Source organism: Miniopterus schreibersii, assembly GCF_964146895.1.
Source record: "Miniopterus schreibersii genome assembly, contig: HAP1_SCAFFOLD_98, whole genome shotgun sequence".
NCBI classification, from domain to species: domain Eukaryota; kingdom Metazoa; phylum Chordata; class Mammalia; order Chiroptera; family Miniopteridae; genus Miniopterus; species Miniopterus schreibersii.
The window spans coordinates 123,109-267,287 of record NW_027669802.1 but is presented as its reverse complement, the minus strand read 5'-3'; the positions used below and the strand labels follow the sequence as shown (position 1 = coordinate 267,287).

At 48.8% G+C, this 144,179-nt stretch overlaps 1 protein-coding gene across 1 annotated transcript; it reads right to left on the bottom strand.

Annotated features, from left to right (window-relative positions):
- Positions 1–28,195: 28,195 nt before the first annotated feature.
- LOC308552042 (protein Daple-like) lies at positions 28,196–93,363 on the bottom strand (the record flags this gene model as incomplete). The annotated part of the gene is given in 35 exon segments (XM_081163008.1): positions 28,196–28,276; positions 31,798–31,834; positions 31,836–32,016; positions 32,019–32,067; positions 32,070–32,138; positions 32,142–32,223; positions 32,225–32,276; positions 32,279–32,446; positions 32,449–32,469; positions 32,472–32,576; positions 32,579–32,702; positions 35,079–35,138; positions 35,141–35,238; positions 35,241–35,369; positions 39,707–39,811; positions 48,551–48,630; positions 49,043–49,182; positions 49,958–50,119; positions 51,440–51,614; positions 53,477–53,620; positions 56,463–57,112; positions 58,448–58,585; positions 66,926–67,104; positions 70,172–70,316; positions 70,963–71,109; positions 78,018–78,176; positions 78,490–78,571; positions 79,292–79,476; positions 79,909–80,049; positions 81,288–81,371; positions 82,175–82,233; positions 86,910–86,979; positions 89,975–90,083; positions 92,320–92,420; positions 93,181–93,363. Coding segments are annotated over 35 exon segments (4,494 nt in total).
- Positions 93,364–144,179: the final 50,816 nt, after the last annotated feature.

The window sequence follows — 144,179 nt, the reverse complement described above, 5'->3', positions numbered from 1 at the left end:
ACACAGGATGTGCCTCTGGAAGGCCAGGCCTTCGCATACTTTACACAGTAGTTTAGTCTAATGGTTTCCTGAGACCTGATTCTTGACAAACTCAAAGGACCCCTGAGGCATCTGAGTGAGAAATCTCAAAAGAGAAAAGGGCATGACCCATCCTTCTGAACTGGCCTGACTCCACTACCCTGTTTTGGAGGGAAACAGCAAGATGTGATGACTTCTTTGTAAAGTTGTCTTTACACTAAATCCAAGAATTCCACACTGAACTTCCCAAGTCTTCCTCAACACAAGGAAAATCCATATGACCAAACAGAACTACGACATGGAACCTGATGCCTTTGGAAATCAGAACAAGCTATAAACATTGTCAGTGTTATGCAGTTTCCCCGTTAAAATCTAAGGTTGGTCGGTTAATGACTACTCACTGTCAATGACTAATGGGATAAATGGGGTAGATTTTGTTACTTGAGGTAACTTAGCTGTCTTAGAACTCTCTCAAGCAGCAAAATAGATCCAGAGACATGGAAGCAGGAATTCAGGAGAAGACAAGTTGGTTCTCTTTGACAGAACCAATGGTCCTATTTCAGAATCTCCCAGGTCGGTATACTTAACTATAGACAGGCTTTCCAGATTATGATGGAAAAGTCTGATGATCCCTTTGAAGCTATTCACAAAGTACATTCAGGTACAAATTTAAATTTAAGTCAGAAATAGATTGCTGTAGGTACACAATATACAGTCCAATTTGTGTCTAAGTTCCAATAGTTTTCTTAAATAAGACAATGCAATTTTATATTTGGAGCAATATTGCGATTCCCAGCACATTTTCTGATGTATTATCTCATGTCATCGTCATAAGAACCTGAAGGGCTAGACAGGCAGATACTGCCAACCCTTTTCTTATTTAAGTGGAGATAGAGGTTCAAAGAGACACAGGGTCTTGCCAAGGTGCCCAGATCACCTGCCAGCTTTCGGATGACTGCTGCCACCTCTGGTACTGAGAAGAGTCTGTAACTGATCTAACATATTTAACTTCAGGTTCTTTCATTTGGGTGTTGAATATGTTTAATTTTTCTGATGGCTGCTCCTTCAGAGACAAACAAATCTATTCATTGAAAGAACATGGGTAACTACAATATGGGGGATGTGAACTCGCACGATCTCCAATCTCAAAGAGTTTCCAGTCAAGGCAAAGGACAGACGTGTTTAGGACCTACTGTAACACAAGGCACCGGGTGCTGTGGGACAGAGCAGGAGGCAATCTGCCAAGAACACGGGGAGGAGGCTGCATCTGGAGGGATTTATTGTGGGAGCGGCGGGCATCCAGCTCACGGAGAAGGCCTGGGAGCCTCCCAGGGGGTGCAGAAGTGGAGAAAGGCACCTATGTCCTAACTGGTGGTGGGGCCGAGGTGTGGCTTTAATGCAGAGAGCACGTTAGGGAGGGGCCCACAGCAGCAAGAGAGGAGGGAAATACGGCTGCACCAGCACATGGGCCACAGGGGGGGTCACTGCGCACAAGCGGGCCACCGGCAGGGCTCAGTGAGGACACCTCTTACTTGCAAGGCAGCAGCGGGTCATCCTGAAGGCGTGTCATACATTTTAGAGTGAAAGCAGCACGTGGAAGTGATCTGGGTCATAGGAAGATAATATGAAAATAAGGGAGGAAGTCCTTAAAGACTCACAATCGCAGAGTTTTAAGAAGGAAATTCTTGGAAGCCTACAAACCATTCTCTAACTCATAGCATGAAATAGTTTGTGAACCAGAAAAACCACCACGATTTGAAGAGATTTAAAGAAGTAATTTCTAAGCGATTACGTGAACATCTATTTGGTTATTCGAATCATCCCTCCAGGTTGCATTATTTCATTATTCATATTATAGCAGACTTCAGTAATTGGTGGGGAATATATATATATTCACCTGGTTCAATAGGTCTTTTCCCATCACCTCTGGCCTGTTGACCTCTCTGTCAAACAGAGAAGTTAAAGATGTCCACTGAAAACCACATCTTAGTAACCTCTCCTCATCTGACTGACTTCTGCAAGCAGCTTTCCCTGTACAATCAGGATGTCCCTGTAACAGCCTCCCCAGCCCCCTAGGGTCCATGGCCCACCAGCTCCTTTCTGGGATGCAGACCTGAAGTCCCAACCTGTGTGCTGGGGCCTTTTCAGCTGCCACCAGACAGCTGCCCCTGGCCTTGGGACCCACTCCCGCAATCTCTGCTTGTGGCTGTGGGTAAGTTACTAACAGACTGAGGAACAGTTTGTTCATCTGTAAAATGGGGACAAATGCACCCGCCACATAAAGAACTGTAACAATAACTGAGCTGTGAGCTGCACAGCACTAACCCCTGTGCCCGCAATGCCACAGATGCTCCCAAATGCTGGTTTTCTTGTACATAAAAAATCAAGAGGAAACAGTTTTAAAGAAATGCAAAGCCCTGGCCGCTGTTGCTCAGTGGTTAGAGGACTGCAGACTGAAGGGTCTCAGTCTGATTCTCACCAAGGGCACGTACCTCAGTTGCAGGCTTGATTCCTGGTCCTGTTTGGGGCACATGTGGGAAGGCAACCAATCGATGTGTCTCTCTCACATCGATGTTTCTCTCTCTCTCTGTCTCTCCCTTCCACTCTCTCTGAAAAGCAATGGGAAAAGTATCCTTGACTGAGGATTAAAAAGAGAAATGCACAGAAGCCAGGAACAGGATGCTCTTCAGGCAAACTGGGAAGTGGGGGAGGCCTGTTCTTTGGTTGGTCCTACTTTCCCTTTTCCTGCGTGCAGCCTCAGGAACCCAGTGCTCTCGTGTTGGGGTGCCATCTGTCCTGTGTTGAAAGGAGACCCTGATTCCTAAGAATAGAGGGTGGGAAACCAGGGAGATAGAAGAAAGGAGCAGAGACTGCTTTGTTGCATCATATAGGCCAACACCTGCCATGATCAGGTGCATCGCTGAGGCTGACCAGGAGCCCAGGCGAGCAGGACACACCAGGGAGGAGCGAGTGGCCTGCAGCATCATCAATGCGGGATGCGGTGACACAGAGGGGCCACAGGAAGAGGCCTGGAGGGGGCATGAGGAAGTGAGGCAGAGAAAATCGGGGAATAGCAAAGAGCAGGCAAAGAGCAGAAAGAAAACAGTTAAGAAAGCATGTGCTTGTATTTTAAAATGCTGCTCTCCTTTCCTTCAGGAATGCACAGGCCACTCACATTGGTCTGAGTGCCCCTTGCTTGACTTGGACAACAGTCTGAATCTGCCCAGCTGCTCCACAGGCAAGAAGGGATTGAATGAAGGCAGTCACAGGGGAGCCTCGCTCGGGGCTTTTGGGGGAGCAGAGCAGACAGTGAGTTTTATAACGCTCTCTGCTGGCACAGACGGCTTTGCACATGACGGTCTGTACTTTTATGAATGAAAAGCATCACATCAGCAAGATAATTATTCAAAACAAAGCAAAACAGCCTTCTTAAATTTAATTGTTCACAGAATAAACAGAAAAGGACATTTATAAGTAGGTATGCGTTCATGGGCCTGCCCCACCCCACCAAGTACTCCTTGAAAAGGAAATGAACTTGAATAGACAGAATTTGCTTTTCCCAGGTCATTATTCCAACTAATATTATCGAGAAGTATATCAGTTATGGGGGGAAATCAAATAAAGTTTTTCATGATTTTTCAAGGCTGCATATGAGCCACTACAGGCACCACCTGTCGTTTCATCCAGGGCCAGCGGCTGTTTTCTGGAAAGACACAGGTAACACGTGTGTTCAGCCCGCAGGCCGTCCTCTGCTTTGCTGTGAGTGAGCAAGGCTGTGCTCCAATAAACGTTACTTATGGGCATGGAACTAGAATACAGTTTTATGTCACAAAATATCATTCTTCTTCAAAATTTGTTTAACCATTTAAAAATATTTTAAAAGCCATTCTTGACCCACAGGCCATCAGAACCAGGCTGGGGCCATATTTGGCCCTCAGGCTCTGGTTCACCCGCCCCAGATTTAATCTGTTCTTTGTATTTCCTGCTAACTTCTATTTATAATGTTCAGAGAATTTTACTTTTGTCACTCACTTCTGGCTACTAATACATTAAGTCTATGAGAATGGATGCTTTAAAATTTATTTTATTTTAATTGCAATAGAAATTCACTTGTAGGGAGGGAAACACTATTAAAGGTCTCTTGTACAAAATTCATAGTTAAGGCATTCCTCTCTTGGAGTGAATCTATTTTAATTTCTCTCTGCATATATTTCTGAAATTAAATGAGCTGAAAATCTAAAGATCTAGCCCTGGCCAGTGTTGCTCAATGGTTAGAGTGTGGGCCCTCTCACCAAAGGATCCCTCGGGTTTGATTCCCAGTCAAGGGCACGTACCTGGGTTGCAGCTTTGTCCCCAGCAACTCCAGGCCCCAGTTTGGTCCTTGTGGGAGGCAGCTGATCTATGTGTCTCTCACATATCTGTCTCTCTGTCTCTCTCTCCCCTCCCTCGCTTTGCTCTAGAAAATCAACTGAAAAAATATCCTCAGGTGAGGGTTAGCAAGAGAGAGAGAGATCACTGGAAGGCTTTAGGCCAGTGAATGACAGTACCTGAATTTCCTGTGATTTCAGCCTCTTAAAGGTGCAAACTTGAAAGTGAGGCCAAAGTGGGCAGTGACTTCCCCAAGACCACACGCTGGACCCAGGCCTGATTTGCAGGAGGTTCCTGCCACGTCCCCTCATTCTTGTCCCTCTTCCACCTCTACACTGTGCAGCAGGTTCATGGGAGGCCAGGTGTTAGGGACATTGTGTCATCCACACCTGATGGTGTCCTTGGGAAATGGTGTTTAGCGTCAACCTCATTGCGTGGGTTGGGAGACTGGGGAGGCCCTGAGAGGCACAGAGGCTTCCCCAGGACACGGAACTGGGGGGCAAGGGGCTGTGAGCTCAGCCTTCCCCTCCCAGCGGGGCCCTGGCCCATCCCCAGGGAGCTGTGGGAGGGCTGGGTAGGTGCTGGGGTGCAGGTGTGGACAGGACCTGTCAAGGAGGGTGAGCTGGCAGAAGCCCAGAGGGGCTCTGGGTGGCTCTGATTGGAGGAAGGGGCCCAGGTCACGGAACCTTGAGGGGCGACCTCACTTCCTTGGTGACAGATCCCCAATAGAAATTAGAACTCCGGTAACCGGGTACCCACATTCTAGAGAAAACCGCCTTTCCTGCTCACTTGACTGGAGTCGGTCAGGAGACTAGGATGTCTCTCTGTTGCTTCCCGTGCTTCCAAGGCTCTGGGCACAAAAAAGCCCAGAGTGAGAGATGTTTCTCTTTCTGTAGAAATCGGCGCAAGGGCCACAGCAGACACTCCTCGCCCTCTGGCCCGAGGCACCCTCAGGTAGCCAGGGGCAGCCCAGGGCAGGCCCATCCAGGCCAGGCCCCAAGTGGGATCCCACCTGGGGGGCCCCACACATCTTACCCCTCATCCTGGGTATGTGTGTGTGTGTGTGTCGGGGGTGGTAAGTGGTGCTCATCCTGGGCAGGAGCAGGTTGTTAGGTGACAGAAGCCTCGAGGGTCTGTCATGTTCATGGCCCAGGTCATGGCTGACAGGAAGAGAAGCTGAGGGCTGGGGACCAAGCTCCTTTACCTACTTGTTACTCAGGAGTCCTCCAGGGGCCATCCTGTTCCCTCCCTGCCTGGAGGTCTCTGCAGATGCCCCTCTGTGCCTGATCTGGGGAGTAGCATTTGTGGTCCATCTCCCCCACTGACAGTGCCCAGGGGGGCCTCTGACTCTCCTGGCCCAGGACTGGGCCCTGTCTTTGCAGAGCTCCATGGAGGGTGTCAGAGGAGCTGGCTGACGGGTTCACTTATGCCATCAACCGGTACCAGGTGCAAGGGCACCAGGCCAGGAAAAGCGTCCAGTTCCAGTGCCAGTGCCGGTCTGAGGTGAGAGGTGGCCCACACCCAGGGCCCCCAGGTGACTGGGGTGGGACCAGAACCCAGGCTCAAATCAGGGGCCTCAGTATTTTCAAAGGCCCACTCCCAAAGACATCTGTACCTCCAGCCCTCCCGACCAGGTCCCTGGTAGGGTAGAAATCCAGTCTTGATGTATCTGCTGGAATAGTGTAGAAAATATTCTTGCTGTCCTTGCATTTTTCTCCTTTCATTGTTTTAACTCTCTGCCCCAGGGATCCTGAGGAGCAGTCAGCTCGACTGTCCTTGGAGAACTTCTCCGAGACTCACACATCATCACACTTGACTGGGTGGTTTTAAATAAATGGGAAGGGATGAAGGTACTGGATACATTTCTTTGCCACTTGTCCTCTCAGAGAGCATGGCCAACCAGTGTAGGAGTCAGGTCAGGAGCTGTGGCCTCACTCACCGCCCTCTATTCCCATAAAGGAGCAAGTTTTATTCAGTGACCCAGCCTTTCACTGTGGTTGGACTGTGACATGGTTCAGTTGTGCTGCTAGCTCAGCAGGGCTGCTGGGGACATCCTCACTGTGTGCTAATTGACAGCATGCTAGTTTGCTAGGCCCCTCATAAGATAGAACCGCAGGCAGGGTGGAGGGTTCCTGATGCCTCCTCGCTCAGTACCCACTCTGTGTTTGCAGAGCTCCCAGGAGGACATCATTGAGGTGCTGGTCCAAGGGCCCCACTACGCCACCTACCGGGTCAGGATGCAGGTGCACCTGGCCGAAAACCCCATCCAGCGCTGGTCTGAGGTGAGAGCTGGCCCAGGGTGGTCTCCTCACCCAGGACCCCAAAATGACTGGGGAGGGCCAAGAACCCAGACTCACATCTAGGGACTCCCCCAGGTCTCTCCCAGGGCTTTCCCACTCCAGTGTCCACAGTCCCATGACAAAGGAATCCCACCAGCTACCCAGGAGAGTAAAAAATCACTCCTCACATGCTTGTAGAAATATTAGAGAGAGAAAATCTGTCGTTTCACTTTCCAGGAGGCCATGAGCACATTTACATTTGCTGTTTTCTTGTTTGAACTCCCTGCCTGGGTATCCTGGGGAGCAGTCAGCTCCACTGTCCTTGGAGACCTTCTCTGAGCCTCACACATCATCACACTTGACTGGGTGGTTTGTCAAAAAGATGGGAGGATCAAAGTATTGGATACCTTTCTCTGCAACTTGTCATCTCCCAGAGCTCAGCAAAGCTCTGTAGGCCAGCTGGTCTGGAGCGTGGCCTCGCTCATCTCCCTATCACCCCGTAAAGGACGTAGTTTTGCTCAGTGACCCAGCCTTTCGGGGCTGTTGACTGTGACATGGTTCAACGGTGCTGCTAGTTCAGCAGGGCTGAGGGGAGCATCCTCACTGTGTCCTAATGGACTGTATCAGTTTGCCAGGGCTGCCCTGAGATAGACCCACAGAGGGGGTGGAGGGTTCCTGATGCCTCCTGGCCTGGTGCCGGGCTCTGTCTCTGTAGGGCTCCAACAAGGACATTGTCGAAGAGCTGGTCGGTGGGTTCAACTACTCCACCTCCCTAGACCAGGGGAAGGTGCATCTGGCCACAGACACCATCCAGTGCCGGACTGAGGTGAGAGCTGGCCTCCAGGGTCTCGGCACCCACAACCCCGAGATGGCCTGGCAGTGCCCAGAACCCAGACTCAAATCTGGGGGCTCCACAGGGCCTCCAAGGGCTCTCCCTAGAGTGTCCACAGTCCCATGCAAAGGAATCCGGACCTCCACTCCTCCCTCCAGCTACGCGGGAGGCTAGAAAGATACTCCTCACGCATTTGTAGGAATATTAGAGAAAAAAGTATATTGTTTCACTTCACAGTAGACCACGAGCGCATTTGCATTTTGCTGACTGTGTTGTATAAACTACCCACCCAATATTCCTTGGAGCAGTCAGCTCCACTGTCCTTGCTGACCTTGTCCAGTCACGGAGGTCATTTGTCACAGCGATGCGGCCTTTCAGTGCTGTGGACATCGCCCTAATTCAGTTCAGCTGCCAGGTCGGCAGTGCTGCCGGGAACACTTCAGTGTGTCCCTGTGGACTGTGCTAGGTGCTCGGGCTGCCAGGACACAGGACCACACTGGGTGGTGTGAACAGACATTCATTTTCTCACAATTGTAGACGTTAGAAGTTAGGGCTGAGGACATCAGCAGGGCTGTTTCCCTGAGGGGTCTCTCCCCGGCTTGTAACTGGCCGTCTTCTCTCTCTGTCACATGGACTCCCCTCTGTGCTTCCATGTGTGTCCCCCTCCTCTTCTAAGGACACTGGTCATATTGGATTAAGACCCACACCACTGAACCCACTTAACCTTAACTATGTGCTCACATACAGGCACATTCTGAAGTTCCAAGGGTTCCAAAGTCATGGAATTTTGGGGACACAATTCGGGCCACAATGTGTAGTATCTCCCACTGGAGACAGACCCCCCTGCTGGTGGAAGGACATGGACATATAAATTTTTTTTTTGTTAATCGTCACCGAATATATTTATTTCATTGATTTTTAGAGTGGAAGGGAGGGAGTGAGAGAGAGAGGGACAAACATCAATGTGAGAGAGACACCTCGATTGGTTGCCTCCCACACATGCCCCGACCAGGGCCAGGGATCGAACTTGTAACCTAGATACCTGCCCTTTATTGGGATTTGAACCCACAACCCTTTGGCTGGTGCTCCAACCACTGAGCGCACCAGCCAGGGCTCACATGTAAAATGTTAAGATCTGCAGCCAGATTCCAAATGAAAAAGGCTGTAGCTGTGAGATTGACAACGGCAGTCTCTGATGGTGGCAGCCGCCTTGCTCCTGGCCTAGCCTGGGGGTTTCTCACTCACGGAAGGTTTTACCTATCCGATGTCAAGTTGTCCAAGCCCATCGCAGTGTTCCCCATTGGCAATTGCCTCCCGGGGACTTTGGCTCACCTGGCAGCTTTGCGCAGGCCACCTGGATTTGCTCCGTCCTGAGTCATCCGCTCAGATTCCTGCCTGGTGATCCGCTTCCTCCAGTCGGGGGTCTCCAGGCATTTGCCCCTTTGCAGAATCTGGGGGCTCCATAGTGAGGGTCTCACAATGCCCTTTAGTGTAAAAGGAACAAACATAAGTGTCTTTTTTGAGGTCAATGCTTTTCATAGGCTATGTCTACCCTGTACACTGTCCAAAACTGGGGAGGGACAAGGTTCCCAGACCCTTTCCATCCATGTCAGGAGCAGGGAAGTGCCAGGTAGCTGAGAGGGAATGTCATGCAGCCCTAGCTCTGGACAGTTCTCAGTTCTCACCTGCATGACCTTGAGCAGACATTTGACATCCCTAAGCCTCTGTGTTCTCATCTCTATAATGGGGATGTTTCTTGAGGACTCATGGGGACAATGCTCTCTTCATAGGGACTATTAATACAAGGAAGTCTGATGTTCCTCAGCTAAAAAAAGAAAACATGCCCAGAATGTTAACAATTGTATGAACATCCCCCCTCCACCCACCAAACTTAAATGATAATTTTATTTTTTTTCCAAAAATTTTTATTTTTTGATTTGAGAGAGAGAAAGAAAGACTGATTTGTTGTTCCACTTATTTATGCATTTGTTGGTTGATTCTTGTATGTGCCCTGACTGGAGATTGAACCTGCAACCTTGGCATATTGCGACAATGCTCTAACCAACTGAGCTGCCAGGCTAGGGCTTTAAATGGAACTTTTAAAACCTAGAACCTCATTCGGCCTGGGCACTGCTGTCCCTCCCCTTGCACACGCCCCTGAGGGGCAGGGACTTCCTGGGTGGGCTCCAGAATCCTCCTGGGCTTCACGGTGGTGCCACTGACTGAATGTCCCTCCTTGTCCCACCCAGTGTGCGACTGAGTTAACTTTTAACCTACGTGAGGCCTGCAGGATGCGGGCCCCCCAGGATGGCTGCCTGGGGAAGGTGGCGGTGTCCATGGTACCAGCTTTCCCCAGTGGAAACATCCCCCACATCTGCAGCTTCATGCCCATGCACCCGGCCTTCTCCAGAGCCCAGCAGGTCCTGGATCAGCTGTTTACTAGGTGAGCACATGCCCCCTCTTCTGCACACTGGTGACTCAAAGACCACTTGAGTGCTGTCCAACACAATCACAGCATTACTTGATTGTCAATTGTTTCAGGAGGACTTTGAATCCCCTGGCAGCTTTTCACCGGCCACATGGGTTGGCTCCTTCCCGAGTCATCTTCTCAGATTCCTCCTGGTGATAGCCTTTCTCCACTGTTAGCTGTGTATCCTGAAAATATCACCACATCTGTCTGAGCCTCAGTTTGTTCCTCTGACAAGTGGGGTGGTAGAGGAGAAATCTCATAGGGTTCTTGTAGGGACTACCGTGGGGACAAGCCATGGCTGGTCTTACCTGCTGCCTGGCTCTGCAGAAAGGGCTGCTGGACATGCTGCGATTGTTTGTGTCAATTATTTCTCTCTGTCCCATGAATAGTCCCCTGACTCACCCATCAGGCATCTGAGTTTGGAAAAGCACAGGGAAAACAGCCTGTCAAGCAGTTTGAGATTTCACCTAGCTGGTCCCAGTCCTGGTCCTTGGTGTAACCAGATTAGAGACCTCTGGGGACAGATAGCAGGGGGGGCCAGGCCCAGTCAGGTATCTGGGATGGCTCTGGTTGGAGTTCATTTACAATCCCTGGGCCTCAGTTCTAGTCAGAGAGTCAGACAGTCACATTGCATATCATTCTCAGGTCCTGTCCACCATCCATCAGGTCTGATGCCATCCAGGTCTTCTCCACATCTGGAGGCATGCCTCCTTATAATGACCAGGAGAACACACCGCAGAACCAAATCAAAAAGTGAGTGGCCTTTGCATCCAGAAAGAGAGCCTCCTGTGTCAGCAGAGTGGGCACTGTGGGTTAGAAGAGCCTGGCAGAGCCCTGATCTTACACATGTGCTAATTCCCAAGAGAGGCCTGAGCTCTGGTGGCTTCTCTCCAGGAGGAGAGGAGTCAAAGAGGACTGTGGATGGGGTCCCTGCCCTCGCAGAACCAAAGGGGAGGCTGGGCTGACTTGTCCGCTAGAATCCCAAACCCACCGCAGCCCCACTGTGCTGTTCCTGCCCCGCTCCACAGTCATCTCTCCTGACCACCATCACCAGGGTCAAAACAAAAGCTGTGCTTGCTCCCAGCCCAGCCAAGGGATATCTCACTCATTTACATTTATACCAATCTGATGTCAAGCTGTCCAAAGGCAATCACAGAGTTCCCTCATTGGCAATTGCCTCCCGGGAACTTTGACTCACCTGGCAGCTTTCCACAGGCCACATGGATTGGCTCCGTCCCAAGTCATCTGCTCAGTTTCCTGCCTGGTGATCGCCTTCCTCCAGTCCGGGGTCTCCAGGCATTTGCCCCTTTGTGGAATCTGGAGTCTCCATAGTGAGGGTGTCACAACACCCTTTAATGTAAAAGGAAGAAACATAAAAGTGTCGTTTTGGAAGTCAGTGGTTTACATAGACTGTGTCAATCCTGTACGCTGTCCCCAAATTGGGGAGGGACAAGGTCCCAAACCCAACACAGTCCCGTCCCGCTCTGCCTGCCCCCCTCCACATGCATCTCTCCTGAGGGCCATGGCCAGGCTCAGAACAGGACTGTGGTGCGCAGGCTGCTCACATGCCGGTCTCAGTCCTCAGCCAGATGCCCAGGGGCACGGAGGGCTGGGCTGGGCAGTGTACAGGGCCTTCAGCAGAGATGTCAGTGGGAGGGAGAGACTCACACAAACTCCGTGTTAAACCTGCTGGATCATCACGCCTGCTACTCCCAGGATAGCCACACAGGGGTCGGGGGTGTCATGGGCTGGCCCCTGGATGGGAAGGGGCATGCACAGTGACTCAGTCACAAAAAAGGGTGCCATGGGAAGGCAGTGAGCAAGGAAAGACCAGGACTCTAACTCTACTGCCCACCTGACTCTCCCCAGGGCCATCACTTCTATGATGGGAACCTGCCCAGACCAGGTGCAGGGCTTCGGCCAGGCCCTCAGCTTCCCCTGGTTCGAGCTGAAGCAGGCCCTGGTGCAGGTCCGCCTCTCTGCCTCACAAGAGGTGGGCCACACTCACCTCCTTTGGGTAGAGCTGGAGCGTCTAGAGCCCACTGAGGCAGTGCCACAAGGTGAGGGGATCTCAGTCTGGGATGATAACCTGGGAGAGGAGGCTCATGGGCCGGAGTTCCCTTAAAGGCAGTGGCATCTCTCCTGTCTCTGGGAAGGCACAGGAAAGGGAGGCATGTGCTTGAATCTGTCTCTTTCTCCTGCTCCAGATCCACCTGCAGAGCTCCAGGGCCCTCTGGAGCTAGAAGAAAGACCTGCTTGTGTGCCAGTGAGAGGCCTCGCCCTGGCCTGGCCTGGCCTGAAGCACTACCTGATGCCACTCTGGAGGGGGCTGCATTCTGCCCTCCAAGCCTCCTCTCTTGCTGTCCTAAGGGTTCTAGGCAATTACCCTAAATAAATAAGAGGAATACACCCCAGCAATATATTTATAATAGCAAAGTATGATAATCTCTGTTTATATAAACTATAATTCATTAAGTACTCTGGAACAAATAGAAATAAAGTTGTGCATTAAAAATATGTGTAGCCCTAGCCAGTTTGGCTCAGTGGTGAGAGTGTCAGCCTGAAGACTGACGGGTCCCAGGCTCGATTCTGGCCAAGAGCATGTACCTCGGTTGCAGGCTTGGCCCCAGTTGGGGTGCTTGCTGGAGGCAACCAATAGGTTTGTCTCTCTCACATCGATGTTTCTCTCTCTCTCTCTCCCTCTCTCTCTCTCCACTCTCTCTGAAAAGCAATGGAAAAATATCCTCAGGTGAAGATTTTAAAAAGTTATAATAACAATATATGTAGACAATACTTACTCATGTACAAATACAAAATATAATTTTATACATATATATGGTAGATATGGAAGGATGCTCACTATACAATACATTTTTAAATAACTTCTAAAACATTTAACATTTCTGGTAATTAAATATCAAGTGATAAAATTGAGAAATAAAATTTGGAAATGGGTACGCCAGCATGTTAGTGTTAGCAAACTCCAGCAGTGGGCCTCCTAGAAGGGACGGCTGCTTCTCTTTTTACTTAGTCTAGGTTCTGGGTTTTGTAGAACGATCATATATTCATCACAAGACCTTCGAAAAACTAAATACTTTTATATAGTACACTTTGAGTCTTTCAAGTTCAATAATCTCGCCATTATTAATATCTTTCTAAACTTTCCCAAGCACCATTTTATATCTTGAAATGGTCTCACTAAAAGCAAAAATTACTTGATGGGCTACATTCTGCTTCCCTCAATGTTTAGTTTGTTATTTGAGCAGCGATAACCACTGGAGTAGCTAGCTATTAACAATATTTAAAGTTACCAGAGATAGAAAGAGCATTGCTTTGGTTGCAACTAAAATAATTCCAAAGACTCCCTCCACTAAACAGTTATTCACCATTTTCCTTCCTCACTGAGCCCAATTTTAACAGATGGTTTAACTCAGCTCAAGAATAGATGATGGTTCCACTGGCCCAGGGTGGGACGGAAACGAGGTCACATTCCCAGTCCTACGGGAAGGGCCCTCATTCACTGGCACAACTGGAACCATCTATAATTAAAATTAAAACCAGCATGTCAAAAAATTTGAAGCAGAAATATATATATTGGAATGCGACCTGCAGGTGAGTACTTCCAAAGAAGGCTGCTTGAGAGGGATCTTGCAAAGGTGTGGCCGAGTCACCCAGAGGGGCCACTCTCCTGCTACACTCTGGCTCTGGGGGGAGACACTTCCTTCCCTTCATGTCACATTTGTGTAGAATGAAAACCAGCTGTTCTATACCAAGCCAAGACTCCCCAGGTATCCAGAAAAAGTAACCTAAAGCTCTAAGTGACTTTTAAATTTTACTTAAAGTAAATTTAATTTTCAAAGCTATATGTGAATAACGGTGACCATAGTGGACAGAGTGACTCAAGGCACTAGCAAATAGATTTGGAACAGTCATCCCTGAATTTCAGGAACCTTCCCTCCGCAAGTCCATACGGAAGAAACGGCAGGGCCATCAGTGCTCACAGTAGACACGGGAAGGTCACGGTCAGCGCTCCCGACGGCCACTCCCCTCACCGCCCCTCGTGGGCAGAGCAGCCGCCTGCAGCAGGTTTGATGCCAAACTGCCCATGTCCCTCGCAGTTGGGGCAGTTCTGGCCAAGGGCTCATGAAAGAGTCTCATAGATGATTTCTGAGGTAATATTTTCCTTCCTGATGAAAAGCACAATAGTGAAGACTTTTTTCCTTTTAAAAAAAACCACACGAGTTTTTGTTTATTTCAGAGAGAGGAAGGGAGAGAGAGAGAGAAACATCAGTGATGAGAGTCATTGACCGGCTGCCTCCTGCACACCCCCGACTGGGGATCGAGCCCGCAACCCGGGCATGTGCCCTGGCCGGGAATCGAACATCGACCACTTGGTTCATAGGTCAACGTTCAACCGCTGAGCCTCACTGGCTGGGTTCTTCTCTTTTTGATGCTGGGAGCTGTTGCCACCTCTTGTTGCTCGCAGCCATCTTGTGACCTTGAGGGAAGAGTGAAAAGAGAGAAGCGGACCCTGACATCACGGAGCGGCTGATCAATCCTGGATCCACCTACCTGTGGATCTGTTCTTTTGGGAGAAAACAAATCCCTATTGTTAAAGCCCCGTTTCATCAGTATTGTGTTGCTTACAATCCTCAGCTTCACACTGAGTGAGATCCTTAGAACTCCTGAGGGTGTGATACCCTAGTAATAGCCCAGTTATGAATGAAGGAAAGGAGCCAAAGGAAGGCCAAATAACATAGGCATTCATTTGCGCAGCTTTGCCGGGAAGCTGCAACTTACCACGGCCCAGGGAGCCACTGGTCTGGGGAAGGGACTGGACAGGGGAAGAAGAGGCGCGTGCCCGGGAAAGTCCGGATGACACAGAGAAGCACTTGCCCGTCAGTCACACCTGGGAACAGGTCCCTGGCTAGAGTGGGTGTGGCCCCTGCTAGCAGGGGAAGATTTGAGGTACTTAATCTCCTGAACAAAGGAGTCAGCTCTCTTGGTTCCTGTGGGACTCTTAAGACTCTTGTTGCAGGGGGTTCACTCTCCTGGCTCCCCTGCATTTGCCCACATGGGCCCCACACGATGCACTGATGGACTGCAACCAGCCTGGTGTTACACTGGACTCAATCCACCATGGATTGGAAACTCTGGCCTCTGATTCTGCTTCTAGCTCTACTAAATGCCCAGCTGCACATCTCCTAGGACTGGATTAAGGGAAATGGGACTTTGGAAAGCCAAGGATGTAATCCCATGGCAAATAAAGCTTTCTACCACTCTCATCCTCCAGTAGGAGCCTCCGGAAATGATTATTCCAATGGCACCCAAAGAACCCCACTCCCACTAGCAATGGAGAAAAGCTACCATGCATTTCTTCGATAACAGGTGGGCAAGGTTGCGTCATTTCATAGTATTTCAGGAAATGTTGAAGTGTGGGAGCAGAGAGCACAGAGGAAAATGGGAGATGCTTGAAAGAAGGTCTGCAGTCTTCCAGCTATTCCACAGGGCAACTTTGGGTCACAAGGCATGTCACAGCCCTAAGCTGAAGGGGAGGATGATGCCAATGAGAGTCCCCAAGTGTGGCCAGAGGAAAGGGGTGAGGGAGAGACAAGGCTGGAAAAATAAGCTAAGGTCAGATCATGGAGGGCCTGGAGGGACATGCCAAGGATTTTGGACTTATTTCTAAAGGTCATGGGATACCATTGTATGTTTTCAATAAAAGGCATGATCATATTTACATTTTCAAGAGATCCTTCAGGCTGCAGGTCGAGAATGTTTGGAATGGGGCAATACTAGAGGATGACAGATCACAGAGAACACGCCTATCAAGAGCCCATGATGTCAATACGACTTAGTGCTCTCAGTGCCAACCTTGGTCCCTTCAAACGAGAATCATTTTGTCAGGACAGTCAATGTTGAAATCTCTGACACACGGGGTTCCCCATGGAGCTGGCAGGTTAAATCTAGCAGTTACAATAAAGTAGCAAAATATGCCACTTCTTTTCTCAGACCAAGAGACTCTAAGAAGAAAGTGAGAGAGCTTGCCAAATACCAAGATTTACTAAAGTGATAAGGAGAAGGGTGTGGAGTCAGCTTAGAGATAGAAACATGGGTCAGTGGCACATAACAGGCTCCAGAAACAAACTCACCCACATCTAAAAACTTAGAAAACAACAGGTGGTATTGCCGACTACTGCTGCAGACTAGGGCAGTCACTGCGGAAAACAGTGTGGAGGGTCCTCAAAAAATTAAAAATGAACTGCTGCTTTGGATTTAAAATTAAAAATGGATCTGCAATCCCACTCCTAGGAATATATCCAAAGAAACCCAAAACACCAATCAGAAAGAATCTATGCACCCCTGTGTTCACTGCAGCATTATTTACAATAGCTAAGATCTGGGAGCAGCCCAAGCGCCCATCAGTAGGTGAGTGGATAAGAAAACTGTGGGACATTCACACCATGGAATACTATGCAGCTGTAAAGAAGAAGGGGCTCGTACCCTTTGGGACAGCGTGGAGGGAGCTGGAGAGTATTATGCTGAGTGAGATAACCCAGGCAGACAAAGACAAAGACCATATGATTTCACTTATATGCGGATCTAGTGGACAAAATGAACTAACAAGGAAATAGAGACAGACTCAGAGATAGAGACAGGCCGACAGCTGTTGAGGACGGGGTGTGGGGGTTGGAGGCTCAGGAGGTGGAAAGACTGAACAAAAAAAGAGAAAAAATTCATGGACACGGTCAACAGTGTGGTGGTTGCGGGGGGTGGGGGGAGGGATAAATGGTGATGGACGGAGACTTGACTTGGGGTGGTGAGTAGACCATGGTGTACATGTGCTTTGTGGAATTGTGCGCCTGAAACCTGTACAGTTTTGTTAACCAGTGTCACCCCAATACATTCAATAAAAAGGGGAAACAAGAGTAATAGGTTCTGAGCAAGCAGAAAGGGCTCTCATCCCGTAATCAACTCATGTTTATTGAGAACTTGCAGCATGTTAACCATGTGGATTCTTTAGAAAAATACCAAGAAGTATGTTATAATACCAAGCCAACATTATTTGTAGAAAAATTGAGAAGATTAAATTGATTATTTCACCCTTCATTTATCCATCCATCTTGGTCCATTTGGGCTGCTATAACTTAATACCACAGACTCCATGGCTTATAACCAACCAACACTTATTTCTCCGAGTTCTGGAGGCTGGAAGGCCAGGTCCAGGTGCCAGCATGGTCAGGTGAGGGCCCTCTCCCTGGTCCACAGCCGGTATCTTCTCCCTGTGTCCTCACAGGGTGGAAGGGCTGAGGGATCTCTCTGGGGTCTCTTTTATATGAGTGTTAATCCCATTCAGGAGCCTCCACTGTCATGACCTGACCACCTCCCAAGGCCCCGCCTCCAAATACCATCACCTTGGGGGTTAGATTTCAGCAGATGAGTTTGGGGGAGCACATTCAGTCTATAGTGCCTCCTCCACTCCACCCCCTCATCCTTTCCCCCTCCATCCCCACTCCTGCCTTAGTCTAAAGTATATTTTTATATCATTATTTTCTGAATCGCATTTGTCTTACTGGGATGCTTGACTGTGGGACTACGCACTTCGTCAGGAAAACGCCACTGGAATATGGTTTTATCCTATGGCCCCAGCAAGACAAATAAACCACATTGGGACAATATAGTCCAACTTCAGCGTGGGCTTTTAACATTTTAACTCCAACACTCCCTCTCACGCTACTTGTTATTCTTGTCTAAGTTGTGTTCTTGATTTTACACTCCCACAGTTTCTTTTTTGAAATTTTATATCTGATGCTTGCTTAGATTTTTCTGAGGTTTGACAGAATTAGGTGGGACCCAACAAATAGCATCTGCGTCCCCCAGAAAGTCAGCCAAGACTTTGTGGTGGTCATTAGAGTTCACTACAGACAAGCCGGTGTTGGAGACTGTGCTTGAACAAAGGGATCCCAAACACCCACCTGATCGCACCCCTGCAACCCGGCACCAGCCTCCCATGGGGGCCTTCTCTGAGTCACCTGCAGGAGGACCAGAGAGCCCGGGGCCAAAAGCTCAGGGAGGCAGGAGCCCGGAGGTTCGGCTGCACAGGACGAGTCTCTTTTCAAGCCCCCAGTCAGGTCCATCCCCAAGGGAGCGACTGGAGTGTGAAGGGAAGCCTGGTCTCTCTCCCATGTGGCTGGGCTTGGCAGTGCCCCAGTTCGTCTGGGAAGGGGGGGTTCCTCGGGCAACAGACTTTGAGTTCTAAAACCCAGACAGTCCAGGACAAATGGGGACAAGTCTGTCACCATGGGTGCAGAGCTCCCTCCCTGTGCAGGGGGGCATCAGAGATGGGAGAGAGCGTGCCTGTCCTAGCTACCCCTGCATTTCGTCTTCTAACTTAGGCTTCTGGAGCCTTAGCTGCACCCTCATCCCCTGGGAGCTCCTGAAAACACCGCCGGGGTGGCCCACTCAGAGGATCTGAATAAATTGGCCTGGGCTGGGGTCTGGGGGTCCGCATGTCTAACAGGTTTCCGGGGATGTGCTCCCTCTGGCCTGGGCTGCGCTCTGAGGACCACTGCTCCAACATAGCGAGAGGTGACACTAACGTCCCCACTGTCCCTGCTCAGGAGCTCTTCAGGGCAGCCCCCCATCCTCGTGAAGCTGATCCCCAACTCTTGCTCATTTTTTTTCCTCCTGGACCTGCAATTTTACCCCTCAGAATGTTCTAGAAGTGTCGGCAGAGTTAAATAATTAAATTTATGGACTAGATATGAAATAATAAAATATAGTAGTAGAAACTGACTTTTGATGTTATTTCCTGCCCCAGATTATGACGTCAGATCTCGGGAATGTGATTAAATAGCAACAGTGGTTTTCCGATAATGCATGCTCAAAGCTATTCCAATACTAACATTCCAAAGGCAGAGAAGCCTGCAATTCAAATATGTTCATTCCCAGAGACAAGGAATGAAATTGCTGCAGATCCACATTATAAAGTTCAAACTCAAACCCTCTTCCCTGTGAGCTATCTGAAGGCATCGGGGTGAAAAGGCATCGTCTTCATTTCTCATTTGGCTCCATCTCAGCCAAGGGTCTGTGACGCTGTGAAATTGGGACCAAGGGGCTCCCAACACCTGCTGCCTGGACTGCTTCTTGAACTGCCTTCAGGGCCTTCGAGAGGGATTAGTTCAGCCCCTAGGCTCTGATGTCTTCACTTTTGAGAGGGTCAAGGAGCCCCTGGGACTCAGGAAGCACAGCACTGGCCTCGCTCAGCACCTACAAAAGAGGATCCAATTTCCATCCTGTTTCGGTTCGTTTGGGCCGTTGTGACACATGCCACAGGTTGGGTGGCTTTTGAACAACAAAAATGTGTTTCTCATGGTTCTGGTGGCTAGAAGTCCAAGGTCAGGCAGAGGAGTGGTCGGGTGAGGCCCCACTTCCAGGCCGCAGACCTTCCTGGGGTCATTTTTATAAGAGCACTAACCCCATTCATGAGGCTCCACTGTCTTGACCTGCTGGCCTTCCAAAGGCCCCACCTCCTAATGCCATTGCTTTGGTCATCAGCACTTCAACACAGGAATCTGGGGGGCACCAATGTGCAGACCGCAGCACATTCCCCAAGCAGTTAATTCAGGAAAAATTATATACTTAGATTTGCAGACCCCTGCAGAGACCCAGTGATGTTTGGGTGAGAGTGACGTCTGGCTCCTAGCTCTTCTCAATCTCAGGCTCTCCACTGGTGCTTGGAGCCCGTGGTTTAGGAAGACACTGTGTGGTGCACACAGGAACTAGAGACACACACCATGGCTTAAAGTTCTGCTATCACTCTCTTAAAAATCCTGACTTTTAAACCAAGGGTCTGATCTTTACATGGACTGGGCCACATAGTGGTGTAGTCTGTCGACAGATCACTGAGTGAGCAGGCCAAAAAGAGGGTGACCATGCTGGACATGGTGGCTGGTCTTGATTACCAAGGAGGATATTTTTTTTGCCATGACACAGTGCAGGCAGAGTGTTCCTGGAACTCAAGGATCATCAGCATGGCTCTCAGTACAGCAAGTCCACTGACCAAAGCTAATAAAAAATTATAGCAACCCCAGTGAGTGCTCGCACCCTTGAGGATGAAGACCAGCCCTGGGACCACTGGGCTCTCATACCCTTGAGAATGAAGAGCAGCGCTTGGACCACAGGGTTGTAACACCCTTGAGAATGAAGTCCAGCCCTTGTGGGTGAAGATCAGCCCTGAGCCCACTGGGCTCTCACACCTTTGAAACTGAAGACCAGCCCTGGAACTAGTAGGCACTCACACACTTGAGAATGAAGACCAGCCCTGGGGCCACTGGGTTCCCACAAACTGGAGAATGAAGACCACCTGGAGGACCACTGGGCTCTCACGCCCTTGATAATGAAGACCAGCCCTGGGACCATCGAGCTCTCACACCCTTGAGAATGAAGGTTTCGGTCATGCCACCTGATCGACAAGTCTTGGCAGCTGAGATGCTTTCAAGAAAATGGAACTGGAATGAGAAGGAAGATAATGAATAAGCCAGGCCTTGCTGCTAGTAGGACGGTCATAGTCACTGCTGAACTAAAAATACAGGCCTTGCAAAGTAAGAAGAAAAAAAAAGAATAGCTCTTAGGCAATCACTGCGTCCCAGTTAGGAGACAGAGGCAGTGGGTATTTAGGAGGAAGGGAACGGAGCCATGGCATCAGTGAAGGAAGACGCCTCTCCCGGGCAGGTAACATTCACACTGATGCTGATTCTAAACGACGTCTTTAATCTTCAGTCCAGTGGTCTTCGGTCCAGTAGTCACAATGCCGCTTTCTTATCTTTGCAAAGAGTTCTTTGGGACACAATGTGGCCCTAGGCCCAGTCCAAAGGTGAGTTTGCCCTGTTTTAACATTCAGGGTTTTAGGTGTAAGACAGGCAAGGGGATGGCAGCCTTGAAACCATTTGAAAGCATCGGAAATAAGTGACAGCACAGAGGGAAACCCCTGAACCAGAGGAGAGGCGAGGACACTAGCCTTGAACAGTCAGAAACCTGAGGGACGGTTTCAGTTTCCACAGGCCTTGAAATGAGGTATTTAGCCAATTTAACATACATTTCAAGTAACAGAGCCTCTACCTAATACCAAAGGGTCAAGCAGCAGAATTTGCTCTGTAGCTCAGACCAGGGGAGCTTTGTGGGCCGTCCAGAAAGCGATTTCGTTCATGACACCCCCGTAGGGCAGGTAAGTGCTGAGTGTGCTCCATGGCGGGGATCCGAGTGAAGCCTCTGGCTTTGGCTTTGGGAGATATTTCAGTAGGCCTCGCCTTCTGGAGCTTTAGAAGCTGAACTGGGGTGTGCCTCTATTTCTGTTGTAGTTATCGTTTCTCCTGTAACACACAGGGAGCTAATCAAAGCTTCTAAAGGGACCTGCCGTTCCCTGCTCTCAGGGCCCAAGCCATGAGATTGCTGTGGGGGGGACCAGTGTGGTGGTGTAGGCAGGGCCTCTGGGCTGGTGCAGGCCCCTGAGGTCTGGGTGGGGCGTGGAGGGAGTCGTACGTCCCTCACTGTCAGATTCCTCCTCCTCCTCACCCTCGGTGGTTACTGATGCCACCCCCAGTGCCTCGTCTCTTCCCTGCCATCTGAAACCCCCTCAGTGGCCTGCCCCCAACCCCCCACCCGCAATCAACCAGCCCAGTGAGAACACCCAGTTCAGATCCTTGAAAATACTTGGCACTGACTGTCGAGGCTGACTGAACGGGAATGGGAAAAACACTCACGGGAGTGTCCTGATGGAAACCCTAAAACAGGCTGAGAAAAGAGAGCATGTGTCCTATTCCTTAGTGATGTGTGGGAGGAAAGTCAACTTTTGGGATCTGTTCTTTATGTACATGATAATTTGTGTGTCATTTATGCCTGAGTCAAAGCTGCCCTCTGCCCAAACGAATCAGAGTTACTTTAAATTATTCCATGATTCCCTTTTCTTCCCAGTCCCATGACTAAGCAGTGCTCTAACCTCAGTCCCTGCCTCACAGTCACCCCGGTTGCTGAGCGTGGTTCCAGTGCTTTAGTTATGTGGACATTGTGACTTACTCACCCTGGAGCCCACTGGGTACAGCAGTGTCAGCTCCTTTGCAGCTTGAAAGTTTAAAGCACCACCAGCCTCAATGTGCTTGGGAATATAGGGTAGATCTTTCTTCCCAAAGTTTCAGCAGGTGCCTGGAGGGGAGATTAAAAATGAGCAGCCAGGCAACAGGCCACGATGGAGAGAAGAAAAGGAGAGATGTCTGGGCCACTGTCCAAGAAACTAGCTTTGATGGAAGCCAGGGTGGGGGACCTGGTCGTTGTTCCTTAGAGAACTGTGTAGGTTTACACATATCTCTGTCTCCAGGAGCTTCTGGCCCCTAGACAAAGGGGACCTGGAGGTGCAGAGCCAGATAATGGCTGTGCATTAACTCCTGACAAGCTCACCTGGGCTCCAGGGCAAAGTGGTACCTCGATCTAGGGAAGGAAGGAGGGAATCATCCTTTACATCTGGCTTAGGCTCTGGGAAGGATCTAGAAGGGCTAGTGACTCCAAACACAGTGGGGCATTTGCGAGGTTAGACCCACCCAGGAGTCTGGTGGAGACCTCACCAGTCAAGCATGGAGTATACCCAAGGATTTGGCAGGCAGAAGGCTTAAGGTCACCATGTGGGAGTGTTTCCAGGGTCCCAGCTTTGTTAGCTCTTCCATCCATCTGGTCTTTCACCTGGTCTCCATGCATACCCTGCTTTCAGCATGAAGCAGACATCCCTGAGTGGACGGCTGGTAAAACTCGCTCTCCTCGCTGAGGCACAGCCTCTGGGCTGGGTTAGCTAGGACTCTGGTGGGAAGAGTTTGCTGCTAATGTGTTTATAGAGTGAATGTACTTCATTCAAATCTGTGTTCCTCTAGGAAGGATTAAAATAAAAACTTAAAAAAAAAAAAAGCCAGCCTGGAGGGGCTCCGTTGGTTGAGCATCGCCCTGTAGTCCTGTGCACCCCAGGGCTGTGGGTTTCATGCCCAGTAAGGGCCCATATGAAGGCAACCGATCGATGTTTCTCTCTCACATCGATGTTCCTCTCTCTCTGTGTCTCTCTCTCCTACTCCCTCCCTCTCTCTTCCTTTCTCTCTAATCAAGTCCTTGGGTGAAAATTTAAAAAAAAAAAAGGTCAATCAGACTAAGACTGAATTCCAAATTTCTGGAGAATAGGCTCTGATTGGCCCACCAAAAAATAAAATAAAATACCCTGGCACTTCCCGCACCAATCTCTTCCTTAAGGCCTTGATGAAGGAGACTGTGGGGAGCAGAGAAGACTGGGGGATGTGGGCAGAGCAAACAAGTCCAGCCCAGTATTCTTGTCTCCCCCGCTGTTTGATTTCCTTCACTCCCATTATGGGAGAGGAAGCACGGCCTTTTGGCGTCAGTTCCTGTGGCCAGCTTGCCGTCCAGCTCTGGACTGGCCATCCCGTGAAGTGCTAGAGCTCTAGCCAGCTGTGCCCGCTGTCGACAGAACACAGCCTCTTTGGGAAATGCAGCCATGCCATATATTCAGCCCAATCGCAAATTATATTCCATACTCATTGACTGAGCACTCTCAAAATCCACTTCCACAACATTTCCCAGATTTGGGTGTGTGTGTAAAGAGCACATTTCTACATCTCCTTTTAGACGTTCTGTCCTTGGAGTTTGAATCCCAAAGGGCAGGTTTTCGTAGGAGGAAAGATTGCTGGAGCTGAGAAACCTGGTTCCTGGTCTCCCTGAACTTAATCCATAAGCGACACAGTCCCCTCCATAGACAGTCCTTTCTAGGAAGTTAGCCAGGATCCTAACGAATGCAGAAACCGGAGCTAGCAGGTAAGCTGCCTCCTGTAGACTCTCAGAGGAACAAATGTGAGTTTCTTGGAGTTGGGCCCAGATGGGAGGGACAGTGAGACTCAACCATTGTCTGAGATGTGAAGCCAGCGCACGTGGCCTGTAGTAGCAAAAACCACCCATCATCTGTGGCCCCGTGGGTGAGGAGCCCACTGAGGGTGAAACCCTGGGAGACCAGGAACTGTGGTGAAGACCAAGGGAATGGACTGAGCTGCCCCCGAGCAGGGCTCATGAAACGCCCAAGTCTCTGCTCAGGGAGCAGGATGACTCAGTCCCTCTGTGACCATGTTGGGGAAGCTCTCACTGTGCTGCTAGATGTGTTCAGGCCCTGGGCAGCGCTCCATATGGGAGTCAGCACAGGTTAGGACAGTGGAGTCCTCCCTGTTGTTTTCCTGGCCCGTCTTCCGCTGCTTTGCACATGAGAACAGCAATGTGAGCTCAGCTTGGCCAGGCCAGGAAGGGGGAGGGAGGGTGGCAGGGTGAGTAAGCCCAGTGCTGAACTGGTACGTGGGAAAGAAGACTAAAGCTGAAAAGGAAATGTAGGATTTTCTCTCATCCCAAATCTGATTGGCTTAGCGTGGGCCACAGTCCCACCCCAGCTCTGAAGGGGAATGGGTTCTGTGTTGGACAGCCCACCAGGGTCACCAAAGGAGAGAGAAGGGCAGTGCCCCAAGGGACAGTGTCTGGCAGACAACATAGACAGTGACCTCCTTGGGGAAAGAGCACTGGGGTATTTGCTCCAGGCGGCCATCGGGCAAGTGGCACCTGACCCTGAGGTAACCAGTCCCAGGCTTGCTTGGGACCCATACTTAAGACTAAGGAAGAATGGCTGATCTTCATTGAGCACTTACTATGTGCCCTCCCTCCTGCAGGTGCTTTGCATAAGTCACCATGTTTAATCTTCATCAGATTCTGGGATGTAGGTGCCCTTGAGAATCACAGCTGACAAGAGAGCATTTAGTGGTGGAGCAGCCCCGGGAGTGGGCGCCACGACGCCCAGTGCACGAGAGGGGAGGTGCTGCGTTAGCTGAGAGGGAGGCTCGGGGTCTCCAGTCTAGAACCCCACTGGAGCATCGGGAGAGACAGGGCAGTGCTGAGAGGGACAACACGGACATGCAGATATGAGCAGGGAGACAGGCACCAGCTGCCCGCGGGAGCATTAAAAGGGTCCTAGAATCACACTCTAGTCCCCCTATAGCCTTGAAATAAATTGGCCAGCAGAGAGAAAGACAAGTGACATAAAAATAAAAAATAAATAGTCTCTAATCGAAGGTGACTTAATAGAATTCTGTTCATTGTAACAGAAAAAGTAAATGAGGGGAGAATGCATGTGCTTCCTGCCCCAGGAGAGGGACTCAATGTGGCCCTGATGGTGAAGTTGACAGCAGAGAGCAGGTCCTCGGTGGCCCACAGGGGGATCTTGGTCATCCAGGGCAGGCCCCACTCTTGCTATTTAATAACAGGAAGAGCAGCGGGGAGGCCGCCCGAGGCAGTATTGACCTCAGGGGCTAATGCTTCACTATTGGGAAGCCATGGGGACTGAGAGCTGACATGCGAAACACCTGGCGTACCATTTTAAAACCCAGAAACTTTCTGAGACATGTGGTCTTTTGCATCATGCCCGCAGAGAGCCTTTGTGAAAAGTGTTGATGTTCCCCTTCCTTTCCATTTGTGGCACTCGGGTGCCCAGACTCTCATTTGGGGACAATCACTTAGGGAGCGAGTCAGGCGTCAGAACACAACACATTGGAAACTCAAATTTTCAGGCTGACACACACCCCATCAAGCGGCCAGAACACGTAGGCTGTTTGCCGACGGCCAGGGTGTCCTCACCTTAGAGGAAAGATCGACAGACACAACATAGGGTTGAGGCTGACAGAGCGAGTCCACTTAGTAGTGAAGTCCTGCCTTCCCCAGGACACGCCAGCCAGAGGGCACCCTGGATCTCTCTGAATGGCAGCCCAGCCTAACAGGATGTGTTCACACAGGCGTCCATGCCTGAATAAACCACTGATGACACTGTGTCCCCTCCTCAAGACTCCCAAGCTGCCCAAGCTGCCCAGCCCCCGCTGCCAACAGTGTGCACTGCCTCGTCTGGAATGGGGAGCCTTCCTCTGTCCAGGGCCAGGGACTCCCTTTCCCTCCTCGCTGGGCCTTTGGGACTGCAGAAGCTGGCTTCAGGTTGACTCAAGTCACTGAGCCCATGTCCCCCATGAAATGCGTGCTCAGGGAGAGAAAGAACAGCCTGTGATCTACTCTGGTGCTAGGATTTCATCCTTGATCTAAAATGGGAAGGTAGGATGAGAAATGGTGATAACACCAAGCACCAAGCAGTTGCCCGAGGGGTGCTCAAGACCAATAATCTCCACCCCTGCCACACCCCACCCAACCTCTCCAAGAAAACCTGTAACTAAGTCAAAGCAGTGACTTTGTAATCAAAACATAGCCTCCAGAGAAGCCCCTGGGCCCTCACCCCATTCAAACTGATCTCCTTAAGCTTAAAGTGCCAGAACCTTGGGGCCCCCACGGAGCAGAGAAGGGCACTTAGTGAAGGGGAAAGGACCTCACGGGGCTGCCAGGACCACTTCTGTGGCTCCTTCCATCCTGCAAAGACCTAAGGGCCGAAATTGGGCCAAGCCCACCACCGGAATTCATTTCCCCACCTGTCTCTCAGCAGCAGTGACAGTGTCATGAAGCACTGCAGACCCCCTGGGATGACAGACCTGAAGGCTGCCTGAGCCCTGGGAGTCCCTGTCTGCACCCAGTGTAAACGTTTGCTCCAGGGACCTAAGCTCTGAGGGGCCGGTGCACTTTCCTGAACTGTTCTGGAGGCCACTTGAGGGTTACAGCCCCAGGCTACAAAGCCTTAGGGAACCCACAGGCCCCCAGAGGTCCAGGCAGCCTGGGTGACATCACAGGGTAGACTCTGGAGTCTTCCCTGAGCTGGTGGCACCACACAAGGCCTGGTCACATGGCTGCAACCCTGTGGTCACAGGATAGAGGTTAAAAGCAGAGGATGTGGGCCAGACTGAGGAGGCTATGTCCCTGAGCTGCCACAGGCTATGTGACCTTGAGAAATCGCGTTCCTGGAGGGCCAGGGCACTTCTGTGGGAATCAGAGAAATGAGGTCCAGCAAGTTCCTGGCACTTACTAGGTTCCGGATCAATGTTAGTGAGGACGCAGTGATGACAAGGATGGCGGTGGTCACCCAAACAGGCTCTGTGATTAGGCCCTAGGCAGGGATAGTTGTATGTCTGCTGGTCTTTGAGCAAAGATGACTTCATTTGTTACCATGGCACCCAGGAAAAAAGCAAAAAGCAAGGCTTTCAAGTTTTGGTAGATTCAAGATGGTTGGAAACTGATGCTCTTCTCACTGAGAGATTGTTCTAAGTCCCCTCCCCTTGAATCTAGGGGGCTCAGTGACTACTTGACCAGAAGAATAAAGTGGAAGCCACACCGTGCCAGCTTCAAGTCCAGGTCTGAAGAGATGGGCAGCTCCCACCTCCTGTCTCTTGGGATGTTGCTCCTAACACTAGGTTCCCTGCTGGGAGGAAGCCCAAGTGGCCTCTTAGAGAGGCCACACCAAGAGGAACCGAGACCCTGGCCAGCAGCCCCCGCTGAAGCCAGGATCAGGGCCTCGCCATGTGTGGTGTGACCCTGGAAGAAGACCGAAAGGCCCAGCTGGACCATCTCAGCTGATGCTGCAGGAGCAGAGAGAAGCCATCCCCACCAAACCCTGCCCACATCCCAGGCTCATGAGCGGAACAGACGAGTGCTTAGCCACCATCTTCGGAAGCAACTTGTTATGAGGCAACAGGTAACTGGGGCACAAGTATTATTTTTCTCCAAAGTTACTTAAGGGCTTGTCATGTGCTGCATTCATTCATAAGGTCATTTTATTTTATGTTTATAGCAACTTTCCCAGGTGGGTACAATGATTTCCATTTTTTTCCATGAGCTAGTCAGAGGTAAGGCACCTTGTTTGAGACCAGCCAGGTAGGAAGGATGAAACCTGTTTTCCACTCTGTGCTTCCTGTTAGCTGAGTCTTCTCTCCCTGGAGAGTGCACTGTACCCAGAAGGGTGCAGCAGGATCAAACATCAAGAACCCCACAGCTGACATTTAGGGGGCACTGCACGGCTTTCAAGGCAAGACTTTTACCTGCATGATCTCATAACCACCCTAGGAAGCAGGCTCCGCCATTATGCCCATTTCCCAGGTGACACTGAGGTTTCAAATGAGGGTAGGTGGTTATCTCAAGTTAATAGCTCTAATAAGTGGAAAAGCCAAGATTTGGAAATGGGGTTCACTTTCTTCAACGTGCTTATAAGAGTTGCCTCCTAAGGGGCCCCTACTGCTTTGGCATGTGGATGCTGGGGGAGGAGAGGGTGAGTTTGTGGTACTCGGCATCCAGGACCTCCGCCTCGAGCCCCTACAGAGAACCCCTGGAGGCCACTGGAGTTTCCCTGGATAAGCGTGAGGCCTCTCCTGGGGTGTGGAGGTAGGATGGTGAGAAAGAACTGAGATGGGGGAGGCCTGGCAAAGCTCTGTGACCTGGACAGTGGCCTCACCTGGACGTCTTGGTGAATCCCCGCTCTGTGCTGGGCCTCAGACCTCGCCTGGCCTGCGCAAGGCTGTCAGCCGCTGTCTTGGGGCGAGAATGGTGCTGGAGAGCAGCGTAGCCTCGGAACCCAGACTGCCTGGGTTCTCGTCCCAGCCCCGCCACTTGCCAACCTGACTCAGCTCTCGGGACCTCACCTGCCAAGTAGAGCCGCGTGACATCCGCAGAACAGCTCCTCGCCCAGAGGCGGGCTCGGTCAGTGTCGGCTGTTGTTCATATGCCGCCCGCGACGGTGCCCTCTGACTGCGGGGACAGTTGTTGTGGTGGCCTGAATAGTGGCGCTCTCAAAGATGTTCAGGTCCTAATCCTGGAGCCTGTGAATATGTTGCCTGACATGGCAAAGGGCCATTGCAGGTGTGATTACGGATCTCAAGATTGGCAGATTGTTCTGGGTTATCCAGGTGGGCCCACTGTCATCACAAAGCTGACAGCAGCAGGCAGGAAAGGGAGAGAATCTGAGACTGAACCAGCCACTGCTGGCGTGAAAGATGGGAGTTGTCAAGTTTTATTGCAATGGCGTATCAGCTCCACTCCAGAAGATGAGCCAAGAAAGGCAGGCAGCTTCTAGAAGCTGGAAAGGCAATGAAATGGGTTCTCTCCTAGAGTCTCCATAAAAACTCAGCTGTACCAACACCCCAAGACCCACTTCTAAGCTCCAGAGTTGTAAGATAATAAAACTGGATTGTTTTAAGCCACTAAGTCTGTGGTAATTTGTTCCGAGCACAATGGGGAACTCACAGAGCTGCCAAGACCCAACACGGCTGCATCCTTGCAGGAAGAACCACAGTGAGTCACCCCACAGCAGTTATTGAGCCCGTCACGTCACCCACACTGCTCGCCCTGTGGACACGTAGGAGCGCACTAGACCACGGAACTGAATGTCCCCTGGGCACAGGCATGGCCAGAGCTGGGACATTCAGGGCAGGAGAGCTCAGGGTGGGCTCATGGGTGGAAAGAGGCCTCCTGGAGAAGCTGGGCCCTCGGCAGGGCTTTAAAGGGTGGAGGGTGTGGGGTTTGGACAGGGAGGAGGAGGGAAGAAAGGCATTGCTGGAAGGGGCCCAGCAGGATCACGTCCACCCTTGTGCTCCAGTCCCTGTGGGAAGCCCCTGCGCAGCGAATGGAGTAAGATAGAATGGGTGGTTTTCTCATGGAGCTGACACTCTGCAGTGGAGGCCAATACGCCATTGCAATAAAACTTGACAAGTGTTACAGCAGACGTATAGCTTGTTAAGGGGGCATGTCAGGATGGGCTTCCTGGAGGAAGTGGCCCTTCAGTTGATACAAGATAAACTGAGGGTTTGTTCTGTATCACTTTGGGCACCGGTGGTACTTTGCATTCAGTAGGTGCTGACAGGTAGTTTAGCCATATAGTCTGCTATTCTCTGTCCAATTCCTTCTTAATCCATCTTCTTACACTAAGGAGAAAGTCTCATTTGGGGGCTAGTATGTCCTGAGCGCCACGTTAATTCTTGTTAATCTTCCCTTGTAACCCAGAGTCTGTTCTGCAGGCAATTGGTGCTAATTAAAATTTAATAACACTCCTTGATTTTCTATGTAGTTGTTTTCATTTAAGTACCTTCCTTTTGGGGCAGGGGGTACTGATTTTCCACTCTGGAAGTGGAACAGAATTGCCTTTTAAATGTAAGTGAACTTGCCCTGGCCAGGTGGCTCAGTTGATTGGCCCATCCTGTACACCAAACGGTTGAGGGTTCCATCCCGTCAGGGTGTGTATGGGAGGCAACTGATGGATGTTTCTCTCTCACATCGATGTCTCCTTTCTCAAAATCATCAAAAAAACATGTCCTCAGGTGAGGATTATAAATGTGTGTGTGTGTGTGTGTGTGTGTGTGTGTGTGAACTTAAGTGTAATAGAACCAGGAGTGAGCATGTGTGGAAGAGGGGATTCCTCTTGCCCTGGAATTGCCCACTGTGTCCAGTTATGGACAAAGGGGCACTAAGCGCCAGCCCCTCAGCAATGGGCCTGATCACTCCCTTAGGGCTTCTACATCCTAATCTCCACCCCCAACACTCACACTCAATAGTGGGGGGGGGGCAGGGTGGGAACCGACAGGGGGAGTAGGGTGGGGTCAGCCCTGAAGGGGGCATGGAGGGAGCTGCCTGGAAAGTGGAACCCAGGAGTGAGCTCACAGGACTTTCAATGAATGTTTGTGGGAGGAAGGAGTGAATGGCTGAGCGACTGGCAAGTGTGAGCTCTGGAGAGCTGTTCCAAAGGGGTGAGAACCATGAGAAAGAGGCTGAGAGCTCCAAGGAGTGACTGGCCAGGGGTCAGATCCTGCAAAACCTGCATGGGACACAGCTTGCAGGTGCCGCTGCTCAGTTTGGCTCAAAGCATTCTCGGTGGCAGCTCCCGCTGAGCGGTCGGCTAGGACAGACTGCAGAACCTCGGGAAAGGGGAAAGGAGGCAGGAGGGGACACTTGTACAGAAGAGGTTTGGTGAGGAAGGAAGGGACATGGAGGCAGCAGCTGGACAGAAAACCATTAGAAGATTGGGCCCGGTGAGGATATTTACATGCCTTCCTCCCACCCTCACCTTTGAGCATCTATTCTGAGAGGCCTCCAAGGCCTAAACTCCAGATCTAGCTCTCCCTGGTGGAGGAGCCTTGGAAAAATCCAAAGGATGACTTTAAGCTGAGCTCCTGTTGTGATATAAATCCCGTATCAAAATGGTATTCGACTTACAGGAACTTAAAATAAACACAGGTCCAGAAAAAATCCGCTGCATGGTGAACAGGAAAACCTCACTTTCACATTCTCTGACCTTGTGGCAAAGGGAGCTGTGGATTCCAGGGGCCAGGAGACTGGGGGCTGACGCAGGGAGTCCCGAGAGCCCAGATAGCCCGGCACCCGTCAACACTGCCATGGATGAGCAGTGAGGACAACTAGGACTCAGTTCCACTCTTTCTCATATTATTACAACCCCACCCTTGTGTCCACCATGAGTAGCTATTTAATACAAACCCCAAAGCGCCCCTAAAATCGACCCCATTTCTTTCCCAGCATATGAACTCAAAAGGAAAAAATCTTTATAAAACCAAAACCACCAGGTTTAGTACGTTCAAGAAGAGCACCTTTAGTAAACAGGAAACTGTGTGTCAGGAAGCTGGCCAAATACACACGGGAGCAGGTGAGGCTCCCCGTGGCAAAGTTCAGTGGAACATAACTATAGGGTGTCCCCCCAAAAAGTTTCACAGGTGAGACTCCTGATGGGAGTCCTTTCAGGACACCGCGGGCAAACGGAAAGAAGGCCGTCGTCAGAAGGCAGATGGGTGGTTTTAAGGCTCAGGAGCTGCTGGTCCAGGAGAGCGTGGTACACAGCCGTACTCCATGCTGTTCCACACTGTATGTTGGCCCACCCGGCTCTGGGGACACTGGCCTGGTGCTCTTTGACTTGTTCCCATGACTGAAGTCCTCAGGGACCCAGCTGGCATGGGGAGCCAAGTGGGGAGGCCTGCCCGGGCTCCTGGCAGGGAGCCCCTCCATGGCCCTGTCATGGACCCATCGTGCCAGCTGTAGTAGGTAAAGTCCTGGAGCTGGGAGTTGCTGCCACCACCGCCAGTGGCAATGGCTGAGACTGTGGTGGACGCTGCGGGGGAGCCAGCCTCTCCTCCTTTGGGGGAGCCAACAAGAAGCACCTCGTGTTCAGTGGTCGGCTTCAGGGCCCTGGGCCCTGACAGGAGCCAGCAGTCTCTCCCACAAGTGGGGTTCTCTCCTGGGCTAGGCTGTGGGAGCTGGGGGTGTGGGGCTTTGTGGGTGTGGCTGCTTGTTTCCTTGTGCCCTGAGGTCTCAGAATCCCTGGATTTTCAGGGGGCTCCAGTTTGCAAGCCTCTGGCCCACTGGCCAGAAGTAGGGTGGCTGAGGCCTGACAGAAGGCCCAGCTCAGCGACACACTCTGGCCGGCAGGCATGTGGGAGGTTGGGGGCACTGTGGCCTGCTGGGGTCTGCCCAGAGACAGGCTCTGGCAGGCTGGGCCTGCCTCAGGGGGCACTGGGTGGGGCCTCAGACTCAGCAGGTCTCAAGTTGGGCTTCACATGCTGCTCCAGTTCCAGTAGCTTCCTCTTGGAGGTGCTGGCAACCATCTTGATGGTGGGGCTACAGAGCTCGCGGGCATCCCAGCCCCTTCCCTCCTGGCAGGTGGCCCGGGCTGGCCTCGGATGGTTGGGTGATCGGCCTTTCTGAAGAGGTAACATAGCAGGTCATCCCGGCAGCTGAGAGTGTCCTACAGAGAAGAGAGGAAGAACTGAGAGGCTGGAGAAAGGCCAGGAGAGTCCTGGTAGAGGCTCATTCACCCAGGACACCCCTGTGCAGGCCATGTGGCCAGGACTGAAGTTTCTGGCTCCTGCTTGGCCTTTCCACACACACTACCCATGGTCAGGATGGTGGGGCTGGGGCCATACACGGATCAGGAAGAAAAGCCAGGCAGCCCCCTAACTTCACCAGCAAGAAAACAGACCCAGAGAGGGAGAGGACTTTCCACAGACGCTTTCACTGGATGGGACGGTCAGGGCTGGAGGCCTGAGCACAGCAATGGTTTTCATCTGTTCCTCATTCCCACCAAGCAGAGCCTGGAGGAGCCTGGTGGAGGTGTCTCCTGAGGCAGATGGACACCATGAGAAGAGGAAAGACAGTGAGTGCATGCAGAAGAGGAGTTGGGGTTCACCAAGGATGGAGTCAGACCCCGGCCCGCTGGACCCATGTCAGGGAGCGTCCGTCTGTGGGACGGCTCAGCAGCCCAGAACCACCTGCACCTACCAGCAACTCCTGGCCCAGGAAGACATCTGGACGCTCAACTTGACAGAGACACAGTCTGCTGTTTTGCGTGCAGGTTGGGAGTCACATATCCAGGGTTTTTGTACAGTGAGACCTGTGGTCATTAATATCAACAGGTAGGACGTATCAGCTGCTTCCCATGTGCCAGGCCCTATGCTAGAAACCACAGGTGTAATCGTAAGAGAATGAAACCATCCCCCCTCCCTCCCCCAAAACCTCATTCAGTTCTCAAAGCACCCTTGCAAGGCTGTACTAGGACAACCTGTAATAGGTAAGGCAATGGAGGTCCCAAAGGTCAAGCAGGTCCCACATTGAGAAAGGGACAGATTGAGGACTGGAACCCACAGCTGTCTGACTCTGCAGCCGTCTTCCCACCACCCAGCCCCTCTCTGCACATTTCTAAACCTTTGACACCCAGCTTCATGAGTCTGCCCTCTCTGACCACCCAGAGGGCCCATCTCCTCACCCCCCTCCCAGCATCAACACTCACGGAGTGGAGGCCTGGCACGGGCACCATTGTGACTTCCACGTCTTCAGGCCTGTTCAGAAAGGGGAGGGCGACAGGTTAGTGGGGTGAGCACAGTGGGGAGATGCAGGGAGGTGGGGGCGGCTCTCAGGAGAGGAGCATCCGTTTCCACAACCAGCTCCTGCAGGGACGATGCTTTGGTCTCATTTAGGCTGAAAAGGACAAGCCATCATCTGGGCACTTGGCAGGAATGCAGATTCTCAGGGAGCCCCCCTCAGCGCTCCTGACTCAGAAACTGCAGGCCGGCCTGGGTCCAGGCAGCCCAGGGGAGTGTGGCTCAGGCCTGCGTGTGGGAGCCACGGCTTCAGACCGAGACCTTCCTGAGGGCAGGGCTTTGGTTTTTCTGCAGCTCCGGGCACAGAGTGCTTTGTAGACAGAAACAAATGGAGAGCAGAGACCAGGATACATATTTCCTTTCAGCCGATACAGGACCAGGCACAGGGCGAGTCTGTGATAAAACTTGCTGACGAGCCGGTTTACTCTGTTGTTTTGAGAGCAGGCATCACATAGGACACGCTCCAGAAATACCGACTGAACAGATACTTTGAACTCGCTGTGTCACTGGGCTCCACTAACGCAGGCCACAGAACTTACAGTGTGGCCAGAGAGAGTCCCACTGTGTGTGTTTAAGGGAATGAGACTGTAAGGCACGCATTTCATCCATGGGGTGACCCAGAAGCGGTGACCCCACAGCTCCTGGCCAGAACTGTGTGAGGTGCCCCTGCGGCTGCAGGAAGCTGCCCTGAGCCGGGAGGGGGTCCCCACAGCTGACGGCCGGGGGCAGAGCTGCAGCACAGACCTCAGGGCGCTCGAGCTGCGGCCACCTCCGGCTTGCGCCTTGTTTTTGTATGGCCTGTGAGCTAAGAACAGTTTTACATTTTAAATGATTAAAATATTTACTATCTGGCCCTTTACAGAAAAAATCTGCCAAACTCTGCTGGTGAAAGTTCAGAATAGGTTTGTGTTCAGGGCTCTGCCGCACACCTAGTGGGAGATGCTAACTCTCAAGTGGGTGCTGACCACATCCTCAGGGGACCTCCGGGGGTGGGCGCACACCCTCCCACCCCCATGTTGGCAACACAGTTCTGTCGCTCACTTCACAGGGGAGGAAACAGTCTCCTGGTCTGGGCTGGCTGACAGCACGCTGTGATTTTCTGGCTAGTGGTTCTGCTCCCCATCTGAGCCAGGCTGCACCACCCCCAGTCCCATCCCTCTCTGTGACTTTGTTGTCAAGGTCCCTACCTCTGGTCCTGGTCCATCTGAGGGAGTGAGGGAGGAGAATGCTCCCAGGCCTCTCACAGCAGTGGGGGAGCCCTGGTCACTGTCCTCCAGGAACTCCTCCAGGGTGAGCATCTCACTGCTCTGCTCAGGGAGGTACAGGGCTGCACCCAGGCCTGGGGCTGGGCCGCACCCCTCTTCTGGATGCCCTGCTGGAGGAGAGGTAAGTTCCGGGGTGGCAGTACTCATGGCAGCTGAGGGCAGTGCGTCCTGGGGTGCTGGCATCCCGGGGCAGGGTGGCTGTGTCCCTGCTGCGAGTCAGGTCTTCACTGCTGAAGCTCTTGGATCTGCAGTGGAGCTCATCGGAAGAAACTGGGTCAGGGGAGGGGACACAGAGGAACACACTTCAGTCTCCTAATCTCGCTTGCTGGCCTCCAGTGGGCTCTGTGCTGCCTCTGGCTCCCTGAGCACAGAGAGAGCCCTGCCTAGGAACCCAGAGCACACTTCTCCCACGCTGGCATTGTGGGCGTCCAGGGCATTCTGGAATTCTCTAGAATTTACACTGGCATTTAAAAACAAAATAACTTGGGATAAAAGTGGAAAGTTCCTTCTAAATCTTAATTTATCAACAGCTGTAAGTACCATGCTCATTAGCCTGGGACAGTGCAGACCACTTTCTGCACCAATAAACAAACTTTAAACATCAAGAAGGAATCAAAGTCACTCACTGTGTCCTCTGCGCACCATGTACTGGAACTGCTGGCACTGTCCCCATCCCGAAGCTGAAGTGACTCAGACTCAGAGAATGGGTTGCTTTCCCAGGTGCACAGAGCTGGTCAGTGGAGAAGGGATTTGAACCCAAATCTGTTCAAACCCCCAGGCCTGAGCTTGAAGTTGCGTGATGTGGCCCTATGAATGCAAACGCAACGTGCTTTGAAAAACCTCACTAATTGTATTTTTTAAATCATACAAACAATATACACCCAGAACCAAAGATCCAGGTCCGCTGAAAAGCACACAGCAGGGAAGGTGGACTTACCCTCAGGCTAGGAGGGGAACTGTCACTGGTCCAATTCCAGCTGCTCTCTAGGCTACCTGGCCAGGGCACTGAAAGGAAATGACAACACTTAACCTACAGGGCTGATGCCAAGTACAGCCCACATTAAACCATCCAATCCGAAAACAACTAATGACCCTGCCCAAGTTCTGGCAAATGGCCTCAGGAAGGACAGACTTCGAGTTGCTCTCGACTCTCCCAGGAGGAGTCCAGCCTCACCTGAGTGCTGGGTACCACGCACAGTGGGCTCTCAGGAACAACAACTTCTATCTATGTGTGTGAGGTCTAGGGCTGTGGCCTCAAACAGTTTTGTTAATACAGAAAATCTCACACAGAACTCCAGTATAGACAAAAGGTCTGCCCTGGGGTTGGGGGTTGGGGGGAGCCCACCATTATTACCGCATGGAGCTTTCTGGAACACAGGTGGAGACACCCTGCCTAGACCAGGGCAGTGCCGCCTGGTGAGGGCAGGGGCCAGGACATGGCAGGTCATGCGTCCACGTGTGGACAATGTAGCCTGTGCCGTGCGCAGCCCACTTCCCCTCCGTGGTCCATGGGGGCGGGGACAGGGCCCTCAGGAGGAAAGAAGTCTGCACTCTTGGTTCGCTGCTCTTCAGCTCCTCTCTGTCCCACATTCACATCTGCCCCAGAGGGGAAAGAAATCAACCTTCACAGTGACGATTTGGGGGAACCAGGCTCACCCTCTGCTCCCTCAGGTCAGAGGGTGAGCACCAGCTGCAGGGAGGGGGCACCGCCCATGCCAGGGGCAGGCTGTCCCTTCCAGGCCTGCAGACCTCCCCTCCTGGCCCACTTCTCCAGCACACGCAGAATCAGGGGCCTGCCCCAGGTATCATCAGTGTCTGTCCTGCGGCACACGGACAGCTGGGGGACAGGGACACGCTTCATCATCCCTGCTCACATCTTGTGCAGAGCTGAGCTGCACTGAGAACCGGGGACTCACCAGGAGATGCTCTGCTTCCCGGCCCACCAAGCAGTCTGCTCTGGATTGACCGGGTCCACAGGGCACCCAGGTCCCAAGTGCCGGTGGGCCCCGCATACAGCAGGCCTCTGGAAAACACCTGTCAGCAACGGCGCGTGGGGCTGAGCCCCAAATACTTGGTTTTCCTGAAGCGCATAGAAGCAGAGCAAGTCCCCTCTTTGAGAAGGGAAACTTTCAACTAAAAAATCCACCTTTCTCTTTGAAAAGGACATGTCACTGAAAGGCAACCGTGATACAAATCAACGGGATCCGAAAATGCCTGTTTCTCCGAGCCCTTGCTGCAAACCCCTCTGCTGCCTTCTCCTTTCCTCAGCTGATGAAGCATGAACCTGGCTGCTCAGGGAAGCTCACGAGAGGGGAGGCGACTCCTCCGTCCTGTTACCCTCCACCCAGGGCCAGGAGGGAGGGCTCCGTGGTGTCCCGCAGTTTCACCAGAGCCTGCCCTTGCCGGAAGCTGTAAGTGTCTATGTCTGAGTGATCAGTGCCAGCACCATTCACCGCTTCAGGCAATGGAGGGGGCAGGAGATGACGCTCGCTCCTAAGCTGCATGCTTAGGCCCATAGGAGGGCAGGGAAGGAGTGTTGAGGAACTGTGGGTCCCCTATTCCCACTTCAGCATAACAGCAATACTTGCACCTATTTTGTGTGTGGACTTCCACAGAGAACAGCTTGAAGGACAAGTCCTATTGACGGAAACAGGTCTGAGAACCCAGGCTGAAGGGCACATGCACCAACTACTCACTGTGCTGCCTGTGGCTGGTGAACCTGAGCTCCAGGGACCACTCACAGAGCTGCCATCTGAATTCTAGCCTATGGTGAAAATAAGGCTGAGTCAGGGGACCTGGACCACCCATGGGGAAACTGCGGTCCTATGTCAGAGGCCACCTCTGACTCCTGCCCAGCACCTGAGTGGTGGCTGTGTCCAGCGCCTGGAAGAGGGAGACGTGTGGACCCTTAGGACCTGCCTGTGCTCTCGTCTGTACTCTCCCTCCCCCATTGCTCCTGCTGGGACAGCCTTGCTCTCTGCCTGTGCAATGACTGGGACAGCAAATGGAAGCAGTGTCTGGCCTGAGGATACAGCAGCAGAAGGAGCTGATACTTAGTACCCTGGGAGCCCCACCAACCGGGAGGGGGGCTGCACCGAAAGCCGAGGCTGTGAAAGCAAAGCTCTCCTGGGGCCTTGTTCTCTTCAGGTGGCTGGAGGAAGCAGAAGGAAAGAATCCACCACCTGAGGGAGGATGCTGGGTCCCTAGAGAGGGAGCCCTGCACCAGCAGCTCCTGACCAGAACCAGACGGAACCCATAGGCCACCAGGCACTGCTCTTTCCCTGGGAAGGACTACACTGCCCTGTGCTGACAGCAGCCCCGGATTTCCTCCAAAATGACACCGGGGTCTCCCCCATTTTGCAGACAGTTCTGCATCCACCTGAGCATGAGAACCATGCTGCCAGGGAATCACAGTGGGCAGCGCTTTGTTTGCAGTGTGACAGGCCCTCGGACAGGCTCTGCAGGCATATGAACAAGTGTGGGCTCTGGCTCAGGGTGGGATCCCGGTGGAGACAGCCCCTGGGTGAGCCTGGAGGGCCAGGCCTGGAGTCCCACAAGCCGCTGCAAGTCTGAGGGGAGGTGGTGCTCCCAGCTCCTGCTCCAGCCAGGCAGGGTTTCTGAACCACAGAGCCTGGGAGACTGGGGCAGACTGCTGACTGCTGACAGTGGACACCTGAGCATGGCTGCCCAGCCATACATGGCACAGTTTCCTTGACACCCAACAGTAAGGGACTGCCATTCTCAGTGTCTGGTCAGGAGCGCAGGAGGACTGTCTGGTTGCCTGTGCTCACCCAACTCTTCTTCTCCCAGGGGTGCTTCTGATTTGTAAACAGCAGGGACCAGGTCCTGGAGCTAACCTAGGCTTGCCTTGGGGGCAGGGGCCCTATCTTTTCTTGGCTTGTCAAACCAGGGTTCTGCAGGCCATACTTCCAAGAGTCCAGTGGGTGATATCATTATGAAAACTAATATCCCTTCATGTTCTCATCAGTTTCTAACACCCCAGGGGCAATCATTTTCAGCTCTTCCTGCTGTCTTCAGATATTTTCATCTCTAAGTTATAAGCAGAGTGTCTCTTTCAGTTTTAACCTTTATTTTTCCCTTTCTGTTTGCATATTTTAAGTGCTTTTCCCTGACTGTTCCATTTAATAACATCCAGGTGGAGTTCCTGGGAGCATCAGGACAGCGCTGCTCTGCACAGTGTCCTGCTCCAGGCATCTTAAAGCTTTTGTCTCTGACCATGACTCTGTCACCTCTCACACTAGTTTCTCTCTGGTGTTGCAGATCCTCCTCAAGTGTCTGGGGTCTCTGAACCTTCATGGGCTTCACCTGGCAAGATGGGACTAGACTGTTCTGCTGGGAATTTCTCCACCTACTCAGGTGACTTGAGGAGCATTTGGCTATCACATCTAGAGGTGTGAATACGCATGGCTACGGCATCCTGGGAGACGTTCAAGTTGTAAACCCTTCCCTGAGTCCCCCCATTTTTCAGTTTAGGACACCTGCCCTCCACTCTATCAACTGACCTCCAGTTCAGAGATGCTGCTAGGTCTCTTCCCTGGAGAATAAACCTCCAGTGCTGCCTGAGTTTAGCCCAAACTCTGGCTTACCTCCGTTCTGGAGCTCCTTGGTGCCACCAATTCCTGCACGGCGGAGGTGGGTTCTGGGCTTTCCCACTAGGGGCTGAAGACTGGGCCTCCAGATGGCGATGTTATCTGTGCAAAGTCACACAGCTGCAGGCAGAGCTGAGGTCAGGACCTGTGTCTGTGTGACACCAAACCTGTCCACAGCTTAGCCCATCTGCTGACCACCCTTCAGTCTGAGAGACCCCTCCCGCCTCTGAGAGCTGGGGTCTCCAGGAATGACCTTGGGCCCAGATGCTCATGCATCTTGGTTCTGGAGGGACCTGTGACTCACCTGGGGTGTCGCCTGGTCCCGGGAGATGGGGGTGGAGCTGGAAGGGGTAGTAGTCATGGCTGAGGATGAGCAGGCCTGGGAGCCCAGCTCTGATGGCCGGGGCTTCATGGTGGGGTAGCCAAGGCCTCCGTGCGGTGAAGGCTGCCTCTGTGCAGGGCCACTGGCTTCGGTATTAGGTCCCTAGGGCCTGGGGCAGAGAAAGACAGTGATAAATGGGGTCGCAAGATCCCATGCCAAGGCGGGGCTGTCACACCGAGTCCTGAAAGCAGAGGCACCAGGGCACACGAGCCGCAGGGAGAGAAGCTGGGCTGCGCCTCGCGGGCTGTGGTCTGCACAGGAGGCTCAGGCTGCAGGCCTGTGCTGGGGTCCCCGGGAGGCCGGCCTTGGCTCTAAGGATAGATCCCGCTGTGAGCCCCACGCAGCTGGGAGAAAATAAAGGACAAACTCAAGAGGCTCAACAAAACAGTTAAAATCCAACACATTAACTATTGGGCACACCTGCTGTGTACCTGTGTGTCACTCAAATCCCTGGTTTAAAAGGACCTTGACAGGTAGGTGTCTGCTCAGGACCATGGTCAAGGCCCTCAAGGCCCAGGATGTGCACCCTGCCAACAGGCATCCGTTACGATCTGAGAGAGGAGTTTTTTGCCACCCAGTAACTTGTCTGAGGTGTCTCCATCTGTGCATGGTGACACCGATGTCTCCATCTCTGCATGGTGACACCACCTGCAAAAATGACATTTACCTTGTAGTTGTGCTTTTCTGCCATCTCTGAATTTCCTACTGTGAACACATACTCTCCTCAAAGTTAAATAAAACCCTATTTTAAAAAAAACATTGAGGGATAAACAAAAAGATCTTCACTACCTAATATCAGGGAAGGGGATGGGCTCTCCAAGTACAAGTCATAAGTTTCTGCAGGTGGAGTTCCTGGGAGCATCAGGACAGCGCTGTCTGCACAGTGTCCTGTTGCACGCGGCCCATGGGCTGTGGTCCCAGAGCCACGCCAAGGTCAGATTCCTGCCCCTCCCCACCCTCTCCCAGGGACCTGTCCCCGCCCCTCAGCCACTCAGTGTCTGGACTCACTGGGAAGTCTCAAGCACCCAAGTCTCACAACTTGAAATCAGGGGAAAGTTTGGATTTTGAAAGATAACCTTGATGGGAAGCAAGGCAACTCTGGTGGAGCGAGTCAGACAGGCGTCCACTGGGTGAAGGTGACACGAGGAGCAGAGGAGAGGCGGAGATGGGCAGAGGCAGCGATGGCAGAGAAACCGCGCACTTCCCACAGCTGCTGGGAGACAGGCGGACAGACAGGTGGATGGAGGACAGGACGCAGCAGCCCAGGAGTCAGAGCAGGTGCGTGAGGCCAAGTCAGCGCCACTCGACTGACTTCAACATGGTGTAAGTCATAAAATAAATTTAAGTGGCAGCGAAGAATCGATTGGAGGGAAAATATGTGAGTAATCACAGAGGTGATACAGACATGCCAGAAATCACGAGATGGCACAAGGATGGTGACAGGAAACACTGCTGGAGCTAGTGGCCCCTGTGGACCGTGTCCCGGCCCTGACGGTGACCATGTGCTGATGCTCTGTCTGTCCATTGCAGCTCTAACACCTGCATCCAAGATGTCACGGGACCTCACCAGGGTCATACAGTCTCACTCCGGGCTGATCAGTTCTGCATTGCACACGGCCGGGCAGGACATACAAGCCTGCCGGTGGGACAGAGGGTCAGCGCCTGGCCAGGGGAGTGCATGAGCACGGACATCCCGGCCCGAGGACCTGCAGGTGATGTCCCGAGGCTCCCCTAGCATTGTGCTGCGCTGGAGCACGATCCAGAGGGTGACAGCTCATCTTCTTTGAAATCGGAGTCCACACTGGCTGCTCTCAGCTTGGCTGGGAATTGGGGCCAGGAGGAGGGGTCCACTCTGTGTCATCTGGCCTTTAGGTACTGATTTGTCGGTTTTTTTGAATTTCAGAAATGAAGGAGGGGACATGAGAAGACACTGGTAGAGGGAAATATTGGAAATCTCCAGTGTCTGAGGAAGGGAGAGGCTATTTAGAGGAGGCTGGTAGGACAGAAGCCGACCAGAACCGCAGGCGTCTAGAGAAAGCCGGGCGAGCCGCTGGAGGCTTGTCTTTGTCCTTGGGTTTGCCTCTCAGAAAGGGACTCTTTTTGCGCCTTGTTCCCACATTGTCATCCCCTGGATAAGCCAAGAGAGGAAGGAAAAAATACACAAAACGGCAAATAAATGAAATGAATAACAGCAAATGCCACTACATTAGCTAAGTGTGCAGGGAAATCGGAATCCTGTCCAGCCCAAGAGAGAAGGAAACGCCACCCAGGGCAGAGCCAGAGCCAGGGCCCGGGAGCCACTGCTGCCCGGGCTCAGTTTAGTTAGTTCACTGGCGTCCCGGAGCCTGTGCTTCACTGAGCAGCGAGGAGAACTCCATGTTCCCCAAGGAGCTGACCCGTTAGGCTATTTCCAGTCCCAATGTGCTGAATTACTGAATGAGAAAGCATATAAATTTAGGACCTCGTTTTCCTTCTCATTTGTTTTAATGACAGACTCCCTGACAATTCAGCTCACACACAACTGGCTCCTGCTCCTGGTACAGACCTTGGAACACTTTGTGATATGTTTCTGGCCTGCTGCAATGAAAGAGTCCACCTGAACCTTTCTCTAAGAATTCTTTTTTTTTTTTTTTAATCCTTACCTGAGGAAATTTTGTTCTATTGACTTATAGAGAGAGTGGGAGGGGAGGGGAGGGGAGGGGAGGGGAGGGGAGGGGAGGGGAGGGGAGGGGAGGGGAGGGGAGGGGAGGGGAGGGGAGGAGAGGAACATCAATGTGAGAGAGACACATCAATTGGGTGCTTCCGGCAAGCACCTTGCCCAGGGACGGAAAACCTGCAATGGTGCATGTGAACTTGACTGGGAATTGAACCCACGATCCTTTGGTCCAAGGGCCCGCACTCTAACCACTGAGCCAAACCTGCCAGAGCCACTAATAATTCTTGTACATTTAAAATAACCTCTCATGGCAAGATGAATTTGAAAATGATGAAAATACCTCCTTCTGATACCAAAACACCCTCAACATTTAGAACCCTACGCATCCTCTAATCCAAACCTACACTTTATGACCTTTCAATCAGTCTTATCAGAGCATACAATTGGTCTAACTTCCTGAACCTGGTCTCACTTTCTGAACATGCCCTATACATTCACATAACTGATTTATCCCATTTCTGATTTAGGATTAAAGTCCATGGTGGAACCTCTTGTTTCTTTCTCCACAGCACCCCCGGTGGCCACAGCTCACACCACAGGATAAGGGACAGACTTCAATGCTGGTGCCCAGGTCTGTTCAGCATCTTCAGGGACCAAAGCAGCTTTAGCTGCAGGCACTGCCCACAGTGGTTAAGAGTTCAGGCTCCGTAATCTGTCAGACCCATGTTCGGACCCCGGCTCCAGCACATATTCTCTGGGCAAGTGCTTAACCTTGTCAAGAAGGGGACAGTAAGCGTGCCTGCCTCACAGGGCAGTTAGGACTGGATAATAGATACAGCGCATAAACCAGCTAAAGGGGTGCTGAGCCCAGAGAAAACACCCATTCCATGGCTGCCGTTACTAATATTTACCACTAACCTGCTCACTCATGGATCCAAACAACAGTTTGGCTCAGTCAAGCATTTTTTTCTCTGAAAGTTTTGCTAGCTCAACTAGGCTGCTTTAGTTCACTAGCTCACCTTAGACAATACACAAGTTGAGGCGATAAACTTAAAAAAAATTAAGTAGCCAGCATGAAAACCTGAGGCCACAGAACCAGTCTAGATAAAACTAATGCTAGTAAGCTTCAACCTGCAGTGAGTGTTTTAACCAGTTCATCTCCTGTAAAGACCGGGAATGCAAGCATTAGTCCCCAAACTGTGTGTTTGTGTGCATGCTTCACTTTTGCATTTTGAGTGACACACCAGGACTTGAAGTGGTGAATGTCATCTAGCAAGGCGTGTGCACATGTCACACTCAAGAGGCAGCTTATCGTCCGCCTTTGGGCTGCAACGTCGGCCCCTGAAAGTGCACTAGTCTGAGGCATGGACCTGGTCTTCAGAAAGTCCTAGTGTCCTTCATAACATTTAAATTTCTCAGGGTGCACGTTTGGCAGGATTATAGGTAAATTATCTATAAAATGATATTTAAAAGCAAATTTCAAAATTAAACCATGTTTAAGGCAATGGCTTTGTTTAATCGATGATAAGATGCACATTGTTTCCCCAAGCCTTAGCCTCTCTGAAATCAGGACTTAGCTTCGAACATGTCCTGCAGTCACTGTCGGCAAGGTGGCAATTCTGACAAAACAGTCGCTGCCACGATCAACTTACTTTCTTCTCATGTGCGCACAATTGCACAGCTTATAACTGACAGCTTCTTAGATTTGGTGAAATACACCCAGCACATTTCAGAACCTCTGGCAGACTCCGAATGACACCCTCAATGACAAGGTGCCTGCACCCCATGGTGTCAGGACCAGAAGACAGATCAGGTGGGAGAAGAAAACCCGACCTGCTCTTCACTGTGACGACAAGGTCAGAGCCACACACGGCCTTGCTGAAGACCTTGCGTATGTCCATTACGTGTTAAATGCATCGGGATCTCCCTTCAGAAACGCTTATTCTAGGCCTGGCAGACACGAGGAAACCCAAAAACACACACTATGGAGCCTGTCCCTGCGGTAACTTGTGGGCACCAGCTCTGGGTACTCACGTCCCTACCACAGTGCACACCGTGCATGAGGCTTCTCATGCTAAAGTGACTACCTTGCTCTGGGACCGAACTGCCACAACACTGTGGTGGGTTTGTGTTTCCTACTTGGTTGTTAACATACCTAAGGAGCCAGATGTGCCTGCATGGAGCACACCCCCTTCAGGCTCCTATGCACACGTGTGCACCCCTAGCACGCTGTCCCGTTGGTTCTACCCTGCCCAGGAGGGAGGCCTGGCACCCCCCCTTCACTTCACCTGCAGCCGGGTCAGACCCTCCTACCTTTTCTCGCGGGCCCGCTGGGGGGGTCTTGCTCTTCTGCCCAGTGTGAGCACGATGGGGTGGCCTCGAGGGGCTCCTGCGGACACGCAGCACTGTCTGGGGGGGGCTTTGGTCCTTCTCTGGAACGCTTTTTCTTTGGCTTGATGAATTTGACAAAAGCTTTGGCTTTTGTCCAGCGGGTTTTCCTAGTTAGAAGTAGATTTTTAGGTCACAGCCAACCCTGGCCACCCCTCCAATGGTCACTGGGTGCCCTACAGCGAGCTGGGATTTCCATCACCCGCCTGGGAAGTTGGCTGTTAATTAGGGGTTCAGAATGAGGGCCCTCTTTGCCATCACCACAATGATCGTATCCGGGGCTCAGAGGTAGAACCTAATTTGCCGTTAATGAGCACAGACCCAGGATGGGGAGAAGCGTTCATCGTGGCAGAAACCCACACTAGCCTCTCGGGAGACAGAACTTCAAACACAGCCCCCAGCTCTTGGCTGCCTGTGCCGAGTACAGGACGTGGTTCTGCGCTAATCTAATCCATGTTTGCTCCAAGTTCCCAGCAAAATGCCACTTTCAGGAAGAGCCAGGGACCTTCTCATTTGCTGCCACGGTTAATAATAAGTGAAATAGGCTGGGATACTCTGCCCATTCCCGGCACTGAGGAATCTGGGTGGGGGCAGAGGCAGGGCAGATTGGGCCGTTTGAATTGAAAACAGTGCCCCTTGCCCATCCAGCGTGGCTCAGTGCTTAGAGTGTCAGCCTGTGCGCCAATGGGTAGTGGGTTCAATTCCCAGTCAAGGGCATGTACCTGGGTTGCAGGTTCAATACCGGGCCCTAGTCAGGGTGCATGGGAAGCAACCAATGGATGTGTCTTTCTCACATCGATGTTTCTCTCCCTCTCTCTCTCCTTCTCACTCTGCCTCCCTCCTTCCCTCCCTTCCACTCTCTCTAAATATCAATGAAAAAAAATCCTCGGGTGAGGATTAAAAATAAATAAAATAAATAAAAACAGTGAATTTAAGGGTAATACATTGCAGCTGACTGGAAATGGAGGTCCTCTGACCTAACAGAACAACCCCATCTGGGTTTAAATCCTGGCTCTGCATGAAACAGCACTGTGTGCACACAAATCACTCTATTTCCTCATCGGTGCCTCGATTCCTGTCAACAGAGGGGTTAGGCGGAGGCTCTGAAATTCTGTGGTTCTGTGACTTCCACAGAGAGGCCTTGCAGGACTCACGGGGATCCGACTTCAAAGTTGGGCTGGGGTAGGACCGTCTGAAGGACCAGCTCCTGGGGCTCAGGCCCGGGACCAGGGGAAGCCCTGCTGGACAGGGACCGAGCCAGCCCACAACCAGCCTACTGTTCTCTGGAGAAAGGAAGTGTTTGTGGAAATCCCTGGGGTCCCATGAATCCAGAAGAATTTAGGTTCAAGGCCAGGAGGTTCCTGTGCCTGAAGATCATGTGTGCTGGTTCAGGTGTCTGACCCAAGCTTCCTTCCCAAAACAGAAACATGGTTTTCTATGTCCTGAAATCTTGAGACAAAACCTGACGCTCCTGATTTAATGGCTCTAAAACAAGAGACCCCTTTCCCCCTTACACAGGCTCATGGCCAGCTGGCATTTGCCATACCCTGTAGGATAGCCATGAGTATGGAGGGTGGAACTGAAAGAAACCCTAAATCCTGTCTGTGCTGGAAGGGACCTGCACACAGGTGACCTGTCATACAGTGGAAGACACGGGCCCACCCACTGGCCACCGCTCCAGGTGGCTACAGCGTCCCCTCCTCGTGAGAGAGCAAGCCCTCTCTTCTGTTTAAGTCACTGGAACTTAAGTCAACTCACTGCTTTGGAGCCGGATCAGAGAACTGATGCTGAGCCATGAATTTATCTTCTAGGTTTTCCTTTTGTCTCTCTAAGGCATCTATTTCGTCTCTGTAAATAGAGGACAAAGAAAAAACAATCTGGCTTTTAAAATAAAACACATGAATTGACCCATCAGCCCAGCCTGGGACCTGGCCCAGAAGAGCCCGTAGTTTTCTGGGGTTCAGGCATCATGGTGCGCATGACCATCATGGTCGCAGAGGTGGGGATGTGTGAATGGAAGCATCAGACGTGGTCCAGGAACCCTGACACCTGGAGGAGACCTGCTGGAGCACCTAGGACCAGGCTGTATGTCATCTTAGGAGAGGCAACCCTGGATCACCTGAAACTTCAAGCTTGGAAACCCTGAGGACTCTCAGGCCAAGTCAATTCAGGAAATTGTGCACTCAGGGGCAGATACAGGGCTAAGCTGGCATTTGCAGGTGCAGACTTACAAGACCTTCCATGGTGGGCAGGGGTCTGCCCTCAGTCAGTTAGATGGGCATCAAGGTTACAAAAGTCAGCTTAGCAAAGTCAGACCTCTGACCTCGACCCATTCCAATGTTGGTTTCTGATAACACTCCCACGGAAGCAAACTCAGAGCCTCTCTGGGGCCAGACAGAGGAGGAGAGGAGCAAAGCGGGCCTGGAAGGACCAGGCAGAGTGGCTGGGCTGCCCTGGCTGAGCGCTCGGTGCTGCGTGGGACTGAACTCAGCCCCTGCAAAGGAGCGCTGCTCCCGAGGAGGCGGAACTTCTGGTCATTTTCCCAAAGGATCCAGAAACCCAGGGTGTGAAGCAAAATCTCTTAATATCTAAATGCTGGAAATCAGTTCACATTTTCAAAAACACAGAAAGGACAAAAGAGGGCACCCTGCTCATGGGGAGAGGGTGCCTGGCCTTCCTGAGGCAGATGGCCTGCTTTTGTTCCACCCAGTCCCCAAGTGGAGCACGTGGTGATATCCATACAATGCATCCCAGGGGGCTCCTGGCTCCTGTCCTACTCCTGCCTCTTGCAGCTGGTGTGGCCTTGGCAGCTCAGACCCCTGGTTTCCTCGCCTGAAAATGAGTCCTCTGGACCAAGGCAGCTGCTCAGGCTGCTCCAGTCATGAAGCTGCCACAGTCCTGCCTAAACCAAAGGCGTTCCCAGGAGTTCACTGTGGGTGAGCACCCTTGAAAGGTGGTAGCTCGCAAACCACAGGGCCCCCGACCATCGACCCTGCTCTGCTCCCAGCGCCCTTGGCTCCACATCTGCTATTCTCGTCTGTGTTATTCTGCTCCCACAGCCATGCTGCTTGGCCTTATGCTAGAGCGCTTTCCTGTCTGGGTTTGACGGCCTGCCCCCTGCCCCCCTGCCAGCTGCACAAACTCATGGAGGGCAGACACCGCAGCCCTCCCAGGGCTGGGGAACAGTCTGCTCAGAGCGGGCTCAGGAAGCCCTGGCCTCCTGCAGATACCCTCTAATGCAAAACCGTCGCCAGATCATCCCCTTGGGTACCAGGTTCCCTCATGAGTGCCCCCCCACTGGCTAGCCTTCCCCCATCCATGTCAGCAGCAGCACCCAGCTCCCACCACCACACTTCCTTCTACGCCCCCATGGAGCCCCTCAACACATGTCAGGTGTGTATGTAGCTCTGCTCACATCCCATCTCCCATTCTGGTTCCTGGCGACCAGGTAATTGGTCCTGTGCACCTTGTAGGGCCTCCGGCAAACCCAGGACCCTGTAGATATTGGCAGAGGGAGGACAGTCACAGCGCACCACAACCCATTCCCCAGCCCATGAAGAAAAAGCGGACATAGGAACGGCTCAGCCTTCGACCTGAATTCCTTCCCTGGGGGCCGCTCTTTGCTGCTGTCCTATTTTTTAAAGTGAACTTCATTCCAAAAGCAGATCACGAAGCGTCTGGCAGAGGGCAGTGTCTTTGAAAAGCAAAGGCCAATCACCCCACTTGCAGAAACCTAGGACCATCCCAGGGAAAATGAGAGGAGGATGCCGTGGTAGGATGGTCTGTCCCCTCACCCTTGGGATGTGATGCGCCCCAGGGGTTCTCTGCCCTGAACGTCAGGGTCTAGGCTGGAGCTGGAAAGCAGGACCCCTCTGTGGACAGGTCCCAGCCCGCCCACACCCCTTACATGTACTGCTGCTCCTCATGGTACTGAAGTTGATTATCCAACTTCTGCTCCAGAAGCCTCAGGTTCTGGTCCATCCTCTGGATCTTTTCCGAGAGGTAGTGATTTTCTTCCTCCAAGTCCCCCTTGAGATCAAACAGCATCTAAAACACAGATCGACAATGTCTCAAACGCCATGCACCCCATGACTCGTGCTGGGAATCTACTTCCAAAGAGGAAGAGAGCCACGTGCACAAAGATGGCCATTTCGGTATTTGCTAGGCCAGTCGGAATGACTAATACGGTCAATGATCTGGGGACGGCCAAGCCTTCTGTCACTGCACCATCCAATCAGGCAGCCGCTGGCCACGCGTGGAGGCCGAGCTCTGAAAATGCAGCCAGTCTGAGCTGAGATGTGCCATTAGGCAAAATATACAACAGATTCTGAGGACTTAACAATTTTAAAAAATAATGTTACATATCTCATCAATATGCTGGCGGCTGGTGTGGTCCAGTTGGACGAGGACTGTCCCACGCGCCAAGAGGTCTCAGTTTGATTCCCAAGTCAGGGCACACACCTGCATTGCAGGCTGGATCCTCAGTAGGGGGACGTGCAGAACTGAGTGAGAGGACCCGGGTCAGCACTGAGCAAAGTGCCCAGCTGGAAGACAGACATGAAACAGTACTGGGCTGTCTCCATGCACTGCCCGACCCTGCAAAGAGCCATGGCCTGATGAAAGGTGTTTCCTAACACATCCCTGCCAGTCATGGAGTTCGTCCCTTCAAATATTCCTGGCTTCCCCTCAGCCTCTGTGTGACATTCACACAGTCTCTGAGCACAGACCCCAATGAGGGCCCATTCCCACCTGGCCGAGACCAAGGCTGTCAGCCCAGGGAACTCAGCCCGGCGTCCCAAGGCCCACCAGCCCCAGGCCTCACCTCGCATTGTTTGCGGGACTTGGTGAGCGATGTTTCCATGTCCTGGTGCTGCTCCTTCAGCTCGTGGTACCGGGCCTGCCAGCGGTCCACCTCCAGCTCTGAGCTCTCCAGGGAGGCTTGCAGCTCTGTGTTGTGGGCACGCAGCTCCTCCTGCTCCCTCCTCTGCTCTTCATACTGAGCCTGCCAGAGGTCCACCTCCAGCTTGGAGCTGTACAGAGAGGCTTGCAGGTCCTTGTTGTGGGCGCTCAGCTCCTCCTGCTCCCTCCTCTGCTCTTCATACTGAGCCTGCCAGAGGTCCACCTCCAGCTTGGAGCTGTCCAGGGAGGCTTGCAGCTCCATGATGTGGGCGCTCAGCTCCTCCTGCTCCCTCCTCTTCTCTTCATACTGAGCCTGCCAGTGGTCCACCTCCAGCTTGGAGCTGTCCAGGGAGGCTTGCAGCTCTGTGCTGTGGGCACGCAGCTCCTCCTGCTCCCTCCTCTGCTCTTCATACTGAGCCTGCCAGCTGTCCACCTCCAGCTTGGAGCTGTCCAGAGAGGCTTGCAGGTCCTTGTTGTGGGCGCTCAGCTCCTCCTGCTCCCTCCTCTGCACTTCATACTGAGCCTGCCAGCGGTCCACCTCCAGCTCTGAGCTGTCCAGGGAGGCTTGCAGCTCTGTGCTGTGGGCACGCAGCTCCTCCTGCTCCCTCCTCTGCTCTTCATACTGAGCCTGCCAGCGGTCCACCTCCAGCTTGGAGCTGTCCAGGGAGGCTTGCAGGTCCTTGTTGTAGGAGCTCAGCTCCTCCTGCTCCCTCCTCTGCTCTTCATACTGAGCCTGCCAGAGGTCCACCTCCAGCTTGGAGCTGTCCAGGGAGGCTTGCAGGTCCTTGTTGTGGGCGCTCAGCTCCTCCTGCTCCCTCCTCTGCACTTCATACTGAGCCTGCCAGCGGTCCACCTCCAGCTCTGAGCTGTCCAGGGAGGCTTGCAGCTCTGTGCTGTGGGCACGCAGCTCCTCCTGCTCCCTCCTCTGCTCTTCATACTGAGCCTGCCAGCGGTCCACCTCCAGCTTGGAGCTGTCCAGGGAGGCTTGCAGGTCCTTGTTGTGGGCGCTCAGCTCCTCCTGCTCCTTCCTCTGCACTTCGTACTGAGCCTGCCAGCGGTCCACCTCCAGCTTGGAGCTGTCCAGGGAGGCTTGCAGGTCCTTGTTGTGGGCGCTCAGCTCCTCTTGCTCCCTCCTCTGCTCTTCGTACTGAGCCTGCCAGCGGTCCACCTCCAGCTCTGAGCTGTCCAGGGAGGCTTGCAGCTCTGTGCTGTGGGCACGCAGCTCCTCCTGCTCCCTCCTCTGCTCTTCATACTGAGCCTGCCAGCGGTCCACCTCCAGCTTGGAGCTGTCCAGGGAGGCTTGCAGGTCCTTGTTGTGGGCGCTCAGCTCCTCCTGCTCCCTCCTCTGCTCTTCATACTGAGCCTGCCAGCGGTCCACCTCCAGCTCTGAGCTGTCCAGGGAGGCTTGCAGCTCCATGTTATGGGCGCGCAGCTCCTCCTGTTCCTCCTTCAGCTCCTGGTAGTGGGCCTTCCAGTGCTTCGACTCCAGCTGGGAGCTCTCCAGTGAGGTTTGCAGCTCCTTGTTGTGGCTTTGCAGCTCCTCAAGCTCCTTCTTCAGCTGCTGGTGCCGGATATCAACCCTGGGGATGGAGAGACACAGGGCCAAGGGCTGAGGAGCACTCCCAGGCTCTGTCCCAGCTGTACAACCTTACTCAAAACCACAACCTCTATGGGCCTCAGTTTTTCTCATGTGTAGATGAAGGTTGAACAAAATCAGCAGTTTTCAAACTGTCTGTTGGGGTTCTATAAGACTGCCCCTGGTGTCCCACTGTTGGCTTGGGGGACAGGAGAGGCAGGCTCGGACACCACTTCAACAGAGCATCACTATTAGCACTCTTTATACTTAAGGCGTTGGCATCCCTGCCTACCTAGAAAAAGGGTTCTTCTATTAAAACACTTTTAAAAAACACTGAGCCAGAACAATTTTGCTCTAAAACTCTATGCCTATGCCCAGCTCTTCTCCCCAATTCCAAGTCCCTTTCTAATTTCAACTCCTGAGATAAATGTAATATGAGATTCTGGGTACTATGTAAACCCAGTGAAATTATGGTCATCATCATAATTACCCCACTGGGTTTCCAGGGGGAAGATTTATACCAGAAACTCCAATTACCAGAGGCTCATGGACTCAGTTTGAACACCGATGTGTCCAGTTTGGCCTACACAGTTGTTGTTTTTAATTAATTGGTTTATTAAGATTTTAAAATTTTTAAGTTTCACATCAACATTCAGATGTCTAGCTTCTTGGGGGAAAAAAAGCATAAACAAAAGCCCTTGGCCAGCCTCCCATTTGATGCCTTCATATGGTGTGTGCTCTCTACGAGGGTCTGGTCTGTCGCTGACACTTCTCCCCCATGCCCTAGACCTGCCTGGCCACCAGAGGCACCTGAGTTTGCAGCCCTTCAGGACATGCTAAAACAAGGCTGTGGGAAGGAAGGCTTCCTACAGTCATGACTCTGGATTGAGACAAGACCTGGACTCGAAACCTGACTGTGTCAACTAGGAGCACTGACCTTGAACAAGTGACTTAATCTCACTGAGCTGTTTCTTCACCTGTTCAAGAGCTCAGTCAATTCCCATGATTCCCAGTATAATGTTCTAGCATCACTGTGAACACAGAATCAGTGTCCACTGAACTTGTTCCCCATGCCCCTATAAGTCTCAGGGCACACTTGTGTCAACTGAACAAGACATAAAGATGCCTGTGTAACACACTCACAGCAACAGCACTGTGACTCCTGCCTGCAGGAGCCTTATCTACCACTCGTGTCCTCCCTGTGAGGCCCGGTGCAGCACTGCACATGGGAGCACTAGGCAGCACTCAGCACTCCATTTGGGGGCCATTTCAAACAGCAAAATTGCCACCCAAAAGCACAAAACGAGAAAATCATGGCACTAACTGGGCCATGAGCAGGACGCTCATTTGCAGTGTGAGCCCTGGCACAAGGCAGGAGTCAAAGGCCTTGTCGGCCTCAGCTGCAAATGTGCGCATCAGTCAACACCAGTGTCCTGCACTCTGGGCACATCCATGAAAGGCCACAGGTGCCAGTCTGGGGGTTACAAGGACATTTCAGCCAGTAGGTGATTCATACACAGGGATTTCGTGAATGAGGACTGGCTCTCCCTCCCTCCCTCACAGGACCGATCGCTGGAGTTAGAGGCTGAAGGTGCCCGGGCCCGATGCCATCATCACCATCACCAGTGTGTGTGGTGAGGCTGTCCAAGCCCAGACAGGGCCCCATCCCAGGTGTCCCTAGTCCTTCCATCCCAGCCACCAGCTGGAGTCCCCTTTTACCTTCTTACCATCCATCAGTTAACATGACAGGGTTGGTAAAAATACACCATCACCAGAGGACTTTCTGGAGCTTTGCTCAGCGGGTGCTGAGTGAGTTGGTCTGAATGAAACCCTGGCAGACGCCGCTGCGTGGGGCGGGGCGGTTACCTGTCCAGCTCTTCCCGCAGCCTCCGGTTCTCGTCTGTGACGTTGTCATTGACCCTCTGCTCCAGCTGCAGAGCCTCCCGCTCAGTGCTCAGCAGCTTCTCCAGCTGCCCCAGCGCCGCCCCGTGTCTCACCATGTCCTTAGGCCTGTGGAGGGAACATACCCACTAGGAACAGGCACCCCAGAAGACTGCAGAGCCTCCCAAAAGCAGCTTCTCTCTGCAGAGCTGAGGGGGATACGGATGGGCAGGGAGTGGGCCTGGGCAGCTGAGAAATGGGAGAATGGCAGTTGGGACAGCCTGGGGCCAGCTCTGGGGGATCTCCTCCAGCTGCGGAGCTGAGCTCTCGTCCTCCCACCTGAGGTGTCTCCGTGGTCCCTTCTAGTCCCCGTCACAGCAGCCTCCCTCTGCTAGTCTGCTGAGAACACCACGACTGACCGGAGGCTTGCCTGGTGGGGCCCAAGCAGCTGCCAGGGGCGAGTTGCACATACACATGCACACACACAGACACATCCTGCTCCTCAAGGCACTGCCAATCCAGCCCTTAACCTCCCCCATAACTTCCCCCTCAGTTTGGGGCTTCTATTTTCTTCCTGCCTCTATCTTCATTACAGAACAGTGTCTCTGGAGGGCAGTAGAGCACAAGAGGGAGGCCCTGACCAGCCCTTGGCCAATCCTCTAGTGTCCAGGGACAGCCTGATCCTCCTGCCTGCTGGAACCTCTCATGTCCAGGGAACCTCTTGTGTCCAGGGATGGCTCAGGAAGTTCCCCCCCAGGCCGACCTTCCTGTCTGCTGGAACCTTCCAAGTCCAGGGATGGCTTGGGAGCTCCCCACTTCCAAGGTGCTGACTGAGTCGTCTGCAGCCCTCCACCCACCCCCTATCAGCTGTCCTTGTACCATCTGCCTGGAGCCAACACTTGTGGAGACTCAAACTCGGAAACCTGCTCAGGCGGCTGTTTCAAGACAAATGTGCGTATGGCCTTTAGCCACGGGCAGAGGCTGCCCCGAGTGGGAAGTGAAAAGTGGGGGTGGGCTCTGCCTGACTTGCAGGGTGGTGATCTTTCTCATCCAGGCTAACCATTCTGGAAAAACTCATCCCCTTTTGACAAAGAGGGCCATGGACCATTAGGGTCCCGACTCCTGCCTCCCAGTTGTGTCTTGGACAAGCACACTGGTCAAGCATATTCCAACCATTAGTAATTGCCCTGCTGCAGGGAAGACACTGAGTGAGTCTTGCTCCCACTGAATCCCTAGTACGGGGTCTGACATCAGCCAGCGTGTGCTGGGGAACGAGTGAGTGTCCGTGTTGTGTCAAATGGAATGAATGCAGAGCCATCATCCCTGTCTTCCAGGCACCTGCACCACAAACCTGTAGCCCGGCTGCAGACATACCAAGGGGTCTCTAGCTATCTTTCCAACCAGAAAAACCTACAGAGTAGCACAGTAGGTCCGCATGTTTTATGGAGCAAGAAGCTACAGGAAAAACAGCAATGAACTCCTCCTTCAGAGCCAGTCAGATTCCACCTGCACAACCCTTCCCAGTCTGAACAGACATTAGGAACACATCATGACACTTACAAATATAACATTAGGTACATCATGACACTGTTATAAATATAACAGGACATTAGGTATATCATGACACTGTTATAAATATGACAGGACATTAAGGATGAGGCCTGTAAGCACCTGGTGAGGGGTGGGCACCACACCAGTTTCCCATCATTAGTCAGCTGGGTGCATTCCCGCCACATCTAGACACAGGACCCACATCCAGTAGATGTTCACTAAGCATCACGTGAACACAGTATGGGTGCGGGAGGAGGAGGAGATGGAGATGCCAAGAGGCTCATGACGCTCATTTTGGCTGGAAGGAGCAGGCCTAATAGGAGCAGACGTGCCAGCATCCCGAAGGATGGAGTCCTGGGTAGGAAAAGGGGGTGGAAGGCCCCAAAGACAGTCAACAGGAAGTGCTAGGTAAGTGAATAAATGAGTGTCATTACCCCCAGGCTCACGACATCATCAGATGCCCTCACCAGGCTTGGCTGGCTTAGCGGCCTCCCTGGATCCCTGCGAGGGAAACTCCTGCCCTTCAGCTGCTCCCACTAAAGACCCAGCATCTGCTTCGCGTCTTGTGAGGCAGAGTCACAGGAAACACCGTCAGCAGGGACGTCTCACAAGCACAATGTGTGGACAACAGCTCCCTCCTGCGCTGCTCCAGGTGTCTGAGAGGATCCCCCCTCTCCCGCCTTTGAGTCCCATGCACATCCACCTCCCCCAGGCTCTGGGTCCTGCTGCACCTGCCCGGGGGCCTGGCGCAATCAGGATCTGCCCGGCAGGAGCTCGGGTCATGTTGGCGGACTGCATGCACACAAAGCCCCCATTTGTCAGGAGCACAAAGTTAAGATTTATGCATTTCAACATACATCAGTTTTACCCCAAAGAAAAGGCGCATGGAGGTAGAGAGGAGGTCACGATGAAGCGAGAAAGGCAGTGTTGACAAGGACTGAAGCTGGTGATGGCACACAGCGCTTTCACTGCACTATTCTGTGTATTCCTATCTATTCAAAAGTTTTCAAAATTAAAAGTTAAAAAATAAAAAAGCCCAGACTTTGAGACTTTGACAGGGAAGAACAGGCCTGGGAAGCTAGGGAAGCACATCACTGCAGACAGGCAGCTCGGTGAACGTCCCCCGACATTCTTGGTTTGGAGACAAAAGGAAGAGGGAGTAGGAATCCTCAGGGGAGCCGGGCCCCCAAAGCTGACACGTGGTTTCCCTGAGCTGGGAGTAGTGTGCACACCCTTCCCCCTGGGGACCCTCCTGCCCCTGTCTCCAGCTGCACAAAAGCCACACCGCTGAAGGTGAAGCTCCATGTACTTCTATTCACTGTGAAGCAGCAGGTCCAGAGAAAACTCGAGGGGCCAGAGCGAAGGGGGGACAGGAGCCCAGGGGAGCCCGCCAGTCTGCCCGCCAGCAGCCGGCACGCACCTATGCTTTTGAGTCTTGTACACCAGCTCCAGGGTGCGATGCAGCAGCGTCTTCTGGCGGCTATACTCGTCCTTGAGGGCCTCGTACTTCCCTGACAGGTGCTCGTGGAGCGAGCCCAGGCTCGTGTGCTCCTGCAGCAGGGCCTCATAAGCTGCTGCCAGCTGCGTCTCCTCCTCGGGCCTCCCCAGCTGCTTGGTGGCGAGCTGCTGGGCCTCCGGGCCCTGCTGCGGGGCCTGGCTTTCTGCCTCCAGCTCCCCGAGCTCCTGCTCCTGGGCCTGTGACTTCTGGCTGCTGCTCTCCAGGGTCTGCTGCAGCCTCTGGTTCTCCAGTATCAGGCCCTGGTTCTCACACTCCAGGGCGTCGGTGGCTGTCTTCAGAGAGGAGACCTCCCTGGCCAGCTTCTCCTTCTCCTTCTCCAGCTCCGCCACCTGCTCCACCTGCTCGGTCATCTGCTCCAGGGCCCGGTACAGCTGCTGCTTCACCAACTGCAGCTTGTTGAGGCTGGTGCTAGTCTCTGCCACCGTCTGGTGGAGGTCTCTGCTCCCCTTCTTGATGTCCTTCATGCAGGCCTCACTGGTGACTTGTGACCTTTCCCGCAGAGACCGGACCAGTTCGTTGAGACAAACCCTTATTTGATCAAGATCATCGATCTGCAAGAAAACACAATGAAAAAGACACAGGCAGCTGTGTGAACATATTTCAGGGGTTTGGGTCCAAACTAGGGGACTAAAGTGTAGGCCTGGAAAGACCACCCCACCGTGGACCCAACAGAAGTCCTAACATTTCCCAGAGGCCTGATATGGACAAGAGGTGAAAGGCATGGAGATCCTCACTGAAACAGTTCAAGTCAAACACATGCACAAGAGCCAGGATGGTTTAGAAACATAAACTACATCTCCTCCTACTTAACACAGTGAAAGTGATGTCCCTTGGTCCTTTCTATCCTGGTCGACAGGGGCCCGAGGAGCTGGCCCACCACTGTGGCCTCTCCTTAAGCCACTCTCCCCGCAGACATTGCCCGTGACCTCTCTGCCTTGAACACACACCGCCCTCCAAGCTCCGGCCTTCAGCATCACGGGCTCCTCCTCACCCTCCAGGGCTCAGTGTGTGTCAGCTCCTAAGAGAAGCCCTGCACCACTATTTAAATGTCCTGCACCTAGCAAGGCTCTCCCAGGACTCACGCACATTCCCTCAATAGCACATGTCTGAAGTTACCTGGCTTGTCACCTGTCATTCTGACTTCTAAACCATAAGCCAGATCAGGGTGAGGACCGTGCCTGCCCTTGCATGATACACAGCACCTTCTCAGCACCCTCTTCAACTCCATGAGAGAGGCTGAAAGTCAAGTACTTGATACCGAGCCTCCCTTGCAGCTAGGGCTAGTCATGTGTCGGGTCTGGCCAATGAGATGTTGACAGAGGGTCCTGGGGAGAACTTCCCTCTGCACCTTCACTCTCTACCTTCTTCCTGCTCATTTTTTGGGGGAGGTACAATAGTCTCTGCCAAGACCAGCAGAGCACAGAGAGAGAAGCCTGGCTCCTGATGGCCTCACTGAGATGCTGTCCCACCACTGGACTGCCTACCCTGGGACTTCTTGTGGTCGGAGGCAAATCAGCCCTGGAGGTTTGCCAGCGTGCTCAGTGTGACACTGAGCATTTGGAGAAAGTTCATTCTTTGTCCTGTGGGGCTGACCCATAAGCTGCAGGACACTTAGCAGCATCCCTGGCCTCTACCCAGCATAGCCAGGAGCACCTCCTCCCTCCTCCAAGTCATGACTATCAAAAGGAAGATGGCCAGTGTCCCTGGGAGGCAACATCTGCCCCCATCCCCCTGCTGTGGCTGAGAATTGCTGTCTGAGCTGCAGCTGAGTGAGGAAACCAGAGACCCGTGGATCACTGATCAATTACCAGGACATGGCTATGATCCTGGACTCTCCTTCTTGCAGGCCGGGGATCCAGGGGAGTTGTTCACTCTAGAGGACCTACCTGTCTGGCCTTGTCAGCCTTCAGAGTCTCCATGTGGCTATGCAGTTGTTCTCTGTCTTCCATCAGCTCCTCACTGAGGGCCTCCAAATCCTGGCTGCTCTGCTTTTCTTTCTGCAGCTCCATCCGCAGCTCTTCAATCTGCAGAGCCAAAGCCCCAGCCCATGCAAAAGTCAGTTTCATGAAGTGAACTGTGATTTAAAGCAAACCCCAAAGCAGTCACCCTATAGAATACTTTTTTATTATTTTTTAAATTTATCTTTATTGTTGAAAGTATTACAGATGTCCCCCTTTTTCCTCCATTGATCCCCTCCCCCCTGTACCTCTCCCCCCAGGCCTTCACCACACTATTGTCTGTGTCCATGGGTTATACATATATGCATTTGAGTTCTCAGATAAATCTCTCCCCACCCACCCCTGCCTTGCCTCTGAGATTCGGCAGCCTGTTTCATGTTTGTATGTCTCTGGATCTATTTTGTTCATTGGTTTATTCTGTTCACTAGAATCCACATATGAGTAAGACCATGTGAAATTGTATTTCCCTGACTGGCTTATTTCACTTAGCACAATACTCTCCAGGTCTCACCATGCTGTCTCATAGGGTAAGGTATCCTCCTTTTTTACAGCTGCATAGTATTCCATGGTATAAATGTCCAAGAAGGTGCTTGATATGATTTCAATATTCTTGAACTTGTAAAAACTTGTTTTGTGTCCTAACATGTTGTCTATCTTTGAGAATGTCCCATGTGCACCTGAGGAGAACGCGTATTCTGCATCTTTGGGGGGAAATGTTCTGTAAATGTCAAATCGACCTAATCTTGTGTCTCATTTAGAACCACTGTTTTCTTGTTGATTTTTTTGTCTGGAAGATCTATCCAGTATAGTTAGTGGGGTGTTAAAATCCCCTATATAACTGTATTGCTGTTGATCTCCTTTAAAGTTTCCAGAAGTTTTGGTTTTGTTTTTCTTCAGCCTGTATGAGTCCTTTGTTCTGAAGTGGGTCTCTTGTAGATAGCATATGTTTGGGTCTTGTTTTCTTGTCCATTCAGCTACCCTGTGTCCTTTGATTGGAACATTTAATACATGTATATTTAAGGTTATTATTAATAGGTACTTATCTATTGCCATTTTAATTCTTTATGCCTATGTTTCTCTCTCTCTATTTCTACTTCTCATTAAAGCAGTCCCTTTAACATTTCTTGCAATGCTGGTTTGGTGGTGATAAACTCCTTTAGCCTTTTTTTTTGATCTGGGGAGCTCTTTATTTCACCATCTATTTTGAATAATAGCCTTGCTGGATAGAGTAGTCTTGGTTTCAGATCCTTGTTTTACATTACCTTGAATACTTCATGCCATTCCCTTCTGGCCTGTAGAGTTTCTGATGAGAAGTCAGCTGACAGCTTTATGGGAGCTCCTTTGTAGGTGACAGATTGCTTTTCTCTTGCTGCCTTTAAGATTCCTTTTCTTGAATGTTTGGCATTTTAATTATGGTGTGTCTGGATGTGGGCCTCTTTAGGATCTTCTTGCTTGGGGCTCTTTGTGCCTCCTGAATTTGTGTGATATTTTCCTTCACCAGGTTCGAGAAGTTATCTGCCATTATTTCTTCAAACAGGTTCGCTAACCCTTGCTTACTTTCTGCATCTTCTGGCATTCCTATGATTCAAATATTATTATGTTTCATGGTTTCCCACAGCTCCTTTAACCTGTCCCCATTTTTGGTTGTTTTTTTTTTTTTTTAATATGTTTTTATTGATTTCAGACAGAGGAAGGGAAAGGGAGAGGGAGAGGGAGAGAGAGATAGAAATATCAATGACAGAGAGTCATTGATCGGCTGCCCCTTACATGCCCCCACTGGGGATCGAACCCACAACCCAGGCATGAGCCCTGACCAGGAATTGAACCCCGATCTCCTGGGTCATAGGTCAATGCTCAACAGCCGAGATATGCTGGCAGAACTGTCCTCCTGTGTTTTGACTGTTTTCTTTTTGGTTCTCTGAGTGATTTTTCCCTACACTGTCTTCTAATAAGCCTATCTTCAGCTTTCCCTAATTTGCTGTTTATTTCTTCCAATGATTTTAAAAAATTTCTATCTACTATGTCATTCTTAATTTCCTTCAGTATCCATTTATTTCTCATGCTGTTGAGCATCCTTATGATCAGTATTCTGAACTCTATATCTGATAGGTTGCTTATCTTCATTTCATTTAGTTCTTCTGGAGAATTCTTTTGTTCTGTCATTTGGGGCTTGTTTTTTTGTCTCCCCATTTTGGCTGACTGTTTGAATTTGTTTCTATATATATTAGGTAGACCTGCTAGGACTCCCAGTCTTTTTGGAGAGTCTCTGGTGCAGGCCAATGTCAGACGCTGTTTGTGACTGGCCTTGAGTACCATGATTGAAGTTTTCCACACTCCACAACTTGTTCCCGCTGCTGGGGCTGGCTGTGTTTGGACAGGACCAGGATGTGCATCAAGGCCTGCTTTTCCAAGCCCTGGGTCCAGAAGAAAATTTGGCAAAGACTCAAAGCACCCAGATGCTGATTGTTGTTAAGTATCTTAATGAGCCTCAGGCTGTAGAAACTTCACAGCTTGGGGTGGGAGGATTTCCAACAGAGTGGGGCAGTTGCTTCTCCCCCCTCCTCCAGGCAAAAGCTGCTTGGAAGGCAAATGTCTGCCTGAGAAAAATGTCCTCCACTGTATGGGGGAATGATTCAACCTAGGAATACAGATGGCTGCCCTCTGAGCTCTATCCTCCAAGCCAGCACCCCTCTATTCTCCTCACACAGGTCTAGTTCACTCTGTCCTCCCTCTGCCACAGCCCAAGGTGACTGGCTGCACAGGAAACTTTGTGTGTTGGCTCTTTAAGAGGTGCCTGCATTTCCAGCTGCTTCTCACTGGCAGACAGAAACCCTGCTGGTTTTCACAGCCAGATGATATGTGAGCATCTTTTTAGGTTCTTGTGCTCCAGGCTGGGAAGCCCATCCTAGGGTTTAGACCCCAGAGTTCTCAGTGGGAAACCCCTACAGCTGAAATATCCCTCCAGATCTTCAGCTGCTGCCTGTGGGATCCCAGCCATCCCTCTCACACCTCCCCACTTCCAACCAGTCTCTATGTGGTCTCCATTTTTTGTCCTTGGTTATGAGGGTGCTCTCCAACTAGTCTTCAGTTGCAGTTAATTATTCAGGATGGTTTTTCTATATTTTAGTTGTAATTCCAGTTTGGTCCTGGGAGAGTGTCAGTGCAGCTTCCACTCAATCTACCACCATCTTGGAATCTCCCCCAACGGACACTTTAACAGGCCTTTCTCAAGGAAAACCCTTCTTCCTGCCCATTTCTTGGGGAGGTACAATAGTCTCTGCCAAGATCAGCAGAGCACAGAGAGAGAAGCCTGGCTCCTGGTGGCCTCACTGAGATGCTGCCCCACCACTGGACTGCCTACCCTGGGACTCCTTGTGGTCGGAGGCAAATCAGCCCTGGAGGTTTGCCAGGGTGCTCAGTGTGACACTGGGCATTTGGAGAAAGTTCATTCTTTGTCCTGTGGGGCTGACCCATAAGCTGCAGGACACTTAGCAGCATCCCTGGCCTCTACCCAGCATAGCCAGGAGCACCTCCTCCCTCCTCCAAGTCATGACTATCAAAAGGAAGATGGCCAGTGTCCCTGGGAGGCAACATCTGCCCCCATCCCCCTGCTGTGGCTGAGAATTGCTGTCTGAGCTGCAGCTGAGTGAGGAAACCAGAGCCTTGTGGGTCACTGATCAATTACCAGGACATGGCTATGATCCTGGACTCACCCTCTTGCAGGCCGGGGATCCAGGGGAGTTGTTCACTCTAGAGGACCTACCTGTCTGGCCTTGTCAGCCTTCAGAGTCTCCATGTGGCTATGCAGTTGTTCTCTGTCTTCCATCAGCTCCTCACTGAGGGCCTCCAAATCCTGGCTGCTCTGCTTTTCTTTCTGCAGCTCCATCCGCAGCTCTTCAATCTGCAGAGCCAAAGACCAAGACCATTGAAGAGTTAGTTTTATGAAGTGAACTCTAATTTGTAGAAACCCCAAAGCTGTCAGCCCCACAGATACTTTAACAGGCCTTTTCTCAAGGAAAAACCTTGTTCCTGACCTTTGGGAGGTCCAACAGCCACTTCCAAGGCCAGCAGAGCAGGGAGAAACAAGCTGGCTCCTGATGGCATCACTGGACCGCCTCCCCGCATCAGGCCTTGTTCTGCAGTGACTACTTGTTCTACCCTTGACCACTAATTCTCAGCCCACAGATTGCACCTTCAGCTCATGGTAGAGAAAAAGTTCATGGCCCCCATCGGTCAGCCTCCCTCCTAGCTCACCACTTCTCCCTCTCTCTGCTTCCATCTTAGGCCTTGTCTACTACTATCCTTGGAGCCAGGTCACATGTCCTGGGGCCAGAAGCCACACCCACTGCATATCCTGCAGGAACTCCACCTGGTTGAGGACATTCCTATTCACCCAGCTTCCTGGAGTAGTCCTCTGCCATGCCTGTCCTTCCTCTCACCCTCCAAGTAAATGTGTTCCCAAGGCCTGTCCTCTTTCCCCATGTGGCTCCCCCCTCCACAGCCCACTGCCTGCCACAGGCCAAACCACCTTCCATCTTGCTTGTACAATGGCCCAATCACCAGCCCCACACTAAGTTCTTCTGCTGGGACACACCAGTGCCCAACCTCCCTGAACAGGAACGGCCAAGATCAGCACTTCTCTCACACTCTGTGCCTGACACCTGAACAACGTGATGGACACAGACTCAGACTCAGGAGGCTAGGGCGGGACCTAAGGTTCTGCTCCCAGGTGAGGCCCATGCTGCTGTCCTTCCCATTGACACCAAACTCATCACCAGCTGGGAGGTGGGAGAAAGGGTTGCTTCCTGCTACCAATGTGACCACAAGTGGGTTTCCATAACTGACACAGGGCCAGCAAGCAACAGGCATCATCAGGAGCCTCTGTCAGTGTGAAGTGTTTAGCACACAGCTCGCAGGTGGCAAGTAGGAGGAAACAGTTGATCCCTTGTGAGAGCCCTGCCCCCCCCCCACCAGAACTTCTGACATAGTCGATTGGGGCTGGAGCCCAAGAATCTGCATGTTGACTTGTGACCCTGATGCTGCTGGTTTGGGGTGACTGCTCTAAACAGTGGATCTCCAAGGTCAAAGATGGTTCTCAAAGCCTTTAAAGACCCTAGACCTCAGGACACCAATTAAACCCTAAGACCCCCAGTGACCCAGTGGGCAGCCAGGAACAAGAGCCTGCTCTTTTCACCTGTCTGGAGTGTGGATGGCACAGGTAGCTTTACAAAGCTCCCAGAAGGATGGCTGTTCTAATGTCAGCTCTGTCCTCTTGTCTGGGGGAGAGCTGCCCTGCCTTTATCTCACAGGTCTGGTTTCTGTCTCCAGACTCCTCTGGAAACAGCAGCCAGGCTTGCTTCTTCCCCATGAGTGGGGAGGGCCAGGCACATTGGGGCTCCCATTCATGTCCTCACATGCCCCTGTCAGCACACCAAGCCCCTGATGCAACTTGGGGACTCTCCAATGGGGGAGCCTCATCCAGCCAGAGCCAATAGCAACATGCGCTACAACACGCCACGTGCGTGTGTCTTTCTCAGAAGTAAGAATGTCTTTCTGGTCCTTCCTCATCACTGCCCCACTTCCAAGCACCAGGCCTGGGCTCAGCAGGGAACCAGGCATCTCCTCAGTGGCAGGGACCATACCTGAGAGTGGCTCTGAGGAGGAAGGCCCTGGACAATTGTCACCAGCCATCATTCAGGGAAGGGTACGGGCTCAGAGGAATCTAGAGCCTTGTCCAAGCCCCACAGTGAGGATGTGGCCGACCCCAGCCCTGCTCTCTTTCAGCCAGGGCCTGTGGAGTATCCCCAACTGCCACCTTGCTCAGCCCCCTTACTGTAGATACTTCACTCTGCTGCCCCTTCCCTCCCAGAGAAAGAACGTTACTCCAACCTTTGTGTATCTGACGTTGCTTCTGGTCTGAGATGTGACTGCCCCAAGTCACACCCACACTGCTAGACAACCCCACCTTTCTCTCTGTCTGATCCTTTCTGCCCTGGACTAGAGCCCTTGTTCCTGTCAGTCCCCAAAGGACTCCATTCCCCTAGGAGAGCTCGCTGGGCTGAGATGAGAGCTGTTCCCACAGGGTTTCTCATCCCTCCCAAAGCACCGGACTTGGACTCATGGGGTGAGGTTGTGGTCCCCAGAGCACGAAGGTGCCAGGGACCAGCCTATCAGCCCCTGTGCTGCCCTGCTGTTCCCATGACAGGCCCCTAAGGGGCTGCCTCTCTTCCTCTGACAACCAGGGATCCTGGTTGAAGAAATGAACTCTTGGGATATCAATGCAGTTAGATGCTGGAGAGGCACCTCCTCTAAGATCCAAAGAAGTGTCCTGAGTTACAGGGAAGGATGTTAACTTCGGGAACTGGGGTTTAGAGACATTCAAAGCAAAGTGAGCCTACAACCTGGGTGACACTCTGAGTGGTGGGAGACCAGAGCAGCACCAGGGGGCTGGAGACTCCAGAGCACAGGGTCCTGGCTGACCCCTTTCCCTCCTTCTTGGACACCTTCCAGAGTGGCCATGTTGTCTAGATTTGTCAGAGGCTGTGCCTTCCCTCACCCAGGAAGGTCAGTGTTGGGCCATGTGCCCTGTGGTACTTAGCTGATGGCTGAGAGGCACCATCCACTCCATGTTAAAGGGGACTGGTCACCTGCCAGGCTCAGGGAAGAAAGCACAGCCAGCCCTGCTGGGTCAGGACAGATGCAGCCAGGTCCCAAGTGGGCCAAACAGGAAGGGAAGCCCCCAGGATGGAAGGAGGAGCCCTCCACAGAGCAAAGGGCCACCTTCCCAGGGCTCCTGGCACCTGGCACAGGGCAGCTCTGGTCTGGGAACGGTGGCCCCTCTTTTCTACCAGGGACTCTGAGCCAAGACATGGCTCCCAAGGGCTGTGGCAGGAACACATGGTGTCCTACCAGGGAACTGATCCAGAGAGGAAGCATGTGTGGGACCCGATAGATGGGGGGATAAGGAGTTGTGCCAGGGTGATGGCACCCACCGCCAGCCCTGCTTGTGTAGAGGAGGGGCTGGAGTGGACCCCAAGGAAGGAGAAGCATCAGCGGCATCTCTTGGGCCTGCGGGCGCTGGGCCACAGGTCACATCGCAGGCCTTCTGCGGCAGACAGGGGAGGACCCGCCGAGTCAGAGGTCTCATCTTTCTAATGGAAAATTCTTATTATTTCAGCCGAGGTTGGTCTGCCATTTAGAGACATTTCCTGCGCAGGCCCACGTGAGCCTAAGAACCCCACACTGTCCAGTGGCTTTCCCAGTGCTGGCTGCACCGAGGGACATGGCATGAGGCAGGCTTCCTACTGTCCCACAGAGAAAGGACAAACTATTTGCCAGCTACTGTGCTGAAAGGCACACAATGCCTCAAGGGGACAAGGAGACTGAGTCATGGAACCCTGGATGTCCCACGGGAGGCCTGGGCAAACCACTCCACAGGAGGGGCTGCCCTGAGCCTCACCCAGAGATAAAGTGCCAGCAGAGCTGGACCCAGGTCTCCTGCCTGCAGCCCATGTCCTTCCTGCTGCCGATGCAGCTTCAGCAAATGACACTGGTGGGACTCATGGGTAGGTTGGGACAGACACCCAGACACCTGAAAGCACCAGTCCCACAAGGTGGTCAGCAAGAGTTCCCTTGCCCTTCCCTCATCCAGAATGTGGTCAAGCTGTGTGCAGAGCCCACAGTGCCGCCCTGCCATCCCCGGTGTGGCTGTAGGAACTGATCCCCTGACCCAGAGTGGCCAGCACAGGAGGCCATCCTAGCCTCTCCCAGCCCTCCTTGCTGTGGGAATGGGGTCCTCCTGACTGCAGGACGAAGCCTGGTTTGTGAGCCTGCCTGTCCCCCAGATGTCCGTGTACACTGTGCTGCTGGGGAGACCCAGGGGCTGTCCAGAAAGGAAATGCAATGCAGCCACCTCCCCCCTCATCCCACCGACGGGAAGGGGAGTGAGCACGGACCTTGTTCACCCGCAGCAGTGCCCCGAGATGGCCCATCAGCGATCCCACACTCAGGTGCGCGTCTCCCGTCACTGCTCCTCTCCCACGCCCACCTGGGGCTCTCCAACAGGGCGCTGCTCTCTTTCCATTAACAGCTTACCATGTGCTGGACCCTTCATCTACACTAACTCACATGACCCTCACACCACCTATTAGGTGGGTCCATCGTCAACCCCATTTCACAGATGAGGGCAACAATGCACACAGAGGTCGATCTTGTCTGGTCACTCGCTGCAGGGACACCTCACGCTGCCTCCTGACTCTTCTCAGTGATTAATTGCCCTTGTCCCTCTGCTACCCCTATGGCTGCCCTGGATTCTGCATTTCTCACAGCTGCGCAGCCTCACCAGAACCTGGGGGCTCCACCTGGCCTCCTGCTTGCCCGTGGGTTCCAGACACCACCCATGGTTACCTTCTGGCTGAGCTGCTCGTTCTCCCTCTCCGGCTCCTCGCACTTGAGGCTGCTCTTATGCAGTGCCAGGGACGTGTCCTGCAGCCCCTGGATGGTGCTCTGGAGGCTCTGGCTCTCCTCCAGCTTCAGGATGTTACTGGAGGTGCATTCCTTCAGCTCAAATTCAGACTTCCTGGAGGCTGAAGTTCAAAGTCGAGTCAGAACCCAGATTCCAGGGGCCTCCATTTCCCCTCTCTGCCCCCGGCCTCAAGATAGCCATCAGCCCGAGCCCGAGGCTTGAGGGGTTGGGATGGTCTCCCACAGGTCATCTGGGTACCCTCTCTTTTTCACAATGTGCTGTTGCAATCAGCACTTGAGGGTTCCTCAGACCACTATGGCCCCTGCTGGCTCAGCTGATATCTCCCAGGGGGGCGACCCAGAGCTGAGGAGGAAAGCAGGTGACAGTGAAGAAGCCAATGCAAAAGTTCAAGGCCATGGAACTGCTGGAACCACTTTTACCAAGTTCTAACCTGACTGTCAAGTCAAGGATTTCAGGGACTAACAGCGATGGCAAACAGATGTCGTTTTCTGTGCCAGCTCTGAGTGGTGGGAGTCTGGGTAGCTCAGCTGGGGCAAGGGGGGGCACAATAATTGACCATTATGTCCACCAGGGGTGCTAGAGGCCATGGGGAACATATGCCCAGTACTTGCCAAACCCAAAGAAGGTCCTTTGGACAGAGATTTCATTTTGTAATTTCACAATTACATTGGAAAAGGAATGACATAGTATATCTATATTGCTTTAAAAATCCGAAGCGAGATAAAATGTAAGTTAAAGATAGAAAACTTTACTTTGCTTTTAAACAGCTTAAATGCAGAATAGAAAAGGGAGCACAGATCCAAGGAGTATGGGGGTTCTGGGCCCCTTCCTGCCACACCAGGTGCCTGAATTTAGGTAAGTCCCAGGACTTTTTCAGGAAGAAAAAATGAATGTATATGAAAGCCCTCGAAGGAGGGCTCAGGGTTATTCCCTTGCCTGTCCCTCCAGTGCCACGTGCTCAGCCCTGGGAGCCTATCACACTGTATTGCTAATAGTGCAGCACCTCCACCTGCTGCTGCTTCACCACCCTAGGGGCTGGGAGAACACAGGGGCGGCTTTCACAGCAGGCACATCAAGCTGGAAACAGAATGTGTGTGCCCAGCAACTCTGGACCATCACAAGGACAAAAGTGTCTGCACCCCGCCCTGTTTTCTCATGTCCCAACAAGGAGAGCAGGGCAGACCCAAGAAGTCAGAACATGCTGAAGACCCAGCAGCAGGCAGCTCAGCAGTGCAGCAAATGAGCCGTCATGGTCCTGACTCTATCCCAGCGCTGACCACACACAGACACGCGCCATCAACACAAGGAGACACGTGAAGGGCTTCGTCCTGACAAGGCTACAAACGATGTTAACCGACTAAAACACCTGTAATCCACACACTGCCGTCATTCGGACACTACCTTTACAGCATTCACTTTAAAAATAACATTTTTTAAAACTGTGCTGAAATATATTCAACACAGAGCTCACTGTTTTAACCACTTTTAAGCAAGCAGTTCTGGGGCATTAGATACATTCCCACTGTCCTGCAACCATCACCAATGCCCACCCCAAGCTTTTCCATTGTCTCACCCGAAGCTCTGCACTCATGGAAATGATTGTGAAGGTTCTTCAGGTACAACAATGGAATTCACTGCAAGCCTCATTTCCTCTCCCATAAAAGCCAGTGCCTCAGGCTATTATGATGACAACAGTTTATTGGGAAGACAACCAATGGTTCTTTACTGGGTGCTATGCTCATGAGCACCCCAAGAACCAGGGCAATGGGATATCTTCTACTAAGGCAGGGCGATAAGAGCAGCCTTCTTTTGTTGGTGCCCGTGGGCCAGGCACAGCGTGTGCTTTGCTGTCTCCTCTCAGAGGATATTCACAGCAACCCTGTAAGGCAGCTTCATTGCCCCTATTTTGCAGATAAGAAAACAGGTTTAAAAGGGGTCACCTAGCTAACAAGTGGAGGAGCCAGGACTCTAGGCCAGGCCTTTCTGCCTCAAAAAGTCACCATACCACCCACGCACAAGTACATTCCATTTTGTTCATGAGCTTCCAGTGAAGCAGTAGAAGTGGGAAACACGGAGAATAAATCACTGCCACTGACCTGAGGGGCTCACAAACTACCTTGACCAGTCTGAGTCAGTGAGGCTTTCCAGCCCCACCAGCCACCCTGGTCTCTTACAGAAACACATTGGGTCTGAGATGGTCCCTGCCAGCTGGCACCACCTCTGTGTTCCTCCAAGGGGCAGGGGTCCTCCCGGATGAACTTGAACTCCCAGACCCCGAGGGACTCCCTGTTTTCCTGAGGGACTCCTCGGCCCCAGGACTGCAGCCACATAAACCACAGAAAGAACTAACATCTCACACAGATCAATAGATAGTTCGATGAACTGATTTTAGGTTTGGAACTGATGGGACCCCTGCAAGAGAAGAAATATCCAGCTGCTTTCACCAGCCTTTCCATTATGCTTAGGACTGTTAATCAGAATTGAAAAAGCAGCCCCCTCCCCAAACCAGCCAAGAGCCTTCCTGCTCTGTAAAGTTCTCAAAAAACATTCCTTGCACCCTCAGGTGCATGTTGCTATCTTTGAAACCAGGAACTGGCTATTGTTTGCCAGGCACTGAGGCTTCCTGATGCACTGGCACCCCCCAGCCACCTACCCCTGGCCAACTCAACACCTCCTCTGTCGGGGGTGTTGGGCAGGGCGCAGACACAAGAGGGAGAGAAAGAGGCCTGGGTCCCGTGAGAAGCAGCCACTTAGCAGCCCCTACCCAGGGAGACAGAGAACAGACAGCATCCATCTTGCCCAATCATGCAAATGAACAGAGGAAATAATGCCCAGGGGACATTTATAGTGAAGATTAGTCACCCCTGGGAGCTTTCAGTCACCCATAGGTAGATCTGAGACATTCTCTGCAGTCAGCTTGCTGTAGTCTGTGAGCTGCTGCGACTGTCCATATGGGAACAGAGAAATCTGGCAACACTTTGTATTGCATGCCAGGCCCTTCATGTTCTCCTGGGGAGAGCTGTGAGGAAACGACCCTTGAATAGAGTCCTATGTCCTTGACGTGAGGATGGGCTGACACATAAGACTCAGAGCCAAGGGCTCAGCTCCCTGAATGAGGGAGGCACCACAGCTGGGCTGGCTCCTGGGCACCTGGGGCTGCGGCCTACCCTCCGACAGGGGTGCGTCCTGGGGCAGCTGCTCCAGCGTCCGGCCCAGGTGGGCGGACTCACTCGAGCTCCCCCGCTGAGCAGTCTTGAGGACTGTGATCTCCTCCAGCAGCTCCTCGGTGCGCTTGTTGTGTGTGTCTTGGTCCTAATGCAGGAAGAGGGAAGGCGTGAGGATGCAGCCTGGGGCAGACCCTGGACAGGCCCCAGCCCCTGTGCATCCACCCTCATTCCCCCAGATGAAGGGCCTCCGTGCACCTGCTCACTTCCCAAAACACAGCTGCACAGAAATGACTCCTGCAAGGCCCAGCTGTGAGAGTTACAACCACTAAGAGATGTTGAGCCAGGGACCTGGGTGATGAAGACACCTGAGGTCTCTAACTGAGTGCTGTCTGAACAAAGTAGCTACAGCACAGGCCTTAAAGCAAGTAATGTGATGAAGGCAGCTTTGAGGCCCCTGAGCAGGCCTCGGGCCTAACACACCTCGGAAAGGCCATGGGACTCACAAACCACAGCTCAGCCTGCATCACACACACCAGCAGAGACCCTTTTTGCAACAGACACCCATGTACATCGATCCTTACAGAAAAGCAGCACAGCGGTCAAGCCCTATCTGGTTGGGGTACCCTAAGTGGTGCCCACTCAAGCTGCTGAGCTTAGCAAGCGTCTCTCTCAGTCAGCGGGTCAGCTTGTCAGCAGCAGCACCAACCCAGTAGCTGAAAATCAGAGCAGGGCACCACATAACCTGACACTGCCCCAATCTGTGTTACATGGGTCACAACAGCTTGTAATACCAATTCCAGGTCCCGCAGCTTCCGTGTCAGCTTCAAGTTCTTCTCCTCCAGCTGGTAAAGTTCGTCAAGCTGGGCCCGAGCCACAGCCAGCTGCTCCTTCATGATGGACTTGGTGTCCATCAACGTGAAGTTATCTTGTACCAGCTCCTGGTCAGCAAAAACATACACGAAACCATCAAATTAAAGCCCCTGCTTCATGATGACAGCGTCCTTCCAGGCATCTGGGCCCAAACCAACAACCTAGGGATAAAACTGCCACCACAGGAAAAGTCTGTCTCCACTTTTGAGCCCCTGCACCTTTTCCAAGAGGCCAAGCCAATGGACTTTCTCTATGAAAAAATCCCCGAATCAAGAAGCTATTTAAATCTGGGAAGGAAACACTTCCTCAGTGTCCCCTTTTTGCCGGGCGGGGTGTGACAGTGTGTGACATGTGTAACCTCTCTGGTTAGATGAGTGTACCTCCTGACAGGTATGGGACTTTGCTGAACCTGATTCCTTAACAAAAACGGGCTGGGGCTAAGAGTCATTGCCGGGTTTCAGGGCTGAGTTTAGGCCTCTCTATCCAACATTCACTCCACTGATCTGGGTCCTGGAAAAAAATGGCTATTCAGACAGGCTTTCGTTCAACACACAGTTCCTATTTGAACATTTTACACACGCCCTCGGGAAACCAACGGCTCTCCGCAGTTTCCTGGAAATGAGGAGTCTGTAAGACACAACAAACAAATAAGTACTATGGGCCTACTATGTGTCAGGCACATGCTGGGTGTGGAACACAAAGGCTTGTCCCTTGCAGGCCCCTCCCAGGAGGTGTCTGCTGGACTCACTCCTGTCCCAGGTGCCCAGCACATGGGGGAGCCACTCAGCTCATTCCCGCATCTCTGCTCCCTAACCCCAGAGCCCTGCCTTCACCACTCAGGATCTTAGGGGGACTAAATCTCCCCTGAACGCCTTCACAGTCTGCAAACATGCATACACGGGAACCTGTTCCTTTCTCTCAGTGGGCAGTTTTCCGAGGCTTGCCCCACTCACAAGTTCTAACAACTGGGAGTGGCAGGTAGCTCCTGCTTACCCACCACCTGTTCATTTTCCCTGCATGGGCCAGAATCCAGGGTTTTTAGTAGAGGGGAAACCGTGCACCTCACCATCAGTGGACACAGTTCTGATCAGAGCCTAGCAGCAGGGAGGGTTTGGTCATTAGGACTCTGGATTCACCAGAGTGCCCTCTCTCTGCCTGTCTCTGGCCCTGCACTAGGCGATCTCTGTCCCTGACACATTCACTCTTCACAACAGCCCCGAGAGGGGGCAGGGACAGTCACTTCCTCCACATGAAGAGGCTGACTTGGGTAAAATAAGGAATAAGCCCCAAGTCACAAAGCCAGCAAGGGGTAATGCTGGGGCTTGAACTCAGGCTGGGGAGCTGAAGACTTGTGTTCTCTCCACTGCCCTCAGCTGCCTGCAACCCATCCTTAAGGAGCCCACATGGGTAAGAAGCCCCAACTACTTGGCGAAGTGAGCTGGAGCATATAGAGGGGCTCCAAGCAAGGAGAAGGCCCAGCTCTCCCACTTTGGCCACTGCCCCCAGCATTCTCAACTTGTGCTCCAGCCAGTCTACCCACCAGTACTCACACCAACCACCATACTCTCAGGCCCTGAGCTCCTATAGCACAGCCTGCCCCTTTATCCTTACAACCAACTCCTACTCAGCCTTTAAAACCCAGCCAGAGTTGCTCCCTCTGCGACTCCACTCTGTCCCACCCACTGAGTCAGATGCTTGGGCTCCCAGAGTGCCCACTATGAGGCAACACTGAGCGGGCCTGACCACCACCACCCCCAGGCTAGTCCCACAGGGAAGGACTATTCCACTTCTGTTCTTGTGGGCCTCCCAGAAGTATTCAATGACACTGTCAGCTGAATCACACCATGAGGAGCAATCAGAGGTGGCATGTGAGTTGGGCCTTGGAGGATCTGGAGGCAGGCAGGGATGGACAAGTGTCTAGAAGCAGAATGCAACATGGAACAAAATGATTTATAGCCCGGCCGGGCGCGGCTCAGTGGTTGAGCGTCGACCTGGGATCCAGGCGATCGGGGTTCTATTCCCGGTCAGGGCACATGCCCAGGGTTGTGGGCTGGATCGATGACTCTCTCATCATTGATGTTTCTCTCTCTCTCCCTCTCCTTTCCTCTCTCTGAAATCAATATATATTTAAAAAAAAATGTATAGCTACTATTCAAATATGTCTGTTTTCTGGTGGCATCAATCTTCACCATGTATTGAGCAACAGAAACATCTAAACTTGGTTTGCAAACCCCACCACCTCAGAATTGAGAGACTAGACCCCCAAGAAGCCTGCCTGAGTCCTAAAGCTGGCAAGGATCTCAGCTGCAGGAGGGAGGAGCCACACCTTGGCAGCTGCCCACAGCCACCGCCTCCCAAGGGCCTGACCCCAACTGAACCAGATGCTAGGTTTGACCCAGCCCAGCGAACAGCTGAGGGACTACATTTAGGAAGTCACAGGCCAGGCCTGACAGTTGGTTCCTGAGTGGCCCAGAGCTCTCATGGTGACTGGGAGTGAGGACTAGGAACGTGGGTTGATGGGCTCTGACTCCTGGGCGTGCCACGTGCATGGTTAGCTGTGGGACCTGAAGCAAGTGCAGGTCCCTGGACTGTGGATCCCTCCTTCCCACTATGGACATGAAAACGGGGCTGATGTGTGAAGATATGACGCAACAATGCACGTGAAATGCCCCGCGCTCGGTGCCTGAGGCCCAGCAAACAGGCGGGTTGCCCATCACCATCACTTCCTGTTCCTATAAGACACCGAGCAACCACCTACCAAGCAACAGACAGACCCTCGTTTTCCAGGGGGAGGTCAAAGAAACAACTGTCTCCTCACCACGCCCTAGGCCGCAGCACCCAGGGATGTCCAAGGTGTCCAGGGCAACCGAAAGCCAGCCCAAGGGTGTCCTCAGAGGAGGGAGATCCCCCTCACTAAGCTCCACCTGCTCACCGGGTTTGCTGCCATGCAAACGTGGGTCTGTGAAGGACCAGGGCGGAAATCCTTCTGGCTTTTCAGGTTGTGAGTCTGTTACAACTACTCAACTCTACGGGTGTAGCAAAAGCAGCCAGGCAGTTTGTGGACAAGTGGGCGTGGCTGCGTTCCAATAGACCTTTACTCATAAGAACTGGCGGGGGCCGGGTTTCACCCCTGGACTGACTGTGCAGCTCAGCCATCCCTGAGCTAGACACGTGCTGGCACCGAGAACTCGAACTCAAGGCCAGGAATACACTCTCTCTCTTCAAGGAGCTCCTGGTGTGCGTAGGGACAGGGAGGAAGATACATCATGACAATGCCATGTGGTGACCATGCCTGAAGATAATGGGTGAACAGGAAGCCTGAAGGAGGAGGCTGGGGCATGCAGCCTGCAGAGTTTCACACACTTGCCCCCAGCTGGCCTTGCACTGGGGGGGTGCGCGTGTGGAGGAGGCCTCAGTGGGCACCAGGACACCCGACGGGAGCTCGGTGCAGCTGGAGCGGAGTGCCACTGGGGACCAGAGGCGGGTGAGTGCCAGACAAGGGCAGAGTGTGGAGTTTACCTAAGAGCACTAGAGAAGGGCCTGCGGAGCTTAGCAAGGCTGCTCCGGTGTGAACAAGAGGAGACAGAGGCATAGTGGCCAGTCCGGGTATTTGTGGGGCCCCTGCACTAGCGATACTAAGGCTCCCAGGCAGGCACTGGGCCAATCTGAGCAGAGGACCCGAGTCCAGCGCTGCAGCCACTCTCACTCTCCCAACACCTGCCTCGGGCCAGGGGCATGCTGGGAGATGGGGAGGTGGGCTCTGCAGGTGGGGAGCACCTGGACCCATGGGTGGCACAGGGAGAAAGAAGAACGAAGGTTCACTGGCTCCGGATTAAGTTCCTGGGTGGGTGGGTGGTGACTGCAGCTTAGCAACAGCTCGGCAGGTTTGGGGGAGGGTGACCGTGCATTTGGACTGCTGACCTTGGGGGGAGGGGTCCAGGCCACACAGAGGGTGGGCAAGGGAGGCTGGAAGCGCTCACTGGACGTGAGCCCCAATCCTCAAGCCTGGCTGTGGTTGAATGGCGGGGGGTGCGGAAAGCAAGGGAGGGCGGGGAAATGCAGGAAGCAGTGGTATCCTGTCCTCCCAACAGGGTCGGAGGGGGACTGATTTAGCTGGGGAGGGACTGGGCAGAATGGGGACGGTTTTGTTTTGTTTCAATTAAGGGTAGGGATGCCTTGGAAATCTTAAGGATGGGATTGAAATCAACAAATATATCTTGAGCACCTTCTATTGAAGATGACAGAGAAGGGTTTAGCTGTTGGATCCCCTGGGTGCAGTGCGTGACTATGCCTTGGCTGGAGGGTGAGTGGAGCTGGGACCCCATCTCCCAGGGCCAGATGGGCAGGAAGGCCAAGCCCAGAGCACATCTTCCCTCCCAAACTTGGGCACTGAGGGGGATTTATTAAGAGTGTGTGACCATTTGCTGGCCAGTGTAGTTCAGTGTTCCAGCTTCGGTCTGTGCACCAGAGGGTCTTGGGTTCAATTCCCAGTCAAAGACACATGCCTGGGTTGCAGGTTCTATCCCCAGTCAGGGCACATGTGGGAGGCAGCCAATTGATGTGTCTCTCTCACATTGATGTTTCTCTCTCTCCCACCCCACCCCCTTCCTCTCTCTCTAAAAATCAATGGAAAAAATATTCTCACTGCTCAGGGGTGGATTGACAACAACAAAAAAGTGTGTGACCACCGTACCCCAGGCCCCATCAATAACCCAGCTCCTAGCTGCCTTGCCAACAACCCGCCCAGCCCCTCCCTGCACGGATCGAATCCAGGGGCCCGTCTCTGTGGACAGGGATTTGCCAGGATAAACTCACTAGAAATGATACCTAAGCTCCCACCTAAGCCACACGATACCAGGTGCGAGGTGCTCAGAGACACCTAGACCACCACTCCTTTCATAGATGGGGACAAGGCTTGTCCAACACCCAGCAAGTGGGGTGACAGCTGGGACTGTGCCCGGCTAAGTCACCGCCTCTGGAAGCAAGCACTCCCCAGGAAACTGTAACTGTTCCAGAGGGGTCAAGACAAAGCCCCACTGGCCCTCACCCTGCTCAGGACACCCCTGGCACCTGCACGTCTGCCCTTTGCTCTCGCGAATTTCAGCCAATGACAAAACATGGGACGAGAGGACCCTTCCAGGCGATCTCTCTCTGCCTGTGTCCTCCACTTACTGCCCTGGCAGCAGAGGTGGGACAGCTGTTTGCAGAGGGAAGTCAGGGACCGTCCTGTGCACCCCACTTCCCACTGTGCCTAGGGTCGCCCAGGCCGGGTCGCTCGCTGCTCTGGTTATTGTTTTAACCTTATGTAAACCAGACTAGGAGCCACACAGAAGCTGCCTGAAGTTTAAGAACAAAACAAGGGAATCTGATCTCATTTTTCTAACCAAAATTAACCTTGCCATGGCCCTGAATCCCAAGTTCTTTTCCTCCCACGTGGTATCGACACCCAATCCCTTTCATGTGTTTCTCAGTGGCGACCCTGGGCAGGCTCTTGAGCAGGTACCCCGGCCATCTGTGGCTCCCCTGGGACCTGGAGGAGGGCCCCTGCGTGGTGGGTGTCCACAGATGTGAGCCAGCGTGACTGACAATCGTGCTCGCTCTCTGCTCTGCTGCCTGTCACAGGGACACTGTCACCATTCCCAAGGAGACAAAACCTCATAGCTTTTCCCTTTCCTGATCTCCAGGCTGCAAGGCTTTTCATTGCTGAGAGGGGTTTTTACTTGACTTGTGTGGTGACTACCACGTGCCTTGCGTACCAGGCCCCAGGGACACAGTTGGAGACCTTGTCCCTGCCCTCAGGGACTCGAGGTTCACACAAGACATCTGGCCAATCAGGGCTGCAGGGAGGGCTGCTGACATCTGCAGGGCTGTGGGGAGCTTGTGCATGGCTGTCTGTGACTCTCCCACCTGTGGCGTTTCCAGCACATGATGTGGGCCATGTCCCAGAACCTGTCTGTGCTGAGATCTGTGCTTTTGTCACCAGCAGGGCCAGGGGACCATTTCCAGGACAAAGCCGAGAGCTGGCCTCCCATTCCCACTCTGCTCGGGCAAGGCGGATTTGGCACAGCACCCAGGGTGCCTTCTCCACAGGGGAAGGGCGAGTGTGTCACTAACATTCCTGGGAGACCAGACACAACTCTGAGTAGGTGGGAGAAACAAGCCCGGACCACAGCCATCCCCAACCCACTGTCACCTGGCCCAGGGACCCCAAAGCCTATGTGCAGCAGGAGAGCATGTTGAGGTCTCGGCCTCCAGCCGCCGGGCAGGGAGGGCAGCCTGTGCTCCCCGGACCTGTGTTCAGGCCCCTCCAAAGCTTCCTGGCTGGCAATGGTGATGATTTCTTCCGATCCAACAGGCCCACTCAGTGAGCTGGCACCCTGACTTCACCCAGCTCACTCACACTGCCTCTACACCCTGGGATCTGAAAAGGGAGCAAAACTCCCAAATCTTTCGAAAGCAGGGTCTGGAACCAGCTGCTGACATGATGCAGTTGGGGTGAGTGGTCAAAGTGTCAAGTAACCTAGCCTGGGTCTCGGTCTCTGTCCCCCCTCAGCCCTGACACCCTCCCCTGAAGGGACCCAGACCTTGCTGGCAGAGCAGGGTAACCACTGAGAGCTTAACATGGGGCTTGCCGAACACCAGGTATTTCACTGTAAGAGCCTCATGAAGTAGTACAGTTATCTCTCTTTTATAGATGAGGAAACAGTCCTGCCAAGGTTTAGCCACAGAAATTGCAAGAAGTCTTAGAAAAATAATTTGTGAATAGACAGATCGTCCCTGGGTCATGAAGCAGGAGAAGGAAAATCCTAAAAGAACCAGGGCCCTTCGACCATGCTCCCTACCCCGTTCCTCCCACTAATAGGGGGAGGCCCTCAGGGGTCCCACAGACAGGCTGAGTACAGGGAAGGGTCAGCTGGAGAGGCGCTGGCTCCCCTTCCCTGGTCCAGGACAGGGATCCCAGGCGGCTGGGGCTCACCTCCATGCGGGCCTGGTAGAAGTCCGCATCTTTCAGCTTCCCCTGGAGGTGTACAAGCTGTGTCTCTCGCCTCCCCACGAGGCGCCCCCTCTTCCTCAGCGAATGCAGCTCACTCAGGTGGGCACCAGCAGACTGGGCGCTGGCGGCAAGCTGGAAGATCTGGAAGGTGGGCAAAGGCAAGGGTCCTCACTCAGGGTAACACTGGGGAGGGAAAGGGCCAAGTCTCTGCAATCCCAAGAGAAGCCAGTTCCTGGTGGCCAAGGAGCTCCAGCTGCAGGCCGCTGCATGGGGGCCCCCATGCTGTCACTAAAACACATCACCCCCACAGCAGCTCTCAGGACACCTGGCTCTCAGGCAGGTTTGCATTGAGCAGGAAGGAAACAGGTCCCGAGGTTACACTCCTGGACCTTGGGCCACGTCACTGGGGTGTCCCAGCCCCCACCCTCTCCACACACAACAGGCTCCCGCTCACCTCCTGCCTGAGGTGCTGCAGCTCCAGCACCAGCTGACCCACCTCATGCCTGGTGGCCACCAGCTGCTCTGTTTTCTGTTCCCTGAGGGCGATTCAGAGGACGCTTGGTGAGGGCTTCCTTAGAAGCACCCAGAAAGCCCACTATCTTGGGAGACCACAGAGGGAAGGAAAGTGGACCTGGCTAATGTGGTGAGGAGAGAGCTTGTGGGGCTCAAAAAAGCTCCTGACTCAAATGTCATTTTTAAGTTTTCAATGCCTGCTCTCAGACTACACACATCAGACACTGAGTTTTCCTGTGAGGGTGCAGGGCAGGTCAGGAGTCCCCAGGAGCCACTGTGCCCCTCCACCAGGCAGGCAGTGAGGCCCACTGGCAGGGAGGTAATGGTTGGCAGCCCCCCAAGACGACAGGCCAGGTCACATCATCAGCTGCAGGAAAGGGGAACAGGCTCACCAGAAGGGGCGAGACACTTCCCCCTCCAGCCAAGGACACACATACCAGTGTGTGGCCACTGGAGCCCCACTCAGGGCCTGAGGGCAAACAGCAGGCTGCCTCTCTAAGCCTGTAATGTCTGGACTGGCAGGACCCCTAAATCCCCAGCAGATCCCCTCCTGTGCTGCACGGGGTGGGAGCTGACTCGTCCCCGGTCAAACAGGGACTGAGCTTGGAGGAGGGCCCAGCGACTCTGGGCTCAAGACAGAGCTCTCTTGTCCGCTGCACCGCATGGCAGTGACCCACATGTGCTAGAAACGTGCTGGTGACACACACAGAAGAGCAGACACGCTGGGGCATTGGAGGACTCACAGTTTCTGGCTGACGTGGCAAACCCTGGCCTTGGTGACAGCCAGTTCCAGGGCCAGGTGGTGCCCATGCTCGCTGGACAGGACACTGGTTGGGCCGGGTGTGGACTCAGCACTGGAGGCCTGGAGGGGGCAGGGCAGCTGCTGTGCCTGGAGGTGGTCCCGCTCCCGAGTCAGGTCCACGATTATCTGCAGCAGGGCAGAGAGGGGGTCTTAGTGCGTGCTCCTGTGCCCGGCACAGTGCCCGCTCTAGAACTTGGTGAAAAATGACCAAAAGAGAGTGAAAGAGAAGATGGCAGCCAACACCCGACACTGCAAAACCAGGAGGGAGGCAGGAGAACAGTGCTGAAACTTTTTAAAAAGCGATGACATATTTAGTGAGACAGAAAGAGGCATGAATGAAGCAGGGTCCCCAAGTTCAACTTCTACCCTGATGCAGGTGATTCAGAGGTAACTGTGCACTGTAGGGAGAGTCCTGTCCCTGTGGAACGTCGGTCAGGGGTTGGGGTGGTGTGCGGGATTGAGAGGGAGAGTGAGGGTGAGGAGAGTGGCCCATAACTAGGACCCCAGGCCCCTCTCCCCACCTGTCCCACCAGGCTGCTGGGCCCCCTGCAAACACACCTCCCTGTATTCATCTCGCTCATCTACGAGCCTCTTCACGTGAGACAGCATGTTATTCGAGGAGGCCTCCAGCTCCTCCCGGGACACGTCTGGAACCTCCAACATCTTCAGGTCCAGCACGTTCTTCTGGTGTTGGGTCACCTGAGGGTACACATGGGACGGTGCTGCAGCGGCTGGGCAGGGAGCAGCTGCGAGGGGCCAGGAGCACCTACCTCCCAAGGGCAGCCCTGAATTTCATCATCACTCAGGACTCTTTGGGCTGCATTCCAACCCCCTTTTATTACAAATATCCTGCTGGCTGAGCAGAAAAGACAATGAGTGGCAGACCTAGTCCCCAGGTACATACATTTTCAAAACATGTGGACACACCAGGGAAATCAAAAGGCAGAATGGTTCTTAGGCTGACAGGGGGCCACTTGCCCACATGAATGGCTAAGTGTATTTACCGCAATGCTGACTTTCCCCTAGACTACAGCAAGCTGCATCCATCTCCTGCTCCAGTGCTGACTCAGAACCCAGAACCCAGCACCCATGGTGCCTGGCGGCTGGGGACCCATCAGCCCAGCCTGTCCCCGGCACCGGCACAGGGAGCTGTGTTCAGCTGCCCCTGCCAGTCACACACCTGCTCCTATGTGCTCCTGCTCCGGTCTTTTTCACGCCTTTATCTCACCTGTCCAATCAGACTGAAGGCTGAACCTCATCTCCTAAGATACTTAAAACATACAAGGCTGCTTCTGGAAGGGAGGGTGTGGGAGTGTCAGGGAAACCCATTTTCAGGCAGGGGCTTGCCCCACAGGCCCAGTTTCCAGGGAAACCACTTCTCTGATGTTACCACCTCTGCCAAGGTCAATGCAGAGGGGCTGTCCTCACTGCAGAGCCCTCCAGACCCCACCCCAGAAGCAGAGTCCATGGTGACAGCCCTTCTGGGACCTAGTGGTTCCTAACCTCCCAGGTGGTGGCAGCCTGTTTCTCTGCCATGTCACTGACACAGAGCATCTTTCTCTGTGAAGATCAACCATCTGAAGCAGGGTAACATTTGCCACAATATATTTTCAGGGCCAGTAAATCAAATTCGGAGCCCAAACGACTTGACAGTACTTAAAAGTAGTCTGATTCCATATTAGGTAAGAAGAGGAGGCAGTAGACTTGACTGAGATTTTAAAGAATGTTTTAATCTTTACCGCCATTTTATTTTAGCATGCTGATGACTAACCTTCCAAACAGGATCGACATTTCTGTGGTATCTGAAACCTAAACTTAGTAAAATCACCAATGGGTGACGTAGTCTTTAAACTTTTCCCTGGTGGAGAGAGCCTACCTCCTGTCTTCATGGGAGTGGGGTCCAGAGCTGAGCCCCACGAAGCCAGCGACACACCTACCTCCTGAATATGGGCCATGATCCCGGCCTGGGTCTCACTGTCCAGCTCCTGGATCCGGTTTATATACTCCTCTCTCCTCTCACACTGTGGAGGGTAACCCGTGTCAATGGGAGCATTTTGCCAGTGAGGCAACCTCGGTCCAGCGCAGCACAGAGTTTCCAGACCAACTGCCTGCCCAGCCCCTGGCTCCCTCCTTTATATTCCTCCAAGAATGTGTCCTCCCTACCTCCCCTGAGACTGGGGTTTCTCTAGAAGTTGCTCTGAACGCCTACATCTGAATCACCTGGGGTGCTTGTTTATTAAAAAAACCCATCAGGTTGAAGACATAGGGTGGAATGCTAAAATATGCACGTGAAAAGAGCTCTCCAAGAGATTCTTAAACAAGTAAAGATCAAGAACACTGGGTTTAAGCCTGGGAGCGGCAACCTTCTATTTCAAAGTGCTGGGTGGTAAAAGTATCGTGGAGTCTGCGGGTCGTTTGGTGTCAGCTCTACCACTGTGGTGCGAGAGCAGCCAGAGGTAACACATGAAGAAACCAGTGGGACTCTGTTCCCGGGAAAGTTTATTTTCAAAATCAGGGTGGGTCAGATTCGGGCCCCCAGGCTGTGTGTAGATTCTGACCTTTGCTCTAGGTGTCTCTATACTGGGGACAATTTGCTAATGGCACCCTGGGCTGAGGAACCCCCACCTGCTTGTTGCCAAAGGTGCCCTGGTACTAGCATTGACTGCCACCTATTGATTGGTCCCCTCTCTGAGGAAGCCAGCAATGTATCGTGTTGGGCTGAAGGGAGCATCACTCCTACCTCACTAAGGGGGAGCTTTGTCCCCACAAACCCAAACACTAGATGGCTGAAGACAGGCCCCCTCCACCCTTGCCCAAGCCCTACCTGGACAGCACAGCCCAGCACCAACACCAACAAGTTCTTGACTTCCTCCATGCTTCTGCCTAAATCCAAAGAGCAACGTATTTTATTAGGCTTGTCTGTTCATAAAATCTCACTGGTGAGACACCAGTCTGCTGGGGAGCGGGGGGCGGGGGACCAGATAAACTTAAAAAAATCATTTCTCTACCCATGATTTCGACTTGGGTGTACACATTCCGTCTGTTTTCCACGTATTGGTTTGTATATTATTTAAGCCAGATGAGAACTCTGTACATAGCTATCTGTGGTCCTTTTCCACTCAAATCTGTCATTAATATTGTCCCAGGATAACCCATGAACTTCAGCATCAGCATCTCTTTTTAGTGAGTGTGGGAAGCAGCGCCCAGTGGCAGAGGCCTCTCGGCAGGGAACAATGAGCCGACTCTAGAACCAGGCTGCGCACAACTCTGCCTTTCATGGTGCCCACTTCAAACAGACCATCCCCAGGCCTGTCATCCTGCTCCAGCCTCCCCACTCTCACATCTACCCTGCCACGGCCTCCTCCCACTTCTGCGTTTCCATGTTTGGCTGGAATGTTCCAAAGAAAACCCCAGACAACATACAGACATCACTTTTGATGGCCTCACACTTATTTTGTACAAAGGCCACAGACTTACTCAACCAATCCCCTTCCAGAGGCTCAATTTTTCAATGTTTTCATCTAAATGATGCTAAACACCTTAGCGGCTGGCTCATTTTTAAGAAGAAGGAAGAAAATTATTTTTTAAAATATATTTTTAAAGAGAGAGGGAGGGAGAGAGAGAAAAGATGAGCACAGATGTGAGAGCAGAACATCAATCGGCTGCCTCCTGTACGCCCCCTGCTGGAGATAGAGCTGGAAAGCCGGGCATGTGCCCTGACCAGGAATCGACACAGCAACTTTTGGGGGCATGAGATGACACCCATCCAGCTGAGCCACACTGACCAGAGCTTAAAGGCAAGTTTTTAATGCAGATTCTTATTTACTTCTTTAGGAGAAACTCACCCTTTAAGCTTCTCCTACTGCCAAATTGCCCCACAGAAACGCTTTACCATTTTACTGTCTCACAAGCAACAAGCTTATGATAAGTCCCATTTGCCTGGACCCAGACCAACACTGTCTTCCCTCCCCTTTTCAGCTCTGCCAAGCAGCCCAAACATGTCCTCTGTCATCATTTTACACTGTCTATCTGATTATGTGTCTTCGTGTGCTTATGAGAACCAAACACTTGATAAACAGAGTCAGATGCTGGGGCTCTAGACTTGGCTTGGTTAGCAGGAGCAGTGTGACCCCAGGAAGCTGTACTCTGGCCCCCATCCTCAGTTTCCACATCTCTGAAATGGAGACAGCTAGCTTGGGTGATGTGCAGAGGGGGTTGGGGGTTAAAAAAAAAAAAAGTATAGTTTTCTAACTTTCTAATCATATCCTGCTCTATTTGGGAGAGAAGGAAAGTGCCAGAAATGGCATTGTCTTCTTGAAAGACTTACCCACACCCACTCACACTGTGCTAAAATGGCCCAAAGTATTACCAAGGACCCCGGGATGAAAAACACAAACTCGTGCCCCGAGGATTAGTGCTGTGGGTCATTTCGGGTCCCTGGGTGTAAGGTGTGGATGGAGTAACAGGCAGCCTCATCCCAATACCTCCCAAATGAGACATCGCTAAGAACAACCTTCCTGAGATGGAGACACTATGGCTGAGTCTCAGAACTGAGGACTGGGTATTCACTGACCTAAACTGCACCAGCCTGGGGAGGGCGGGAGGAGCGGGAACCGGACCACAGGGTCCCTGTGGACCATCCAGGTTCCACTCTAGCATATTAGGAATATGCTGGATACGGGTAGGTTCTGCAGATCCATCCCCTCCGGTCAAACCCTCGCCTTGCTAAGTCTAGAAACTCCTCAGTGTTAGGAATGGAAAAGCGTCAAACACTCCTATGAATTATTTTTCCTTGAGGCTTTCATTGGGCCTAGGAGGCTCCAATCCATAGTCGTTAATAAATATAATCACCACACTGACTCACTTCTCTATTGGTGCTGAGCTGATGATCAGTCACAATTTCAGTTTTGATAAAAAGAAAAGGAAATGCACACATGAGTGTTAAAAGCCACCAATCAGCCTCACCAACATCTCTCCCAGCTACAGTGCTAGTGCCCAGCCCATATGCCCATGTGATGGTCCCTCCTGCACTATCAGTCCCCTCCCCTAAGCCTTTGGTGGATATTAGAGGTACAGTCCCCTCCAGCCATCACCAGCTCCTCTCCCACAGTGATTCAGCTTTCCCAGGCCAGGAACTTGGCGCTGTAACCAGCAGAGCTGATATAAGGGAGAAAGTGTTTGGAGGGCTCGGATCAGCCAAAAAAGAAGGCAGAGTTCACACAGAAAATCTTTATGTATTCTGTCCAGAGCAGAGGCCGCGAAGCATCTATTATACCATACTTTAGAATAACTTAAACAGCCCTGACGACCCATTTTCCCAGCCACAACTGATGAAAACAGTATTAAAAGTGGAAACAAGTGTTCGCTAGGCCCACTGCTAGTAGCGAGTGTAAGCAAGGAGACTAGAAAACCTGTACATACAGACACACACACAGATACACAGACACACACAGGTACACAGACACACAGACACACACACAGACACACACACATAGACACAAGCTCAAAATTACAGTCTGAGGCTGCTCAATGAAAGAGCAAAGGGTTCTGCTCCCTTAGCACCTGAGTCACATGCAGTGACAACCCTGAGCCATGCATTCATTCATTCATTCATTTAGTTCATTCGTTCACTCACACCCATTAGGCATCAAGAGAAGCTAAATCCCACCCAGAGCACTGTTAGAAAAGCACGGAATTCCTGTTTGCTGAGTTTTGTTAGCAGAGGGGGAAACGGCTTAAAGGTAGAGAATTAATTTTAGAAAAATCTTCATGGACAAAAATTATTCAAAATAAACTTTTGGGCCATAAGCAGGGCACTAGGAGATTCCGCTCTGCCTCCTCCGGGTGGGGCAGCCCTGCGCTTGTTCTCACCAGGCTGCTTGAGTAAAAACATGCGCTTATCACAAACACATCCTGTGATTTTTATCCCTACAGGTTCCTATGAAACTTATAAAAAGAGAGATAAAAGCTGAAGTTCCCTCATTTCTCATGGGAGGCCGATGCCCAATTTCTCTCCAGGATTTTAAGAGTAAGAAAAACTGCTATTTTCATAAATCTACCAGACTGTGGGTTTTGAATAGTTTCAAAACATACAAGAGACTGTCTACAGGGTTTCAGCCAGTGATATTGGCTCAGTGACACAGTTAAGCAGGCAAAGAAAAGAAACAAACCTACTGATAACTCCCTTTCCAAGCACCCATGTCATCTGGGTGCTGGGAGCTTTGTCATAATCAACACAGTCCTCTCAGCTCAGACCAAGGAAATCAACAATGAAAAAAAGCTGAAACCCAGCCAGCATGGCTCAGTGGTGGAGCATCGACCTATGATCCAGACTGCAGTTCCATTCCCGAACAGGGCACATGCCCAGGGGTGTGCAGGAGGCAGCTGATTAATGATTCTCTCATCCTGATGTTTTTCTCTCTCTCCTTCTCCCTTCCTCTCTCTGAAACCAATGAAGATATATTAAAAAAAAAAAAAAAAGGTGAAAAATTCTAAAGGAACCTGGAAGGAGGACATCTAGTCTGCAGTAAGAATCAGGCAGGGTTTCTTAAAGGAATGACCTCTGAGCTGAGACCCAAAGGATGAGGAGAGATCTAGGATGCAGGCGAGCGAGAGCATCCCAGGCACAGGAAACAGTATGTGCAAAGGCCCAGAGGTAAGAGAACGTGGTGTTTGTCCAGGAGCCATGGTGCAGGCAGATGCTCACAATGCGGCAGGGAGGAGATCTGCCGCCCTTTTCAACTCACCAGGGAGCTACCTGACAGGTACAAACTAAGCTCCGACTTTCTAGAAGATGTCCAGGAGCACATTTCATTCAGTCTTTCAGGGTCACAGTGAGTGTGCGAGGCTAGAAATTGGAACCATTGCCCTCTCAGGCCTCAGGGCACAGTGGGAGACATGACAGGATTCATGCTGAGACCCACCACAGACTGAAAGAGCATCACAGGGACCGTGGAAGGGAGATGTGAGCTCCCTCAACAGATTCATGTTTTTTTGGTAATCCTCACCTGAGGATATTTCTCCCATTGCTTTTTCAGAGAGAGTGGAAGGAAGGGAGGGGGGACAGAGAGAGAAACATCGATGTGAGAGTCACACTGGCTGGTTGCCTCCCACATACACCTCAACTGGGGGTAGGAGACAAACCCACAACCGAGGCAGGTGCCCTTACTTGGGAATTGAACTTGTGACCCTTCGGTGTGAGGACTGACACTCCAACCACTGAGCCACACTGGCAGGGCCCTCAACAGAGTCTTACTTTCTTACCAAAGGGCACCCATCCCGTGATGGTGACATTGATTCCACATATACTAAGGAGGAGAGACCCTGGAGAGCCCACCGCAGCAATGGCCTTGCATGCCTCTGCACTTGGACTTGGTCTTAAGGAAGAAGTGTGCTCTTGGCTTCATGCCTCAGGGTAACAAACCCACCCTTTAAAATCGAATCGAAATGATGCCGTGTTTTCACTGTGCTGGCTCCAAGCTGGCAGCTGGAGCTCCGTGTCCAACAGCTGCCCAGAGCCAATGGCACTGCCAAGCACCCCAGAGGCAGCGTTCACTCACCAGACAGCGGGTCCTCGCCGATCACCATGACATCGGGCAATCTCATGAGGATCACCTGCCTGAGAACATCCTACAGAAACAAAGAGGAAAAGGTACCAATGAGAACAGGAAACAAAAATAAAGGACTAAGATGACCGGATGAGCGTGCAGCCACTACACGGCGACTTTAACACACTATAGAAGAGGAAGGTCTACTTAGGATACAAACAAATGTGAAACGTCAAAGCTAACTCACGTCTGTCTCGATCGTAACCAGGTAAGCCTCATGTCTGCTTCTGCACAGAGACCTTGGGGAGAGAAGACACTTTACACGTCAGGGTGGCAGGGGCAGGGGTGAGCATCTGTTTAAAAGATGTCTTTATTTTTATGGTTTGGTTTGCTTGTGCAATTGAAAATACAGAGTGAAAATGAGAGAGATGCTGCTGGGTCTCCATAGCCTGATGACCCAGGATGCTGGCGCCCAGCAGGTCTCTGGTACACGCTATAGATGCGGATACTTCCATCCTGTACAGCAGCGACTTCCCTGGGACACGGATAGGTCACAGCTAATCTGCACCCATCAGAAGGGTAGTGTGGGAAACAAGCTGCCTTCTGGCCCTCACACCAAGGGCCTTTGACAGCGGGGCCAGGCACCAGCCATCAGCCATGCCCATGCCTGGGCGTCTCTGACAAGCCCTCCTTGGAGTGTGCGGGCTCACACCCAGACCCACCACTGCGTTCCCAGAGCGCCTCCAGGGCAGGTTGTCTTTGCTGTCCAGATGGGCCTTGGTTTTTACAAAGCAGAAGATAAAAATCTAATTTTACAGGAGACGAGTAAGGGGGGAGGTTCCAGAGTATTCTTGGCCTTACGAAAGTGGTCACTATAGAAATTCTTCACCAAAAAAGCTCTTCTTAAGCCATTTTAAAAGGTTTCCCACTTTCCTCAGTAGTCACCCTATTGCGTAGCTCACTGCATCTCTGCATTCAGCATCCTGCCAGCGAGCAATGGTGAAGAAAGGGCCGATTACACAGCCGGCCCCGTGGAGCAGCCGAGAACTCTCTCTGGATCATCCGATGAGAATGGCGGCCTGGTACACGCAGGCCGGGGGATGCCAGAGCCTCCAAACAGCTTGTGCATGGACTCTATCCCCCCTCTTACTGTCTTTCTGTGGCTCCTGTCTGCACCAGAACTTGGGGGGAGGGATGCTACACCACGAGGTGCACCTCACCCCAACACAACGGGACCCTCTCCACTTGGTGTTGGAGGTAGTTTAACTTTATTGTCTGGGTTCGCATGTCGCAGCATCAGAGAGGCTGGTGTTTTCCTAAACATGTCTCAGTGGTGAATACCTGGCTTGGACAGAAGTCTGAGCTGTGTAACAGCCTCAGCCCTCCTTCAGGCCTTGGGGAAATTCAACATGAGAAAACTGTCTCTCAAGTGAATGGCTCATGAAGGTATTCCACAGTCCCACCCAGGGCAAAACACGCACCACGAGCAAAATCAGCAAAATCCACTTTCCAGCTGCTCAGTCAGCACAAGGAAGGACTCCTCCCACATGAGCCCTGAGTCCTGGAGGCTCTGCCTCCCTCTTGCCTTCATACACAAGTCAAGCGCTCAGCGCAGCTTCCAGAAGGTCCACGTGTTACCGATGCTTGACCACCCAGAGCCCCGTCTGGTCTTGGCTGCTTTCCCCGACTGCCCCCGTGCAGCTGGAGTTAGGAGTCTTGTCTCTGGCCCTGTCAGCACAGTTTGCCTCCCCTGGCCCTTAGCACACAGCACCAAAAGCACTGACTCACCATGAATGGTGCCTGCAGGCAGGAATCAGGCGCCTTCCATGCCCAGGCCCAAGTTCAGTGGCAACACCACCCCCTTCCCCCAGCTGCCCCCGCCCGTGGCCAGCACAAGGGCAGCACTAGCTGAAACCCAGCAGCCTATAACATGCCGGGTCCTGAGTGTGGCTCCCCTTGGCCAAAAAATGAAGCCACTTCAGCCCCACCGTCCCAGCTCTCCCAGGACCCACCTCGACCCCCAGTGCCTCCTCAGTGCAGCTGGCATTTCTAACTAAAAGGATGGGGCCGGTTGTACGCCTCCTAGAGGTTGCCCAGGGAATCACGGTGCTGTGCTGCCAACAGGCCATGGAATGAACACAGCTGAGCGCTAAGAACAGGTCCCAGGCACAGTCTGGCCCAAGATCTCGGTGGAACCCCAGCGTGAACCTGGGACATGTTATTGAGCACTCAGTGGTTATTGAACCATGTTTCCTGGGGTCCCAGGAACCCACAGAGATGCCCTGGAGGGAGAGGACAGGGCTGAGCAGAAGGCACTAGGGTCCCCCAACCCCCACATCAATCAAAATCATTGAACTTCACCTCAGATCTTAAAAAACTTCATATGGGTGAAAAAGTTTCAGTGCCAAGAAAACCAGGGTCCTGGGGGACAGTTTAGGTCCATATTGCTTCAGTGCTGGCCATATAAACACCATAAACATCAAAGATTTCACCCAACCTTCCCAAGGCCCTTCCCCATCAGGCCCTCCTACCCACTGACTATCTGCTAATGAGGTATGGTGAGCACTGGACAAGTGGACACTCCACACGGTGAACTCTAGAGCTCCTGTGAGCAAGCTCAGGGCTCATCAATTACAGTCCCAAACCCAACATAACCCTTCTGTGCTCCCATATCTCCTTCAACCCCTTGAATTGCTGCTGTACAAAGACTCACTGAGCTGTGGACAAGAACCACATCAGGATGCCCATCCCAGAGGCCATCGCAACCACTCCCAGTGCAATTGGTGCTTGGGGTCACAGTGGTACCTGAGGCTCATCTTTGGGGCTCTGTCAGTACCAGACACTAATGCTCTGTACATCGCTTGAAGAGAATTCCCTGGACAAAGTAAAGCAATCCAACACCCGACCCTTCTCACAATGCAAAAGAACAACATGCAAGTGAAAAAAACAAAACAAGTGTCAGCACGTAGGTGTCTGCCCTTGAACACAATGCCCTCCCGGCTTCCTATGGGGAAATCATGTGAGTGACAGCACTGCCAGGGGCACAGAACTCCTGGGGAACTGAGAGCTGCCCTCACCTTGTAGAAGGTCTTGATATTTCTGACCAGGATGCTCAAGTTCTCAATCCGAAGGTTCGCATTGTTGTTGACGTTCTGGTGGATGGGCTTCTTTCCAGGCCTGGGATCACTGGGGGAAGAAACAGGAGAATGGAAATGGCATCTCCCAGCTTTGCCGCACCTCCCTGCCCGGCGGCAGATAGTCCTCTCCAAGTCTAGGTGGATGTGAGGCTGTAACGAGTGTGGCTCCAGTAAACCTAATTCTGCCACTGCTGTGGACTTGGATGAGCCCCATCACTCCTGCCCCACAACAAGGCCCTCAACCTCCTCAGGCCTTTAATCACAGTCACTGCCATTCCCACTGTTAACAGCACCCACAAACCACCACCAGTGCAGACCCCAAAAGTTACACCGTGTCAAAATCAATAACCTACCCCAAGATATATTTCAAGATTAAAAGGATTAAAAACTGAACATACCAAAATGTATGAACTATCAAGAGAGAAAAGGGGGAAAAAAGGAACATTTTCTGATTTACATCAGTAAAAATCATTAATGTTCCACTTCACATGAGTCCTCTCCTCTGTCACCAGCATGGGTCTCGGGCAGGTCCTGCCTGTGATTTTACATCCCAGGGACACAAGTCACCTGGAAGAACTGGCATCATCAGAACTGGGCACTCTATGGTGCCCAGAGCAGCCTACGAGAAATGCTAACAGTAGCTGATGTGGGAAGCCCCAAAAGTGTCTTTTACTTTCCGCTCCCAGGCAAAAGTCTAGTCTGGTCGTGATGAGACTAGAAATCTGAATCAAGTGACTTATAATTCCACTCATCTGTATACGTGCAGGATATTTCTCAAAATTCTGTCAAAAGAAGGTTTCCTATCTGAAGAGAATGGGCTCAATAGGACCATTTAGCTGCCACATCTCCTGCTTTTCATGACAAAGCCATCCCCCCACGTGACTGTCCCAAGACACAGGCAAGGATATCTAATTCAAATGAGGGCTGTGTTCACGGTTCCATCTGTCCCCAGCCCTGTGATAACGGTGCTGAGAAATTTCATAAAGTGACACATGTGCTTCTTAACATAGCAGAACTTAGAGAACATGCAGGGCTTTTCTGTTTCGTTGTTACTGTCACCTCAGCTTTCCTTTAGGTCAGATGGGACCACCCCAACTGTGCCAGGAGCCAAAGGGCCTCAGCACACACCGGGATGCTGGCTGCACCTAAAACACACTACATGCACCCAGGGTAGGGCCGGGCTCTGACCACCTCTGCTTCCCCCATCAGTTCTGAAGGCAGCAGCTAACTGCAACAACACTGCAAAAGAACCCCAACATTTACTGTGCGAGAGGCCCTTCACTGAATTTAGCCTCAGGCCAAATGTGAACTGGCAATGAACTGGCATTTCTCAAAGGAACGGCCAGCAGGCTTTCCTGATTTACAGGCAAGTGGTAAAAGCTTCAGGAATTCCAAAGGTCAGGGAAGAGCCCGGCCGGGCATGGCTAAGTGGTTGAGCTTCGACCTGGGATCCAGGCGATCGGGTTTCGATTCCCAGTCAGGGCACATGCCCGGGTTGTGGGCTCGATCAATGACTCTCTCATCATTGATGTTTCTATCTATCTCTCTCCTTCTCCTTTCCTCTCTCTGAAATCAATAAGAGATATATTTAAAAAAGAAAAAAAGGTCAGGGAAGAAAGAAACAGTGCCCGGCCTTTGTTCTGCCTCTGCCTGGGTGTAAAAGCTGAATGGAAAGTCTGGGGACACTACTAATGTTCTTAATTAAACAGTCCTGGGCTTGGGTAAGGGCAGGTTGAAGTTTCACTCATCACTGCACCAATGGAATCCAGTAATCTTCAGGGTCTAACAGAATGGGGGGGGGTAACCAGAACTGGAACATCCAGGGGACGACCTCAGGAAAACTCATTTTCGCCAATGGTTTTGGAGCAGTGCTGCCAAAGCTAATAGATATGTCGTTTAGAATCTAATCACAGGCTTCTGAGAGCGAGACCTTAGTCCCTCACAGATGCTCCTGACCCACCAACTCCTCTGTAACCAGACACTGTCTGTTACTCTTCCTGGATCCCCAAAAGGTTTTTGTTTTAATTTCATTGCTTAAACCACATTCAGTACCCGAGTTGGAAGTTAACTGCACCACCTACACCAAGTGTTTGACAGTCCTTCAATTCCAAATTCCCGTCACCAAACAAGCTGCCAGCCTGCTGTCCTGGAGCTCTTCTCGCCCCAAGGAGTGGCAGCAAAGGCACTCGGACTGAGACACCCCTGGGCCAGTGGAAAGACCCTCCCATAGCAACCACAGGTCCCATTTCTACACCCTTAAAGCAACACTTTCGTAGACAACTTACATTTGTAGCATGACCTGGTTCAGAAAGATGCCATCCACCAGTTTCATGTAGAAATTCAAGTTGTTGCAGTTGCCGCTTTGGAATGGGTCCAAAGTTTGAACCTGTGAGGAGGGGTTGGGGAGAAAGGCAGCACAAGTCACCCCGTGCACATCCTAAAGCTCTGCAGACAACCACAGGCCTGTGGGCTGAAGGGGTCCCCCAATGCCCACCCATGCTTCAGTAGGCACAAGGCCCCCCTTTCCCCAGGGCCCCCTCACTTCCTTCTCCAGGCAACAGACAGGAGGCAGCAGGAGGGACACCTTCCTCCCACTTTTCTCCAGCACCCAGAAGGGGAAAAACAAAAGTAAAGGGAACTTTTCAACAAATTTCTCATGTCTCTGATCTATTGGAAGTCACTGTGCCCACCCCAGACTGTACACATTCCCACTCTGAGACCCCCAATCCCACACATCACTGCCATTCAAGGGCTGGTCTTGGGTTCAAAAACTAACTACACGAGGATATTTGGGGAGAGTGAGTCCTATTCCTGGGTGGTCAATCCACAGGGGCCACGGCGACCACATCGACCCTGTCCACTCCTGGACTGGCAGCCCAGCACCCCAGTAGGGACAGGTGTACCCACAGGCCAGGGTTGGGGCACTGAGGGGTCCTGCACAGGGAGCACCGGCTCCAGAGTTGGAAACACCTCCGGACCCCAGGCCACTGTCCGGACCCCAGCTGGGAACACCTGTTAAGACCCCTGAGTCCCCGGACTGCCTGCCACCCGTAGCCCCCACCCCGGCAGGTCAGGTCTGCAGTGACCCGAGGGGGGTGGGAGAGGAGCCCGGGCACCAACACGGGCTGGGAGCCAGGGGCACTCACCCAGGTCACCAGCGGGCTCTGCAGGAAGAGCTCCATGAGCTCTGAGACGGTCACATCCATCCCGAGGCTGCGTCCAGTCGCTGCGCCCACCGGCTCTGTGCACACCTCTGTGCCCACCGGCTCTGCGCCTCGAACTCTAAACAGCTCTGTGCCCCAAATTCTAAACGGCTTTTCACCCCACATTCTAAACCGCTCTTCGCCCCGCATTCTAAACTGCCCTTCACCCCACATTCCAAATGTACAGCGGTTTGGGCCCAATGCCAAGTGCTTTGAAACATGCAAAAATCATGACACTCTCCCTATGAAACTTAAGGCCTATCTGGACACATAAAATATAAAGGTTACATATCTACTTTCTACATGATTATTAATGGAAATTAACCACAGAAACCTAATTTTGTCTATCCCCATTTTTTAAAATTATTTTTTTCCATCAGCCGAATTACAGAAATGTGATCAGTTCCTTTGAAGCAACAATACACTCACTTTATTTTGCTAAGTGTTGCCCAGTATCTCAGCTTGGGAATTCTCCCCATCGGCAGGGAAAGGGGATGCTCCGGTTAGCAGTTCATCCGTCAGGACAGCTAAACTCCACCAGTCAACTGCCTGCAGAACAATGTGATAGAATAGTAACTAATATGTAATTTATAGGAAAGAAAAATGAAAAAAATAAACCTGTATATTTGGAATATGTATTTTTTCCATTGCTTTTCAGAGAGTGGAAGGGAGACACACACACAGAGAGAGAGAGAGAGAGAGAGAGAGAGAGAGAGAGAGAGAGACTGATGTGAGAGAGACACATCAATTGCTCGCCTCCCATAAGGCACCCAGACCTGGGCAGGGGATTGAGCCTGCAACCGGGGCACGTGCCCCTGGCCACAATTGAACCTGGGACCCTCCAGCCTGAGAGCTGACACTCTAACCACTCAAACTGGCTAGGGCTGGAAAATGTTTTAACAAAAAGATTTTGTACATAGCTTTCCATTTAAGGAGTATTAAATTAGCACATGCAAGAAAGACATTTAGAGAACAAATATGCTGGTACCTCACAACAGAATTTAAACATTTAGGCCATCAATCAATGAGATAAAAGTGTTTTAATCATTTTCTAAACCAGTAATGGTTTTACTTTGGTTAATTAAATTTTAATTTAAAATAAATTTGAATTATTAAGTAAATGAAATCTTTGGACTTATGAGAGAGGTGAAAAAAGTACTGATTAACATTTTTATTAATTATCCAGCTCCAATAAATACTATAAAATTACTTAAAGTCAAGGAACAAAAATGAAAAAAATCCCACTCTAAGATGTTCTTTTTTCATAACCACCTAAATCAATTCCTTTTGTAAAACCTATCCCATAAATCTAACAGTCTTCATTTGCAGGAAACATGATGAGATTTAAAATAATGTACATCAAAATATGATCCAAATGGGAAACAAATTTATAAATGTAGTTAAATCAATAGCTGTGAACTGACACAGCTAATAATGCCACCTAGGGAAATGGCCTGAGGTTCCCTATGTTCAGCCCTTTTCTTGAGCTCCACCACTACCCTGAAATCCGCTCCTCCTGCCACATCCTTTGTGCCTCCACATCCAGGCCCCTAGAACCTCCAGAAACCCCTGATCTGCCTTCTTCTGAGCTCACCACCCCCCTCCACAGAGCAGCCACCTGGGTTTAACCCTTTCTTTACTTCAAAACCACAGGCACCTGGAGTGAGACACTTACTTAGCAGTCCTGCTACTATCAGAAGCTGACTCATTACCACCCAAACCTTAGCATGTTCTCCCTAAGGGTATAGTAAGTAGAAAGCCTGTTAGAGGAGTCCTTTGTGTCTGTTATGAGAGCTGAGCACTTTGGGGATGCATTTTATCAAGCAGACAGCCCCAGATATCAAAAGAAAATTATATAAACTAGCCTTAGGACCCCAGGCTCCCGCTGACCAACTGGTAGAAATAACTTCCAGTTTTTAACAACCGAAACAGGGCATAGAAAAAGCAAGAAAGCCATCCTATCGCAACAAGCAGCTCAGCTTTAAGCCATATGTCACCTCAAGGGCCATGCCCCCCCTGTCACAAGTTCGGTCACTGGAAGGTGGACTATCTTGGGGTCTGGGGGTCTCCGGGATGAGAACCTTACCACACATGGCCTTGAACTGACGGGACCCAATGATCCAGTTGGCCCCCCACTAAAAACATCATCTATGAAGGGACAGAGCCATAGGTGACCCTTGATGTGACAGGTAAACCCATTATACTTTTATTTTATTAGACTGCTTGCTCTGCTCTCACCCACTCGCCAGGACCCCTTTCTTCCAAAACCTGTTTGGTCCCTGGGGGATGGGGATCCTCAAGGCTACTCAACCCCCCCAACTGCAGCCTCAAGAATCTCACTTTTAGTCATGTCTTTCTAAGCCTCCAGATAACATAATTAAAGAAAAACTTATAAAAATAAGTCTCTGAAATGCTCGAAATCCTCCCAGAAGACTGGAGTTGCACAAGCTGCAGAAGCTGCAAAGAGGGAGGAGTGCCGCCCTCCCCTGGTAAAGGAGAGAAGTGTCAGCTTTAAATCCAAAGTGCAGGAGGCCTAGGAGCTGCAGCTCTGGGGACAAGCTGCCTGCCAGGCCTGTCTGCTCCTCCTCCTGCCTTTTCTTAATTTTCCAAAGTCTTTGGTAACTTGAAAGCTTTGGAGCATTGCTGGGTTAAATAATAAAAGTTATGAAACATCTAGATATTTTAAAATAACATGAAATACTGAAACATTTTTTGCTAGACAAGTTAAATTCACCTGCTTTTAGCTTTTATCACACAAAATCTAAATGGATTTGGAACTGTTGATATAATGTCTTGTGCTTTTTTAAAGGTGTGCTTGAAAATAAGAGTATGTTTAAGTGTATTCATACATGTCAATCTGAGAAATGCTGGTTGTTTACTTTTTGGTTATCATTGGGAAATTAAGGTTTCTAAATATTAAGAATTCAAATTAAATGGGGAACATTATATGAATTTAATAATAGAAGGCACAAAATATAAAAACACATATTTTCAGGACAAGGATTGAAATTAAGTTGTCTAATGATGGTTATTTCTGAATGGGTAAAATCTTTGTAAAAAGTTGTGAAGATTGTAAAAGTTTATGAAAGTTTGAAGTCTGACGGAGGACCCCAGTCAGGCCCCAGTCCCCTCCTCCACCTAATTTCTCTCTGGTGGACCTAGAGTTGCTTTCATTGCACTTTCTCTCCCACTTGTCAGTGTTGGGAAAACTTACCTGTCCAGCTACAGAGTAAGTCCTTTATGGAGACACACGTCATCAATGTGGAAGTGAAAGAAATCTGCCCTCTGGACACAGAGTCACCCGCCTACATGACTGACACCTGGGTGACGGGGCCCAGTGAGCCAGGACCTGATCACCGCTGATATCGAAGGGACCCCTTCTCTCCTCGTATTTCTAACAGCCCCACTCTTGTCATGTCACATCTTAGGTCACTAGGGCTCTGACTTGTAAGTTTCCAAAGCAGCCCTGCCCAGGCTCTCTCCTGTTGCTTAAGGCCTTCGATTGAAGCCCAGACTTTCTTTATTTCCACTGCTCATTCACAGTCCTTGACTCTTACATTGAAAGTCTCAATAGGTCTTCCCGCTTGGTATTTAGGAACTTCTCTCCCCTTTTCTAGCCTTCTTAAATGTTATCAAAGGCAAGGGGAAGATCTTATGTCTTCTCTACAAAAATTAAGAATTTAAATCATGCATATGGTCTTCGTGTATTTGTCTGTATGTGATATGTAGTGTGTTTTCTGCCTCTGGATGGCACCGCTAGGATATAATGTTGTATTGGCCTACAGAGATTAAATACTTATATAAATTAAATAGGATCCTATGGTCTATACAAAATGTTTAATATAAAAAACCGATTTAAGTTTAATTATATCTTTTAAAGTTATTACCATAATATATATACCTGTGTTTTACCTAGATTTACAAAAGATTTATAATATAAACTTTTGGTTAAGTATATTTAACAGCCTTCCCAAAGTTTAAATTTCAAAAGACTTTTTTAAACAGACAAATGACTTTGAGTTACTACAATGGGCCCTGAAATACCTCAAGGATTCATCCTCTCTCCTATGTTTTTAAACCAATTAGGCCTATTTAATATGCTTGAAAATTACCTGGGAAGCTTTGCCAAATAAGAATTAATAATGATAATAATAATTATTATATATATTTGACAAATATTCTAAAACTTCCAGTCTGCTCTAGAAGGAACTTACAAAGATTCAGAGCCGAGCTCAAACAGGAAAATCTCAGGAGTAACAGGTATCCTGTCAGTGACACTGGACAGGCGTATAGCAACAGTTCCCTCTGGAAGTCAACTGGCAGTAGTTATTTAGATGTTTGTAAACCACATATTGGGGTGTTGATGAATTGTTTCCCCTGCCCGCACCACTGAATTAACCTTACACATGTCATTTAAAGAATCTTGATATATTGAAAATTATTTCTTTTATACTTACACAAATCAAAATTTCAATAACAGTTGAATATATGAACTCATTCCGATGAGATATTAACTGGATGCTAAAATTTTAAACTCCCTGCTTCCAAATTTTAGGGCCAACATTTCAGAAAAATGATGCAAAACTGATGAGCCTAGAGCTATGTTAGACAAAATACAGAACAATGCTGTGGAAAAGAGGGCCAGGCAGACAGAAACCACAGAGGAGTGAGTGCAAGTCAGGCACAGTGGTGAGCATGCTGCATAATTATATCTCATCCAGTCACCTCAAAGTTGTCAAGCTGTTCCATGAACTCCCAATGACTCAGCTGTCTTTTGGACCCAGGTATGCAGAAATTCTAGAGTAATATAAGGTTTTATTTCATAAGAATTGGTTCTGTGCCCTGGTTGGTGTGGCTCACTTGACTGGAGCATCATGCTATAGACTGAAAGGTTCTGGGTTTGATTCCTGGTCAGGGTACATACCTAGGTTTTGTGTTCAATCCAAAGTCAGGGTGTGTATGGGAGGCAACCAATCAATGTTTCTCTCTCATATCGATGATTCGCTTTCTCTCTCTCTCTCTCCCTCTCCTTTCCGCTCTCTCTAAAATATGTAATAACATACCCTTGGGTGAGCATTTTAAAAAGTCTACCCTGAATTTGATATTTTTATATACACATTTTTATCAATCATAACCTTACATATATTTGAAATCTAGTAGTAAATTCACAAGTGGCAGACATCACTGGCAGAGAATTCTTTGTGAGCATATAGGCTTGAGTTTTAGTTCCCTAGGGTTCAGGTGAAACAACCCTGACCCTGGGAGGCAAAGGCAAAGTGGTTTTTGGAAAGTACAGCTCTGCCATCATATAACCATATGACTTAGGGATGGGCAGTTCCCTTCCCATGCGGACCTTACTGTCCACAAAGAAATGATATGCCAACCGTCCCCTCTGTTTCTCAAGGGATCAAATTATAATGTGATAATAAGTTAGGATTTTGGAAATATTAAAAGAGCTATTTAAAAGTGCATAATACCATTTACAATCCCAAGTTTGTGTCCTCAAATGACATTTAATCTTTTCCTTAAACAAATGCATAAAGAAAATGGTTTCATGGCAATGCTACTATAGACTAACTGTCTGAAAATTAGATGCAAGTTCATTTGTCTTTTCAAATATTGCCTCATGCATTCAAAATCACTATCTAAACTCTGAAATACAAATGACTAAGAGAAGGCTCAACATTAATTCAGGAAACGAAGGAAGAGAAACTAGACAAGAATGAAAGGAAAATAACCAAGATGTAAGCATAGAAAATTCATATGCAGGGCCCATGAGTAGGTTTACAGTTCTGAGTACACCAAACACAGTGTATTCTTGTTTATTAATCCTTGTACTGTTTAGTTCAGCTGTAAACCTACTTTTGCCCACCCCTGCATATTGAATACATATCTAAATCAAACTATTACTCTGAAAAGAAGAGGTGAATTTGATAATGATAATTGATTAAATCTTAAAGGATATAAGTATTTTATTTCCACACGAATGGAAATTATCAATCAGAAATGTTAATACATGAACACAAAGGAAGACATCAGGCTGCAGGAGGAAATGATCTGGGGAGAGCCAAGTTTCCCTGGAGCACAGATTGAAGTTCTGAGTCCTTTAATGTTCGGCCCCTTGAGTTTGGCCAGGGTCCCATTGGGGACTGGGTGAGGAGCTCAGAGCTCCTTGGTGCAGTCCTGGGAGAGCAGGAAGAGTGCACACTCCTGCCCTTCCCTGGGACACCTGTGCTCCCAAACCTCTTCTGCCACAAAACTTGTCTGCCTGTGTTCCAGATGTTTAGACAATTACTGACCACACTGTGATAAACTCATTCACTTTTCACTAAGCCCACACCTGGACATGCATAGAGGCAGCACGTGAGAACTGGAGAGGAAACAGAAAGGAAAGAGGCACCAGGGATGCAAAAGGAGAAATAACCTTTGGTCACCTTGGTCACTGCTCTTGTTTCTCAGGCTAGATATTCAGGGCTCCTGAGTCCAGTTCAGAAGAGAAAGTACTGGGCAGGGTCTAAGAAAGAATGTTAGGAAGGAGGGCACTTAGAGCCAGAGACCCTTTTACCCCAAATTTTATTTTGTTCATTAGATTCCATATAGAAGTGACACCACATGGCATTTGTCTCTTTCTGGCCTACTTCACTTAGCACAATACCCTCTAGGTCCATTCATGCTGTCACCAATGGTAAGGTTTCATAACTCTTCATGGCCAAGTCATGTTCCTTTGTACATATGGACCGAGAGAGTCTGCTATCCACTTGTCTATTGATGGGCACTGGGACTGCTTCCAAATCTCAGCCATTGTAAATAACGCTGCAATGACCACAGGGGTCACATATTACTTCAAGTTAGTGTTTTGGGTTCCTTCGATGTAGTCCCAGAAGTGGAATGGCTGCATCATAAGGCAGTCCACAGTGTTTCCACACTGTTTCCACAGTGGTTGCAGAGACTTTTGTTTGAGTTGGAGAAAGCAGTGCCCAGCTTTGGGCGGAGTGCTCCCCCCCCACTCAGGACAACCACAGTCCAGAGCCCTGCCTTGGTCCGCCAGCATCAGAAAGCTCTATGATCGGTGAAGGGAAGGCCAGGGTCACCCAGCTGCCACTTGATGGGGGAGAAAGGCAGGGTTCATCACACAGCAGAAAAAGATTCACCTGCTCCAAAGGAAGATGGGGAAGCAGGGGCCTTGTGCAGGGAACCATGGAGAGCTGGAGTTTGACAGTGTCCCTGGCAGATGGCACAATCTAAACAGCTTGATTTTATCCCGGTAGCTGGTGACACCTTGAGAAACCCAACTGGCAATGCTCTAAGCTGAGTTCTGTAAGATCCCCTAAGACAGGAGTGGGGTAGGGCTGATGTTCTGAACAGGAGGTTGTGGGGAGCCGGCTGGCTGCCCCTCATGAATAGTCTCCCTGGTAGGGTGCTGCCCTGGAATACCTCCAGGGGCTCGCCGACCCTAGCGCCGCCTTAGAGAGAAATCTCTGGCACGTTGACCCGCAGGGTGGGTCAGTTGAGCTAGCACCTCTACCCCCTGTAGCTTAGTTTTAAGATTAAACATTGCTTTAGGGAAGTAGAAGCTTTGCACAATAGATTTATTGCTCTACCTGGAGACATCAAGTCTCGATAAACAGGTGCGGATATGCGGGAATTTGAATTGTGTAAAGGTCACTGCTGGGGGCATTGTTTCACTGCTTGGGGTATTGTTTGGGTGCACTATAAAAAGCTTGTAATCAATAAACTCGGGGCCTCAGCCTGACTCAGCTTAACTTAGCTCTGCCTTGGTTGTGGCCCTCCCGATCCCATCCTTTTGTCTTTTTCTTTCTTTTCTAATCCTCACTCCCTCAATCAGGTCCTCGTTCGCCTGCCGGCTGGCTCCGGCAGGAGGTAACATTCATAATAATATTCCTTATTATGAATATTACCTCCTGTGACAGAGCACTGCTAACTGGGACCTTTCCTTCTCTTGTACCCGAGGCAGGTGCCAGTGCTGCGTGTGTCTTCTCCAGACATTGCAGTCAACTCCTAGGCTGTCACTTTTAAAGGACTCCCAGACAGACCCCTGTGCACTTCTGGAAGAGTCTGGATTATGTTATAGGTCCATGTACGTGTTAAATGAATTTGCCCCATTACTTATCTGACCTATAAGACAGAGCTTTGCTCAGTAGGAACAGTAACAGCAAAGTACAAATGATGATTTACTCTGTAAGTCTGATGCCCACAAAAAGCTGTGATCAATTTGAAAATTACTGAACACCGGGCACAGATTAGAGAAGCAGTGTTATTGGTGTTTTTCAATTTTATATATCAATTACAGTTTACATTTTTTATTTTGTATTAGTTTCAGGTGTAAAGCACAGTGGTTACATAATCGTATACTTCACAAAGTGGTCCCCCCGATACTTCCAGCACCCACCTGACACTGTACATAATAATGACAGTGTAACTGACTGCATTCCTGTGCTGTAGGTTACAGCCACTGACTATTCTGTAATTACTAATCTGTACTCTCAATCCCTTCCTCTTTCACTCAGCCCCCAACCCTCCTCTCCTCTGGCAACCATGAGCCTAAGAGCATGATTATGAATTTGGTAAATTGTTTAAGATGCCAATACTCATTAACTACTACTCTTATGATTTTCAGCTTCATGTTCATGGATTTAAAAAGCAGTTTCCTGATTGAAAGCTCAACTATGGGAAAATGCAAAAGTGATATTTTTTCCTGCTATGACTGGGAGAAGGAGCTCAAGGCTGCCCCCCTTTCTGTGCACCTCTGCTTCCTGCCCAGCACCGTCCAAGGGGGTGATGAAATGTGACTTCTCAGAGATGGAGGCTGTCCTTACCCAGGCTGGATCTGTAACTGCCAAGCAGATACTGAAGGGAGGTAACAGAATCACTTCCCGCTACTCCCTCTTGAGCAGCTTGTCCCTCTGTTCTGTACATGGCATGCCTGTGTCCCCAACATTCACTTGCTGAATCCTTAATCCCCACGTGGTGGTGCTTGGAGGTGGGTATATGGAAGGAGGTGAGGTATATATGACGTCATGAAGGTGACCCCTGGATTGAATTAGGGCCCTTTAAGAAGAGGAAAAACTAGAGCCCTCCCTCTGGTCTTAGCCACAGAGGAACACCAGGAGATGACCATCTGCAAGCAAGGAAGCAAGTTCTCACCACACACGCCATCTGCCAGCACCTTCGTCTTGGACCCCCAGCATCCAACACTGTGGGGAAGGAAGGCCTACTGTTTAAGCCACATACTTTGTGGAATTTCTTAGAGCAGCCTGAGTTGACCAAGACACTGTCAGGAATCTTCCTCTACCTCCAAGACTGGAAGGAGTTTGACAGGACCAAGTCTGCACCACTTCTGAGCACATCCCTTTCCAGAAGCTCAGAGATTGTCCCTTATTTTAAGGGTCTGGCCGTGGGGGTGACATGAGGCCTTCCTGTTCCCTGAAGCTTTCTCCTTTCCTTCCTGTATGTCTTTAGCAGAAGCAGCCATGTGTGTTGGGGGGGGGGGGTCTGACCTTTCTGTCCAATTCACCAACCAAGAGGAGGGGAATCCCAGTGTCTTGGGAGGAGTAGGAGGCCTGTGTGTCCCAGTCGCAGATGTGGTGTGTGCTCTGCCAGCTCTGACTTGACATCTTTCCTGGTCTCGTCACTAGTCACAATATGATTACACCACCTGCAGGCTTGGAGCTGTTTGTGACTTGGCGAAGATTTTTAATGCACTTATACCACAAGGAACTTACTGTGGATGATGCTGTTAGATAAACTAAAAAGATAAAAGCATGAACGGTGTTTTCCAGATGGCCTGTGGATGGCATGCTGTTTCCAACACTGTTGTTTTCATGCCTCTGGCACATATTAGTGCAGTTCAGAACTCTGTTAGGAGGCTGACTAGGCCTTTGGGCACTTATTGTTTGGAGTATTTGTATCCCACAGCCATGAACCCAAACGCATAATATGGATGGGCATTGAAAATAATATAAAATCTTAAAAACTGGTTATCTTGAACCTTAAAATTTAAATTCAGAAAGATGCTTCTTTGCCAGGCCTTTTCAAATTCATTACTCAGAGTCCTGGCTTTCATCATTCTTTTCTCAGCTCATCGCTCTCTCTTTTTTAAAATTCTTTAAATCCTCACCTAAGGATATGTTTTTATTGATTTTTAGAGCAAGAGGAAGAGAGATAGGGAAACATCTATGTGAGAGAGAAACATAGACATTTGCCCATGCATGTGCCCCAAACTAGGATCAAACTCTCAAGCCAGACATGTGCCCTGACCAGAAAGTGAACCTGCAATGTTTTTGGGATATGGAATGATGCTCCAATCAACTGAGCACTCACCAGGGCTTGTCTCATCTCTTGTTCCCTGACTCACAACTTGCTCCAGTCATTCTGGGCCACTGCTGTTACTAATGAATATTCTCATTTTCCCACATCTCATCTCTCTGCTCCTGATTACTCCAGCTCAGAAACCTTCAACACACTACGTGTGGATTCCTTTCAAATTACAGTCTGTAAAAAAATAATAATAAATGTAGCCTCTTTAAAATGGAGTAGAGCTGCCATGCCAGAGAAACTGCATTGAGTGTCTTAAGTCTCAAACCTTTAATGTTATATCATATCGGGAGTGGATTAAACTCCTGGCTGTGTGGATGAGATGTTCTTCATCCTGCATTCTCACCCAGCCTTACCCACATAAACACTTGAGCATTCTGAGAGTACATGCACTCCTGGGCTTGGTTTTCTTAGAAAGTGATAATAAAATAGTTTATGCTCTCAGAGGAAATGAAAGATGCTTCATTATGGCAGCTTCAACTGGGGACGTTAGGTAGGAGTAACAAAACAATCAGACACTTGAGAATCCCCTATCGGTAGAACACAAGGTGTGTAGAAATAGACAAACTTGTCAAAAGAGGGGGAGCAATAACCACACTAGTGCTCATTTAAGAGCAAAGGTTCTCATTACATGATAGAGGAGGACTTGGCACCATATACATGTCCATCTGCCCAAAGCCATCTATAGGGTCCATGGAATTCCTACCAAGACAACAATGGTGCACTTCACAGAACTAGAGCACATATTCCAAAATGTATATGGAATCACAAAAGACTCAGAAGAGTCAACAGCAATCTTGAGAGAAAAAGAACAAAGTTGGAGTAATTATGCTACCTAATATCAAGCTACACTGCAAGCCATAGCAGTAAAAACAGCCTGGTACTGGCATAAAAACAGACATATAGATCAATGAAACAGAATAGAGAGCCCAGAAATAAACCCACATCTTTATAGTCAATTAATATTAGACAAAGGAGGCAAAAACATACAATGGGTTAAAGATAGTCTATTCAATAAATGATGTTGGTAAAATTGGACATATATATGCAAATAGGGAACTAGACCACCTTCTTATACCATACACAAAAATAAATTCCAAATGAAGCCCGGCTGGTGTGGTTCAGCTGTTGAATATTGACTTATGATCCAGATTGCAGTTTTATTCCTGGTCACTGCTCATGCCTGGGTTGCAGGCTCGATCCCCAGTTGGGGGCATGCAGGAGGATGTCAATCAATGACTCTCTCATCACTGATGTTTCTATCTCTCTCTCTCCCTTCCCCTTCCTCTCTCTGAAATCATTAAAAAATATATTTTTTTAAAAAAAGAATATATCCTACAAGGCTATATTAATCAAAACAGCATGGTATTGGCATAAAAACAGATACATAGATCAGTGGAACAGAGTAGAAAGCCCAGAAACATACCTATGACTACATGGTCAATTAAGATATGACAAAGGAGGTAAGAACATACAATAAGGTAAAGATAGTCTATTCAATAAATGGTGATGGGAATACTGGACAGATACATGAAACACAAGGAACCTACAACACCTTCTTACACAATACACAAGAATAAACTCAAAATACATTAAAGACTTATATGTTAGAGCTGAAACCATAAAAATCCTAGAAGAAAACATAGGTAGTAAAATCTCAGACATTTCTCATAGCAATAATTTTTCTGATATATCTCTGTGGGCAAGGGAAACATAAGAATTAAATAAATGGGAGTACATCAAACTAAAAAGTTTTTGCACAGAAAAGGAAACTATTAACAAAATAAAAAGACAACCCACTAATGGAAGAATATATTCACAATACATCTGATTGGTTAATATCCAAAATTTATAAAGATCTCATGACACAACACCAAAACACCATCCACTTAAGAAATGAGCAAAGGCCCTGAATAGACACTTCTTCTAAAAGAACATACAGATGGACAATGGACATATGAAAGGGTGCTCAAAGTCACTAATCATCAGAGAAATGCAAATTAAAATCACAATGAGATATCAGCTCACACCTGTCTGAATGTCTACCCTCAATAAATCAAGAAACAACAGGTGTTGGTGAACATGTGGAGAAAAGGGAACCCTAGGGCACTGGTGGTCTGAATGCAGATTGGTGCAACCACTGTGGAAAACAGTACGGACGGTCCTCAAAAAATTAAAAATAGAACTGCCTTATAATCCAGCAATTCCATTTCTGGGTATATATCCGAAGAAACCCAAAACACTAATTTAAAAGAATATATGCACCTTATGTTTATTACAATAGCCAAGGTATGGCAGCAACCCAAGTGCCCATCAACAGATGAGTGGATAAAAAAGCTGTAGTACATATATATACACAACAGAATATATATATATACAACAGAATATATATATATACAACAGAATATTGCCATAACAAAGAAAATCTTACCAATTGGGACAGCATAGATAGACCTAGAAAGTATTGTGCTAATCAAAATAAGTCAGAGAAAGACAAATACCCTATGATTTCACTTACATGTGCAATATAAAGAATAAAATAAATAAACAAACAAAATTGAAACAGACTCATAGACACAGAGATCAGACTGATTCTTGCCAGAGGGAGGAGTTTTGGGGGATGGGTGAAATATGTGAAATAGGATTAAGAAGTCAAAGTGATAGTTACAAACAGTTATAGGGATGTAAGGTACAGCATAGGGAATATAGTCAATAATATGATAATAATGTACAGTGCCAGGTGGGTACCTGAAATATTGCGGTGGCCACTTTGAAATTACATGATTGTCTAACCACTATGTGGTACATCTGAAACTAATACCAAGTAATACTGAATGTAAACTGTAATTGAAAAAAATACAGTTCAAAAAATAAAGTCTTAAAGAATAACAAATATATAAAATAAAAAGTAGAAGAGTATTACTCTTTTACCATTTTACTACCATGTGACCTTGATAAGAATTTCACATGACTACTGCCTCTTAAATCATTAATATGACTAATGTACTTAAACAGGTTGGCATCAGGAATATGTAACGCAGGTATATGGGTAGTCTCCACATCCTGTTAGGTGTGCAAGTTGATCCCAAGGTTAGGCTCCAGCACTGTTGTTACGTGCCTTAAACATAATGTCCCCAGCCTGCTGCAGTCAAGTCTCCAACAGCAGTGCACTCGTTACTTACTGCCTGTTGCTGAGAGTCATGTTCCTCTTTCCCTTCATCTTCCTCTTCTGTTTCCTCATCCTCTTACCCACTTTCTTCACTTTCTTGTCATCGTTCTCTTCATCTTCTTCAGAAAAATCACCTTCCTCTCTTTCATTAAGTGCCTCAATTCTGCAAAAAAACAACTACGAGGATGATCACATGCAACAGTATTTTAGAGCAGATCAAGCATCTCCTATACATAGGAGTGTCCCCTATTTTGAGCTGAAAATTCAAGAGGAGGGAAAATTCCCAAACTCTTTTTATGAGGCAAGCATCATCCTAATCCCAAAATCAGATAAGACACTACAAAGAAAGAAAATTACAGGCCCATATCCTTGGTGAACATAGATGTTAAAATCCTGACTAAAATACTAGCAAACTGGATCCAGCAATACATTAAAAAGATCATACACCACAACGAAGTGGGATTTATTCCGGGGACGCATGGTTGGTACAACATCCACAAATCAAAAAATGTGATACATCACATAAGCAAAATGAAGGACAAAAATCATATGATTATATCAATAGATGGAGACAAAGCATTTGACAAAACCCAGCACTCATTTCTGATAAACACTCTCAGCAAAGTCGGAATAGAGGGAACACACCTCAACATAATAAAGGCCATGTATGACAAACCTACAGCCAACATCATACTCAATGGGCAAAAACTAAAACCATTTCCATTAAAAACAGGAACAAGACAGGGAAGTCCATTTTCACCATGCTTATTCAACATAGTACTAGAAGTCCTAGCCACAGCCATCAGACAGGAAGAAAACATAAAAGGTATCCAAATTGGAAAGGAGGAAGTAAAACTGCCATTATTTGCTGATGATATGATACTGTACATAGAAAACCCTAAAGACTCCATGAAAATACTATTAGATTTGATAAATGAATTTGGCAAGGTAGCTGGATATAAAATAAACATCCGGAAATCAATGGCATTCTTATACACCAACAATGAACTTTCAGAGAGAAAAACAATACCATTTTCCATTGCAACTAAAAAAATAAGATACCTAGGAATAAACTTAACCAAGGATGTAAAAGACCTGTACTTGGAAAACTATGTGAAACTGAAAAAAGAAATAGAGGAAGATTTAAACAAGTGGAAGAAGAAACCATGCTCATGGATTGGAAGAATTAATATCATTAAAATGCCCATACTACCCAAAGCAATTCATAAATTCAATGCAACTCGTATTAAAATACCAACAGCATAATTCACAGATCTAGAACAAACATTTCAAAAATTTATATGGAAACAAAAAAGATCCCAAATAGCTGCAGCCATCTTGAGGAAAAAGAACATAGTGGGAGGGACCACATTACCAAACTTCAAACTGTATTGCAAAGCCATCGTAATCAAATCGGCCTGGTATTGGTACAACAGACATATAGGTCAATGGAACAGAACAGAGACCCCAGAAATAGACCCACACCACTATGGTCAGTAAATATTTGACAAAGGAGGCAAGAGCATCCAGTGGAGTAAAGACAGTCTCTTCAATAAGTGACGCTGGGAAAATTGGACAGATACATGCAAAAAAATGAAACTAGACCACCAACTTTCACCATACACAAAAATAAACTCAAAATGTACAAAAGATTTAAATGTATGTCATGAAACCATAAAAGTCCTGGAAGAAAACACAGGCAGTAAGTCACAGACATCCCACACAGTGGAATTTTCACTGATACATCTCCTAGGGCAAGAGAAACAGAAGAAAAAATAAACATACACCACTACATCAAACTAAAAAGCTTCTGCACAGCAAAAGAAAACAGCCTCAAAATACAAAGGAACCCGACGGTCTGAGAAAACATTTGCCAAGGATGTATCTGAAGGGGCTAATTTCCAAAGAGTACAAAGATCTCATACTACTCAGCAAGAGGAAGACAGGCAATGCAATTAAGAAATGGGCAAAAGGCCTGAATAGACATTTCTCCAAAGAGGACACACAGATGGCCAAGAGACACATGAGAAAATGCTCAACATTGCTAATCATCACAGAGATGCAAATTAAAACCACAATGAGGTATCACTTCACACCTGTCAGGATGGCTCCATCAACAAATCAACAAGTGACTCATGCTGGTGAGGATGTGGAGAAAGGGGAACCCTGGTGGGAGTGCAGACTGGTGCAACCACTATGGAAAACAGTATGGAGGTTCCTCACAAAATTAAAAATGGAGCTGCATTTTGACCCAGTGATTACACTCCTAGGAATGTATCCTAAGAATCCTGAAACACTAATCAGAGAGAATATATGCATCCCTATGTTAACAGCAGCACAGTTTACAATAGCTAAGATCTGGAAACAGCCCAAGTGCCCATCAGTAGATGAGTGGATAAAAAAGATATAGGATGTATACACCATGGAATACTATGCAGCAGTAAAGAAGAGGGATCTCGTACCCTTTGGGACAGTATGGATCAACCTGGAGAAAATTATGCTAAGTGAAATAAGCCAGGTAGAGAAAGACAAACATCCCATGATCTCACTTATATGTGGAATCTAAACAACTTAATAAACTGATGAACAGAATAGACTCAATGACTTGGAGGCATACATCAGACTAATGGATGTCAGAGGGATGGAGTAGAAAGTAACCAAAGAATTTATACACATATATGCACAACCCAAGGACATGGACAATGGTGGGGAGAGGGACTGGGGAGGGGGAAGGGATGGAATGAAATGGGTCATTAGGGAGAGAAAGGCACATCTGTAATATTTTAAACAAAAATAAAATTAAAACAAAAGGTTTTAGAGTGCAGAGCACACTACTTGGTACATACAGAATACAAAATAAATTAAGTTGCCTCTTTTTTACATTTGTAATCCTTAATCGAATCTTATCATTCCAAAATTTATACCACATAGATATAGATAACTGCAAGAAATCTTTTTAAATATATTTTGAAAATTTCACTGTTACCTCAATATTTTTCTCATTATTAGTGTTTTTAACTGTACTAATAAAAAAGAAAAAAAAGGAAAGAAATAATGCCTCAGTTTCAATGCTGTAAACACAGCTCATTGCAACGCGTATGCTTTACCTTTGGTAAATATCTCGCCTTTTACTGGCTTCTAGAGTTCCTTTCAATTGATTCCCTGAAAGCAAACTACCAACCTACAATAAACAGAGACTGTTTTAAATATCATATTCTTAAATACCATGTAACCTTAGGAAATAAAATTTTAATATTTTCCCCAATATTTTTGGATGAACACATAGAATAACGTGGAAAGAATTTTACAGTGAACACCCATATACCCACCAGCTAGGTTCTACATTAACATTTGACAATACTATACTCATTTGATCCATCTGTTCATCAGCCCTATTTTGTTATGTATTTCAAACTAAACTGCAATTGTCAATACATTTCCCCGTAAATAATGCACCATGGTATCACTAACTAGAGTTCAACATTTGCTGTAAAATTTACATACAATGAAAGTGACAAATCTTACATATACATTTGTGTGCACCTGTGTAACCAAACCCCATCAACGTATAGAAAAGTACCTTTACCCCAGAACACTCCCAGGAAGTATGGACTCTTTTGTGGAATCCTTTCACAGCGTGTTTCTGAGATACTTCCATATTGTTTGTTGTGTGTATCATTAATTTATTCCTTCTTATTGCTGAGTAGTATGCACTGTATGAACTCACCACACATTTGCTTGTCCTCACTCTTTCTTTGTAATTCACACCCGAGGATATTTTTCCCATTGCTTTGCAGAGAGAGTGGAAAGGAGAGAGAGAAACATCGATGTGAGAGAGAAACATGGATGTGAGGGGGATAGATCGATTGGTAGCTTCCTGCATGCGCCCCAACCAGGGCTCGGAATAGAGCCTGCAACCAAGGTACGTGCCCTTGGCCAGAATCAAACCCAGGACCCTACAGTCCAAAGGCCAATGCCCTAACCACTGAACCAAACCAGCCAGGGCCATCCTCATTCTTACATCTTACACCTTGACTTAGTATTTTCCAAACACTTCATGGAACACTGCCAATGTCCTCACAAAGCAGCCACATAACTGTTGTGTTCTTTTCTATAAATGATGTGAAGTCAAAGTGTGTAAGAAAGAGGAAAGTTCTCTAGCTTCTCTGCTCTTGCTATTCTGCATCTTGTCAGGGTCATGAATGAGCTGGTCTCGTCCCCTGGACACCAAGTTGGAAATCTGTTCCGTGTTTTCCTTTAGGCATCCTCTGCAGGGACAGAGAGGAATGAGCTCACACTATCCAAGGCCCTTCCCAAAAGCAGGGCATTAAGGACTCCTGAGCCAATTCTTCTCCAGGCTGACAATCATCGTTAGCAGCTTGTTTTAATAACAATTTCTGTTATTCTCCCAACATCACAATAAACTACAATCAGATACAGAACCATATCCAATATACAGCCCAAGTTCCCCATAAGCCCGTGACTCGTCACGTTTTATTTTTATTTCCACCAGAAGAGTATTTTGTTTTTGTTGCACCACTATAATTCCAATAGAGTCACTTAAGAAATATTTATCCATCAAATCGTTGGTACTTTTTAAATGAGAGTCCAAACTGGATAAAATATGAGCATTCAGTAAATCTCTTCTCTGCCAGCGATAATAAAATTATTTTAGTTAGTGGAAACAACACTTGGCAATTTTTTTAAATGTAAAATTAGCAAAGTTAAATAGGAATTTCAGAAAATAACCCACTCTTTTACTTTTTAAGTAATATATATTTGGTATTGAAAATCATGAAAATATCAAAATGGAGAGAAACGTAATAATTATCACCATGCTACCAGCTACCATCCTAGCAGGCTTCCTTCTATCTTTTTCCTACATATATAGGGTGTTCCAAAAAAGTTTACGTACTTTTACAGCTGGTAGCTCAATTTTGAAAATGAAATGTGTTTTCATAAACACAGCCTTTATAATTATTCAAAGTGTGTGTATATTTATTTTGGGACACCCTATATATAAAAAATTTATTGAAATACTGTATATTCAAATTTATATTTCTCAATCCCTCTTTCTCTCTAATACCAATAGAAACATTTAAAAAGTAAAACCGATGAACATAATAGATTCAATGATGTGGAAGCATAGATGAGACTGACGAATGTCAGAGGGATGGAGGAGGGAAGAGGGTGGAGGGGAAGAGAGTAACCAAAGAATTTATATGCATATATGCCAATCCAAGGACATGGACAATGGTGGGGATTGGGACTGAGGAGGGGGATGGGACAGGGTGGATTGGGTCATTGGGGAGAAAAAGGGACATCTGTAATATTTTAAACAAAAATAAAATTAAAAAAAAAAAATACACACACAAAAAGAAAACCTAAGGATAATATGGGGGTTTCTACTGCCTGCTCTAAAAGTATCTAAATAGAGATAATTTTTTAAAATTAAAATTAAATACTTTCGTGGCATAAATGAAAAAATAAAAAGAAAATAAAAAGTAAATAAAATTAAAATGCCCCAGACCTTTCCTCTGCAGTGGCTTGGGTGTCTCTGAAGCTAACTTACCTCAAGCCCCGCACTTACCCGTGCGCCTGCTGAGGTCCGAGTCCCTCCTCTCACGGGCACACACGGGGACTGCCCTCTGAGTGGCCCTTTAGCCAGAGGTCACGTGAACAGCAGCCGCCCCGCGGGCAGACGGCAAAGGCGACGGGGCCGGGAGCGGAGCGGTGCCCGCGCGGGTGAGGTGGGCAGTGGTTATGGTTAAAAGGCAGGACTGGGAGGGGCGGCGGGTTGAGGGCGCTCAGGCCACGGTCACCATTCCGGGAGGCGGGTCCCCGGCGTGTGGTGGGCGGGGCGAGGGGCAGCCCCGGGTGGCTGAGGGACGCTGGGACTGGCGCGATAGGGCGGGGAAGGTCGTGGGTCAGGGCTCCCAGGACTCGGACACCCGGCTCTCGCCCTGCCAGAGCCCGGCCTCCCCGCCACCCGCCTGGAGGAACAGCCAGAGGCACCTGCTGCCTCAGCTCCAGGCCTGAGCCGCAGGGACAGCAGGGGGGTCGCGAGGACACTGTGCCAGCATCTCCTTGCCTCTGTGCTGTGCCTCACCGGTGACCAGGGAAACGACCCCAGTGGCGCTGGCAGGTGAGGCCACGCTGGGACGCCATCGTCGTGTGTCTGCCTCACAGCCCTATGCTGCAGGGGCGGCGCGGGGGACCATGTGGGCCTTGGTCACCTGTCGCATCCCCGCCCCGCTGCCGCAGGCCCTGAGCTTGCAGCCCCCTGCGCGTTGTCCCCTCTAACTGGCCCACCCAGAGCCTGGGGTGGACACGAGGGAGTCCCACGCGCCCAAAACCCCACCTCCCGTGATACCACCGTGTGGACACAGGACTGTGAGGCCACGGGGTTACGCCCCTAATTTTCTGATGCCAGTTTTGCTAAAGCAACCTTGATAGCATTTTAAGCATCTTAAACTCTTTAATTAACTGCAAGGAGAGCGTTCCTCCCGGCCCTGTGGGATACCCAGTTCTGTTGCACACACTCCTTTCAAAAGGCAGGTTTTAGTCTTTGCCATTTGGGGTGTTGCTGAAGTTTCATTTCATTCTATTAGCAGTTTGGGGAGGATTGTGATTCTTTCTCTTCTACAGCAAGCCTGTGAGGATACAAGATCCCCATTTTGTAACCATGAACAGATACCTCATTTTTAAAATATACTTGAACTTATACAGGACTAATAATACTAAACTTGGTGAGAATTTAGAGGTAAAAAGAATCTTAACATAAATTAGTTGTAACAAATAAAATATTTTAACCCATATAAGACTATACTAACTAAAGGGAAAACTAGAATATTAATGAGATAATATAGGTTCCTACAATAAAAATATGAAAACTTTATATTATTCCAACTGACAATAAAAGAAGAACTAGAATGAAATACACTAACACAACAAAACTCATAAAAACAGTTATATACTTACAGTTTCCTTATGAGCACCCTGCAGGACTCAGCAGTTCCAGTTCCCAGGTGAATAAGAAATGCCTGATCCCAAACCTCCCAACCTTGGGAATTTGGCTGAGGCTGACCAGTTCAGAACACTGACAGCGAAGACCTATATCGGGAACAAGAAGAAGGCAGCGTGGCCATCCACAGTTTCTGTTCATGTCCACAATGTCTCCTCCCCCCTTCCTTCACGACACATCCATTGTGGCCTGAGGGGTCCTTTCCATGGTCCAGGGCATCCCAGGGTTGATAGGACACTGGCCATAAGGGATCCCCCTTGTCTGTGCTGCTTTCCCAGAATCCCTCTGGCTGCGAAGACAGGCAGTTCACCTTTTCTCTGGGGACTTACATACCTTCCTGAGTCTGTCACTCCTTTTGACATAGGGAAGAAAGCTTAACAGAAGTGTAGAGAGGAGTTGAGATCAAGTTGCCTTTTCCCCTATTCTTTTTAGAGGTGACAGTGTTGAAGAAATCCCACCTCTCTTATTTTTTATCATCTAAAGCAATGCTGCTTTGAAGGAAAAACTGGAAATCTTTTAATATTCCTACAGGAAGGGTTTGCATTTCTGAAGGGCTGCTTTACTTCTCAGAGCCTATTTGGTTTCTGTTTAATTTGTGCAGGGATACAGCAAGTCTGAAGAGTATTGCTGCAACAATTATAGGAACACTAAGGAAGGAAAGCTACATTCTCAGATACTTCAGAGGGCAACGAGGGTTGTGCATTTTACCTGCACAGAACAATCCCCCTTCTTAACTGGGATTGTCCAGTGATTGTCCCACTGAGAAACAAAAGGAAAGGGCATTAAAATGGAAATGGGGGGGGGGGGCATTTGTTTTCAAGGTCTGATTTGGGAAGTGTGTGACTGGTGCCTTCCCATCCTTCTGAAGTACCTTAAGAATGCCCTGGATTTGAGTTTGGGAAGAGGAGCCTTGGTACCTGACAACCCTGCACAGGGGATCAAAGATAAGTATGTCATCCCTTCCTCCAAAGGGCTTCAAACAGCTCAGGTCATGGGGGCTGTGCTCCTATGAAGAGCAGGTGCCTATTTGGAAATTCTCCTGAGCCCTCCCCTGGTGTGTATCTGTGATTCCTCTAAAGATCTGGGAACTTCCAGGGGTAAATGGAGAGTCACAGTAACTTCTAACTCTATGAAGACATGTGGAAGATGTTTCTTTTACTGTAAATACATACAAGTATAAAAGAAATTATTCATGGTAATACTCTTAATATAATGATGCTGTGTTTTATATAAACTTTGTATACAGACTTATCTAGCTTTGTTGCTCACAGCTGCCCAGTGATGGATAGTTATCTTGCCCCTACCACCAAGGAGGAACTGGCTCCAGAGCACAGGCTGGGAGAGGGAAGAGGGCGACATGCTGAAACCAGGTTTCCAGTTCTCACAATTACCTGTATTTGTATGTGTTTTAATTAATTTTTTGATAACCCTAAGACTATTTTGTCCATTATTTTTAGAGCGTGGAAGGGGGAGGAAGGGGGTGAGAGAAAGAGAGAGATGCACTGAAGCCCTAACCCCAAAATCTAGTATATCGGAAGGTGACCTTATTTGGAAATAGGGCCTTTGCAGATTAATTATTAAAGATGAGATCCAACGAGACAGGTGTCCTTAGAAGCAGACATACACAGAACACACATGACAACTAATGCAGAGATGTGAGTTAGGCAGCTGCTGGCCAAGAAACAGTAAGGGCTGTCCTGAAACCATGAGAAGCTAAAAGAGGCAGGGAGGGATTTCCTGATAGATTTTATGGGGAGCACGGCCTTGCCAACCCTGAGCTCAGGAGCCGGCCTCCAGAACTCTTAGACAGCAAGTTTTCATTGTTTCAAGCCACCCGGAATGTGGTATTTTTATGGCAGCTCTCGGAACCTGACATGGATTTGTAACCCCAGTGAGTCATTAGATCTAAATCTAGTCACCTCATAAATGTGCCTCTTATGTCACTCAGTTCAATTCTCCAATTCTCCTCTGGTAAACAGGATCTGGATGAAGCTATACATCCAAGCAACTTCACTAATTAAACTCTACATTATACAAATATAACCCTTATCCATTAGCCCTATTATCTGTTCCTTCATTTTAATCTGTTGAGCACCACCTCTGTGCCAAGTACCAAGGCCCTCAGTCATGAACAAGATTGCTACCACCACCTTCCTGGTGCCAAGACCCCCGAGACACACAGTGGCCAGAGCCACTCCCACCCACCCGTGTCCCCTCCATGCTCACAGTCTCAGGGACCCACCTAAGCGCTGTAATGACTTGGTGGAGGATCCTCTGACTGCTGCAAACTGCGAGAGCCCATTTTTAAAGCTGGCATCATTGCATTGTTGTTACTTTTCAATACATTAGTATGTCTAAAATACCCAGGGAAGTGACTCAACAGAAAACATTCAACATTTCCTGTTATTAATATACACAAGGGCTTTTCCATAAATATGAGATACGATTTAATTACAGGCAAGCAAATCATTTCACTCTGCATGTGTTGTCACCATCTGCACTTTCTGAACCTGGATATGGAACGTGCTTTAAAGGTATCCAAAATTAATTTGAAGACCCCACAAGCTATCTCCAGTTCAACAACCGGGTAGAACATATCTGAGCTCAGGGACTAGGAGGCATTCTCCAGGCTGTGACATGGGGACATTGCTCATTTCTCTTCATGGTTCACAATATGCCATGATTTCAACCAACAAAGTATTCCTGGCGCCTAGGCAAGCAGTAAGCAGGAGACACACTCCAGAGCGAGGCCCTGCTCCTTCCTGCCACAATTGATACACTGTTGCTAAAGAGGCATCTGCAGTGGTCTGAACAAGGATCAGTGGTGTTAAGTGTTTCACTGTTACATTATTTCTCTCCAGTGATGCTGCTTTATATTGGGGGTTGGATTAGATTCTCCTTCGCAGGGATTATTCACACAGGTTACTGTAGGTAAGATGCCAGCCTTTCTGGGCTGCCGGCTAGTGCACGTGGCTCCAGGTGGGGCAGGAGGACATGCACTGAGGGACTCTCTTCCTTCCCCGGTTACTATCACACATGCCTCCTCTGTGACTTCTATAAACATTGTCAATGAGTGATGGAGGGGGAATGAAGGCAGGAGATAGGCAATGTGAGGAAGACAAGGGCATCCCAGGGTTGTATTCCAGTCCCTTAAATACAGGGAAAGAAACATGCCCCAGGGCTCAGAATGCTTCATGTTGAATCTGAAGCAAAGATCCTCAACAGAGGCTGTAGAAAAGTCATATAAGAAAAGGGGTATTGTCAAAAAAAATCTAAAATGTGAAGCTATCTGGGTCAAGGTCACGGAAGACCCTGTATTGAAGTTGGCACTTGAAGGACCGTTGCAGGTGGCTGCAACTAGCTGGTTACATCATCACATGTTTTGTACACTGGGCATCAATGATATTCCCAAGGAGGCTGTAGATACAGGCAGAAATCACCTCCTCGGGGTGAGAGACTGAAAGAAAAAGAAGCTCAGACTGAAGGTGGCCTTTTGAAAGTACAAAAGGGAAAAGAAAAAAAAAAACTTCTGAAAGTGAACATTTCTTCTTACTCCATCAAAAAATTACTTGAAAATATAACCATCTGGAGTCCTTCAGAGTGAAAAACCTGAATTTGTATTGTCTCCTCCAAGGCAACTTCAGTGAAGATAGAGATGGGTAATTGGGAGCAAATGATCAAAGGGAAGAAGGAATGACAACAAACAAAGGGCCTGCTCCTGACTTGATTTATAAGATAGTCAAAACTTGGACAAATCTTTTTCAAGATAAAAAGAAACAAGGTACAAAAAATTACAATGAATGCAAAAATGGGCACACATAATTAGTGGAGGCATCCAAAAACATATTATAAAGAATATTATCTGAGCCCAGCAGTTGAGCATTGACCTAGGATCTAGGAGATCGCGGTTTGATTCCTGGACAGGGCACATGCCCGGGTTGTGGGCTCGATCCCCAGCAGGGGGCATGCAGGAAGCAGCCAATCAATGACTCTCATCATTGGTGTTTCTCTCTCTCCCTCTCCCTTTCTCTGTCTGAAATCAATAAAAACATTTTTGAAAAGGAATATGATCTGTGACAAAGACAGGACAATCTATCATTTATAACAAATTTCTTAACTTAGATGACATACCTGATTATGTTATAAAAATGTCTCAGAAACATAAACATTACATAAATTGATCAATAGTGAATAAAAAAAATGAAAGTATATATTTTCACGAAAGGTACCCGTGGAAATAGTGTCAGATTTATGATTTATCTAAAATACTTTAAAAACCAAGTTTAAATCCCCAAATTATATAAACAGCTCACATCAAAGATGCAGATACAATTCAAAGTTTATTTTACAGAAACAATTAAGAAAAATCTACCGGTAGTCAAAAATGAGAAACGACAGAACAAATAAATGTTTAGGCCAATCCCACTAATGAACAGCATATAAACATCCTAATTAAAATATTAGCTAATACAGCAGAGTCTGAAAACTGCAATGTGGCATCGCCGAGCGCATCCTGTCCAATGAATGTTCAGCAGCAGAAAACACACCAAGCTTATGTGCTACATTAAACGATTACAGATGATAAAACATAAGATTTTATGTCCAAAAGCTGTTTTCTAAAATGTTCCACCAAACTCTGATTAAAACTTTAATATGTAAAACTTTTAGCGAGCTAGAAGTAAAAAAGGAATTTCCTTGACTCAATGTATTTTATCCACCAGAAAACTATAGAAAAACATCACATTTGTGGTGAAATATTGGAAGCATTTCTTCAAAATCAGTAAAGAGAGAAGAGAGTTCACTATCAGATTGTTAATCAGCATTGTACTGGGGCCCTTGGTCAATCCACCAAGCCAAGAAATAAAAAGATGAAATATATAGATATTGGGAATAAGTAATAAGTCATATACATATTCTAAAGGAGTGAAAAAATTCTGTTATATTCAGAAAATAGCCACAAGGCAATTTTGCATAGCTTTATTGTATGCTGGCAACAATAGAACTTATAGCAGATGATAAGATCTGCTTACCAATACCCACAGAACTATAAAATGCATAAAGTTAATCCTAGTAAAAATAAGTATAAGGTCTATATGAAGAAAATAACGTTTTACTGAAGGACATAAAAGAAGATTTGAATGAAAGGTGATCCATGCCCTATGCTGAATGGTATGATTCCACATTGGAAAGATAAGAAAACTCCAAATTACTCTGTAAATACACTGCACTGTAATAAAGCTCCTATTAATGGTATTCATGAATCTCAAGGTTATCCTAAAGCTTCATTTAAAAGGAGAGAAAGGCCACAAGCACCACAAGAACATTCAAATAACATAAACAGGATAAGACAGGTTTGCCTACCGTGTTTCAAAACTCATTATAAAATGTGATTAAGAAGATATAATACTGCCATAGAAATGAAGAGATGATGGTCCCAAAACAGCTCCAGGAGAATGGAGGGTGAGAAAGGTCGTAGTCTGGACTAGGAACACAATGTGCTGGCCATAACTAGGTGGGTAAATCATCCCTAAAGAGAGAAAATAAATTAGATCCTTCTCCCCCAGAACTGACGGAAATACACGCAGGCATAAACATTTAAAAATGTAAATAGGAACATTGTGAATAAATGAGAAGAAAACATGTCATTATTTAACATCAGAACAGGAATAAGTATTTAAAAATACACACACACTCAAATAATGTAACACAAACACCATGGAAGTTAATATATTTAATTAGATATTGAAATAATTGTATAGTAAAACTCATTGAAGAGTATTAAAGGCCACAATGAAGGAGATAATATTGGTGCTATAAATATATATACGTATTTTTGCATATGTATCCTTGTGTGATTACATATTCTATATCAATGTTAACATTACTGTATGTACTAACACTATATATGTGTGTGTATTTAGGGTGTGTTTATTATTTGTATTTAAATAGTATGTATTTGTACTATATGTATATACACACAAGCACATACACATCAATAAAAATCTAAGAGTAATGGGCAAAAGATCCAGACAGACAACTCAAAGAGTCACAAAAGAGGAAATAAAAATGGTCATTAAAGCAACAAAAAGATGCTTAACTTCACTAACAATCAGAAAAATTAAATTCAAATAGCAAAGAAATGCTACATCCATTGTTTTGCCTACAAATGGGCAAACATTAAAAGTTGGTGTCATTTTGTCAAGGACAAAGGACAGTTCTGCTGAGGGGCCTCCTTTGGCACCACCCATTAAAGTTGTAGCTGTGTGTGCTTTCACCCTGCAATACCATCTCCTTCCTTCATACAGAACATTTTATAAAAGTGTGTATATGTGTATGTATATGTGTTTATACTGATCTAAATATACATCCATCTACAGTAGCACCCCTCCTACATCCTTCTTATCAATTTAGCCTGGAATATATTCTTCACATTTCCCTTTGAGATGCTAACTTTTTATTTAGTTATTTTATTTCCTGACTTGCTAGACCAGACTGTGGTTGTATGGGATGAGAGCAGGAATCAGTCAGTTTCCTCACAGCATGACCTCAGTACCTGGAGCAGCAGCTGACACATAGTAGGCTCAGTAAGGGTTTATCCAAACAGAAATGTTATCTGATATTTATTGGTTAACTGATCACAGGGGTGGTAGGTCAGCAGGATTAGCAACACTGTAATGGAATGTCTGTGGTTAATGCTCAGTATCACCGAGCTCAGTATCACCGAGCTATCTATTAGCAAGTACTTATACCCTTTAGCGTGTCTGCAAATCAGAACATATAAGTATGTCGTGTATTTGCTGGGTATTAGAACTTGTATTAAAGAATTATGTAACTAGTCTATGCTTGATAAGCGCCTCTTCTACCTCAATAAAGCCTTTTGGGGGAAGAACAGAAATGAAACAAATGCTTAGAATTAAAAACAATAAAGTAGAAACGTCAATTTTTCTTTCTAATAAAAATTCTGGAACCACCAAAGTGAAAAATCATGTCCATTCACAGCACCTGCTCTCAAAGTGGCTTACAATCCAGTGGGGGAGACAGCGCGGTGCCCAGATCACTGAGGGGAACAAGGGAGGTCAGAGGGAATCTCAGTCCAGTGGGGTCTGTGTGCGTGTGACAAGGACAGTTAACAGCTGAGCAGCAAGGGATTCATAGAGATTCATCATCATCCAGCTTTCAAATCAGAACAGTACTCATTTGTGTGGAAGAAAAGGGGTCGTTTTAACCCACCATCCAAAGTCCTTGACTAGGGTCTGGGCTGAGGATGGCTCTGGGGGGTACTTAGACTTCAGCCTATGAATTGGTTTCCTGGCTCAGAAAGTCCTCTACCTGCAGGAATACCTGACAAGAGCTGCACAAAGGGGCTGTATATAAATCACATTCTAGCATCAGAATCATTTCATAAAGCCATATTCCCAGGTGATATTTCTTGGTGGATGGGAAGCCTGAGAGGTGCGATGAGAGCCCGAGGCAGGAGAGCAGGAGTTCCAGGCAAAAAAATATTTAGAGATGAATATCCTACTTATTGGCTTTGATGTTTTAAATCCATTTACCACTGTGTATCTGAAATGTAATAAACCCTCTCTCTGAACCATGTCTCTCCAGAATGTGATAGAAGCTTTCAAACGGGAAAACTTATTCTTCAGAAGAGGCCATAAAAGCCAGTAATGCATTTCTAAATGTTGAGAAAGCTTTTTGTTAAAAAAAAAAAAAAAAAATCATAGGGTGACAACAGTGAAACTGGGAGTCTAGCTCTGAAATTTTGACCGAATGGGCTGTTCATCTCCATCCTTGCTATTTGCTTGCTTTATGTTTTACTCCTTGAAATAACAGGTGTGCTAAACTGCTCATATTGGTTGGTGAATGGGCATTCTTTGTATGTATCTTCTCACAAGCACCTCTTACCATTAGAGGTGAAGCCATCTAAAAGAAATGGCCATGGAATGAACATTAAACTTGGGGTAGTAGGTATCCCTGATATGTGTACAGAAATATGGCATTTAAAACGCTGTGAGGGGATACATCATTAGTTTTGTAAAAATCAATCATGGCAGAGGAAAACAGCAGCGGGCTTGGCAGACAGACGGAGTGAACAGTGAGGTCCCATCCATCTCCAGCTCTCGTGATTACAAGATTAAATATTAGTGTCTAAAACAAGGGAGGAAAATGCCAGCTCTTGAAATACCAACTGTAGACCAGAGAACACTGAGTAAATACCTCATTAGGCAAATCCAGGTTCATAAGGTAGCCAAAAAAAAAATGGGGTCCATGGGCTCTTTCCCAGGAAGCTAATTAGAAATTATCAGGAACTGGACTTGAAGGAATGGAAAAAATGTTACTGCAACAGCTAAAAGTAATTTTTGTGGAAGAATATTTTATTCTGTCGCTGATATCTTATTTAATGCTATGCTGAGACAATGGAGACCAAAGAATAATGAAAAACCCTTCTAAGGGAATTAATAAAGAGTATTAGATACCCACTGCCCCATCCCACCCTTTTATGAAGAGTGATTCCTACCAGGAAATCTCACGTATGACGACAGAAAGGGCAGATGAGGACCATCTGCAAGTTTGAAGCTTCCACTAGCCTCAGTGGCCAGGCATGTCCCTTGTCTGCTCCTGAGACCTGTATCTGTAACAGAGACTCCCTGACCATTCAGGGTACAAGAGGGACTCGCCCTCCAGTTCACGGAACCTCACACCCACCCCCACACTCACCAGATGGGGCCAGTGCAGACACACCCGTCACCCCTGAACCTAGCATGGACATGCCTGGGACATGGGAGGACTCTGGGGTGCCTGGAGAAAACCCAAGCACATATGGGCAGAACACGCAAACCCCCACTCAGTGAATAAATCCTGAACCATGCTCAGTGATAGGGTCCCAAACCAAAAGGCTGCATGTTGTATGATGTCACTCATACAAAATATACAGAATCAGCAGATCAACAGAGAAGCAGGCAGATCAGGGGCAACCAGGGGCTGGACAGTGAGGGGACTGGGGAGTGGGGATGGGGCTTCTTCCCAGAGTGATAAAAGTCCCTTAAAATTGATTGTGGTGACAGTGAATTGTTCAACTTTCTGAATTTATTAAAGAAAACTGAACTGTATGCTTTCAAAGTGCACATACTGTTATGTGGAGTCTATCTCAATAAAAATTTTATTTAAAAAAATGAATAAGACAGATGAACATATGGGCATTAGAAAACATTTTTCATAAGCATGTGATTGTAAATCTCTTTATTCTCTACACTATTTACATATACTACAAACATCTGTAACGTGTCTCATGTTCTTCTGGTTGAAAAACACTGACTTATTCTGCTTTATGCCATAGACCAAGCTGGGGAAATTATCCATCATCTTAATAATACGATGCAGAATTAGCTTGTATTACAAATGGCCAGATAATTGAAGGACATTTTTGTCTATAAACATAATAATTTTATTTCTCTAGCTGATCTATCATCTGTGTTTAATAACTTTTTATAAAATTTTATAAATTGATGAATTAGATAAGATGACAAAACCTGATTTTGTTGACAGGAAGACACTACTTTCCTGGGCTTTCAATATTTGGTACAACCAGAGATACAAATGAAACAAATATATCCAGAAATTCCTGTGAACATACAGGTTCCCAAAGCGTGTGGGTGTTCCTAAGCTACCCCTATGCCCATTAACATAGTATAAGACTTACAGATGTATGCACAGCTATTTGAAGTTAAATTTTGTAAAATTGTATGGATCTTGACAGCATTAAGCTTGGCCCTGTTGTCTCCTTTTCTCTATAATTGTATATAATTATAAGCCCTGGCTTATCAGCAGCTTCAGCACTTACTGCTTTTTCACTTGTAGGCAAGACAGGATTCCTTGTCAAAAATATTATAAATTCGGTAGGAATGCGGTGAATGTGCTGAGGACCGATAAAGGGGAGGCGAGATGAGAATGACCACATACAGCAGCCACAGACACCATCTGGGTGGCAGGAAGCGGTGGCTTGCCTCAGCTCTGGCAGTTGATGTTTTTACACCTATAACAACTCAATCTAAAAGAAATTCTTCAAGGACCACTTCATGCCCAGGTTCTATGTTGTGCTGATAACGTAGAAGTGGGGGAGGAGACCAACAAACTCTCTAACTGAATCGCATTCTGAATTTTTCGTTGTCAATTCACGTTTGTATTACAGAGGATAGATTGAGGAAGAATGAAAGAAATCAGGTTTGCTCAGGTCGCTTTTCCTTGTGTCTGGGGTTCCAGGCCACGGGTTAGTGTATCACGTAAAGATAAGGCTGCCACTGTATCAGTCTTCCTTCCACCTTGTTAACAGGTGGCCATTACTATGCATCACAGGGTTTTGTCATCCTGACCAGCTTAAGTGGCTGCTCCAGAGTCTAAATGCATTCTGCACCAAGGCCCTCCCTTGGTGCTATGAATTGACTTAATTGCTGTCATGGAAACCAGATGTTAACTCGGTTATAGAAGCTTTTTTTTTTTTTTACTAGCTGGGGTCCAGAAATCTGACACATTTTGTATCCGTATTAAAGAGCTATTTGGGGTATGCTGGCCCACAGAATGTCACTGGGGAAGGAGAGGATCTGGCCTGGTGAACTCCCCGACTCCACTCCCCTGCCCGCATATGGACAATGGACTGTGGTGTTCCCGAACCCACAGTAAGTCCCATTCATCCGAGATGCTGGAGGACAATGGCTAGCTGAGCTGGCCACACTGCCCGTGAGGGGCCTTGAGATGTCATTACAGGGAAAGCCATCATAGGCCATTTCTAAAGACGTGAGTGGTGTAAGAAGCAGTTTTCCTAGAGCTGAAATTTAAACAGATGACGGGGCATAAGAGGCAGGCATGGAGGTCTGCCAGGGTTTTGAGCTGTGTGGACCTGGTGGCCTTCTCCAGTCACCTAGGTTTATTGTGCCCCATGCACTTCTAGAGGATTCCTACATACCCTTTATTTAAGACACCTTCAGGTGGGTTTCTACTCCTCGTGACTCAAAGCTATTTGTACAGAATGGTCAGCAAAATAGCACATAAATAATAGTTCCAGGAAGCTCTGCTGTTTGAAACATTTATACACATTTCTAATTCCTTCCCTCCTTTCCCTCCCACCTTTTTTGCCCTGAAAATGGCAACACAATCTTCTCGTCTCAGTGGGGAAACACCCTCTCTTTAGAATTCGGTGGTAATAATCCTGTGAGGAATAATCATTCTAGATCCACTGTACCATGTGAATTAATCTATTGCTCTGCTATCTCTGCTCCACAACACAGGCTGGCGCTGAAAGCTCAGAATGAACTAATTAATTAGCGAGAAAGCAAAATCTAACATCTCTCGGTGGTAACCTATGCAGAAGAAAGGGAGGCATTAGGCTCCTGTAGTAACTGCAGTTGAAGTAGAACCAAGTTTAATAGGGCTAAGTGTTCTCACTACTCATCCGGACAGTCTAGTCCAGGCCCACAAGATACTTGTGACCCCCAGAGGCTGGTCTGAGGGTCTGTTCAACAGAAAACTGGTCTCTGACCAAAAGGCTGTCTGCCCCATTCACAATCCAGGAAAAACATACACATCCCATTTTTTTCCCTCCTATATAAAATATCTCCTGGTACTAGGTTAAGCCTCAGAAAAAGAGACAGTCATCTTAATCACTTTTGGTCACAATGAAATCCAGTTAAATAAATGTAACTAGAAAAAAAAATCTATCGTAAAGACACATGTGACCTTCATGGTCCCAAGGACGGAAACAGAGCAAACCTCCTGAGAGAATAAAGAGTCCTTCCTGGGCTTTCTTGGCTCAGCCAGAAAATGACACCTTTCCTCAGCCTCATCTCTATTGCCCTAAATAGCTCCCCATACCCCCATGTAATTCCAAGACTCTGGGGAGCCCCATTTCTAACACGCTCCATTTTTGTGGTCTCGTAACAGTGACCCTGAGGTGGAGGTTCATGTGCAGGGACCCACTGAGTACACTCGGTAATGACACCTGTCCATCACTTAGCTCAATTTCTTTAGACGAAAGCATTTCTTTCTCAGAGCAAATCTAAAAAAACAATTTCACAGAAAGATTAGCCTTAAATATCTTGTTCCAACACATTTATAGTTTACAATACCTCTATACTTTACGTTTGTAGTTTACAAGTGGGAAATAAAAAATGGGGAGAAAACCCTGACCCTTCTTTAATCTGAATGCTTTCTTAACCTATTTTTACTATACTTTCCATATATGTTTGAATGTTCATAGACACACACACACACACACACACACATATACGTTCTCCTCTGTCTCTTTCAGTTGAAACTGAAATTCTGTGAAAGAAAACACCAGCTATTGTGCGCAGGATACAAGAGAGGAGCTCCCTTTCCCAGAACCATGACTTATAGAAATATGGGGAAGCATCTAAATTGCCTCCCCTCCACAACAGGCCCCTATAACTTCTCCCACCATTGATTTCTCCTCTGGAGCTGCAGCTCCGAGTGGCGGGCGTTGGGAACCCCGGCCAGGCAGCAGCTGCGGCACAGGGCAAACCAGGTACCGAGCACCAGGTGCCTGGATTTTAAGCGCAAGGCCTGGAGGTCTACACAGCAGGTACACAGTTGAAGCAGTGTCTTCCTGGGACAACACCTTGAATCTGAAAGGGCCTGTTAGGGGAGTGTGACACTCAGATAAGGCAGTCATCGCTGCAACAGGCTGACTCTAAGGGACTGATGTGCTTTTAAAAATCCAATCACATGTTTTTATTTGCCAGTATTACAAACAGAAAAACAAGCCAACTTGCTTCCTCCCCACTGTGACCTCCTTGGGGCTAAAGTGCACTCTGCCAAAGCCTGTTCAGCTGCAGGCAACCCAAAGTTTTAAAGGGAGACACACTGGTCAATGCCCGGCTGTCAGTAACCAGCCGTGTGTCTGGAAACAGGCACAATACAGCCCCTCATTAACCTGGCTGCTAGGAAAGTCCCCTGAAGAGATCAGACTCACAATTTACTGCCATGGATTTGTAGACTGGACTTCATCACCCTGAACAAGGAAATGATAAGCTATGTGATCAATGAATCTCTACAGTGTATGGCATAAATTGATAGGAATCTGGAGAAGAGAGAGAAAGGTAATAATAATTTACATTTTATGTGCGGAACTGTTTCTTAATATTAAGGGCTGTATAAATCAGCGAGAGCCAAGTTAGAGCTAGAATACAAATAAAGAAAACAAATTACTAAATGTAGTATTTAAATTTTAAAAATTTAGGGAAAAGTTAATGTTGTTTTAGGTAATTCTAAAAAGACTAAAATAGCTGGAAGGTGTTCCTTTCACAGTCTTGTCTTGCTGGATGTTGTTGGCTGCTCTGTTCTCTATCATTTTGCTTATCACCTATTTAATAATTCTAAATAATTACACAGATGTGGGGAGCTGTTGTGGCCCCAGGCACGGAGGACCTGCCTGGGTGAGCTGCAGATGTGCTCCCCTGCTCCCAGGGAGACGTGGGTGAGCTGCTGTGGCCCCAGGCACAGAGGAGCTGCCTGGGTGAGCTGCAGAAGTGCTCTCCTGCTCCCTGACCCAGACCTTGAGGCACCAAGGCGATACTAATTTAGTTTGCGGCCATAAATTCTAGAAAGGCTTATGAGGAAGCTGGCCCTGGCCTGAAGGGTTAAGGGACAGTCAAGCCACATACCAAGCCAAGGACTCAATCCTTCCCAAAAAGTTCCCATTAGAAGCTGAGACAAAGATAGTTACCAAGGTCTGAGCTCCTGCAGGAGGCAGGATGTTTACGCTGAAAGTGTGTTTGTGCAGCCTGGAAAGAACTACTTTGTATCCAGCAAGGGGAAGGAATGCCGGGCAGGGTGCTATTCAGCAAAAACAACAGCGCCGGTATAAATTGAGCTTGGAAAATAAATTGAGGGCTGCAGCAGTCACGAGCTGCAGTCCTCGTGATCCCATCTTTTTTGTGTCTGTCTTCTCTCCATCCTCACCCCTTCCTCAGGACCGTTCGACTCTGCCGGCAGGCTCTGGCACACAGAAACTTATTTCTTTGTCCAAGTAACCCACAATGATTTTCAGTAAAAAACTTTAGCCACACCCTACGCCTTAAGACAGTATTTTGTTTCTTTTAATATGTTTTTTCTTTTAGAGAGAGGGAAAAGGAGAGAGGGAGAGAGAGGGAGAGAAACATCAATGAGAGAGAGAGACATCAGCATTGATCAGCTGCCTCCTTCCTGCACATTCCCTGCTGGGGATCAAACCCACAACCCAGGCATGTGCCCTGACTGGGAATCAAACCTGCAACTTCCTGGTGCCCGATAGAACACCCAACCACTGAGGAACACTGCCAGACAGTACACTATTTCTATTTGGAGTACCTCCACTCAGGGCTCCCCATTTTCATTATTGAGGATCCAAAGCTGCTTATCAACATAAAATACGTGTGCTCCCGGTGTTTACCAGAATGCAGTCTCAAACTCACCACCCTCTCCACTGTGAGACAGGAGAAATGTGACTCATGGGGTCTCCTGCCAGCAGTTACTCTGTATTTTATATGTCATCCCTCCGTCAGACTGTCTCCAATGTGCAAACTCAAACTGCATTGTCTTCATTGCCTGTAGATCCCCTTGGTCTGAATCGGGTAGGATGCTATGACCTCTGCTCGTGGGGAGGGATGACAAACTCCATGTTCACTAAGAGTAGTCCTAGTGTTTGTAGAGACAAATGGAAAACTGGATGAGCATCAAGACTCCAGAAACATTCTCACTCAAATGCAGTCAATGGACTTTCAACAAAGATGACACATCAATAAAATGGGAAAGGAAAGCCTGTATTAACAAATGATTCTGGAACAAGAAGATATTATTGGAATAAAATAAAAGCCTCAACTCCTAACTCTACAAGCAAGATGAGTTTTGACATTGATCACAGAAGAGCTCAGACAGATCATCCTACATAGTAGACACCCAAAACGTGACCATCCACACCTGCAGCTCCCAAGACCTGGAGGCTGTGGAGAAAGAAGGTGAGGAGACAGGTGGTACAGCCAGACCCCTGAGACAGACCACTGTACCTGGAAGAGCAGATTGACAACTGGAAATCCGAAACTAGCAAGAAAAATTTGTGAGGGAGAAAATGATGGAGGAAAATTGCAAATACTATCATCAAAATACTTATACAGATAGAATAAGCAGATGCATCCATGAACAGAGACGATGACGTTTAAACGTTTCACATTTAAGAAGACTGGGAACATTATTGAGCAAGTGTATGATACAAAATTCTAAACAGCTATGAGTTCAAGGAAATCCCACAAGTAAGGCTGCTAAGAATGTACCCTTGTGAGTAAACAACAGAGTTGTGGAAGTAAACAGTTATTTATAAAACCTGACATTGCTGGGGGGCCACCAAGAGGAGTCCAAAACTATGGGTGTTCATACACTCTCTGACCTGCCCTGAAACTGTAGTTGTGATATTTATAAATTATGTTTAATGACCAGCAATAATTTGAGAATCTGAAAATGTGTGCACATAAACACACTTTGGAGAACCTTTAGTGTGAACTGGGGTTTCCTGCTCCTTACCAAACAGCACCCTGACTCCAGTTATTCCTAGTGTCCCACATCCTGTTCCAACATGAACCCTGGCATTGGTCTTGCCTCTATCCTGCCCTATACACGGTAGATTCACTCAGTTTCTGCTCCTTTCTTCCCTTTAGGATCAACCCCACATTACCAAGGAAAGTGTTTTCATGTAACATTTATTGTGAATACATGAATAAATGAAGGGCTTATGTCAGTTTAGACCAATAGGAGTCCTTAAGTTTCTGTGGCCTGCCGAGTCAACAGTAGACTAAAGATGGTCCCTAAATAACAGCAAACTGACCTTTAATTTCTAGTCAGTACAGGGCATTTTCTGTGCTGCCCATGTCACCACAGTCCAGCTGGGGGCTGGTCACAGCAGTGCTCACCCTGCAGTTTTGAAGGGAAAAGAGCCATAGAGAATGTATTGCCCAGAATGGAGGTATGAATACATATTTCTAGCCCGGCCAAGGTGGCTCAGCAGTTGAGCATTGACCCATAAACCAGGAGGTCAGGGTTTGATTCCCGGTTACGGCATATGCCCTATTTCAGCCTCGATTGCCAGTAGGGAGCATGCAGGAGACAGCCAATCAATGACGCTCATCATTAATGTTTCTCTCCCTCTCCCTTCCTTTCTGAAATCAATATTTTAAATTATTTTTAAAAATATTTCTAAGGAGGTGTATCACCAAAAAAACACCAAGCTCAGTGTTTAAAACTCTTCCCCAATTCGGGAAAGGAAACACCGCCTTAAGCTTAAAATACTGACTCCTGCATCACAGAAACTGAAGTGAACAGTAGACTACAACAGGAACTCTGAGTATGTTGATACTCTTGTGTAAATAAATATAAATAGAAGTAAATGTGTTTTCCTCTAAAACAATTGAAAACGTCATATGTGTAATTGGATAATCAATTTAGAAGCTGTGAATGGTGGATGTCATTTGGAACACAGTTCTGTTAAGATGGATTGAACTCATAGTCAGGGCTGGGGGGCAGAATAACTCCTCTCCACATTAACCCACTGAGACTCGACATATCCAGCTGTCGGTGGAGGGCAGCTAGGCATGAAAACTAAAATTCTGAGTATCTTACACCCTGAGGAATGTTGATGCCATCAAGTTTTGTTGAAATAATGAGATTTATTCCAAGTGTTTATATTCATTAACGTGCTCCATAGCATAGAAAGGATACTGAGTCTCTCCTGTGCTTTCTGTTTTCTCTAATTGTTAATGCTTGTGACAGTTTATATCCTGATACCATAAACGGTAAGGTTTTCAATCTCTCCCTAGATGTTGCATACCAGTAGATCCAAGAATTCTTATTGTTTTTGGCAGAATGTAGTTCAGTCCTCTTTTTTTTATTGTTTTGTTACTACTTGCCCGAGTATATTTTTGCCATTGATTTTTAGAGAGAGTGGAAGGGAGCGTGGGGGACACAGTAAAACCAATGTGAAAGAAACACATTGATGCGTTGCCTCTCGCACAAAGCCAACGGTCTTAACCACTAAGCCACACTGGCCAGGGCTGTCTTTATTTTTGACTTTTATTGATGTTATGATGTATGCATGCTACAACATAATTAGATTAGTAGCAGTCCCATTTATTGCTTTCTTACTCCATGCAAGGCATTGGGCTCAGCACTTCACACACAGCATCTCATTGAATCCTCATAGCAGCCTGACTCTGAACATGAGCTGCTGCCCTGGCTCCCTATTGCCGCTGTCACAAGTAACCAAAGACTTGGTGGATGAACACAAGTTTGTCTTACAGAATTGGAGGCCCAAAGTCTGAAACGAGTCTCACTGAGCTAAAATTTTCATTTCCAAATGGCATATACCTAACAACTCCTTTATAATTGTAGTTTATCAAGTATAAAACAAAATACCTATCAGTGGGTGACTGCTTAAGTAAATCATGATTAAATTACATATTATAATGAATACTATATTAAAAGCATATCATGTGTAGCATATATTTTTATCATATATGTTGATATAATCAATCATGTACATCTGCAATGGGATATAAAGCAGCTAATCAAAAATTTCACACTGATCTTTTATTGGTATGTCAAATATATAAGGGTAAAAAACAGGGTTCTAACGCCACAGCTACTGCATAATCCCATGTAAGAAAGTGTATGTCGCATGCATGTATGTGTTAAATAGTTATGCATAGGAGTGAGTGTGGAAGGATATGCCTCAGAGTGTGAAGTGGTGATCACTAAATTTGGAATATAACTGATTTTCCCTTTTTCCTCTATACTTCCCCGAGTTGGCTGATTTTTATAAGCATACTGTATCTAATAATCAAACAAAAATATAGAACTACTTTTCCTTTAGGAATTAAATTACAAGTCAAAGTGGATGTCATGAATCATGGTCCAAAAACATAACTTCTTAAGTAATACAGTCTATATCTAAAGTTCCATAAATAAAACTAAACAAACATTTCACATCCATATGCTCCTGAAGGTTGGCCGATAGCCATACCCAAAGGTGACTACATGTAAGACTGGAAAGCACACAGCTAGTTCTGCAGTGTTTATGGAAAAGTTCTCTCTTATTTAAATAACATAATATGCACTCTCTCAAACTGTAGCTTTGTTTATATTTTCTCTAATATGTTCTCAAGTAGTAAAGTATATTTATAGCTATACTTGCCAACTTGATCTTTACAAATAAGTAGGATTTCTTTTTTCTTTCCTAAACTGCATCAGAGACTATAGGCATGTGAAGGTAACTTACTCAGCTTATGTGGGTGTCACATGATGCAATAAATTCCTACCCTCTTCACACAGGAGTTTTAATTCTGTGAAATGTTTACTATGGGGTAAAGATTTATTAAGTTGTGCAAGTGTATGTAAGCTTTACTCCAGCATTGTTGATGAGAAAACATATGATACATATGATAAATTGCGTTATTTGTATCATTTTTATTTTCATACAATGAAGAATTTCATTGGAAATCTGTTCATGCAGTTTCATTTCATTACTGGGGCTGTATTACCTACTGGGATGGGGATAAGATATATGATTTTAATTTAGTTTTCTAAGCTTTTGATGGAGAATACTATGTAACTTCTACATAACATATCAGATCGAAATTTACTGTTCCCTTTCCATTCAGTGAAAGAGCCCCAGCCACACAGTTTCTATGTGCTGGTTTGACTGCTGCAATACTCTTTCTCTTCTTTAGCTCTCAAAACAAAGACACAGGATTGTAGGCTCTGGGAAGCTCTAATATGTATGATAAAGGTCCTACTCCTTTTTTAAAAAAATTAAATCAGACTTTAAAAATACATTTCCAAGCAACAGATTAAACTAAAAATAATCACTTCAGATATAAAATGTCAAGATTTCAAGAAAAGCCTATAAAACTATTGAAGGAAATTTAATTGCCTTACAAATGACTTGTACTGACTCATGTATAAACCATAAGAGACAAGATTTTATCATGAAAATTGTGCCAAAGTCCCAAGTCCAATTTCTATCATTAAGGGGTTAAGGCCTTAAGCACTGCACTGTCCTCATTATGAAGGGAGCTTTCTGGTCTCCACTTCCAGCCGGTCCTGAGCGGGCTTCCACTGGATAGGGGGTGATTATATACCTTGTTGCTATCCATTGCCGGGAGGATTAACTCCATGTAAATGAATTCTTTCTCAGTATTTCAAATTATCCTTAGACAGTCTTGGCTTATTTTGAAATAACTCAGGAACTTATTTCATGAGGAAAATCGAGAAACAAACTTCAAATTTCAGTGTTAAGCTTTTCTTCCTGAGCAACAATGATAGGGTGATGGGGATAAGATAGTAACCACAGGCACAGCACACCTAATGGATGTATGATTATGCGAGATAGCAGAGAGCCCATCAGAAACCATGGGTCTCTCCCTGTTCCATTTTCATTCCATTCCACAATGATTTCCCAAATGAGTGTTTGTAAAATAACCTTCTCAGAGATAAGTTCCAGATATCTCTGTAAATTGGATAGATTTTATTAATAAATTGGTCATTTCATCAATCATTATGTTACTAATACACACAGAATCCAGCCCGTTTAGATACCAGGGATGGATACCTGCAGGGGTCTTCCTGCAAATAGCTGGAGTCCACACAGAGATCTGAAGTTTTGGTGACACTGCATTACCATTTTCCTGTTTGTAATATGTGTATTTTCTCACAATTGAAAAACTAAAAATATATGTAAGTTTTACCACTTAATCAGTTGTAGATTTCAGGGGCAATGAGTAGATTCACACTGTTATGCAACCATCACCACATCCATCTCCAGAATTTTTCATCTTCCCCAACTTAAACTCTGTCCTCATTAAACTATAACTACCCATTTCCCTTTCCCTCACCTGTGGCAACGACTATTCTAATTTGTTTCTGTGAATCTGACCACTCTAAGTACTTCACGTGAGTAAAATCACATGAAGTATGTGTTCTGTGTCACTGGCTGGTTTCATTAGCATAATGTTTTCCATCTTCCTCCCTATGGTAGCATGTGATCGAAGTCCCTTCCTTTCCAAGGCTGAATAAGATTCCACTGTATGCAGAGACCACATTTTGTGTGTCCATTCACCTGTCAGTGCACAACTGGGTTGCTTCTACCTTTTGGCTTTTGTGAATGACGCTATGAACGTGCCTGTACAAATACCTGTTCTAGTCCCTGCTTCAATTATTTTGGATGTATACCTAGGAGTGGTGACTTAATTTTTAATTTTTGAGGAGCTGCCATACCATTTTGCACAGAGGCAGCACCATTTTATATTTCCACCAGCAATGTACAAGTTTTTCAGTTTCCTCATATCCTTGCCCACATTTATTGTCCATTGGGGGGAGGGTATTGTTTTTAATAACCAACCTACTGGGTGTGGTGTTCTTGTACTTTTAAGGACAGGCATCTGGAGAAGCTACTGTTGAAAAAGTCAGCATCCACATTATAAATAGGAAACATTTGTATTATGTGTAGCATGGAAAATGGCACGTGGACCTACTTAAGGAAGGCCGAAGGCATCCCTCCTTCATGCTGCCCCTCAGACCAGTTCACTCCTCCATTCAGGGAGGTGCACGCATGGCTCACAATTTTCTCAGCATTATTCCAGCAACAGCAAGAGTACACACAGTCTGACAGAAGAGACTGATATTAAATAAGCATTTAAAATAGCCCTTATGGGACAAGCCCAAAGAAGCTCAGGCTCAGGATACCAGGGACACTTTCTCCAGGACATGGCAACTGCCCACACCTGAGTGAATACAAGTGAGCCAACAGCTAGGGGAACTAGGAAATACCCAGATGGAAGAAACCAGCTCCAGAATTGAATGTGGTCCTTCCCAGCAGATTCCAGCAGCTCAGTGTTTGTTTACTCACCACCGTGAACAGTAAACCAGGCAGGAAGCAGGACAAACTGGCTGCCTCAGAAACACACCTCTACTAACGAAGGACGTTCACAGAAAGGTCCAGGTTCCAGTGAATTCAGAACCCAACCATTACTCTTAAATTTTATACAACACATGTCATATATCCATGGATAGAATTACCTGCTTTCCCCCCCCAACACATGCCTGGCTGGAGTTTTCAATGAAAGAGGCGAGTGTGGTACGAAAGAACTTACTTGCATCTCCTGTCCTTCAGCTTAGAAACACGGGTCATGGATGCTCCGGGGCAGAGACAAGGTGACATAGGAGGTAGAGCTAAGCCATCTGCAGAGCAGGAGAGATACTCTTTACTAAATGTCCCTGAGACCAATGCCAGCTGTCACAGGACACAAACTCAGAGCAGGTATAACAAACACAGGTAGTGTGTTGGTTCCCCCCTGGCGGTTTCCAGCACTCCAGGCTGACGCTTGGTCTCCCCCTACAACTCCAAACTCTGCCTCCAGGGTCAAAAAACCTTTTTCCCCAAGTCTAAATGTCGACAGGAGGCCTTCTCTTAAGGACAGCAGTGACTGTGGACCCTCCTTAATGCAGTACTGATTAGCGTTAACTAATTCCACCTGTAAACACTACTTTCAACTAGGATCCCCCTCTGAGCTCCAGGGCAACCTTGAGCTTGGGGAGGATGCTACTTGGGTCTGCGCAAATGTTACTATGGAACTCAAAGCGGGGAGAAGACATGGGTGGAAACTGCCTGGAAATACAAAGGTCCACAGAACAGTCTCGGACTAGGATTCCTTAACTCGTGGGCAAGAAGCCAGGTTGTCCCTTAGTGTGAACTAAGCCTTGAACCCAGGTATCTGAAGTAGTTTCAAAAGCCTCCCCACGTGGACCTGCTGTAGCACCGAGTGTTAGGTGCACTAAGAAGTTAAGGCGTCAACCCCGTTTCCGTCACGGATGTTGTCCCCCGAAGTCACATGCAAATAATAAGGGGCTCCCCCTCCGACTGAGCTCACCTGCTCCCAGGCTGCCCTGCATGCACTGCTGCAAAGGGAACAAGGTCCCGTGAGAAGGCCCAGCAGTGGCACGTGCGCTCCTGCCCCTGTGCGCAGGGAGGACACCGCATGGGAGCCTGCGGAGCAGGGGCAAGATCTCCCAGAACCCACCTAAGCCCCAAGCTGCTGAGCTGCTGCCTGGAGAGCAAAGCGTTGAACAGCAGACCTGTGAGACCTTCACCTGAGACAGGACCTCTCCAAACACCTGGCTTGGAAAACCTGCAACTCGACCCACAAGAAATGACAAAAGTCCGAGCTGGGCTGCAGGGAGCTGGGAGGCTGTGCTTCCAGAGCCCTGCATTTAAGGGGCCCACCTGGTTAAGGGGACCTCCTGCTTAAAGAGCCAAATGGTTAAAGGGCTCACGTGCTTAAAGGGCCCACGTGTTTAATGGGCCGGGTGTTTAAAGGGCCCCTTGTTTAAAAAACCCACCGGTTATAAGGGCCTGAGGACTGAAGAGCGGCGCTTGGATGCCCTCCTGGCCCAGAGCAGAGGCTGCAGCTTGGAAGCGCCTCCATGCTCGCCGGGGCCTGACTGCAGCCAGGGGGCCACAGGCTCACTTCCGGAGGCCCCCTTCCTGCCACCCCTGGCCCACTTCCGGCAGCGCCATTTTCTCCCTGGCCTGTTCCCAGCACCGCTTCTGTCGCGAAGCCGGACCCACAGGACTCCACCCAGGTACAGTTCCCAAGTTACCCTGTGTGCTTACCTTCTGGTTCAGTGACTCCTTTCAGAGTGTGTGGGGAACGCAGGTCAGGGGAGCACGGGGGCTGGGCCTGAGGGAGCACAGGTCTTAGGGGCAGCGACACTTCCCACCCAGTAAATAATTACAGCCTGGTAGCACCTCAGGGGCCAGCGCGGAGGCTGCAGTTTGAAAGCGCCTAAGGCTTCCTGGGAGGAGGTGCAGCGCTACATGTAGAGCCAGGCCTGCGGGCGGGCCTTGCAGGGGCCTAATTGGTGGGGGGGGGGACTCTCCGTGCCCTCCGTCGCCTTACTTGAGCCAATGCCCCACAGGCTCACTTCCGGAAGCCCACTTCCAGCGCCGCCATTTTCGCCCTGGCCTGGCCCCGGTGCCGCTTGTCTTGAATTCGGACCCACAGGACTCCACCCAGGTACAGTCCCCGAGGTGCCCTGCGTGTACTTACCCTTTGGATGGGTGGCTCCTTTCAGAGTGTCTGGGGAGGTGGGTCAGAGGAGTCCAGGGGCTGGGCCGGAGGGAGCTCGGGTCTTCCTGGTAGGGACACTCCCCACCCAGTAAACCATTACAGGGGGCAGCATCTCAGGGGCCAGAGCGGAGGCTGCAGTTTGAAAGGGCCTGCGGTTTCCTGTGAGGAGGCGCAGTGCTAACTGCAGAGTGAGGCCTGTCGGACTGGCTGGCAGGGCCTGGCGGGGGCTGGTTGTTAGGGGGGGACTCTCAGCTCCCTTCCTCACCTGACTGGAGTCAATGCGCCACAGGCTCACTTCGCGAGGCCCACTTCCTGCGACCCCTGGTCCACTTCCGGCAGCGCCATTTTTGCCCTGGCCTGGCCCAGAAGGCCTGGCTCCGGCACCGCTTCTGTCTTGAAGCCGGACTCACAGGACTCCACCCAGGTACAGTCCCCGAGGTGTCCTGCCTGTACTTACCTTCGGATTTAGTGGCTTCTTTCAGAGAGTGAGGGGAACGCGGGTTAGGGGATCGTGGGGACGGGGCCTGAGGGATCCCTGGTCTTCCCCGCGGGCGGGAAACAGAGACGCAGATACTTCCCAGCCAGTGAATAATTAGAGCGAGGCAGCGCAGTGAGCGAAGGCGGGGACAGGGCATGGCCGAAACCATGGCTGCTGAGGGTCAGCGGCATGCCCCGCCCTGAGCCGAGGTGGGGAGCCCTTGAGGGGGTGCTGCATAGACACCTGCTGAGGAAGCGTTTTGAATGTATAAAGTCCCAAATGCATGGAGCTTAAGGTACAGAGGTTCCCTGGGTGGTCCTGAGCTAGGCTGGGGCGGCCTTCAGAAACACGGTTTCCCTGGCGGCCTCTAGGGGAGGTCGAGCTCTCACCTACCGGGAGGTGCCACGTGGGTGGAGATGACACGCCATGAAGATCAGTGACACCCAAGGAGGACCTGACGCTGGCTTTTAGATGGAGGACCTATGATGGCGAGAAAGGTAGGCAACCCTCGGGTCCAGGCCCCAGGCCCAGCTGTGTTGACCTCACTTCCGACTGGGAGCTGAACCCTGCCCGCAGCCCAGGATCTTGGAGGTGGCTTCTGACATAGATCCTCCAGTAGGATCCTGGCCAGACACCCCTTTATTTCAGCTGTATTCGACCCCCAGCAGAGAACCAGGTAAAACCAAGTTGGACGTGTGACCCAGGGTGACTACGAGATAGTAAGTAATGTTTTAAGCCACTAGTTGTGGTCACTTGTTATGCAGTAATTGGAAAGGGCACAATCCGGACAGTAGGGGATTGGTTGGGGAAGGAAAGGAACCCCAAGTATGTCATCCAAAGAATGAATATGTTGGGATGTCTTAGAAAGTAATTGACAGCAACAGTCCTCAGTAAGAGCCTTCAGAAGGTATTGAGGTTTTGTCTTCGTTTTTGGAAACTTGGGATCAACCAGAGCCCATGGACTTGAAGTTGGCCCAGTTACAGACCCCCTTCCTCAGAGTGAGCTGACAACTGGTTCCCTGTGGTTTTCAGCTCAGGGTCCTTGATCTAAGCTGGTGGATGCTGAAGGATGGATTCTCAAAGAAGCTACAGGGCCAGCGTGTCCTTCTAGCAATAGCTTGTTTAGTTCTGTCTGTAAACCATAGCACAGGAGATTATGAATCTTTCTGAACTACTTTCAGCAAATCCCTTTCCATGATATAAGCCATCTGGTCCTCAGGAGGTAAAGTTGTTCCTTATATATGGCTGGGAACCAGATGTAACCCTGAGAAGAGTTAGGGAAACTACCCAGTGTCAGACTGCTGTTACTTGGTAGAAACCAAGTGTGATGTTCATTTGCATTGCCATTTACTGTACTTGTCCTTCTAGAGGTTAGTGTTTCCTGGTGGAGGAGTCTCCAGGGAATGAGATAAAGTGGTCCATTAAATCATTGATCAGAACTCTTCTAGAGAGGAATCAATGTTTAAAAGACTTTTATTATTTTATTAGTATTTTCAGCCAGTCAAAACTTAAATTGTAATCTTAGGAGGTTATGTATATTTCAGCAAAGGTTAAGTCACTCTCCTAAGATCTGCTGGACAGAAGAATATTTCCCAGTCCTAGGAGGTCAGCAAGTCCAAAAATAGACATCTGCGAGTCCTTTAGCAAATTGATCTTGTTAAATGAAGGAAATAACGAATTCAGCTCTATACGCAGGGCTAATCCCCTAATCACTCTGACTTGCTCTAGCATCTGGAGTGTTGAACTGACTACTGACTCCTGATATGTGGGGGCCAGGGTTCTGCCTGATTGATTCTGCTTCATAATCAGTATCGTATCTGCTTTGACATTCTGTAAGTTGTGTACCACACTCATATCATGTAGCACACAGCTTGATATTTTATCAGATCCATCTGGCCTAAGCACTGTTGGCTTTTTATGTTTTCTATTTTTTAATTCCATAAATATAAAAGTTTTGCCACTTTTCAGCCACCCTTAATAGTTGGCTGGTGGTTGCCAAGGGGTGAGGGAGAAGGGTTGGGGATGGGTGAAATAAATGTCAAAGTACATGAACATTCAAATGTGCAGAAAGCAACATAGTGAGTTTCAGTTTCAGTTAAAAAAATCTCAGAAATATGTTCTAGGACTCGGAATTCGAATTTGAGAAACCAACTTTTTTTGGTTTGAGGTAAAAGTCCTTCGAACTCTAATATCCCCTTTGAAGTAGATGGAGTCATCCCCACTGTTGTGTGAGTGAGCCCACACATCCTTCCCAGGACCTGAAGAGGCCGTTTAGGAAAAATGCCAGAATAGGTGATCTGGGAGAGCTGGAGAGGTGGAGGGGAGAAAGCACTGATGGCATGCAGTTCTCAGGGTTCCAGAAAAAGGGACTGGTTAGTTATTTTGGCATTGGGCATTGGAAAACTGAAATTAACTTCTTAGATGAAGTGATTTTAGTTAGCTTCTTACTGTATTTAAGCAGATGCAAAATGTGTAGTAATTTGCTTTGAAATTTTCTCATAAGATATATGTGACATGTTCATTTATTTGGTCACAGTGGAGTAAAGGGAAAGGAAGCATCAATTGTGTTGAGCTTACAGGCCCCTTTTCCCCTTGAAAAGTCAGGCTTGTGTTTGTTGAGAGCCTCCAGTGATGATTAAGTCTATAGTAAAGAGCAGAGTCAGCCATCTAATACTTAGTGTACCTTTGGAATGAAATGTATGACATGTTCAAGGATGTATTCCTATGTGAGTGTTTCTGTTCTCCATTCCTCTTGTCTAGCCAAGAGATGAAAAAGAGATTTTATTTTGCATGGTACCTCCAATCCACTGATTGGCATTGGCTGCCTGAATGCAAATGAGACTAATTCTGAGATCAAGCCCTGTTCAGAGGTAAAGAACGTCAGGGTTGATTACCAGGAGCACCGTGGACATGGAGAAAAGTGTTTGTGTGCCCACTGTGTACCCAGGACAAACCCTAGCTCATCTCATGGTTTCTAAGTGTCCTAGCCTGAGATGAAGAGGTTCCAACCACATTAAAATCTTCCCATTAACAGCTGATGCATTGGGAGCTTTACACATACTACCTCTGGTGAGCCCTGCACACTCGCACATCCACGGAACTGAAAGCACTCAGTGTTCCAATAAGATATGCAAAATCATATTAACTGACATAAAAATAGGCCACGTTTGACATGCTCTTTTGAGAGCGTCATTTAAGTGTGTGCTGTTATCCCATTTCAGAGCAATAGCAGACATTTCTGCTTTCTTCTGAGTGTGTTGTATACTAAGGTTAGACTTGAAGAATTAACTTCCTACTGTGCCTCTCTGTTGTTAACCCTCCACCTCCCACCCAGTACTTTACTCACAATGAGAGCTACTACTTTGCTTTGGTGCATACTCTATGTTCTTGCAGTCATTATATCATCATCATTGCCTGTCAAAGGCCTCTCGTTCTTGATATCTTCCTGAAATAAGCAGGGAAACAGGCACAGCACTTATTGTTCTGAACCATGGATACTTTATTGAATTTTCACTTGAAATTCCTTAGGAGACCATTCAAAAGCATTAAAATAAAATGGAGTTTTCTTCTTGTAATTTGAGAACTCTGTACAGAAATGGTGGCAGTTATGTATTCCATTGGGTGGGTTTACAGTTCACTGTACATAACACTGTGGGGCACTTTAACTATTCCCTCAGATCTTTACCCAGAGATGCTAGTAACACCATAGTCCAGGTAACAGTGATAGAGCTGGGTCCTCCAGCCTTTTAATCCCAGTACTCCTGGCACTGGATTTACTCCTACGCTGCGTTTTCTGTTAGCTGAAGGACCAGGAGTGGGGTGTGCCTAGTAGCTCATCTCCAACTGTATTGATTATAGGACTTGTGTAGAGAGGCCTCCCAAACAGAAGTCTATCAGATTCCAATTCTGTGAACACAGTCTCATTCCTGTTTCCTTCTCTTTCCATCCTATCAGAAGACAGGAGAAGATTCTAGGCTTTGGGCCACTTGTGGAGCTAAGTGTGTTAGACACTTTGGGTGGTAGGTTTAGATGCCTGCTCCTGAACAATAGTGTAAGCAGTCACTTCCAGGACAGGAAGCCCATGTTGCACAAGTTGGACATGGAGAGAGAAAAGTTTTGGCAAGTCAGACCTTGCTCCAGAATGCTTAGGAAATGGAATATGTTACTCTTCAGGAAAAGAGTTTCTTTGGGTAAGTTTCAGTTTTATTTAACATGTGATAGTCATTCGCAACATTTTTAATCTTCTATTTCAAACGAAAGTATATATATTAGTATATATATATAGTATATATATATATATATACTAATAAGGATCACCAGGAGAACCCATGCCTGTCATCTTCTCAATCAAAGAGAGCTTAGTAGATGTGCTTGGACATTGTTGGGAGTATATGCTCCTTGGAGGAACTGAGACGTTCATCTTGGAAAGTACTTAATGTAGCTACTGCTGTCACCACTATTGGTAGTAATAGCATCAGCACAAATTTATTGAGTCGCTCAGTGAGCCAAGGATCTTACAGTAATCATCTCATCCAGTCATGAAAGAAACATGAGGTAGATACTGTTGTTTTCTCCATTTGACTCTCACCAAAGTTATTGAGTTTTATAGTCATCAAATAGCCTTCCCAGAATCAAGGAGCCAGTGGTGTGAGAGCCAAGCTTCCAACACAGTGTTATTCAGATGCCAAGGTCTAAGTCACTATTCCTCTCTCTCTCTCTTCCTTTATCCTTTATTCCTCTGCTTCCAAAAGGATGTTCAGGCAAAAGTGCTTAAAACCTCAGAAGGGAGAGTATTGCCCAAGGACTAGTAAGAAAATTGGCCAGAGTAAGGGAAGCCCACAGTGGAGAAGGGAGGTTGGGTATCTGGGAGATGGCAAGGCTGCTGGCAAGGAGATGAGGCGGGGTGCAATGGGAAGAGCTGTAGGGCTCTGATGTGGGCGTGTGTGCAGGTGGGACTACAGGTGTGGGAGCTTACAGCATATGTGTAACAGGAAAGAAGATTTGCTATCACTGCAGTATGAGTCTCTGTCTTGGCTACTGTTTTTTTGTTTGTGTTTTTGTTTTGTTTTGTTTTGTTTTGGCCACTGTTGTTATTAAAGAGATTACTTAAAAAGTAATGCTAGAGGGGGGAAAATCTGGATAGGCAAGATGTCATGTGTGGAACACCAAGAACTATGAAAACTTCAGGTGAGACTGAGATTTCTTTCTAGAGGGTTGGTAAAAATGAGGAATTGCCCACAGAATGAGGAAGCTGTGGGAAAGGACATCAGTTGCTGTTTCATCTCTGAGTAGAGCTTCCCCACAGCTGAGTGGTGAGGAACTGCTTAGAGTGGCCCATGGTGGAGGCCATGGTTTCAGGGTGAGGACAGACTTCATTTTGCCCACAAAGCTTTTCTCCCAGGTTTTCTGTCTAAACAAGGTAGTGCCCTCTCAAGAACAGCTTTGTTATCAAACTTCCTAATTATCTGTTGTTCTGCTGGATTCTTGGTTGGCTTCAGTTTCCTCTACTAAGTTCTTAGTCCGCTTTCAGTTTTCATAGTACCTTGTAGAGAAGCAAACTTAAAACTAGAAAAAGATACATACAGTGGTATTAAACCCCTTAAATATCTGCTGCTGCAGTTCCGCCCCTATCTTACCTGGTAAAATTCTAAAAATATATCTGTTATATAAGAGCTTTGATTACAAACGGTAACATTTTACATGTAACACTTACTTTACATACAATTTTTCCTGTATAACATCCGCTGTTTGAACATTATATCAAATATATGTGATTCATTGTGTTAGAAATTAGGACAAGTTTTCAGTAGAACTCTTGACATAATTTTAACCATTTCTAAGGAAAGTGAAAACATTCTGAGATCTGTTTTCTTCACTCTCCAAAATACATATCTATGTACTGTTTTAAATTGAAGCTTTATGTGGATTTGTAAAGTGCTCAGTTTGATTTGTTTTAGAATACATCCAAGATAAACATATCTTTAAACATATCTTTGAGGGAAGATTCTATTGATGTTACTGTCAATAGCCTAGCATAGTTGCAAATTACAAGCATTTCTCTAGTTAATTTAAGCAAAAATCATGTTTATTGGAAGACAGTTGTCAGCTCAGAGCACAGCTAGGAAGAGTAAATGAGGCAGGGAAAACAGCAGGAGAGAGTGGAGCCAGGAAGCCAGAGGCAGGCTGAAATAGTGCCCAGAGGAGCCCAGTGCAGACACTGTCACAACCACCTTTGACTATGCTGCCACAGCTAGTACCACTGCTGTCACCAAGATTCAGTGCCACCACTGAGCACTCTCCTCTGCTATCCCCAGAGAAAATTACCAGGATCTCTGCTCTTTGTTTTCATTCTGTCGAGATACAAGTTGTCAGTTGGAATAGTTGATACTGAGCCTGATCACAGGCCCACAGCCTAGCTGGCCTTTCTTACTTCCATTGGGAAAGGGCTGCCTTACACTAGAACTCATCCAGGAATTTCTGAAGCATTGGAAGGTACAGAGTATTTCAGAGGCTGTCCATTGACAAGAATAACCAATGTGTAATGCAGAATGTTTTTGTTTAAATGTAGTTGGATTGGTCAGGTTTTGTTTCTCATTTTGTTTTTTCCTCAGTAATACTAAATAACAGAAAAACTCCAGCATGTAGAGGCTCACTCACAGTTCTTTGGGCCAGCTGGGGCCCTTCTGGACTTATGGGGGGTGGGCTGGGTATTGGGTTCAAGTTTGCTCCAAGCATCTCTCTCTGGTGCCAGTGACCGCCCAGGGCAAACTCTCA